Source organism: Psittacula echo (genome assembly GCF_963264785.1).
Source record: "Psittacula echo genome assembly, chromosome: 1".
NCBI lineage: Eukaryota > Metazoa > Chordata > Aves > Psittaciformes > Psittacidae > Psittacula > Psittacula echo.
In genome coordinates this window covers 26,410,308-26,554,486 of record NC_137735.1, presented here as the reverse complement: position 1 = coordinate 26,554,486, position 144,179 = coordinate 26,410,308, and the positions used below count along the sequence as shown (strand labels likewise).

Here is a 144,179-nt window from a genome sequence, read left to right as displayed (position 1 = left end):
GCAACTGTTGAGGCAAATGAAGGTGCCTTCTATCCAGCGTGGTGTCTCTGGTATCGGTCACTAATTTCCACACAGCAGAATGGACACACCGCTCCTCCCCCTGCTCATCAGCAGCCAGACGAGGAAAGAGCAGTGTTCACTCCTTGAGCTGAAGGCAGGTGTGGTTCAAATTTAGGGTGGAGCTGCGTTAAACAGCACTTGGAGGGTCTGCAGTACCTGCTCTCAAAGAGCAGCAAGGCTGCACAGGAGCCAGCACACAACACATTTATCTGCATTATTTCTCTGCTCAGAACAGACGTAATGTGCAATAGGAAGAAGCATTGCAAAACTCAGAGGAGCAGAAGAAAATCCAACTAAGCTACCCAAACAAATATCCACAGTCTTCAGTTTAATGCTACTAATCACTGTATCACCAATTCAAACTAGATCCCCACTGTACAGGCCCCTGTGTGCCTGTAGAAGATAACTGGTGTCAAAGAAACCAAAGGATGTCAAGTCCAGAAATACATGCAGGATCAGAGCCTGGGGTAATATCTGCCTCTGGACCTGACCAACATCATTAGCTCATACATGCCAGGGACACCTTCCCCCACTTTACCTGCTTGGGAAAACAACTACAGCACAAGCCAGTTCCCCAGTACAGAGAAAAGCCAGCCCAGCCTTTCCTTTTAAGCCACCTATTTGCGTTTTGACAGTGTTAATCACTGCTCTGCAACAACATCCTTTCTTCTCGGGAACACATCACTGTGTCACCCTTTCACCTTCAACTTTCTCCACATTCTCAAAGGCTATGTATTTTAGCCTTAAAATCTTGGTATTTCATCTTGGCAGCCCTGCCTTCCTACACAGAAAATACACCACCCTTTTTTGATCTCAAGTCTTGCATCTCTACCTGAAGCCCTAAATCCTACTTATAGCAATAAATAATAATAATCAATACCGTATGCTTTCTTTCATATTCTCATGTATAAATTGTACATGTCTCTTAAGAATTGGTGTGGGAAAATATATTCTGTAGCATTCTTCATAAAAAAATAGTTACAGCCTATTCTACATACTAGGAATTCAGCGAGACACAGCAAGAAATCAATAAAAACACAAATTGCTCCATCAATACGTACATTCATTTATACTCTTCAAGGTTATCTTTGCTATGCTAGCACAGAGACACATTTTCTCCATATATAGCCATGCATATTAAACTAGGCAAGAGAGATAGGAATGGAAACAAAAGCTATCAGTACAAATCTAATCTAGCTAGCATGCACATTCAAAGACTTTTGAGTTGGCTTTCTCCTCTGTTCAGGAAGCAGTCTGAAATTCAGACACAACAGCTGACACTGACTCTCCATTCCCTGTAAAATCATCTCCTCCCAAGTCATGTATGTTTATTCATATAAAACATCTACAAATTCATCTTACATATAATTCTACCCACTGTTATAATGTCTATGAACAAGACTTCTTTTGCATCAGTGATAGATGAATGGGTTATGACCAATGAATTGACGGGTTAAATTCTGGTCAGTGGTCACACATGTCGAAGGATAACGAAGAACGCCTACATAAGTGTCTTTTGGGCACTTCACTTCACTTTCACTTTGCTGAAACCCACCAGTCCAGAAAGGCCCCACAAATCCCACATCTTTACTAACGTTCTGGTTGATAGACTATGAAGGTGGTATTTTTAAAGAACTGGGTCTGTTATGCACAAAATGAGATTCTGCAAATACTCAGCTTTAGGGCCAGAAGAGTTCCTATTCCTAGTAAAAAATGCAAAAATATCAGGAAAGATGTGAAATAGGACATGCCAGAGGTAACACACTGCAAACAAGCAAGGCAGTGACAGGGAAGGGTTTCTTTTCAGGAGGTATCTGACACAGGGTAGTTGCAGTAGGAGTTATCTCTTTTTATTTGCAATAGTCATTCATTGCAGAGAAACAGCATTTCAAGAGATTGCACTGGTTAACACAGTGCACACATGCACTGCTGGTTTGGCATGTTATTAATATTGTGCATAATAATATGCTACTTAGTTGCAGAATTCTTATTGCACCATATATTATTTGTACAGCTACGTCAAAGCTCAACTTGCCAGGCCAGTACCATTGGTGTTTTCCCATTCTGTCCGTCCTGATGCAATCTCTTGCCTTTTATTTCTATTGTGTTTACTATTATATGCACAAATTCTGCAAGACCAAGCTGAACATGCATCTTCCAGTAGGAGCTGAACATTACATTGCTTATGGTGGATATTCAATATTTCTGTAGGTATATATTCATGGTATGCCCAAGAAGGGATGATGAGCCTTGAAAAAGCACAGAAAGAGCTGCTTCCTTCATGTACTTTCGTGATGCTGAGTGTGTGGGTAACAGCTGTTCTCTTTGCTCTCATTCACCACTAGTGAGAACATAAAGATAGAGATGTGAATTACTTTGTTATATTCTGGGCATCTCAAATCTTAATGTAGGATCAGCCATGTGTAACTAACTGGACAGTGGTCTAGTTCTTCTGCTTCTGATCAGACCTGGATTCACCTACAACATATGTGCCTTGATCCTACTGGTTTTCTCAGAACCTGAACAATTTTTAATAATAAGGGTTTTTCTTTTCCCATCAAGCAGAGTCTTCTACTTCTCAGATGAAAGCTTCATTAAACACTATGTGAGAGAGTAAGACAGAAGTTTATGTTCTTGGAAAGCATCTTGCTGCTCTGGAGGCACCTGAATACATCTTTTTGGCCATGCAACATTGAGTTCAAAACCATTTCTTAATCTGACTCTCCATTCTTCTTTGTGTGAGGTGCATTTTTAAACACGTTTACAGGGAAACCTGTCAGGGAGCTGTCTGTGATGAAACCTCAGCAGATCTTGCAGGCAGTAGCAGAAGACAATACCAGAGAACCCAGACAGACATATAACATAAGAGCAGTCTTAAAACTGTAGAAACTTTGTGTGCTGGAAAACCTAAACAGAACAGTTAGCAAACTTGTTTGTTTCCCTCTCCAGAGGCTGAAAGCAAACTTCACTAGTGTTTTCCCCTCCATGGGGTGTCTCAGCAATACATGTGTTGTTATGATTTTTGCCCAGTCCATGTTCAATATGGAAATGACAGTCTTGCAATTTTTGTAATCATCTCACAATCTATCTCTGGATTTCAGCATTTAAGCAGACAGGGGCATCATAATGCCCCATGATTAGCTCTGATTGTGAAACTCCTTCCATAACAAAATGATAAAAGTGATCAATCACCTTAACAATAGTTAATAGCTCTTATCCAAAGCCATAATAATCCCACTCTGCTGTTCAACTACAGCAAGCTATTACCCTATCAGCCCAGCCTTGTGTCTGAAGCAACACTGTCCTTTCTTATCTAGACGCCTGAAAGGACACCTCATCTCATGGTCCCACAGGCTTCCTTTCCACCCTCCTCCACCTCTGCACAGTAATTCCTGCTCCTCTTTCATTACCACAACAGTCAGTTGGAGAAACTCTCTAAGACTCAATTTGGAGTTGTAGAAAGCAGGCATTCTTTATTGCAGCACTGAGCAAGCACATAAATAGTTTCACAAAGGTGAGCGCACCCAGCAGCAGCTATATATATATTTTTTTTTTTTTACCATACTCATGCATATTTACAGATTTTCCAGGAAATTATTTACATATTCATGAGATTTACCAGGAACTAATTATAATATTTGCATTCTAATTACACATGTGCTTTCTTGCTGGGTGGGGGTCTCTGGTGGTCATCGATAGTCTTTCTCACTGTTTACTGAATGTTCGCAGTGCTTGTACATGCTCGCAAGGTCCTAGTGCTGAGTTAGCAGTTGGTATGTCCTTGCTTCTGTTCTATTCCAGTCTCTCTCCAAGATGACTGCCACTGTTATCTTGAAGGCTAGCATCCTTGGTTTTATTTACTGTCTTCTTAGTTGTTATCAGTCCTGTGATGTTCTTTCCCCCGTCAGCTGAACATTCCTTTCTCTCTACGTGTTAGCAAGTTAGAACAGTTTGCTGTATTTTACTATGTTAGTTTAAAGCCACACACACTATTGTTAGTTTAAACCTACAATTTAAGCCTACTCTCTGACTGCCAGCATCACCCTAATATCTCAAATAGCTCCTCGGCAGGCTCTTGTTGGAAGCCTCCAGTACTGGAAGCCACCTCTTGCTGCCTGGCTATCTTTTACATCGCCAGATGTCACATTAGTACTAGACCCTTTCTTTTATACCATCCTTTTTCCTAGAATCATAGAATTACCTAGGTTGGAAAAGACCTTTAAGATCATCAAGTCCAACCATTACTCCAGGACTGCAAAGTCCACCACTAAACCTAACTGAGGGCCTCATCTACACAGTCTTTGAACACTTCCAGGGATGGTGATTCCACCACTTCCCTGGGCAGCCTGTTCCGATGCCTGATCACCCCTTCTGTGAAGAAATTTTTCCTAATATCTAACCTAAACCTCCCGTGGCACAGCCTGAGGCCTTTACCTCTTCTCCTATCACTTGTTACTTGGGAAAAGAGACCAAGCAATCAAATTTTCCAGCTATTTTCTCTTCATCTCATTGAAAGGTGCAGGAATGCAGCGACTTTACCTTTTCCAGCCCAGCTATTGCCTTTCTCAAGGAACAAGCAATTACTGATGATGCCACAATTCCACTAAACTGTCTCTGCCCCTCTGGTATGCCTCAAACCTACTTTTGCTCATTTCTAATTAAACTCAGCTGAGTATATTGAATGTTAATGGACTTTTCATTTTTTTAGGGTATGAGATAAAACTGTCTGAGAAAGTGAAGACAAAGTTTGCAGGGTTGGTGTAATATGAAGACATGACACATTTCCATGCGGAAATAGAATAGTGTGGGTTGGAATGGACCTTTAAAGGTCGTCTAGTCCAACTCCCCTACAATGAGGGACATCAGGATGGTCATCCCTATTTGTGTACAAAAAAAGTCTCATATTCCTTATGCTGGACTCAGAGAGCAGCAGGATCTTCAGCATTCTGTAACTGTCTGTTCATTGTTGCAATCTGCACATGTGCTGCCTGAGACTTGCTCCTATTCACACAGGTCTGTCATTTCATTTGTAAAGCCAGACAGGGCACTTGTGATGCTGATCTGGGGACAGAGTGAGTTTTCAGTTAATATTCCTCAATTGCTTTTCTGCAGATTTATCACTGTGAGCTAGTCCAGCCCACCAGCTGTCAGCAGGGGTGAACTTATGAAAGAATAAAAGGAATCACCTGCTGAGTTAAGACTCCTCTATAACCTTTGGAGAGCCACACTCTGTCCTGTAACAAAGAAGAAAAGGGTATCATGGAGTTGGGAGAGGTCTGTAACACGGACCTCAGAATGAACCAGGAGCATTCACAGTTTCCCAAGGCTTAAAGAGTAGCAGAGCATCAAAGGATGCCATCATTAAATATCTTTTCTTTAGGCTATTAGTTAAGTAATAGCCAGAAAGAGAAAAAAGAAAAATCAACTCATCAGTACCGTATCATAGTCATAAACAAGATAGGACAAAACAACTGTGAAAGTGGAGACAAATTTCTTAACCAAGACAAGGGGAAAACTGGGTGCAGGACACTGGGGGTGTTGCTGAAATTTCCCCAGGAACATAATTTGGTCCTGTGGGCACATCTAATGTTCTTGTGCAGTCAGGTATTCCTCAAGAAGACCTGATGTGGGGTGAGCAAACGCTTTTTCACTAAGGGAGGTTCCTGGCCAGCAGTAGCACATCACACAGAGAGTATCTTTGGCAATGTCCATGTTTCCAAAGGTGTCATCCTCTGACAAGCAAACTTTAGTTTTCACATCTTTAGTTAATATATCAATAGGTAACCCCAGGTTCTCTTTTCCCATGCCATGCACAGAAATTGTATCCACTCTGGAAGTATGCTTCACTTACTCTGTGATTCAATAGGAATGACTTCACTAGCTGTGCTTTTGCCTTCTATTTTAAGATGAGAAAGAACCTGTCTTGGAGGCATACAATGGGAGATAAATAGGTTTATTCAGATTTAGTCTGAAGTAGTCTAGCTTTCTTGCCTGCCTTCTGGAAGATCCTCTCAAATTTGGATCTGGAAGATCCCCTCAATTCTCCTAAAATAAATAAATTTAGGGTTTTTTTCACTTTGATAACTACTTTAATTACATGGTTTTAAGCTAAAAATAGATAGCCCCACCTTCGACACATCTGGAAATCCTTTTTTCTTAATTTGTTATTTGCTTATGCATTTAGTTCACACATGCTCTTGGTAGAGATAAGCTTCTCACTGAAAGCCCCAGCATCTCCAACTCATTTCCTACTGCCTGTGGCTGTTATCTTCATGATTATATCTGTGTTTCTGGCCCGACACCAGCTTGTCTACCTGTGTCCAACTTAAAATTCACGAATGTTCCATTTGATTTCAAGCTAATGTTCCACTTCTGCAGCCGTGTCCACTGTTCAAAGAAGGAATTGCTCTGAGCTATTGATGCTGTTGTCATCTTCTTGTCCATGCTATGCGCACTCTGCTAGCGTATGCACTCTTGCAAAGTAATGTAATCCATTTCAATTTTGCATATCTTCCCAAATATCAGGAATTATCTTTGCTTACACTGGTTTTCAGTGCATCTGTATATGCTATTTTTGTTAGCAAAAATATCTCTTTTCATCTAATATTCTGGATTGCCCTTACCAGCCACAGTGTTGCCTCGTAGAAAAAACGCACTTTCAGTTACCACGTTTGATAAATCTTATTTTCTTTGTCACAGATTAATTCTGACTTCTCAAACAGTCACTCCTGGGAGTATTTTCCCCCAGATCCTTGTCATGATCTTGTGTCTTACTAAAGATTTTGGATGCTAGGATTGGCTTATTGGCCTTATGCGAGTCACAGGCTATGTTTCTCTTTTTTGAGTCTTGGATTTCTAGATAGACATAGATATAGATATAAATATAGATATAGATATAGGTATAGATATAGATTTAGATATATAGATATAGATATATACACATATGCTTGCATGTATATATATGTATATATAGCAGATATTTTTCATATAGAGTATATGTACGCAATGTTTTTCTCCTGTGATGTTTTTCATCGCTTCTCAGTGATGTCTCCAGAAGAGAGTTAAATGAAAACCATTAAGCACATAAGCTGCCTCAGATCAAAGTGTTGCCAGAAACAAAATTGCCTTCTGATTATCTTTTTGTTTGCCAGCATCCATATCTTGTGGATGGTGAAGTGAGATTTAAACCATCCTCAGTTGTCTGGCACATTTTCAGGGAGTTTCAACATGTCATGTTCAACTTCCAGCCTCTTTCTTAGGACACTTTCCTTAGCTGCTTCTCCTCCTCCTGCCTTATGTCATACAGTAGCCATGCAGAGCTAAGAAGCCTGAGACACCCATTTCATTCAGTACCTGAGTTTACCTATCAGCAGCAGATATCACTGCTGCATAACAGCTGATCTGAGCCGGTGCGTGCTGAAAGTTCCCTGCAGCTTGAGACCCTTCTTAAGCAGCTTCTTGCTTAAGCAAAGCAACTGATGCTGATGTGAGAACTCATGAGACAGAACTGACTTTTTAAACCCTGGAGCCCAGCAGAGCCAGGCACAGTGAGGCAATTCCAGCCACCCTCTTCCAAGGTCAGAGCATACTTTCCTGGGCCAGCAAATGCCTAGTGACCAGTGAACTCAGACGGGCCTCTTCAGGGCTCAAGGTTTGAGGAGAACACGATATAATACATTGTATAACTTTTTGTCAGGGACATGAAAAGACACAGCAAATTTGGGCTGGGCTAGAAAAAGCAGGAATTTGTAGTTATAGTCCACTCTGACCGGATCCAGTCCAAGCCCCATGGCCTGTCTGGGGAACACTGCTATTGCAAACTGTTGATTCATCAAGAGGCTTGCACAAGGTTTCAGGCAGCCTCAGACTGGACGATCTGATAGATACAGACCTGCTGCAGGCAGTCCCAGACCCTTGCCGGGTTATGCATGAGAGCTGAGAGCCAGCCATACAGCAGCGACACCAAGCACCAATTTTGGTTCACAGCCTCTCCCTTTCTCACTCCAGTGTCATCTTGTTTTTCTCTGGGCTAACTTCGCTCTTGGCTGACTGGCAAGATTAAAAGATGATGAAGGGCAGTAAAGCCCTGGTTATATTTGTCCTGCATTTGCCACAAATGCTGATTGAATTAATATATCATAAAAGAGATTGCTCCAGCTTAGCCAGATGTTTACAGAACCAAGTGATCCAGGGAAATACTACTTATTCAGTTAGATTATACACACAGCCAAGAACATCAGAGAAGTCAAGAACTCACTGTTTACAAGCTGATATACAGAAGACAATGGGAACATCTGGCTTTTGCAAGACTGCAGCTTAAAGAATCCCTTCCATGAAGGTTTAAGAGATGTAACAATATTGTAGGCATAAAGACAGTGGCAAAGAGTGCTAGCGTGAGGAGTCATATAAATTCCCAAAACTGTTTCGTGAAAGACTCAGAATTACCTAATTATCAGTCCTCAGACTCCAAAATCACAGAGACTCCATCTTAAACAACTCCAAGTGTAAACCCACTCTGGGTAAGAGCTGCTCTGATACGTGATATCTCTCCAGAACTTCCCAAAAGATGTGCCACAAGAACAACTGTTAGAATCCACTGTGTCCAGAGAACTTACCCTTCTTTCAGTCATCCTCCTACTTTTCTTTCAAACCATCATTTTATCCCTCAATAAGAAAGGTCACAGGAGACATTGGGCCTCAGATGATTGTACTGGGACTAATTCAGTTTTTGTTATTTCAAAACAATCTGAGGCAATATGTTTCTAAGCCTGAGCAGATCTTATTTAATCAAACTTCTCAACAATGTCATTCATAATAGTGACAGTCCAGCAGGAACATGCAGCATTCTGAATTAAATCAAGTAGTAAATGAATATAACCAAGGTATTCTCAAAGTAAATACAACTAACCAGTTTTAAAATGGGAACTGGCTTTCGTTTTTTAATTGGGGTGACATTTTGCAAGGCCATTCCTTGGTGAGTTTCATATTCTCCCATTCTGTTCTGCTTTTCTTATTTGTATAGTGTTACCAAGGCATATATGAAATACATTTCAAAGTACAGATATCAGCTCATTTACAGCTAATTATAATAGGCAAGTGGTGCGGTAAATGGAACACCCGATTTTCTACCCTCTTTTTTTCCTTTTGGTTGAAGCTTTTGTGATGTTCTCCAGGTGACTCCCATGCATAATGTAACACTAGCAATGCTGTTTGCATAATAAGCTATTTTCTAACACAGAAGCAGAAACATTTTATCACTATAGAGAAGGCTTGGATTATGAATACATTTTCATATAAGTTGATTTATGTGAAAATTACCAATAAATGCATTCTAGCCATAAGTAAAATATTTGTTCCTACTTTAAGTAGTAGTATTATTTGAAACTTAGGGGGAAGGGAAATGCATACCCCAACAAGGGAAACTATTTTATTAATATGATTCATATGTCAGAGCTCACAGTCACCTTCCAAGGTATGGAGCTCCCTCAGTTTCCTCCAGTGAAGTCAATCCGAGTGAAAAATGCTCAGCATTAGGCAGAAGTACTCCGCATCTCACCACATTAAACCACCAGTTCAGTGGTGTTTAATTCAGTATAAACACCAAACCAAACCCTTCTCTTACCCCATGGCAACTTCTGCAGTCTCCATAACAGCTGTTTGTTGCCCTCTTATTTAAAATGCAGCTACATTTTTGTGTTATGATGTACGTGTTTCCTCATTCGTATTTTCTTTTTTTTTTTTCCACATATTTATTTGAATTAGAGCAACACTCAGTAAGACCAGCTCTGTAGTCTTACCTACCTACCAGTGCTATAGGAACAGGACTATAAGGCCTGGGTCCAGCCCAGCAAATGCAGACAGGCATCAGCACCTCCATGCACTGGAGTAGCCCCACTCCACTCTCTGAAAGTGGAGCAGTGGGGTTAAAAAAGGCTCCACGTGGCCCTACACCCATTTTGAAATCAGCGCAGGATCACAGCTCACGTGTTTGGTCACAGATGAAATGTGACCTAGATGCATATAAAGCACCAGCACCAGTCTCAAAACTGACACCCTTGAGACTGAGCTGGTGCCTTTTGAAGCCAACAAAATAGAGGCCTTTGGATCTGGCCATTTGCATTGGAGAGTATCCCAGAACCAATTAATTGCCATTGCAAGTGCATTTTTTGATGGGCTAGGGTAAGGAGGCATTCCTCAGGAAGTGCTGGACTTCCTTCTATCCAGTGAGGAGGTGATCCTGCAAAGTACATGCTTTAAGCAAGCCCTCGTCCTCCTGAGTCTACAGGGACCTCGATGGAGCTGCCTGATACAGCAAGGCTGTATCTCAGTGGAGCAGATCAAGCCTCTACCTTTGAAACAATGAATGAATGTACACCTCAATTTTTCAAAGCAATATGCCACTCAGATCTCCTGCTAATGTAAATCAAGGTTGTTTTATTGACACCAGAGGAGTTCTGCTGATTTACATGAGCTGAATGTCTGAACCAATGCTGGTGATCAAGATTATTTCTGCTTAATAGAGATAACTCACACAAGAAAACTTTTCATACACTCTGTCAATTGCTTTCAACTACAAAATTAAAAGGCTAACACTCAAATTGCAGGGTGCGGGGGGATTGACTACTGCAAATGTACAACACAACATTTTTTGCATCAAACACCATTCTGTAGTTGTAAACATTGCTTAATGTCATAATTTCCCTGCAGATTTTGTAAACTTCTGCAAAAACACTCTCTTACAAATCCATTGATTTCCCCTGCATTATGCCACAGAGGCTGGTGTGGACTTTTTTACAAATACATACTTTTTTCCTAAATGCCTTCCACTAATTAACTTCCCACCCTTTTCTCTGCAGACCTGCCTGTGAGGAAGAGCACTGCTCAGCAAACAGCCTTGAGCGCTACACCCTATTCTTCATCTCAGCAGCTGAGAAAACCCCATGACTCTTTAACAAGTATCACTGAGCCTCAGTGGGAAACAGCCCTCTGCAGCAGACTCGGTGGTGCTCAAACCCACGCTGCTTGCTCCAGCCCTTCTTGACAGCAGGATACACAGTGCGCTGCCTTTGTGCAAAATCAGACAACAGTGCTGCCCCCAGTTGCCTCCAGGCAAAATCCAGCATCATTCATTCCCACTCTCTGTCTGCTTCTCATTTACATTTGCTATCAGGGTCACCTTAGAGCCCAGATAGCTGCATTTCTCACTGGAGTGAGGGATGTTTTGTATAAAATGTTAAATTAAACCCTTCTCCAAAGGGGATATACTCAGGACACACTTTGAGCCCTGGCTTCCCTGCGCAACCAGGGCAGTGCTGCTGTGACCTGAAGTCTGCTGCTTAGGTGGCCAGCTATGTGCCATCGGCCCAGCAGCACAAGTCAACCAGCCCCTAAGACTTGTGATTCATGTTATATGGTCAGCCCCTCTCAGCTGAGCATTCCCAGTCACATGTTTTGGCTCTGGATCTCTTGTTAAGGGAACTGCAAATCTTTCCAAGTCTTTCCTGCATGGTGTCCCTCACTGCTATGCACTCATGCAGTTCCTACCGCAGATGGTTCCTGCCCTCTAGTCTTCTTGGTACTTCTCCCTTCGCAGCCAGCAGACTGTTTAATGCTGCTAAAGATGACTTAATAAAGTTTCTTGCTCCTTGAGATTTCTGTCTGCTCTCTGCTCTGCCACTGTCACTGCTGTGCTGTGGCAGCTCCATTGGCCCCAGCTGTGGGTCACCAAGCCAAAAGCTCTGACATGAAGAAGGAGCAGCCTGGGTTACCCAACTGTGGACATGCCGTGCTCTCCTAGCAGAAGGTACCACCAAGAAAGCACTGGACAAGTTCTTCATTTAACACTGAACCTGGGGCTCCCAGTGTGAGGAGTCTGTTTCAACTGCCCTGGTCCTAATAACACAATTGATGCCAATTCACAAAGTAACACTGACCCCTACATCTTCCTATTTTCATTCTAAAACCATTTAAAACCATATCTATTTTACTACCGTTAAATAAATTCATGCCTCTAACATAGTAACTAGTACTGCTGCTGGAGCATGGATTCAAGAAATTAAACCAATTCATATTCAAATGAGATGGCGTGGAGATTAAAGGTGGGAAGCAAGCTACAGAATAGGGGTGTTAGATCATGCATTCTTAGTTACACATTTACTATATCTATAACAGCTTTAAACCCTACTAAGTGGAGACTATTTAAATGTACTGCTGTAGTAATAGAAGAAAAGGTCAACTCAATGTCTGCCTTGGCCATTAATCAATCTTTCCCATACTTTCTAATTATCTTGATTGCCTGATTGAATGAAGTATGGGACACTGATCAGCTGTATGTTCCTTGGTTGTATGTGCTCTTGGCACCTTTTTTTTTTTTTTCGGAGACCAGAGTGGATATTTCATACAGTTACTTTCTTTTTTTTCCAAAGAAGGTCGCAAACTTCTTCCTATCTTTGATAACCAACTTCTTGTCTGCCTTATCTCCCACCATTTTCTGTAGCAATTTTGCAGGCTGTTCCCTATAAAATTTTGAAGTGCCTTTAATCATCTCAGGCAGCAATTTTGTGTTGGTTTGTTTCCCTCTCCTTTTCAGTAATCTGGGATTCCCAGCATTATTCTCTCTCTCTCTCTCTCTCTCTGATTATGAATTGGAGTTTTTATTTTTAGAGGGAGCTTAATGCAATGCAATAACACAAAAACACAGGAACAAATTATAGACATGAAAAGATCAGACTTTTTTATAGTGATAATTCCATTTCACTCCTGGGTGTCACATATCCATGAGGGACCCTAGAACTTCAGCAAGAGTGGCCAGACAGCTCATTACCAAGACATCCAGGGCTGCACAGCAGGTCTCCATCCCTGGATGACAGGGACAGCCTTGTGGAAAGACCATGGCAGGGGACAGGCAGCAGGTTGTATGCAGACAGCTTAGATCCAGCTCAGGGACTAGAAATGCATGTAACAAATGTCATACAGAAAGGGGCAATTGTGCAGCTCCCATATGAGCTCTGTGAAATGATTTAGTCTCAGTTCTGCTGTACAGAAAGTACCAGGGAGACAGGAGACCTGCAAGGTTGGAAAATTCATCTTAATTCTTCTGTATGGAATTCACTGGGAGTTTGGGATATCTGAAGAATTCAAAATTTGGAAGTATTTCTCACACAGTCTCCCACAGCATCCTCATAGCTAAATTGAGGAAGTGTGGTCTGGATGATCAGGTAGTGAGATGGACTGCAAACTGGCTGAAGGACAGAAGCCAGAGAGTTGTAGTCTATGGGGCGGAGTCTAGTTGGAGGCCTGTATCTAGTGGAGTGCCTCAAGGGTCAGTACTGGGACCAGTATTATTTAATATATTCATCAATGATTTAGATGAGGGAATTGAGTGTACTGTCAGCAAGTTTGCTGATGACACTAAGCTGGGAGGAGTGGCTGACATGCCAGAAGGCTGTGCTGCCATCCAGCGGGACCTGGACAGGCTGGAGAGTTGGGCAGGGAGAAACTTGATGAAATATAACAAGGGAAAGTGTAGAGTCCTGCATCTGGGCAGGAACAACCCCAGGTTCCAGTATAGGTTGGGGAATGACCTGTTAGAGAGTAGTGTAGGGGAGAGGGACCTGGGGGTCCTAGTGGACGGCAGGATGACCATGAGCCAACACTGTGCCCTTGTGGCCAAGAAGGCCAATGGCATCCTGGGGTGTATTAGAAAGGGGGTGGTCAGTAGGTCGAGAGAGGTCCTCCTTCCCCTCTACTCTGCCCTGGTGAGACCGCATCTGGAATATTGTGTCCAGTTCTGGGCCCCTCAGTTCAAGAAGGACAGGGACCTGCTGGAGAGAGTCCAGCGCAGGGCAACTAAGATGATTAAGGGAGTGGAGCATCTCCCTTATGAGGAAAGGCTGAGGGAGCTGGGTCTCTCTAGTTTGGAGAAGAGGAGACTGAGGGGTGACCTTATTAGTGTATATAAATATATAAAGGGGGAGTGTCACAAGGATGGAGCCAGGCTCTTCTCAGTGGCAAACAATGATAGGACAAGGGGTAATGGGTACAAACTGGAACACAAGAGGTTCCACTTAAACTTGAGAAGAAACTTCTCAGTGAGGGTGACGGAACACTGGAACAGGCTGCCCAGGGGGGTTGTGGAGTCTCCCTCTCTGGAGACATTCAAAACCCGCCTGGACACATTCCTGTGTAACCTTATCTAGGTGTTCCTGCTCTGGCAGGGGGATTGGACTAGATGATCTTTTGAGGTCCCTTCCAATCTCTAACATACTGTGATACTGTGTGATACCTTTGATTATCTCTACAGCTTGATGGAATGAATCATGCATCCCAGCTCCTTCAGATATCCATTAACGCCAAACAAAACGTAACCCATCACTGGGGTTTTTTAAGTGGCTTTTTTCCATGTTCATAAATAGCTTGAGAACAAAGTGTATTCATTGTTCAGAATCTTTGTCCAGTATTTTTTGCAACTTACACAGAGCCTAAAATCTGCTCAAGTAGCTTATGATAAGTACTGTCTTCCTTCACAGCTGCATCAGTGGGCACGTAGTCCCTACAGCCTTTCAGCAAGAGGCACCAGCAACCTCTGCAACCTCTGCAAACCTCATTCCTTGCTAGAACTAGTGTGTACTGGCGATGTGAGGCTGAGGTGCTCCACCCATGTCCCCAAAAATTCAATCAGACTGGATCTCTGCGGCATGGTATAAAAATGGAGCTGGAATATTGCTGGCAAAAGGTTTCCTACTTTTCATTGTGCAAATGTTGTTATAACAGAGGTAACTCCAGCTGTTAACATCGCCACTCTTTACATACTGCCAGCCTCAAACTCAGGGTAATTTCCTCAGCAACTCAGGAGCAGTGGACTGAAGCTGGGAGAACCAAAGTGCACCACACCCCTCAGCGCAGCACCAGGATCCTCAAGCCAGGGCTGAGCGAGCTGGGACCTTTCCAAAGCAAGTATTACCTTGGGTCCTGAAAAAGGTCAGCTGAGGTTGCTCGAGTGCCACTACCATTTCATCTCCACTCTTCCATATTTTAGTGGCAGAAACAATCCACAATGATGTTTGAGTAGATCCTGCTGTTCAGCATACCCTGCTGGCTAACTCTTGGTGCTTCCTTGCTCTGCATATTAACCACATACCAGATGAACGTATCACTCCCCACTGCAGATGCAGAGAGCCTGCCAATTTGATTTTTTGTTTGTTTTGACCACTTTGTTGGAGCCAGCTACCAATCTATGCATTGCAGAGCCATGCTGGCAGCACTTGTGGTACCTTGCTAGATCTCAGCCCCAGCAAATCGTGCACATTACTAGAAATAAACAGTACAGCCAGGTTGGGATGGGTTAAGGAAGATTACTGTTATTTTGCTTTGTCTTATTTCCTAGCCTTCCAAAGACAATCCCATAGCGATAAATGAAACAGTACCTCTAATGGAGAATTATTAGCTGCAAAATTATGAACTTTAGTTCCAGTAATAGTACATTCAAGCAATATTTACATGACAAATAAGAAAAACCTCTGACAGAAGAATCTTTCATATACTTGTCTGGCTTTATCACTCAGCTCACAGTTTTATCTTGCATTTAATCATATTGCCCTTCATCTGCCATTCAGTAGCCAAAGTACTAAAATAGCCTAATCTCTCTGTATCTCCTTACAATGTGAGACTATGGTTTTGCAAAACTTTCTGTTAAGTATGATATATCTCAGCTGCATAAAATATATGCCCAAAATGCCTACAGTACATTGAATTGTACTATAAATTCTAGAACCATCTTAAAAGCAAAAGCACTGGATAAAATGATGCAGAAAATATAGAGTGATGGGTAGGTAAAGTGTTATTAATAGATCATAAAGGCAAATGAAAAATATCAAATGCAATCTCATTTAATAAGAACACAGAGAAATACACATCACTGGGTCTGATGGCATAAGACTTACTTTAAAGACTGTATCCTTCCTTCCTCAGAGCTTATAATAAAGGGCTCCATGGCATCTGTTTAAGGCAAACACAACTGTGGAGAAATCACCATGTTTTGTTTTTAATCTCTAAATCTGTAGTCAGTATGATATAACATATTTTCAGGCCAGCATAACAAAATGCAGTAAGTCAACAATATTTATAAAGATTGCTATTTACTTGATTAACTCCTCATCAGCTTTAGGCCATAGATATTCAGTACCACATAGCACTTGGTCCTTAATTGGAAGTGATTGTTGCTGCACCTTGGTGTTAAATTTACTCTCCACCTGCCTGGCATTTACAAGTAGAAATCCCTATCAGCAAATGTATGTGTTAATAACATTATTATAATTATTATTATTACTATTATTACTACTACTACTATTACTACTACTACTACTGTTATTTTAGTCTCAGCTTGATGCTTGAGGAGCAATGGTGCTTTGGAAATCTCTGGAATGGCTGAATTTGGCCTGTAATATTATACTGCAGATAGCTGGCAATTTATTAGTTACACATTCCTTTTGTCTACATCGGTTTCTGTATATTTTAAGATCTCTGCTTTTAAGCATCTCTAAAACCCCTGTTGTTTCAATTAATTGACACTGTGGCCTGAGGTATCATTACTACACTGAGAATAATAAACAACTCCTCCTATTTCTGTTGCTAGAGCTGTGACTAACTTAGCATGATCAAGAATCAGCACAGGATGAAGAAGTAAGGGCCATGTGGTAGCTGACTGATCCTAAATCATATTCCGTGCTGCCAGCTTTGTTATGCAGCCTTGGGCAAACCTCTAAACCTTAGTTTTTGGAAAATCTGAGTACTATATAAGACCACACATATACTGACTACACAAGATGATACAGTGGTTTTGAAATTATACTCTGCAGTCTTTGTTGCAATAGAGTTGAGGTCTGATGGTAGGAATAGCAGGAATCTATTTAATACAGAAAATTTAGAAATGCAGCATTGAAGGCCAAAGCATCAGAGCCATTTCCTTTGCATTACTGTGTGGCTGGATGTCAGTGCATGTTCTGGTGGGGATAGCTTTAACACTTGGGGTTTGAGATGTTAGTCTTCTCACATGAAGTCTTAATGCTTTACTGAGTATCAGTCTGGACAACTGTCTCACAATCCTACTGTTGCCATCAGTCTGTAAACAGCTTCACCTGGTTCTTTGTATGACTGTCTTATTAATGACTGCTCTCTCCATATCTTCTTTTTATTTTCTCACGGGCAGTACTAACATTTGACCCATTTAACAGAGAATTTGGGCCATGTGACTTCTGTTAATTTATTATATCCAGGTTCATCCTGTTGGATAAAAAAGTCTAGTCTATAGGAAATGTGCCAGCCCTGAAGAATGCAATAGTTCAGAGTTATATCTATCTCATCTGTGTCTGTGCATCATCTAACTTAAGTCAATTTTAAGGGAAAATAATTATGTCATCTTTTATTCGTTTACAATGCCACAGAAGTTGTACATTAAGAGCTCTTTCCTTTATGAAGAAGCAGAAAAAACATTGTAATCCTGAAGCTCATACAGAATCCTGCTGTTACCATCCTTGCAATCATATCTTTCAGCTAATTTGTTCCCATTAAATGTAATGTTACAGAGAAAAACTGCTTTGCAAACATTTAATGGCTTCTATCAGTCTGAACAAATGAATCCATAAGTCCCTGCCTCTTTAAGTATCTTTTTTTTCCCCCCCTGATATTCAGAAGAAGCAGTGTCTGGTTGCTTTCTCTTGCAAGTGCGAGACTGTGAGGTCTCAGGTATTTAAAAATTGCTTCTTTTCCAGGATTTTGTGGTCAGACCAACTTGCAGGCTCAGACTGTGAACTGCACAGCTACATCAAGGGACTATGTTCTTTCCTTATTCTGCCTGTGGTAGGCTACAAACACAAAAAAATCTGGTGGTGGACCAGACAGTGAGCTTAGATGAATCCTAAAATGGCCAGTGCCTTTTGTTAAAGGACAGTAGTCAGAGTCCAAAATCTTTGATGCTGCCCTCCCCCATGAATTTTGCTACCCCAGACTGTTTGCTTGGAGGGGTAAGCCAGTAAAATGAAGTATCACAAAACAAAAACAAACAGGAGAGTAAGAAATTGTAAGAAGAAAAGGAAGAGATGGAAGAAGAGGAATGTAAATATGTGTAGGTTCAACTTGTTGCTTGACATTCTGGAATGAGGATTGGTTTGGTCTAAATAGGAAATTTAATGTACCAAGTTAGGGCTAAATTGATAGCACAGCAAATAACCACACATGAAAGCACACAAACAGTGCTCATGCATAGCCAATGCAAAGCACAATTCCACCTGCAAAGAGCACCAGCTACCTCTAACACAGACAGCCATGGGTGAAACCTGTGTATGTTGGATGTGAGATTTTTCATTTTCTTATGTGTAGCTGATCTGAAAGTGGATTTGCCATCCCAAAAAGCTGCAAGTTCAACAAAAAGAAGGCTCAAAACCCAGCTACAGTGCTCTTCAATTTGTGTCTGGGTACGACGAAGGTCTGGTCATATTGCCTGTACTCTGTCTTTCACCAGCAATGCCAAAAGAAACTGCTGTGTCCCATCATACTGCTGTATGGCAGACATTTCAAAGTGTGCTGGAAAGACATGCAGCTATGAGGGGTTACTTCAGGAGCTGCTTTTATAACTGTTCCACTCGTGGACATCACCATTGCAGTAACTATTCTAGCCCAAATAGCTTTGTGTTGTGTTCCAGTGATTTTTTCACCTGCAAGGAAGATGCCAAATCCTGCACATGGCCAGGCACAACTGGAGATAGGCACTGGATACACATCTTGAGAGACAGAGCTGCTTCCAGCCATGTCCACCCTCCAGGGTAGTAGGAGGGAATATCAGACAGCAGAGCTGAGTATTGAACAACTCCAGGGTCCTTAATTTTGGAAGGAAATTCTGTTGCACAAGATAAGAAGAGTCCACAGAGAACTCATACAGATCCCCATGGCAGGACTGTGAGCAGATCAAGGCTGCCAAGCTCTCCAAGGACGGTAGCTTCTGGTAGCTGTGTCTCTCACAGAGATAAAAAGATTGGTGGCCTCTTGTCTACCTATTACTGGAAAGGTTAGTCTCAAATTTGGGAACAGAAAGAAAAATTGTTGAAAATAAAACAGAGAGACAAAAGGAGGTTGTTTATGACCTCCACATGAAAGATCTGCAATGGGATGCAGAATTACATTCCTCAGTGCTGCAGGGGCTGTGCAGTAATTTCCTCCAGTGCAAAATGGTTCTACAACATTTGTGTTTTATACCCCACCTAAATGGTAGAACAAAAGGGAATGAAGCCCCCAAAATTGTTAACAACCTCTTTTTTACCATATAGGTAAGTAATGGGACAGCTGCATACATTCAGCACTTTAAATCTGTGTATTAACCACAAGACTAATTCCTCTCCCATTTACTTTTGCCCTTCCTGCTTGAAAATCCTATTGATCAGCCACTATAGCTTACATCAAGCTTGGTTTTCCCCACATACAGACAATTAACTTCTTCCTCAATAAAGATAAACTGGATTTTTTATTTGCCACCTCACCCAGATGTAATCCTGAGATATTACAGACAGATCAGCATTACAGATGGCTACAGACACTTTGCAAAATTAAGAATTCAGGTCTTTTAAAATTAAAATTGATGCTGGTTTTATATTGCTTTTTCTGCAAAGGCATGAAGAACCTCAGACTTCAGAAGAAGTAAAAAACATTACTCATGTACTTTCTAAAATATCATTAAATTCCTCAAAATAACCTTTGTATATGCATAATCTTCTAATTGTAGATTATTTAGTGTTAGTGATACATAATACCTTGCTATCTGTCAAGACTTCCTCGAAATCTAACTCCCTGAACTAATATTTCTTGATCTTTAACCATATAAAATACTGACTTCTAGACCCAACAAAGAGTGAAATAACAGACCTTAAAACCTCCAGTGGAACAACTCTGTCATTTCAGGCCTGTCAGGGAGTGCAGGAAGGACTGTTCTGCATTTTGGGAAAAGAAAGGACCATTTCTCTAGCAACTCAGTGAGGCTTTAGCAACAATTGTTTAAAGAATCTCATCAGAAAAAGACTCTTGGTAGGAATGAATTAGCAGTCACAGTGCAGGTGAAGCAGGCAGATAATGTATGCAAGGTAAATGGAATTTATTGTGAATATGGTCTATCACATGGCTATCATCTCCACCTGCTTTTTTTCTGAGATACACTCCTGTGTCACAGGAAAACAGCCCCACTTACATTTCCAACGCCATGTGGGAACAAAGCCTGTACCTGGAGAGTGTGTCAACTCCCATGTCCTTTTGGGCACCTTTGGTCCAGAGCTCTCAGGGATGCTCACTATCACTGCCTGGCCCACTCGGCACCCCATGCCAGCCATCAGTGGACTGCAACAATCTCATAGCCAGCACCTGAGTCAGGGAGAGAAGCCACTGAGGCATGGGTACACATGCCTCAAACTACAGGGAAATGTGAAGTTGTCCTCCACTCAGTGTTTAAAACACCACGGTCTACAAATCTAAGGTAAGATCCTGCTGGAGAGTGAAGCAGCGAGCAGGAATGGAGTCATACAGGGACAGTCCTGCAGAGTTTTTTGGTTGACATCACTGGGTTATTTATGTGCACAGAAACATCTCCAGTAAGGAGTAGTGCAGAGGATGGGCTTCTCAGCTGGTAAACGGGGCCACATCTTCACTAGACCAAGGGTCACGCTCACCTCTCCTTTCCCTGTGGCAGGGATCCCAAGCACAGGGTATTACTGCCAGCAGCAGCGTTACTTTGTAGGGAAACACTGGTAACTGCTGTTCTCTTGAAACCATAGTAGTGCTTGTTTGGAGAAAGAATAGAAGCAAAATTAAATGAGTCCTTCCCAGGTAGATACTCCCAATTCCTAGCCACCAATAATTTAGTAGCTTCTTGGCATACTCCTGAAATTCACACGTAATAATCAGCAATGGCTCTATCCTCTATACATTTCTCTGATGTGTTTTGGATGCATTATATTTTGGACTTCCTCAGCAGTCTACGGTGGTGACTTCATGTGTGTGGCTTTTACAGTGGAAGGAATATTAAATCACCATTCTTCATACACCTTTTCCACACCACTCATGATTTTCCCATCCACACCCCTTGTTATAACCCCTTTCCAAAGGGGTTATAATCCCTCTCCAAAATTACAAGTCCACATCTATTTGGACTCTTTTTTCTTATGACAGTTTATAGAAATCTAGCTGGGTCCTGCCTAATTCACCTCACATTTCACAAGATTAAAAAAAAAGTAGTTATTTTACTGTATAATCTGAAAAATAATATTTGATCATGTAATTAGACTGTATCATAGGCAAATGCACTAGGGAACAGAGTTAATGTTGCATGTACAACCTTAATTTTATTTCCTGACTTTTAAATGCCGACCTAGGCAACTTTAACATTTTCTTAATGCAATTCTTGTATGGAATATTATATAGCCTATTACATATGCATGCATATTGAAATATGGAATACATTAGACTGTAGCACACAGATTGTGGCACACACAACTGAGTACTAGATGTCGGCACTAGTCTTGACTGGCACTGGCATGAAGTTACACAGGTCATTTCGGAGAGGTGCTGTCAATGTTTTTTATTGTCACTGTCCTGTTGTTTATTCTCTATATATTAAAGGTCTTATAGGGCAGTGTTACAGACAATTGGCTTGAGAATTTTTATTTTTTTTTTAATTGAATTGGTGCTGCTTTTATAACATCCTTCCTACAAAGCTAGCCTTAGTCAGATATTTAGGCTTCAGTAACTTAAAAGGAAAAGTTTGTCTTCAGAAGCTTTAAAAATTATGAAAACGTAAAAGAATACTATAAAAATATAAAATAGTTTTCCAAACCTAATGATACTATTGTTTTACTTCCTGATCTCTGCAGACTTCCCTGGGTATGAAAATAGTACAATCGAAAGCTAAGAATCTCCCTTTCAAGTGATAAGTGTAAGAAGTCCTTTTCTAGCTACAAAGGGCTATATGACGATCAGCTTCAAGGCTGACTTGTAAAGGATTAGATACTGTCCTTTCTCCATCTTGTTTCACACTGTCATGTCAGGGTATCTCTGAAGCCACATGGCCATTTTAGGGGTTAGAAGAAACCCTTTGCGGAGACATATTACTGAACAAACTGCGGGGAAGACACTTTGATGAACCAGAATATAGGATTGATTGATGTAGCTGATCTAAATAATTCAATATTCAGTCATCAAATGAAAAATAAAATACATCAGATGTGTGTTGTCATGAATGTGTGACACAAAAGGGTGCTGTTGGACATGGGGTTTTATTTCCCATTGGGTCAAAGACAGCTAATATGTGCCAGAATTATAAAAGGTTAATATCATATGACAGGAGCAAGAAATCTACTGTCTTCAGAGCTTACTCCTGAAGAATGTCACCATGGACTGGATGGAACGTACCACTAATAAATCACAGCAATGTTCTTCCAGTAGACAAAGTGATTTTTGAAAAGGGCACAAAAAAAAATCAAATAACGTATTCAGCTAACAGGATTTGATCAGCCGATCATCTAGTGAATATTAAAAAATCTGATTAATAAATTATTCAGTGGAAGCAGGAAAAATTAACAAATTATGTATTTGCTGAACAACAGTTAAAGTGTTCAGCGTATATATAATTAAATATTTATTCATACATATTTATAAATGGTTCTTATGCAATTTTTGTTTCATCCAGGTGAATAAAAACTCCCAACCCATTTTTTCTTTCTTCTGAGGAAAGTGAAATAGCCTGTCTTCAGAAAGCTTGATCTCAGGTCAGTATCTCAGTGAAGTCAGCTTCATTTGCATTTTTAATCAGATGCCTATGTATGTGAACATGTAAAATTGTAACTGTGCTAGTTTCAGATTTTAATATTCAGTTTTCCAGTTTTCTGATTGTGTGTGTGCCTGCAAGACAATGTAAACAAAGAAAGGCTATATCTGTGCCCATGCTTTGGCCAGATGTACCTGGGCAATGTATTTTCTTTCAAACCTAAACAGCTGTACTTGGGACTTGGGTTTTCCAGGAGCCACAGTCTCTTGCTTTCACATATATATATGGTCTGAAAACAACAATTAGAGAAGCTAATGCCCTTTCTTTAGAAAGCATGGTTTTCTCCATCATTAATAGAGCTGATCAGAAAGAATTTTTATCTAAGCAGAAGAAAATTACTATAACCATGGTATTGAAAAATAAAAGGGGTTAGAGAATTACAGAGGCAAAAATCCCACATAAGTGAAACTTGTGGAGGGAGATCAAGAAATACTATCTTCCTTGAAGAGCCACGTTCCTACCAGCTGGGAAGAAGATTTTCATACATTTTTAAGTGTTAGTCCAGATTAAAATAATGTAAATTACCAAAATTCTGATCTCCTATACTTTAAGGGTGGCAGAATCAGCACCAAAACCAATAGATATTTCCAAGGACTGTAGATGATACAAGATTTCCTCAATTTATAATTTATAATTGAGGAAATCGGGATTTTAGCTTCTGCAAACACACTGCCTGTCCATTTACCATTGAGCAAACAAGGTTTCACCTATTTATTTCTTTTTCTAAGCAGATGCAGCTTGTGACAGACATGTTCCCAGGCACAAAAGAATTGCAGGGTGACAGAATTTCTCAAAGTAGTCTCCTGGCCCAAATTTTGCCTATACATACTGTTATCTTCCTCCCCTCCATTTCTTTTAATGTGGTATTCGGTTTAGCTTGTGTTCCAAAGATTTTAGCACCTTTCCTGACTACGCGATTTTGTGTTGCCCCAGCCAGTGTGCAATCAAGGTCTCAAGGGACTCCAGGGTTTGCCCATTGCTTTCCTTTTTGTTGACTGTCAGTAATGATTTTACCCCTGAGGACAGCTTTTGAGGGTCTCCCACAGGATTGCCAGTGTTACTTCTACAAGACTGTTTAATAGAGAAGTCCTTCATTTTCTCTCTATGAAGTGGTTGAACTCTGCGCTTAAATGTGAGTTCTTGTCATGATTTCATGTAAGGTTTAGGGGCTGCCTGAGAATGGAACAGTGAATGCAAACACAGGGAAGATTTTACACCCTTCAAGTCATAAAAGGACCTCTTTAAAAATGGGAAAGGCATCTAATCTGGGGTGAAGCCTACTTTCAAAAAAGAATCAGGTGTCATTCCCATGCTTACAGCACTGGTGGTATCTCCAGGCATCTGTCAGGCTTGTGTTTCTCATCAAATTAAGCCTAGTAGAGACTGCTTGGTAAACACTGCATGGCTGATCATGTTTATCTTGTTGTGTTTGAACCGCAGTCAGGTTCCCTGTCTAGATGAGTTCAAGGAAGATTCTCCTTCCAGCTGATTTCCCCTGTCCATCCCATCTGTGTTTTCACTACAACTGATATGCACAGCTTGCTTGACAAAATTTGACAGTATTTCCAAATAGCCACCAAGCTGTGCAGGTGCAGGGCTTGAATGTAACACTTCAATGCAAAATATCAATAACAGCTCTACTTGGGGAAACCAACGTTTTCTATTCTAATTGAGTTCCACGTCAGTGTGACTTTTGCCCTGTGAGGACCACCATTTTGCAAGCCTGGATAACAGAGGTTAGAGTATCTGAAGGGCATGAGCTAGCAGGACTGATGAGAGTTGCATAGGTTTGGCAGAGCAGCTGGATCCCAACCTCTGGAGGAGCAACTCTCCCTTTCAGCACATCACAAGCAGACCTTTGAGGTGCTGCTCTAAAAAAGCCAAGTGCTGCAAGACAAGAACTAGATGGTTCAAACTACACATTATAGAGCAATTCTGTGCTACTTGGTGCTGGTCAAGATGGGAGCTCCAAGCTTGGGCAAGGGCTAGGGCAAGAGCTAATGCTCCAGGAAGGTGAAGCTATGCCATATCACTCCAACACAGACAGTGAGGCTTTTTTAGGGCCTGTGAAAATTGGGATTATGTTATGTCATCTGGCTTATCCATGTTGTATTTCTAAAGAATTCTCAGCAACAAGTACCTTAAACTATTTCTCCCTTCTTCAAACTGCTTTGTGTAAGCTATTTTTAATTAAAATGAGCTTTTCCATGTGTCCACAATTGATTCCTTAAAATATTAATAATTTTCCCTACATTGGGTGTCAAAGCCATTACTTTTTTCCTGTGTGTCCTTTAACTGTATTTAAATAATTCATTTATCCATTTTCCAGCCCTCAGGGAGACTGGTTCTGGTGGGGTTTTTTTACACAGTGTTATCACATTTAAAACACAGGATATTTCCTCCTAAAGTTATAGGATGTTTTCCTTTCTATTTGCCAGTGTTTACTCAGCACAAGAATGCAGTTAGCTACCATTTTATTAAGACACAAATTTAGCATGGAAATATATGTCTGCCTGTGTATAAATGCCCTTTCCACTGCTCATCAATCTCGCACTAATTAGAAAGACAAAAATATTTTAAAACCAATTAATGTCACTGAGAAACATTCCAGTAATTCTCAAAATACAATGTAACCATGATAGATACATTTCAATTATTTCAAAGCATTTTCACAGAGCACTGAGTAAGCATAAGGAAAAAGCAGGGGCTAAAAGCCGCCTCGCTTGCCTGATGGATCTCTGACATAGAATGTGGATTAAGGTTTAAGTGAGACCAGCCATTCATGTTCTCCCTCAAAAAGCTCCTGAGTCACCTGATTAAAGTGCAACCTTGACAAATATGCACAGCATTGTCTCTCACAGTTGGAATCACCAAAGAGGCTAAAAACAGCACCATGCACTGCATAATCTCTAACCTCAGGGGACAACAAAAACAGAGAATTGCTGTGTCAATCTCATTTCCTTGTTAGGCTCATTATCATAAATGCAGGCCTTTGGATTTGAATGCCACACTTCAATAACATTTACCTATCAACAGCTGCTGAAATATTGAATTCCACAGTCATCTTTTCCTTTTGATGCTTTCCCTTTTGTTTCTTTATCCATAAACATGAGCAACTGAGCTAAGCTTAAATTAACTAGCTGGGGTTAAATGTTTAGGGCAGCAAATTATGGCTAGCCTGCTTGCAGAGTGGTTTAGATTACAGAGGAGAGTTGCCAATCTTAGCTCTCATCATGCACTCCAAATGTGCAGAGCAATATTGGCAGTTCATGGCCAAATCCTGCATGCTTTAGTTATCACAGGAGCACTGCTCCCATGAATAAGTGGAGCAAGATTTAGCCTCTGCTCAGAAGATAGAGATGAATCACACTTTTATTCTTTGAGTACCTCATGGTACCTTCAACAAAGGCATGTTCAGTGATTGATAGCCTGTGTCTAGATTGGGTATTTTTCTATATACTGACAAATATTCTCTTTGCGATGATTTCTAGGAGCAGAGGAGTATACACTGCAGCAATGTTGGGTTTCCTATTTTTCATTGTGCCCTTTATCTTTGTTTTGATTAGGTTTTTTTCCAAGGGTCAGTTGCTTCCCATCCTTTTTCCATTCCGAGTGCTCTGAAATAATCCTGTTACAGATCTCCAGCCTTTAGCATCAGTAAAACTGTGGAAACTTGCATCAGTAAACAGGTAGGGAAAGACACAGCCTTCACTTCAGGGTCAAATCCCAAGTGGTGGCACAGTCTATGGAAAATGAAGATGTTTGGCTTTCTTGAAATGAGCTGCTGGTATCAGCTAAGGCTTTTTATTTTTTCCCACTTGATCAAGGCAAGAGCTATGTGCTACATATTAACTGTTTTAATCCAGTGTACAACAAAAATAGGACTGTAATTCCTATTTGGGAGAGATAGAGATGTTTGGTTAATAATAATTTCATGACTACATGCTGTTACTCACAAGGCCACTCAGGTGCAATAGGATGTGCCAGAGGGGATGGCCATGGAAGTGAACAGCCCACAAGTGCTCGCAGCAGGTACAGCATCATCTCCCCATACTCCGAGGCTATCACTTCACCCAGCCTGTCTCTTTGCCAGTCTAGGGACATGCTCCCCATCTGCAAAGCCATGTTAGTCCTTCTGCAAGAGTGACTGACTGCATGCCCGTACAGAGCTTAGGAGTAAATTGGTGTTCACCTAAAAAGGGGCATCCCACAAAGCCAAATGAGACCACTTTTGTTCCACAGGACTGAGCAGCAGGACCCCCTCAGGTTAGGCACAACACAGCCTTTGGCCATGGCAGTAGAGTCCCTCATCTGAAACTCAGGGGAAAAGTCATAGAAGGAAGGGGCAGGGGGGAGGATCAGCACATTTGTTAGATCTACATACCCAGAAGAACCACTAAGAGCAGAGCAGAGTTAAAACCAAGCCTTCCTAAAAACAGCTGAAGGGTCATTTTGGTGGTCCAGTGGTGAACACTGTCAAAAACCTCAGGAGACATAAATTAAGTGCATAAAGTATGAATTCCATTTGTCTCATGGCTGAGGTCCCTGCCACATTTCAGTGGCTTTGGACCCTGTTAACCTCAAACCCACTTCTCATGTCCACAGAGATCCAACTTCTACCTGATGAGTGGCAGGGAGCCCAGATGAAGGAGTCAGCTTGGAGGACATGACCTGTCAACCTGTTTTCTCCTTTTGTCCAAGGGTTGTTTCCTCCACCAGGAGCAGAAGGGTAGTGAGAGAGTAGTGAGCTCCTAGGAATGTAGCTGACACCTGAGCAGGTAATTTTTGGCCATTTATTTGAATCTAACTACTAGAAGCCTAATACTAACTTCATACAATTTTAATACTGTACTGACCTCCCGTAGCTGCTGGTCACAGCTGTGGTAGAGGCCAGTGAGATGAGAAAAGGTGGAGGACATATTTTGTTTCTGAGTGGGAGCAGAGTTTCTGTTACACTTATTTCCAGTCTCTCTTTTGCATTACAGTACAGTATTTTTTTAAAGCACAGGCGATCAAAGAGTCAGAAAACACAAAGACTTATGATTGATTTTGCTTAAATAAAATAATGATTTCTATTACACTAGCCTTTACTTAGGCTTCTGGCTGCTACAAGTATTCGATTTATTCTACTTGTCAAAAAAATCAAAATCAGAAACAGCGCAGCTCCTTGTATGTCCTGCATGAAAGAAATGCCCGGTTTGTAGAAGTTAGCTGGACTTTTCTGAAGGAGAGGGGCTGAAGACCACAGGAGTTAATTACATCAGTAGAGAGAAGTGCGGCTTTTCATTTCCGACTAAATACATAAAGCTGAAATGGGACAGCGATGGCCACAGTAAGTGGCTGAAGCTCTACATGATGACAGAGGAATGATTTCCCACCACGACTGCTTAAATATAACTAAGGTGTTCTGTAATTTTACTTCCACAAGCCAGAGGGTTTATTGTAATCCTGATAAATTATAGCAGCAGAAGCAGGAGAAAAGTGGGACAGGAAAAGGGAAATGTTAATGTAAAATATAAAATCGCCTCGCACAAAAGAATGGGGAGAGGGAGCGAGAGTTTTGTTATCATTTATTTTTCTTCAGCGTATCATTCAGTTTCAGCTGTCTCCCATCTCACCCAGATCTCCACCATTTCTCAGAAACGTCTCTCGATGGCATCTCATTCTGCTCCTGTCTTTCACCAGCGTTTCATTATTTCTCAACTGTCCCTGCAAGGGTCTAGGCAGGAAGCGGTGGGGGGGGGGACGACGACGAGAAGAGAGGGACGAACCTTCGCCCCAGTTGTCCGCCTCATTTAAGCAGTTTGCAAAAAGCGGGCGGGGTGTATGGGCAGGAGGCGTTGCAAATAATGTTAAATGTGATTAATCTCCCGGATTCCTGGAAATCTGACATGCATGAGTTACAGAGAGACCTCTTTTATTTCGCCATGAAACGCTTTTGCATAATGAGAAAGAAAATGTCCTCTGTGTCCTAATCAACTCTGACAGGTCCTGGACTCCCAAATGGCATTATTTATTTCACCCCTAATAACCGGGGAAGCGGCCCCGCGGCTGGCTGCGTGTGGGGACAGGAGGGGACAGGAGGGACGGACAACGGCGGGGCACCCGCAGAAGGGCCACAAAGTTTCTGCGCGGCTCCGAGCTCCGCGGGCCGGCTCGGTACCCTGCGGCACCGCCGGGCTTGGCCGGGCGCAGAGGGAAGGGCGCGGGAGGACTCCACGGCAGCCCGCCCCCAGCGGCGCTGCCCGTCGGCTCACCTGCCCCGCGGGGGGAGCTGGAGGCGGCAGCGGCCCCACCAGGGCCCGCCTCCTCGCCCCGCTGCCATTAGCAGAGATTACCCTAAACACTTGCCGGTCGCCGCCCGTCTCCCTCCAGGCATTGGCGCGGCCGCCTGTCAATCAGGCCGGCGCCCCGCCGCGCCGGGGCTTCGCCTTGCCACGGAGACGAACCGCGGCGGCGGCAGACGCAGCCCCGGAGTGGGGCTGTGTCACGCTGGGCTAGGGGAGACGGCTGAGGATGGAGGAGGAGATGCAGCCGGCGGAGGAGGGGCCCAGCACCCCCAAAATCTACAAGCAGCGGGGCCCCTACAGCGTCCTGAAGACCTTCCCTGGGAAGCGGGCGGCGCTGGCCAAGCGCTACGAGAGACCCACCATGGTGGAGGTGCCCCGCGGGCGCGGAGCGGGGCAGCCCTTCCCGCACGCAGCCGAGTCGCTGTCCTACGCGCCGCACGGCCCCTTCCCCAACGGGCCCGCCCGCCCCGCTGCTGCCCTCGGCGCTGCCCAGGGACACCCCCGCCCGCCGCTGCCGCCGGCCCCGAGCTCTTCGGGCCGCTACGGCCCCTGCCCGGCAGCGGCGGGGGGCGGCGGCGCGGAGCTGAGCGCAGGTACCCGCAACTCCTCTCTTCTGCCGCGCAACTTCGCGGGGCACTTTGAAGCAGGCGGGAGCGGGATGAGGGCTGCGGGCACCCCACAACACGCACACACCCATACCCCTCTGCTAGGGGCTGGCGGCGGTCTTGGGGTCCTCCCCATGGGGGCTGGCGGCGCCGGCTCCCTGGCACTGGGTGTGGGGGGAACGGGGCGAGCGGCTGTGTCCGCCCGTCGGTGGGGCATCGCTAAAGTTCATGGGGGCGGGCGGGGCCGCTGCCGGGGCCAGCATCGGCCCCGGGACGGGGAGGGCATCGCGGCCTCCCCCGACACCGTCGGGGCTGAGCCGGCGGCCTCTCGCGACTTGGCGGGGCAAGCGCTCGGCAGGCGGTTCTCACCTGCGGGAGCGGCGCCGCTGCCGCCGGCCACGGGCGGGGGGAGTCCGGGCCGGGCGCTCCGCTCCATCGCGGTGACGGCCGGGGGGGGCTGGCTGGCTGCCGGAGGGAGCTGCTGGCGGTGGAGAGAGGCTGATGTTAAAGAGGTGGTGATTTTAACAGGAAGAAAATAGGCTGCTTGCCTGCACCGTTTTCGTCAGATGCAGCGAGGAGCAGGGGCTGGGGTTATTATTTTTTTGCTTTAAAGGTGTAAGATACCGAGGTGCTGAACGCGTATCTTTCTTCTGGTGATGGCTTGGAGTTAAAAACCACGTAGATTTTGATGTGCAACCTAAATTTGGCATCAGGAAATGGGAAATTGCATCTTTAAGCAGAGTACAATCAAAAATGAATTACAATAAATCCTATATAATTGCATAGGTCATTCTCTTTAATGAGATTTTATTAACCTGACTGTCAAGCTTTTGAGTCAGGCAGATATTTTATCTTCTTCAACTGATAAAAGTGTCAGCTATAAACCACCATATAAATATTCATAAATCTACACATCTGTGGCAGCCTATCAGCATCATTCTTTTGGACATTAAAAGCATTCTAATTACTTTCTGTCTAGCAGAGCTGAAATGCTGCCTGTTATAGTATGTGCTTGGCAGGCATGATTGCTTTTGTTTGCCATCACAAATAGCAGCATCCTATTTTATATACTGATGGTCCAGAATATATTCAGGGTTTGACTGAACAGGATGAATATTATGAAGCACCATCTGGTTTTGATAACATCGGGTATATTAACTCATCTGTTAATTTTTGACACATCAATGATTTATTTATTTAGAAAAATTGGATCCTGTTTTGGTATGTTGCTGTTTGCCTTTGTAATAAATGTGATGACATTTCCTTACTAAACAGGGAGATATGCTAGTTAATAGGATATATGGCTATGTTTTAATGCCTGTTTTCACTCAGAAGCAGCCATGTATTGGATGAATTTATCATGTCTTGTTACAAATAATTCAAGTACTTCACCAAAAAGTTTTATACTTGAATAGATCAGCCTGAAAATTCATAGCTGTGACGTATAGTCCTGTGATCTGTGGCAGAACATAATCTTTTCTTTTTTTCTTGAAAATACTTCTAATTTGAAATGCCAAAATGGTGGTAGTTTAGTGGGTTTTGTGGCCCACAATCAAAACACTGCCGATAAACGTGACACCTATGTTTCTTTACAGAAGCAGATTACACCATGGAAAACATTCAGCTGTCTGGTAGATGATATACGAGGCTATATTCACAGCGAAGCCCTCTGGCTGTAGATTGTACCAGCCAGGTGCTGGAGCAGGCTTCAAAGTTTGTCATTGATTCAGTCCTGTGCTCAAAACAGAACAAAAAGATAGTAAAGGAACTTCTGTTTGTGCACCGAAGCTCTGTGAAGTCCGTGTCCCATTACCTCCACATCCAGGCTTTACTTTAGGTTCTTGTATGGGTCCCAGCATAATCCTCTCAGCTAAGACTGGAGTACCAAGCACAACAGATTAGGAGAAGACAAACCAAAAACTTGCTGCAGTGTGCAGAAGTGGGATTTTCTACAAGTTGTCACATGGGGCTGATAAAGCAAGAGGTGAGGTTAAGACCTCCTGGGAATTGTAATCCCTGGGGTGCAGATGCATTACTGAGCTATGAACCTATCCTTCCTGCTTGGTGATGGAGAAACACCAAGTGCCTTGTGTTGGAGGAGCTCTGGCAGTGGTGAGCTGAACTGGAAGCTCTTGAGGGTGAGCTACTTGTGACTTTGGGGCTGTGTAAAGTACTTCCATCCAGTCATCCAGAGCCTTGACATCCCCTTAACAAATGTGCGAGCCAATTTAATAGCTGGGGCTGCTGCTGAGGAAGCAGAGCTGCAGTTTTGCCCTGGGGAGTGAGAGCATTTGTGTGTTCTCCATGCAAGGTTGTTCTGTGCTTTGCCCAGCATCCACAAGGTCTCTGCCCACCTGGCTTCTGGGTTCACCACAGCTGCAAGGGGTGGGCTGGGCCCTTTCCAGAACACCTCTTAGCCAGAGGTTCATCTCCTGATAAGTGGGTGCTTTAGGGAAGGAAGGATCCTTCCCTTAACAGGTATCCAGCTGCAGGTTCACTGAGTTGTTCTCCACAAGGCAAGCAGTCACTATCCGTTACTTGCAGAGTTTTCCCACTTGGCTTACCCGTAGTGCTTGGCGGGTGCTTACTTGAATGAAGGGGTGGAGGGCTATGCATCACAGTTTTGTAGAGACACCTGTTTTGTAAGTTTATTTTCACAGATTCCCTCTTTTTGTTGATAGCTCCTGTGCAGGCAACAGTGAGCAAGCTGGCTGCTGGCTAGTAAAAAATCCTGGGTTCAGCTGTAACAGTTATTTTTCCCTTAGTAGCTGGTGCAGTGCTGTGGTTTGGCTTTAGTTTGAGAACAGTGCTGATAACACACTGATGTTTTAATTGTTGCTCAGTAATGCTTACCCTGATCAAGGACTTTTCAGTCTCTCATGCTCTGCCAGTGAGGAGGAGCACGGGAAGCCGGGAGGAAGCAAAGACTGGACTCCTGACCCAAACTAACTAAAGGGGTATTCCATACCGCAGCACATCATGCCCAATATATAAACTGGGGGGAGCTACCCAGAAGGTCCAGATCTCTGATTCTCCTCCCCATCCCACTGGGAGCAGAGGGGAAGAAGGCAGGGAGTGAGTGAGCAGCTCTGTGGTGCTGAGTTACAGCTGGGCTTAAGCCACAGCAACTGGCAACTTCAACTCTTAATGCAGTTGATTCTTAATCTTCAGGCCCCTTCAGATTCAGAGCATCATGTTTGCTTTTGAGAGTGCACACCTCCAGCACAGCCACAAGTAAGAATGCTTCCGTATTTTTAAAGGTTTTCTTAGTGGTTAGAGGTCTTGCCAAGGATGAATGGTTTCTTCTTCAGTTCCTCTCTGAGAGACCACCCTGGCCTCTAGCATCCAGAAGAATTGCAGGAAGAGGGGTTAGGGGAAGGAGGAAAAGTAGGTGTTCTCAATCCTGTGCTGCAGTGTGGAAAAATCTGGCTCAAGATCACACCTTTTAGGGAAAGATTCTGCATGAGAAATGCCATCTTACAGTAAGAAATGTGGAGCTGTACTGCAACATGAGCCTTCTCTGTCTTCTAGTGAATATGACCGCTGCTGCTGCAGCAGCGTAAGCCACACAAACAGGTACATTCAAAGCACCAGCAGATACCCATTTTCTTCAGTAAAATGTTTTTTCTTTGTTAGTCTATTCAGATTATTTTCCTGGTATAAAACCAACATATATCTTTGGTAGCATGTACATTACATTATTATAGTTAGCCAAAGAAATTCCTCTTCCTTAAGAAAGCATAATGTAGACCTTACAGTGTGCCTTGAAATTTAAAGTGGGCTTTCATTGAAAGGGGAGAAAGAAGAGCAGAGCTGTCTTAGAGATGTTGTTCCATTGCCAACAATCTGGCATCTTTAACACAACCAATTAATAAAGCTCTGTTATACCTGGACACCAGAAAGTTTTTTAAGTGAACAGAGAAGCTGAAGATCATTAATTTGGCTTTAACAAAGAAGTTGGGAATCCTCATCTGAAAGTAAATCTATCAGATCAGTACTGAAATGGCTAAACACTTGTCTTCATCCACTGGACTGTCTTTGTGATCTTTATGCAAAATGCCTGAGAAAGCATCGCTTAGTCACAGGAGGTGTCAAATGACTGTGAGAGTGAAGACCTCAGGCCCACTGTAGGAGAGGATCTGGTTTGAGACCATCTTAAGAACCTGAACATGCACAAGTCATTGGGACCTGATGAAATCCATCCACGGGTCCTGAAGGAGCTGGCGAATGAAGTTGCTAAGCCACTGGCCATCATATTTGAAAAATCATGGCAGTCAGGTGAAGTTCCCGATGACTGGAAAAAGGGAAATATAACCCCCATTTTCAAGAAGGGGAAAATGGATGACCCGGGGAGTTACAGACCAGTCAGTCTCACCTCTGTGCCTGGCAAAATCTTGGAGCAGATTCTCCTGGAAGACATGCTAAGGCACATGAAAAACAAGGAGGTGGTTGGTGACAGCCAGCATGGCTTGACTAAGGGGAAATCCTGCCTGACCAATTTGGTGGCCTTCTATGATGGGGTTATGGAACTGATGGACAGAGGCAGAGCAGTTGATGTCATCTACCTGGATTTGTGCAAAGCGTTTGACACTGTCCCACACGACATCCTTGTCTCTAAATTGGAGAGACATCAATTTGATAGATGGACTATTTGGTGGATAAAGAACTGGCTGGATGGCCGCACACGAAGAGGTGGTCAGTGTGGTCAATGGCTCGATGTCCTGCTGGAGACCAGTAATGAGTGGTGTCCCTCAGGGATCGGTGTTGGGACTGGTCTCATTCAACATCTTTGTTGGTGACATGGACAGTGGGATTGAGTGCGCCCTCAGCAAGTTTGCCAATGACACCAAGCTGTGTGGTTTGGTTGATACGCTGGAGGGAAGGGATGCCATCCAAAGGGACCTCGACATGCTTGTGAGGTGGGCTGATGCCAACCTTATGAAGTTTAACCATGCCAAGTGCAAGGTCCTACACCTGGGTCGGAGCAATCCCAGGCACAGCTACAGGTTGGGCAGAGAAGAGATTCAGAGCAGCCCTGCGGAGAAGGAGTTGGGAATGTTGGTCGATGAGAAACTGAACATGAGCCGACAGTGTGCGCTTGCAGCCCAGAAAGCCAACCGTATCCTGGGCTGCATCAAAAGGAGCTTGACCAGCAGGTCAAAGGAGGTGATCCTGCCCCTCTGCTCTGCTCTCGTGAGACCTCACTTGGAGGATTGTGTGCAGTTCTGGTGTCCTCAACATAAAAAGGACACGGAACTGTTGGAACAAGTCCAGAGGAGGGCCACGAGGATGATCAGGGGACTGGAGCACCTCCTGTATGAAGACAGGCTGAGAAAGTTGGGGCTGTTGAGCCTGGAGAAGAGAAGGCTGAGTGGAGACCCCATAGCAGCCTTCCAGTATCTGAAGGGGGCCTATAAGGATGCTGGGGACGGACTCTTCATTAGGGACTGTAGTGACAGGACAAGGGGTAACGGGTTCAAACTTAAACAGAGGAAGTTTAGATTGGATATAAGGAAGAAATTCTTTACTGTGAGGGTGGTGAGGCACTGGAATGGGTTGCCCAGGGAAGTTGTGAATGCTTCATCCCTGGCAGTGTTCAAGTCCAGGTTGGACAGAGCCTTGGGCGACATGGTTTAGTGTGGGGTATCCCTTCCCATGGCAGGGGGGTTGGAACTAGATGATCTTAAGGTCCTTTCCAACCCTGACTATTCTATGATTCTCTGATTCTAAATGCTCTCAATTTTGTGACCCAAGCATAGACATTTACTGCAATGTTCATATCTAAGAAAGTAATTACAAAGTCTGTACATGGACAAAGCCATTTGAGGGGTACGGAGCTGCTGCCCAGGATGTAAATTAATAATAATATGATAATAATTGAACAAATCAAGAAATACCAATCACCAGGTGAGAGGACTGAAATACTGCAAAGTGGAGGGTGAAATGATTGAAATTGCTAAGGTCCTGGACTTTGGAATCTTGCTGAAAGTTGCATACTAATGAATACATTCTCTGCAGAGGAGAATGTATGGTATTCAGATCCACTCTATAGTTACAAAGATGACTTTTTAAACCAGCTGCCCAAGTTTTCAATGGGAACTATGGAAAAGCCATGACCTGAATCCAGAGGCATTGAAACCCAACACAATGCACTGTTAATAAAGCTGTCTAGCCTAAGTATTGAAAAGATCCTCAGGTGTAGGAAGAGCTGATGTTACACCTGCCAGTCTTCCCAGACATCTTTTCTAATGCATCAGTGTAGGTCATCAGGTTGAGTTTCAGAAGTCTGCTCTTAGTAAAACCCTGGGTTTAGTCTGGCAGTTGGATAGCTAGGAAGCCCCACAGTTCAGCATCAATGAGAAAAAGACATAAAGACAAATGCTATATCTGGGAGTTGGTGCCTCGTTTGCCATATGATAGTACCTTCAGGTTGCTTGCATTCTTAAATAATCTAGGTAGAAATACTTGCACTTTTAGCAGTTTAATCCTGCTCTGTTAGCGTTTGATAGGCCTGATTGGGAAAGTTCACTTTCAGGCAAAAGTCTGGTCAAAGTCAGTAGAAGTTCTGTATGACTAAAGGCTGTAGAGTCTAAGACATTAGAATTACATGCCTGGTGGGCATTGTAATAAGGAAAAAGGATATCACAATAAGACTTTATTTTTACACTGCTTACACTGTTCAGGTCTGGTGCAGTGTCGAGTTCAGCTATAGCAGCTATTTTTCTCCTTCTTAGTAGCCGGTGCAGTGCTACATTTTCAACTTTAGCCTGAGAGCAGCACTGGTAACAGGCAGGTTTTGAGTTGTTACTAAGTAATGTTTACTCCCATCAAGGGCCTTTCAGTCTCATGCTCTGCCAGTGAGGAGAGGCATGGGAAGCCCGGAAGAAGCAGAGACAGGACACCTGACCCAAGGTAGCCAAAGGGGCATTCCATGCCACAGCACGTCATGCCCAGTATAGAAACTGCGGGGAGTTTCTCAGGTCGTTCTGGGTGTCTCTGCTCAGATCAGGCTGGGTATCAGTTGGCAGGTAGTGAGCAATTGTATTGTGCATCACTTGTGTTTATTGTTTTCATTTCCATTTCTTTAAATTTTATATTCTCTCCCCTTGTTATTTCTCTTACCATTATTATTATTGGTGGCAGCAGCAGTGGTTTGTGTTATACCTTAGTTACTGGACTGTTCTTACCTCAACCCGTGGGAGTTACATTCTTTCTATTCTCCTCCCCATCCCTCTGGGAGAGGGAGAGAGGGAAAAGGGGACATGAGCAAGCGGCTGCATGGTTCTGAGTTACCACTGGGCTTAAACCACAGCATGCAGTCATTTCAATGGAATCATCCTTTCCTACAAAATACATACATTACATTAAATCAATTAAGAATCATGTATCAGTGATTATTCAGTAGTAATCACATAAAGACAACTTTTTGTCATTTCTTAGTGATTAGGCATTGTACAGTGCTTGCATTTCTAATTACAGACAGTCTGTAAAAGCTGCAGTTGCAATTTCTACAGTATATGCTAAACGGGCAGCATTTGTTTCTATTTTTGATCCATCACAAGAAATAACCATAGTTATTATTCTCATTTGGGGTTGTTTGGACTGTGGGTACAGGTACTGTTACTGCTGTCAAAGTTACTTCAAAGTGGTTCCTGCTTCAGCACAGAGCCATATGTTTGCTGAGAGCATCCCTCACTATTGTTGCCCAGTGGTACCTACAAAAAAAGCATTTGTGAATTTTTATGGTGGCATTTCAAAATAGCCCTGCCTTGTCATGACTTTCATTTTTATGTCTTTGAATATGGGTTAAAGTGAAGAGAAAAACAGTAATTGCTGTTGTTTTGTCTTTGTAGTAGATCTGATACTGAACTGAGGATTAAATCAATACTGTCATTTCTATATAAAATTTCAGTTACATTTTAAGCCATTATCTCAGTGAATATGCATTCACTTGGTGCCTAATGCATTCAGTTTTACAACAAAACTAACAATTAATTTTATCTTTGCTGATGTTAGTGTGTATTATAGTGTTCTTCAAAACTGGTATTTGCAGTGTCATTTTGCAGAATTTTAGGAGAAACTGTAATATTAGAATAACATCTCTTACACCAGTCTAATCCCTTTTCAGTTGTTTCATTCATATTTTGTCCTCTTGCAACAAGGGTATGTAAGGAATGAGTAACTGGTTTGTCAACAGGGACCATAATGATTAAAATACAAACTATAAATACGACTTCAGGTCTGGAATCAGATTATAGGATTAAAATGAATGAAAAACCTGCTCTGTAGTAGGATTGCAAAGTTCCAATCAATATCAACATGTAACAATTTTAAAGGGAAAATGTGGGGGTAAAGAAATAAGGCATAGAAAGCCCAATTTGAGGTTGTTAGTGATGCTCAAGTTCCTTGATTTTTGTTTGGTTTATCAGTAGGTTCCAGCTAGAAAGCTGCAATGTTTACCATTCTTTTAATTTATATTATGTCCATTGTACTGTTTTGTTTTGTCCTTGTATTGTAAGGGTTAAAGACCTCTACCTAAGCTGGCCTTAGGTTAATGCAGTAAAAGAGAAGGAGGGACAGCAGGTACGGAGGATACAGAGGAGCTGACACCTCACCAGCACCCACTTGCGAAGGGGAAAGCAGTACCTGCGCGTTTCTGCCCTTTTGAGTTTGTAGTGTGGAAATAGGGCATTGGTTAATGTTTTAGATCAAAGATGTGTTGGAGAAATCTGCCCTGTTTCATCTGAGCCTATCTACAAGAGTGTGGTAGGACTTGTCAACAAAGGAGTTAGATAGTGAGAATGCTTTAAGTGATCTTAGGGGCACCCCAATCTTTCAGGTGGGCTCTCTCTGCTTGGCCCTGGGCAGCCTCATAGCCCAGCACTATGCCTGTGCTTACTCTGTCCATCTCACCGTCATTATTCTTATGGTTAAGTCCTTGGGAGATCACGTCCTCGGGTTTTGTACTGGAGAGGTCTTCTCAGGCTGTGTTCAAAACTGAAGGCAATTGTATGTTGCTTCGGCCTTCCCCTCCGCAGAGATCTGGAGGATGGTAAAAATGCAAAATAGTGTTGTTTTAAATATTCTTCAGGCCAGATGTACTAACCTCAGCTTGAAGTAGATTTTCCACCAGAAAGTGTATCTTCTGCATCATGCAGAAGTGCCACCTCTGAAAGGCCTGGTTTCTGAACATTCTGTTCTTTACGTATTATCAGTGTGATAAGGCTATGTTTTCACTTCTGGTGATGAAGTTATGATAAATCAAGGTCTGGGGTGCTTAGTCTCATGCATCTGTCGCAGGTTGCCTTTTGAAAAATAAATGCGTTTGTCACTTCCTAAAAGTCAAGCCTGCCTAAGAAGAGCTCTCCAAAATTGGCAGTGCTTAAACCTACCAGGCTTTTGCTTTTTTCTTTTAAATCTCATGCAAAATGTTAGTTGCATCTTTGCAGACACCCAAAGGGGCTCAGCTGTGAATAAGCTAAAAAAATTTTTTTAAGTGTTCTTTTTATTGGGGAACCCAACAGGTCATATCATAAATGTCTTGGTAATTTTCCATCCATGTCCAAGAACTGTTACAGCAGCTTGAGCTATATACATAGTGCAGAAGTGAACTGCACAGGTTTAGGTTGTAGCTACTATTGCTCCCTGAGACATGACACCTGTCATTAGTGGCAGGGCTGACAAGGCGCTGCATGGCATTCTTATCCTGCTTGTACAGCTGTGCTCCTGCCTTTGGAAACTGCTGCACAGCCCTGTATAGAGTTTCCTGGTTGAGTCCAGAGCAGCTTGAAGAACCCTGCACTGCTTTCCAGTATGTGATACTGGCTTGCCCACAAACTCACAGGAAGTCAGCAGGACAGAAAAAATTCCTCTCCTGTCCAGAGGAGCTTCATGTTGTACATTTGATGTCTTTTGTCAGTGGAAGAAGAGGGAAGAAGATGTGCTTATTGCTCTTGAGCTGTTCTTGGACGTGTCTGGAAACTAAAGCAAAAGAAACAAGGAAACGCTATAGAATTGGGGGCAGGTCATATGAAGTGTCCCAATGTCAAGCAAGTGCAGCAAAGATGAGAGGGAATAAAAACAAAGCTTGGAAGCCTTGTTGGAGAAGAGCAGGGCGTAAGAGGAAGATGTAGTGCAAAGTCCTGCAAACATGTGCCGGCAAGTGCTTGCCAGGAGCTTGAGATAGGCTTCAAGTACTTACATGAACTTTTAATTGTAGAAAATTGCATGGAAATTGTATTTTCTTCCCCATTTTCCTGTCTTAATCCCTCTGAAAGAAGATGGCAGTAAGCAGTGACTATCATCACAATGCATTTCTGATTAACAGCAAGGGCACAAGGGCACTCTCAAAATAGAAGCAAAGTCGGGATTGTTTTAAATCACAGTGTTGCAGAAGTATTAAAGCAGAAGACATAATTTTAATGTGTTCAGAAATAAAATGCATGCTACTGTAAACAGTTGTGTACATTCATCTAGCTGCTACTGCCTGGCATAACCTTTTACGTTAGGTTTCTGTGATTCATCTTTTCTTTTGTTGCAGAGAGTCGAATGATTCTGGATGCCTTTGCCCAACAATGCAGCCGGGTTTTAAGTCTCTTAAATTGTGGTGGAAAACTACTGGACAACAATCACTCTCAGTCCATGATTTCTTGTATAAAGCAGGAAAACCCAAATTATAGTGAAAGACAAGAGCAATGTCAGCTTGGGAAAATGGTCCATAGTCAGACATCAGACATTTTAGACATAGAGATGCAGTATATGCAAAAGAAACAACAAACCTCAGCCTTTCTGAGAGTTTTTACTGATTCCCTTCAGAACTACTTGCTTTCTGGGAGCTTCCCTTCTCAGAACACCTCATCAGTAAATGATTTTAGCCATTTGGCAGATGTGGATCCACTTTCAACCTCTCCAGTACACACTTTAGGTGGATGGACATCTCCAGCAACATCTGAATCTCACGGTCACCCATCATCTTCTACACTTCCAGAGGAGGAAGAGGAGGAAGAGGAAGAAGGTTACTGCCCTCGGTGTCAAGAGCTAGAGCAGGAGGTAATTTCATTGCAACAAGAAAATGAGGAACTTCGTAGAAAATTGGAGAGCATTCCAGGTAAATAATCCCTTGCCATATAATATTGTCAACCAGTGATAAAATTACTTTGGGTTATAGGGGGTTTTATAGGGGTTTTTTTTTTTAAGTTCTGGTTATTTTTTAAGGGTGCAGTCATAGTAATCCAACACTGGAATTTATCTCCACCCAAAATTCCTACAGCTGTGTCCACTGGAAAATGATCTGCTGGTACTCATCCGTATGAATCTTTAGTCCTAGACTAGTGAGCTGTTTTCTGGATGAGATGTACTTGTAATCTCAGATCCCAAACATCAGGTCATAGTAATTTCAAACATATGCATTTGTACCTAATTATCTATCTTGTTCTTTCAGTGACATTCCATTTTATAATCCTAATTCCCTTTTGGGGCTTCTTGTTTGCTTAAAGAAACTGTTAAAAGTTACATCCATACTTAAGTACATTTGGCTTTTACCTTGAACAGTATCTTTTAAATTGCTGTTAGCTCAGTGGGAAGCAGTTCATCTCCTCCCATTCATCTTTGAACAAACCTTCAAAAAGTTTTTGCACCAGCTTCTCCAGTTCAGCAATACCTAGCAGCTGCTGGGAGAGACAAAGCAGGCAGAAAACCCCTGTCTGATAGAAACCCCCTCTGCAAAAAACTTCTCTTGCCATTTAAACTTCTCACTGTTAAGGTGTGCTGAGATATTTGAAGAGTGATATTGGAGATAAATAAAGTGTCTTGGTCCCATAACCTCTAAACTTTAAGTACAGGCAAAAATACACCTCAAATAATACTAAAAGGACGTTTAAATTTAGTGAAGAAGATAAGTATACAATACACTTGTGACATGTATAGCCACTAGGAAGCTACACTGTTGATAGCTGAAGTTTGAGGCGCTTAGGGTAGGTCCATGCAAAGTTAATGGCGCTAACCCATAAGTTGCAGAAAAGGACAGATAATATAGCATGGGCTACAAGAGAGAAAATACTTGAAAGCAGCTACCTATGCAGAAAGGAAGAAGGCAGTAACTAACTACTTCCCCAGTATGTAGGTGCAGTTGCAAAATCTGAGCAAAAAGAAGGCAGCAGTCTTCATAATTCTTCTCCTCAGCTGTGAGTGATGTATTATGCATTACTTGTATTACACTGTGGTTTTCTTTTGGGTATTGGTCCCTAAGGGTACCAGCAAATCCCACAAGCAACGTTGTTCAGAGAAAAGCCAAAATCTAGAATACTTTCTCCACCCTTCCCAAAATCTGAAGTCACCATAACTTGTGCTCTCTCACTGGATTCAGTAGTGTGTGTGACACATGTGTGACAAAGGAAATCATGTGGATTTAACTCCTGTTGAGTCCTAGCTTCAGGTGTGTAAGACCAAAAATTATCATTATCATTAGGGTTTATAATCAGACCTACAGCTTTCATTTAATCACCTGTATTGAACCCAAAAATCTTTCTGGCTTTGGCTAAAGCATAACTTAAAATTGACTTAAGCAGCATCTCAGAAAGCCTCCAGTCCTGAATTGGAGACTCCAACTCTGTACCCTGGCAGTTACTGACTCGAGTGGTTAATTTCACTGGTGAAAATGTGTGCCTTATTCTCTGCCTGACCATGTGAAATCAGCTTCTAGCCATTGACTTTCATGCTTTGCTCAACTCAATGAAGTGCTGTATAGGACTTGGTACTTTTTCTGGTTGAAGGTATTTACAGATTGAAAGCTGACTTAATTTCCATCGTAGATGAACTAAGCAAACAGCTGTTTAAAACTCCTCAAGTGAATTCAGTCCTTCTTTGCAGTTCTTTTCTCCCTTGGTGCTCATTTCTTTAAAAACTGTGCACTGGAATACATGCAATATGTGCCTATCTGCCTGAGCAAAGGTGAATAGTTTCTTTGTTCTCCCCCACACTTGCCCTGGTCATTTGGCCATTGGTTGTGCAGCTGAGCTTCTCCCTTCTGTGCATATTTCTTCCTAGTCATACATACTTTGTATTTGGCTGTGTTCATGTATGAAGTGATCCAGATTGCTTTGACTGCCCTGTTTGCCCAGTGTTTGCTGGTGCACCAATTTCTGTATCATCCAGATTCTTTTTATAGGTTTTAAATCAATATCGTGATCTTGGCTAGAAATGCAGAACAGTATTGAGGCTGCTGCCAGTCCCTGTCGAGCCTTCCTAGAAGCACATCTAGTCATGATGGTTGCCCCAATGACAAATATTTGAGATGTCAGTAGCAGGTTCTTAATCCGTGTATGCTATAGTCTGCTGATGTTACATGTTGCTGCTTTTGCAATCAGATAACTCATGGTAGCAAGTTAAATGCCCTTCAGGAGTCTAGATATATTAAATCTGTTCAGCCCAACTTTTTCAAGCGAACCTATAATCTCATCAAAGAATGACAATCAGGTTAGTCTGACAAGATCCACTTTCCATAGGATCGTTTTGACTGGCATTAATTTTATTCATATTCTTTAGCTCTAAGTCAATTGGGTCAGCTTGCAATTACCTATATTTTGCTAGGATTAATGCTGAGTTAAGCAGCCGGTATTTACCAGGGTCATCATAGTTACCCTTCATCTCCCTTTAAAAGAGAGATGAACACCCCAGGAGTAATGAAACACCCTGTTAACAGTGTATCAAAGGAAGCAGACAACATAAATGTGCAAGGATGTACAACTTCATCAGTCAACATAAAATCATCATCAGATGCATCTGCTGCTGTCTGGGTGATGTATACAGGTAGGTCTAAAGTGACCTGTGTGTTTGGGGAAGCGTAAAGAGCCACAGAAGGGACCCTCAGATTTTGCCACATGGTAGGACAGAGGTCTGAGGTTGACAGGCAGTCCCACAGCCACCCTGAGCAAGGTCAGTCAAAAATCAACTAAAGGTGATGTCTTCTTATTTTTGTGTCCAGTGCTGATTTTGCTCAGTGAGCTTCTGCTACCCAAAAAGCCACCCAGAAATTTTCCTGTCACTTGAGCACCCAACTTTGTTTGCAAGCAGGCATATTGCTCACTCTCTGAGCATTTTGATTTTGCCCATCAGGACATTGCATGCCTGATGTCCTGAACCCTCTGCAGAGGGTTTCAGTGATTGGTGCAATGAAGAGCCAACTGTGGAGGCAGCTAGATGAGCCTGGAGGCTGCCATACTGTCCCATCTAGCTGCTGAAAGAGCACATTTTTCTGACATCGTGGTTTTCCTTCTCCTCCTTGAGGGAGCTGGACTGGAGCTGCTCTGTGAGGCTGGCAAGGAGGCGTGCAGCCTGCCCTCCCTGCAGGCACTGAGGTTCTCGCCAGCAGCTCTGTCAACAGAAGATAAAAGCCCCAACCGCTCTCTTCTGCTCTGTAACCGCCTATGAATCATTTTATCCTCTTCCTGAAATACTTTGCATTTCTTTTTTTTTACTTTCCATATGCAAAAGCCCTTTTAAAATCCATGAGAGTTTGCAATCTAAAAATAGTTGCCACTGTACATCTCTGCCTCTAGCTCTGCAAAGCACCATTTGCATGGCTCACAAAGAGACTACAGGGAAGAAGAGTGTTTTCTCAGCAGATGTAAAGGCGATGACATTTTTCTTTCACTAATATTACAGAAGACATATGATCCTCTAGCTTTTGGACACAGAAAATAAGATTTTTTCAGTTTTCAGAACTCTGCCCTGTTGCTGTAGGAGCCCTCCAGTCGTTAGGATCTTTTTGCCCGTAGCATAGCATCAGTCTTTGGCAGATCACTGGAAAAAAACTATTATATGGATGAGATACTGCATGTTTTGGTTGGTTGGTTGGGTTTTTTTCTTAAAAAATACCCAGTCGATTTGTCTAAAAAAAACCACTTAAATTTGTGTGAAATCTTAATTGTTTCAGCTATGAAATAAATGAAGAAACATTCATATTTCAGTGCTTCGGCTTTGGAGCAATGCAATTTCCCCTTTTTTTTTTTTTTTTTTTTTTTTTAGGCAAAAATAAGCAAACATTTTTAGATTTCAGTTCAACTGAAAAGAAGAGAAACATTTTCATAAAATAATTAAAGATTAGATAATTCCTGGCAGGAGTTTGGCAAACTTATCAGTGGCTCTTCAAGGTTTTGAGGCTATCAAGAACAGAGCAAAGTAATCCATCTATACTAGGAGAAAAGTGTCTCTTTCCTCTGTATAAAATTACTGGGGCAGTGATACTTTCCCAATAGTACAATTAAAGACCTATTTGTGAAACTGCATGTAATACCTGGATTTAGACCATCTAATATATAAGGAAATTAAGCAGTTCTCCTTTACTATTGTCAACATGATTTTCTCACAGTTTTCTGGCCAAAAAGGGAGAAAATATTTCCAGGTGGTTAAAGCAAAGGCCAGAGTCATGAGTGAGGATTTGCCTCTTGGTGCTCCTAGCTTTGCGGCATGGTTTTGGACAAGCCACCCTGAAAGTATTGAAAAGTTATAAATAAGGTGAAATGGAGTGTGATAAATATGGTAATTATTCTGACCTTGCTAGCCTGGCAGCAAGAAATACTCCAGCAAACAGCAGAAGGATGGGGGTGGAAAACCCCCTCAAATGTAGAGAAGTGATCACTGATAGATGGCATTCATGGTGGCTGGAGGTAGCCAAAGCAAAGCGGGATTTGCAGGTCGAGTTAATATCAGTGTAATAGAAAAAGTCAGACAAGTTTTCCAGGAGGTTTTGTGTGCCCAAGGCTTGACTCTCTTTCCTGACTATATCAGCTGATCTAATAAAAGATATTACTTTTCCCTACAAATCCTGTCTCCTTTATACTTTTAGAGCATCGCGTTTCCAAAGAGCCTAGCACAGCCACAGCGTAGATAAAGCATCCATCAAGGGTTATGACGAACGCTTTTTCATGTCCTTTTTTTTTTTTTTCCCTTGATGTTCACATTTAACCACTTCTTTGGTTTCCCTTGATGTTCTGCATGTTGTGGTCTGATCTCTGGCCTTGTTCTGCTGTTCAACTTCAAAGCTTGAAATTACTTCAGGAAGAGAAAGCCTCAGGCACGGTCACCCAGTGTTTGGCACGAGAACCCTTTTGAATCTGCAGTGTTGCTTTTCTTGCAGCTTAGGGGTGCCAGCTTAGTTTGCTAAACCAGCCTGAGTACAAAAACTCACTGAAACATGTAACTGCAACAGACCACAACTTTATTAATCTGTTTTCTCTACACTTCTGGGTAAAAACCCAGGAGAATTTTTGGGGTCAGGTTTCCTAGCCTACTCTGAGGAGCAAGAGCTGGTGGAGGTTTCGTGAGGAGCTGTGGTTCAGCCTGGCAAGGCTGAACTCTTTGGTCTCAACTTCAGTTTGTGTTTTTCAGGTCGTCATTTGTCTTTTTAGTGACACAAAGTCCTGTTCCCGCTCACCAGGGGCTCCTTGGTTTCCCTGTTAGTTATCAGCAGTTTCTACTGACTAGAGAGGTTCACAGGAGAGGTCCCTGGCCTGAAGACTTCACAGCTGAAAGGGAAGACAAGAAGAGGTACCTTCTATTAAGCAGAAGGAAAATGAGAGAGTACAGACAAAAATAAGAGCCACAGGAGAATGTGGGAGCATCATTTAAATGAGAGATTCAGATCTACCTTGTTTTATCTCCTCTGTTGTTTAGGCAGAGGTGTACATCCCAGGGGCCTACGGAAGGGGCGCATTCTTTCCTCTTCCTGGAATAAATATTTTTGCAAAAGAAAATTAAATACAATGTCTTTTCAGGTGCAGATTAACAGAAGTTCAATGGTTTTCCACTCCACCTGGAAAACACAACAGAAGGATTTTAAAAGTATCAGGATATTTGCTATCATTTTTTCTCTCTTGTTTTTGGCAGGCACGTAGGTCAGTTTAGTCAATCTTTAACACACCCTTCTGCATGTAACGTTGATTCTTCTGAATTCTGCTGACTGCTTTCACTGCAAATGAGTGCTAGTTTTGTTATCATCCAGTTACAAACATCCAAATTTTAGGGTCTTGAGTACCTTACAAATCCTCTTTACTAATCCACATCTCTCTTTATCTTTCACTCTTTTTCCTGCTCACTACACCCCAATAATTTGTCTTCACAGCCCATCCATGCAGCTTCCACTGGCTTTCAGCTGAGTATTGAAATAAATGAGCGTATGAGCTAAAATAATCCAAGCCATGTTATACTGCACACTTGTCCAAATCTCAGGCAGAGAAGGCATCTCCATTAATGTTACAAGAAATTCACACTGCCATGTAGTCGTCAGCAGGTTCCCTATCATTTGTTACATCTTTTTGACAGTCGAGCATCAATTTAGAAATGCCCTGCAATGAACCCAGAGTGAAGCATTGCTCAAGGTCAAGGCAAGGAGGAGATACTACAGTGCTGAGCCAGTCTTAACTAACAGCTGTCAGTCTGAGCAGGGTGGATGTAGATGTACACCCTTCCCAATTCTCCTTGCTGGCTATTCAGAAGTAAATGGTCTTGAGTGCTAAGGGATTCATGTTCTGCTGTGCACAGCACCAGCGGGAATACTACCCAGTGTTGGCTACAGAGCACAAAAGCTTATTAATGAACAGAATAACTGGCTTTCTTACTGTCTGCTTATGGGGCTGAGGCCACTGTGGGGAGACACTCAGCCGAGCTGGGGGTAAGCTGCTTCTTCTCGCTAGGGCTGCCTAATACCATGGGAGAGATTGGAGATATACCTTATTTACATTGGAGAGAGACCTTATTTACTGCAAGCCCAGGTATCTCTTCATAGTGCTGTGCTTTGGCAATATAAACAGCCTGGAGTGTGTTAACACTGGAGGCCACATTTTGGGGAGGATAAATGAGAACCCTTATTTTGACAGATACCAGTACAAGTGATTGTGGCCCAGTAGCATCTATAATGAGCAAAACCACAGTCCAAACCACTAATAGAGATGTTCTTGATGCTTCATAAAAAGTTGGAGACAACTATTGGAGCCAAAGATTTAAAAAAAAAAAAAGGAAAAGAAAGAGTGGATACAATTGAGAATTATCAAAAGCATGTTGTTGAAGGCCCCAAAAGACTGTCTAGGAGAAAAAGTTTCATAGTGGTTACCAAATCAACCAACTTGGAGGGAAAGCAAAAGAACAGTTGGAAACATAACAAATGGAATAGAAGGGAAGTTGCTGAAGTAAAAAGCAGAGGTTAGGATCATTGGAAAATTAAAATCAAACCTGGAGCACTCTGTCCAGGAGGTATTCTTTCCCTAGCAGATGAATGGAAAAATATGGTGTCCTAGTAACAGTATTGGATCATTATCAGATGGAAATAATAGGATTTGACAAAAATTTGGAACTGCTCATGGAGTATTTCTGTTCTTGTGAAGAGTAAAATAATGCAGTCACACCAATATGATGATGATGGTAAGCACCTAGAAGTATTTTCCACTGTAACTCCAGGTTTTAGCACACATTCAACAGTGGCTTCAGGTGGGACTGCAGCCTCAGCTGTCTGCTGCAACTCCCTTCCAGTGTCAGAACAGCTGAGTGGCTTGATAGTGCCAGAATTGGTGGCCTGTCTCAGAAATGACGAACAGATGCCGATTCCAGCCCAGGTTGTAAGAGAGTGCGTTTACCCACTGGTGATGTCTGGTGCAAAGAGAATTTAGCCTGGGGAGTCACTGTGCTGTGTGGCAGGTCAGACTGAGAGACCACAGCCCGGCTATTGTCAGTAGCACAGTCGGTGGCCACTGCACTGTTCAACTATTTATTAGAAATTAGGATACTCCACAGAGAGAGCTGTGCAAGCTATGCCAAAGAAGCACTTGTTACAACATACAGATGCCTAGAGTATCAAGTCTTAAAACTTGGATCAGTGAACAACAAAGATCTGCCACATCTTACATCTGTCCTCCTTAACATCTTAGCAAGACCAGCATTACCCCTCCTGCTAAGGCTCCTTCCTAATGGGCAGAAGAATTACTGCCTCCCTGCAGGCTTTTCTACTAAATTATGACAAGCAAGTGTTATTTTGACATTAGCATCTTTCCTATTGGTTACTATAGGCACAGATCCCTGTTGGTGATGCTGGTGATAGTGGATATGTACATAAGCATGCAGAGTTTCAGCGGTCACAGTTATGATCTTGTTAACTCTAGAGAAAAAGCCAAATCCTTCTTTTTGCCACACCTTCTTAAAAATATCCAGTGCACTAAAACATTACCTGTGGTTATTTTTCTCCTTTATCCCACATAAGAACTTGTATTGAATTTTTTTGATTGCTGCTGTATGCTAAATGCACAGCTCTCATTATAGGAAGGCCACAGAATTTGTTGGTGGGGCTATTAATGCTCTTCTTTTTCAGAATTGAAACATTTTCCAAAACCATCCAATGACACTTTAAAGTGCTTTTTTTCCTACCAAAAAAAAAAAAAATGCTCTCCTCCTCCTATGTCAGTGTCACTGTGTGGCAGCTTTGGTCTAGCAATAAGAAGTGAAGTCACTGGAGAAATAAAACAGGTACAAGTCACTTGAAATGCTAACTTTAGCCTAATACATAACCTCCTATGGCAAAGTGTGATGTATCAAGTGAAACAGGAGCAAATACACTGATGTCTTCATGGAGAAGTCAGCACTTAGTGAAAGGGAACAGGAATTTATTATTCACATCAGGCACATTGCATGACTTCTGTATGCAGACTGCTGGATGTAACACCACTTATCTTAAAGAGTTTGTTTTGCACAGAGTAAAGGTGTTTTGCACCCTGTCTGCCTGGAGAGGGGCATAGTTGCTGCACAGCGTGAATGCCCAGGAAGGAGTGCAAAATACCGGTAAATCCTACCTTGAGACATTGTCAGTGATTTCACTGCTTGTTTTCAGATTGCCAGCTTATGACAAAGCCCAAAACACTGCATTTTTCCAGGTGTAAAGGCTGAATGCCAAGAAATAATATTAGAAAAAAATAGAACACTGAAATATTTTTTCTGGATTTTTAGCTGAAGCTATGATTATCTCTGAATATTTTACAAAAACAACCCATACGAAATATGAGAATGATAAGGTACCTTAAAAATTATGCTTAATTTAGTATTGAACAAGTCAGTTTTAATGTTGGGTTAATATCTGTTTAATTCTCCTATGGTGTTTCAGGCTCAGAGGAGAAACACTGTATCTCAAAAATACTCCAGAGTTAATCAGGGATGTGGCAGCATCTGCTTAAGAGAGACCCGTAATTGAATCATCCGTAATTAACCTATCACCTCAGCAGAAGGGAATAGGATGTTGGTACCACTACTGAAATGGATGAGAGTAATGGGAATAGAAAGGGGGGAGGATGAGGGAAAGAGAAATAAAGCAATTTGCCTAACACCTACTTTTATAACATATTTGGGAGGAGGGAGGGAAGAGAAATTAAAGTATATGAATCATTAAATCTGTTCAGTATAGTTAATGAGACTGTAGTTTCAAAAACACTTGAGTGTATTTACATGTTAATCAGTGCATGATTTAGGTCCAAGAAATGGTTTCTCCTTTGTATGGTTGGGCTGTTTACAGTACTTACAGATTTTTTTCTTATTATCATTACTGCTGACCTAATTTGTATTTGTAATAATTATAATTTCAAAATAGGAAAAAAACCCTTTGACAACTAGTGGGCAGAAAATAAAAGCAATGTTGGAGATTTCAGCATAGGAAATAAAACATCCATCATATATTTATTGAATGAAATGCCTGCACAAATCCAAATGAACAGTATTTCCTATCAGAAATATATATCACAGACATGCAAAACAGATCCTGAAGAATACTGTTTAATTTAATATTGTTGTTCTATTTTGTGCAAGATAGCTAATATACAATAATTGCAATTTTTTTCATGCAGTGCCCTGCCAGACTGTTTTAGATTATTTGAAGACTGTACTTCAGCATCACAACCAACTTATGGTACCACAGCCAGCAGACCATCCAACTGAGGTAGTATACAGTGAAGACAAGCTTAATCTCTTTATGTTTGACAATTCATTGAAAACACATAGGCAAATAAACCAGTAGGTGCTGGAAGAATATTATTTGGTAGTAAAAATATGTAAGATCTATTATTAAACTGTCATTCTTAGGTACAGTAATCCCCAAATGGAGGAGACTCATCACTAGCGTAATCTAGGATGACTTCACTGACAGCACATAACTTCCTCCATTGGCACCAGCTGCACTTGCCTTGCTTTGGGTAATTTTTCTCTCGCCTTTCTTCAGAAACTCCCTTTTGTGGGTGGAATTTAGGCTGGTGCTAGCCTAGTGAAAACTGCAGCTGGGTGGCAGTGAAACTGCTGTGAAAACTGCAGTGGCTGCACACAGCGGTTGCCAGTGCATGGGGGCTGGAGCCCATGCGTGGTGGGTATCAATATGTCGTGTGTATGGACACAGACATGCATGTGTATACAGTTAGTATAGCTCTGAGGCAGCTCTAAGGTGGTTAATGCTAAGATATGTTTCCTTCATTTTGCAGACAGAGCCAAATACAGACTTCAGCAAGTCTTTAAAATTCTCTTGCTTTTCAGAAAGCAACCCAAACTAAATGTTGAGTGTTGACAATTTTATACTTGATATGGAGTTTGGGGATTTTTGTAATTATGATCTGTTTAAAAGGGCTGCAGTCAAAAAGCAGGAAATTTAAGTCCCCCTCTTCTCTAGAAGGTAGATGTATCTATCAGCTCTTGTGTAGGTCACATTAATTTTGCTCCACTGTGTTTCTATCCAGGCTTGTAAAAATGCCTCAAATTAAGAGGTTTTGTTGAGACTTTTCTAGTTTAGACTGTCTGCATTTGAGGCTCTTGCTATGCATGGGTTTGTATATGTAGGGTATACATGTCACTACCCATTATTCACACAGACAATATCAGAAGAGGGAACACTTAGGTCTAGTCTGACCTCCCTATGTACATAAATGATACGTATGCAAGCCTCACATAGTCCAACTTACCATAGTTCACTGAAGATGCTTTGCAGCAGTTCAGGGTGTGCATCACTTTGCTCCTCCATTCAGTTTTATCCTGTGCAAATTGATACATACATATACCTATACCTATACCTATACATATATATATATCATTAGCTGTTATCTCTCAAATGTATTTCAAGGATTCATTTTCCTTTATTTAATGCTCTTTTGCGTAACTAAGATTTTCAATCACTGCAAAAACCAAAGTTGTTCTCTAACATCCCACATGGAATAGTTTCTTGTGATGTGACAGAATTTTTTATTCAATTAAACGCATAGATGCAAATCTTTTATTCATAAGCGTAATCGTGTACAAATACAAGCATGAACGCATTTGTACTTTGGTTCTTCCTTCAGGGTCTGCTTATTTCATTTCTGGAAGGTTTTCTGTTTGTTTTAGTTTAATGACTGCTGGACACACCAAATTGCATCATATATTTACTGAGAATCTTTTGCCCAGAAGTGCTTTACTTTCAGAGGAAGTAATGAAAGAGTATCTGTAGCAGGAACCCAGTAATCGTTTAACAGAATAGCATAATACTATATCATGCCTTTGGAGAAAAATGAGGAAAAATGTCTTAAGTTTCAGGGGGAATAAGAGAGAAGTATAATAAAATTGGGGCTGAGAGGATTACGCAGAATTTATTACCTTCTCCTTGGTTAATAGTAATGTGAGCTCTCATGAAATTTAGATGTTGCGCCTTTCTGCATTTGATTTCCATCAGTGCAATACATTTAAGCACAGAGGCAGCTTTTAAGATAGCTTCCTACTTAGCAAAGCCACATATGAGCATCCAGCCCTAACCCACATGAGCAAGCCTGGAACCTTGCACTGTGCCATTACAGGCTTGCATTGCATTGCTTCTGCCTGCCAGGGCTTAAAAGCAAGACAGTACTTACAGAGCTAGCTTGTACTTGTAGCTTGTATGTGTGCTGATATCGATAAAAAAGGTCCTTGCTTCATTACAATGTTTCTAAAAAAAAAAAAGTAGGTTTCAGAAATCTAAGATGGGAAAATAATTCGCTTTATATAAAAGAGTTGCAGAGCTAGTTGCTGAAAAACTAAGTAGCAACATGGGAAGCAGATAGTTCTGTGGTGGAACAAGCCAAGGAAATACTAGTGTCAGCTCTCTCTCAGATGGTGTGGTCACAGTTTCTTCAATGTAAGCATATAATACCCCCAAAAGAGCTTTCCATGCTGTCCCCCTGCTCATCTTCCTTCCCCAGCCCTTTCACCATGTTGGGGGAGGATGATGAGCTGGGCTGAATGGAGGGTGATGTTCTTTCCATGGCAGAGCTCCTCAGACATATTACTGGCTTCCCAGGGGTGCATGTACCTGGCAGAAATTAAAGCAGCTTCTTGTATCATGAATGGAGGGAAGGAATTGACCCTGGCCCTTTTGCAGTGGTGGGAAGAGTCAAGTGAAGTGAAAAGAGAAAGTCTCAAATGATAACAGAATTAAGACAGTAGTTGAAGGGTCTTTCTCTTAGGGATGACAAACTTGGATTTACAAACTGTAGGGGGGATGGAGAGTTGAGATGGTTTGGGGGTGGGGAAGGGCACCCCTGACAGACAAAGCCCATCTCTTCCTTTATATTTTGACTTCCTTTGCAGAGTTTTGGATTTGATTGTAGCCATCTCTGCCAGCAGTTTGCACTGAGCTGAACAAGTAGCAGACAGTCACATAGGCTCAGCTCCCAGTGACACTAAGCCTCAGCAGGTCACGGTACCCTAAATCTTACAGACTCTCTGATGACCCCCCCATCATGGTCTTCACTAAATTCAACCTTCCATGTATTTATTCCATATACTTAGCAAACTTATATTTAGCAAAAAAGTTAAAAGCAAATACCTGAGGAAAAACTTCAAAGATGCTCTGAAGCTGTCTCCCAGGATGCTATAATAAATATATGAAAGGAGGCAAGGGTAGTCCTTAAAATAGTTTTCAGATATCAAAGATCTAGTAGCAAGGAGGAGAACTTGGCAGCAGTTGCCCACAAGTACAGCATGTGGCTGATTGCCTCTGTTGAGGACCAGATCCATGTTTCTCTAGTTCACTGTGAGCTGCTGTCTAAGATAGGGGCTATAAGAAGATTTTACTAATTGGGCTTCCAGATTTATGTGTTTTAATAAAGAGGTGGAGCTGTAAAAGTGAATGAGTCTCCAAGAGGATGTGGTTGGGGTTTTTTTGTGTACTTCAATTATTTCAAGTATATTAACACTACCATCATATGTTAATTGGGTAATGCTAAAATAGCATTTATGGGCAAGAAGAATTAAATACAATTTAAGTACAATTGACTAAAGAGGGCTTATAAATGTGTGTGGATTACAGGAATCCCCATAATTAGTCCTACAGCATTCATTTAATTTTGGAATATTGAAGCACACAAATTATGAAGGTTAAAAGCAAAATTTCTTTCCAGCTGACACGATGGCATTTCTGTAAAGCTGTAATTTGAGTTAATACAGGATTCATTAATAATAATGAAGCATTTAGTTTTCATAGTTCCTTTGTTTGTTTTCTTTACATTTTTCACAGTAACATAACTGCTGTCAGGTTTCAGGTGTGTTCTACAGAAGTAATAAATTTATTATAAAAATAGACTAAAAGAGTCACCTCTGAAGTAAACTGTCAGCTGCGTTGAAGTGATCTATTTGATCACTCTCTTCAAAGACCCTTTTTATGCATTTTAACAGATTAAGAAGAAAGTTTATACTTAAATAGATATCCAGTCACTGATTCTTAACTCTTTTTAACCTGCTTGTTAAAGTGGAAATTATCAATAGCTACCTCTCAAAGTGTATTACTTGTGTCTCACCAAATTTGAGTTCTAGAAAATGGAAATGTAATTTTAAAAGTACTCATCTCAGTAACAGCAGTTATGTGTTCACTTCAGGATGTGTTTTACTGTCAGTATCGCAGCATATTTTTTATTGCAACTGACATCTTATTTGCCTTGTAAAATAAGCAACGGAAATATTTCACTTTTTCAGGGGAGCAAGCAGTTGCTGAACAACTACCCTGTCTACATCACTAGTAAACAGTGGGATGAGGCTGTAAATTCTTCCAAGAAAGATGGACGACGGCTCCTTCGCTATCTCATCAGATTTGTTTTCACAACCGATGAGCTTAAGTACTCATGCGGCCTTGGAAAAAGGAAAAGGTCAGTGCAGTCAGGAGAGACAGGTCCTGAAAGACGTCCTCTGGATCCAGTAAAAGTAACATGTCTCAGAGGTACTGCATCTTTTCGCTCAGTGTCCACCATATGTGATCTCATTTCACCACATTGGCTCTGGCTGAGTAGAAGCATTGGGCTGACAGTTGCAGAACTAGAAGGGGTTTCACAGACAGGTGACAAGCAGCCAGAAACTCTCCACTGTTTTGTTTTTTTTAAAAAAAAAATATATATATATATTACATATATATGTATGTATATATGTATGTATATATGTATGTATATATGTATATATGTATGTATGTATTATATATGTGTTGGGCTTTTTTTTAATGGAAAAAAATGGGGCTGCTTATTTGAGAGAGGGAACAAATATAAGGGCACATGATACTGATACACTTGAAACAGCAAAGAAGAAAAATCATACAATCCTGATTACACTCTTTTATAGTAAACCAACAGGGCATTCTTTAACAGAGATATACAGCAAAATGAACCAAAGGAATATTGATAGGCTAATGCACCGTAAGCATAGGCCACAGTGTGTCATTGGAGATAAAAGCTTACCGAGTTTCAGAATAGGTTTGAACATTTTGTAGAGCCAAGAATGTCTACAGGTTAATTACATAGAGTGTAAACAAATGCATTGTCAAGGATTTAACTTCTTTTTTGGAGTACTGATGCAAAGTTGACTGGAAAAGTTAGGGAACAACTTTGTCACATGTATAGCCTGAAAAGGAGGAGGAGCTTCGCAAGCATTTCACAATGCCCAAGAGCGAGGATGCTGGACAATACAGAGAAAGGGTTCAGATTGAGAAGAATTACCTGTTGTGGCAGTTCACACTGTGGTTTCTAAAATTGTTCAAAAGGCCTGGTACTGGGCTTTATAATGAATCATACAAAACAGGCCTTTTTAAAGAACAATTTAAAACATTGTAGTATCAGTATCTGCATTTTATAAATGCATATGCTTAACATTTCTTTATTTAATATTTTGTGAGCACACACATGAAATTTTGATAGAATTGACTTCAAGAATGTTTTACTAATCATTGCAGTGTATAAAGCTCTATTCTGATCAGCCAATGATAAAAACATCTTTAGTCATCCAGATGGAGTGGTTATGTACATCAGATGGAGCCTCTTCCTGTTTAGGGTAGAAGACTCCAACAAGGCAAAGTTGATAAGACTTGTAGTTGGGGTACATTGATGTAACCAGGTAACGAACTCAGATTTTACATACAGCCAAATTAGTCAAAGAGGCTCTTTTTTTACTACAAAGGAACCTGTTAACCTGTCACATAATACTCTACCAGAGCTTAATACAAAGGCACACCATAATGCACAGAGGTGTGGAAACGAGATTCAGGGTCCCAGTGGTTCTCTTGGAAAATGAAGGCTAAATACAAGTGCAGTGACCATTTACTAAATGACTGTAAATTTCACCTAAGAATTTATACAGAACCAGAGTTAATGCCCTTTTTTAGCTCTTTCTTCCCCCTGCCTCCCACCAAGACTAACAGTAAATCCACCTGTAGATGGACTTTTGCTTGTGGCCACTCCTTTCTGGGGTCCTAGACATACAGAATATGCATTACTTACACGTCAGTTCCCTTATTTTGCAGACACTTGAAGAGAAAGCCAAAACTTTCAGTATCTAAGGACAAGTTAAGAAAGCAGAGTAGAGAGAGAAAGCTCTCTCCCTTTGGGCTTTCGTGCATTGTTGGGAAAACAACTTTCTCTGGTGCCAAGAGTTGGCTAGTGGCTCCTACCCATTTGCAAGCCAAGGTAACAAGTGTCTAACTTGTAATTCTCAGCATGTCCAATTATGCCTTATGCAGTACAAACTGCTTCTCTCTCTGCACTCAGGGTAGTTTAAACATCTATAAACATTTTTAATATATTCCCACAACTGACTGATGTCTGGAATCAGCTTTACAACAGCCTGGCATGCTTAAATTATAGCATTACTGCTTTATGTGGTATTCATTTCCCTGAGAAAAACACCAGTCTGTGGAGCCCTACGTGAACGTAACTAGGTAGGAATTACTATTGCCTGCGTGGATTTCCAGGGAAATGAATTTAAAACTGAGATAGCTATCACTTGCAGACACACTACTGGAGGAGCTATGCAAAAAATCATATCCTAATTGTCCAACAGATGAGATACCTTGCAGGCACAGGAACTCATGTGAAAGCACAGCATTCCCTGGTCTCAAGATGTGGTGACAGTAATGAAGTTACCTTATGCCACTTACTGTGCTGTTGGCTTGTCAACAGAAGAAAATAGAATTTAAAAATATCCTGGGACACACAATACCACATGAGGGAATAACTGTGTTACAGAATAAATAAGAAGCTCGGTTTCCATATGAGGTACAGTGTATCTAATACATCTAATAAGGCGCCCTCACATTTCAAATTGTATTTGGATATTTCAGAGTCCAAATACACCTATTTGAGCTAAGCCTAGCAGTTACGGCTCCAGAATTGGTAAGGCACCTTCTGCAAGTTTAGCATATCACATGTCAAAGGATCTGAAAAATAAATTATGAAAAATGTAATCATCACATACAAATAGCTGTATGTGGAAGCAGCGGCGACTTAAACAGCCAAATTACATGCAGTACAATTCATTTTCTCTTGCACTGAAAATTTGCAAGTCTCCCCAAATTAGCCCTTTCATCTCATTTAGCTATTTCTAAGGCCAATTTATTCTCTGAAAAATAGGTGTCAGATTCAGGAAGATGGAAAGAGGAAGACTTGAAATGAAAGACATTCCAAACAGAAATACCAAATGAAATAACGGTACTGACATTTTTGAGCAGGCTGTGGGCCACTGCAGCCTGCAGATGTTGAAGCAGCCAGCAGAGGGAGCTCATACAGATCCACCAGAGTAATCGCCTTCAGGTACAAACACACAACAGGTTTCAAATGAAACACATCCCAGTTCATATTAGCTTTCACATGTATTGCACACACTGAATCACAGCTGTCACTTCAAATTAGCTCTTTTTATTCCTGCAAGAAGGGATTTAATCTCCAGCTCCCATGGGTCTCATAATTAGCTCAGATATAACAGCACATACTGCATGTGGAGAAACACACTTGTACATGAATAACATAGGTCCAGGTGGCATTATCATGGCATCCCCCATAAGGCTTTACTTCTACTTAAGTAGAGCAGTAATATCCCCTTTCTTATCTCCCATGAGCTTTCAACACCTGGCCAATAACGGGTGCTGCAAAGACAAGTTGTTTTTTATCCTTGCATGTTTTCCTGCAGAGTTCATTAGGATGCACTGTACTTCCAACCCAGACTGGTGGATGCCATCCGAAGAGCAAATAAACAAGGTATTCAGTGACGCAGTGGGACATGCTCGTCAAGGGCGTGCAGTGGGGACTTTCCTTCACAACGGAAACTCATATTATGAAGGGACTGACCATCCAGGATCACAGGACGAAGTCTTCAATAGAGGTACGCAAGATGGATCTGGTGATTGATGGCAGTGAGAAGAACCTCCTACAACAGCAGCAACCACTTAATTTAGGAGAGACTATTTGTTAAACATACTTACCCTGCTGTCATTTAAGAGTCCAAAGCATGTTTGAACACATACCACATACATTTCAGATTCTTCATCCTAACATGTCCCAGTTAACAGAAAGAAATCAGTTTCAAGACCAGCTGTATGGGACTTATCAGTGCCTGTTATTTCCAAATCCTTTATAACACCCTCAAAGGGAAATCACAGTTCATTTCATCTAGTCCTAGAGGAAAGGTCACTTAAAAACTACAAAGATGTCAAAAGAAACAGCAATCACTGTCTCATCTGCCTACTGATAACAAGCCCAGGTCTGGAGCCAGAACAGCTGGGTACAGTTTGCTTTCCCTGAGTGGGAGATGTAACAACAAGTCTGCACTCTTGTAATAAGAAAAAGAAATGGTCTCCCATTTCCTAACAGAAATAACGTAATTATAAATGCTACCTTAAAATACTGCACAAGATGGAAAATTCAGGGACTTCCTTTAGCCAACTCTGCCAGGAAATTAAGCTTCCCAGGTAAAACAGCAGTGTTCGTCAACAGCAGAATCCTTCAAAGACCCAGAACAATAACAGGCACTTCTAACAGATAAAAATTGCTTTGTACATCGGATAGACACTATGTATATCTAGATTTCTAGGGAATTAGAGCTGATCATGACAGTTTTCATTCAAATAAGATTGCTAAAACCAAATTGCCTTTTCAGAAGACAGGTTTTGCTTTGTCTGTTCCTATTCTGCAGACATATTATGTAGTTTCAGAGGCTTTAAATTGCCTTTTCGTGGGTTTGCTTTCATTTGTGTTTTATATCCTTTCCCTGAAATAGATGAGGCAATGTGCTGGTCTTAAGAGTCGGATGCTCAATAGTGCATTAAGGGAAGGGTTGGGTAAGAGCAGCCTAGCTTAAACTCCTGTTGTAAGTAAACACAGGGTCCAGATTAAGCAAGCTGTTACAAAAAGAGCTGTGCTAGAGCAGAATTCACAGTGGTGCACAATGTTGGAAGCAGATACTGACTTTAGAACAGAACAGAAGTCAGTCCACTGAAAAACTTAAATTTTAAAGGCTTAGGAGTCCTCTGTCCCTCTAAATTGATGCACTCCAGAAACATGCAATGCCAAAGAAATAAAACCCTTTCCTTTCCATGTTTTCCATCTCCTTACCCTTGTCCGGTCTCTCAGGCCAGCGCTGGCATGCTTCCTGGTCTGAACCAGCCCTCCCTAAGGCAACATTTCCCCACTGGCAGGTACAGGGAACTGGTTTTCAGAAAGAAAGTTCACTTTGCTTTTGACCGTCCTTAGTGCTACCTCATCAGCAGTGACTCTCCTGAACACATATCTCATGCTCCCCAGCTTTCCTAACTGCCTTGTGCAAGCCACGAGAGAAGCTACTGATTGCTCCTTTTACCTTTGTCCCCTCCTTCCTGCTCTTCTCCCCATGTGGTGCGCAGGGCAGGGGTGACAGCCCCTTCCTCAAAGACCAGGAAGGGCCCTTTGGGGTGCAGCGCTCCTTTAGTTCCAGCCTGACCATGGTTGGAGGACAGAGGCAGTCCCTTAAAGGTCAGCTCACCCACATAAGTAGGCCTTCCTGACCCTTGCCTCCTCTTTGCCTGCAGTTGTGACCGGTCTCTCATAGACAGCCCGCAGGGCGTCTTGGGACACAGGCTCCACCATAAATAGGACCTCGCTCAACCAGGATATGCTTTAGGCCCTTAAATGTCTAATACCTCTCAATTCATTTTATTTCTGGTGATTTTTGATAAGGTGGTTGAAAGGCACCTGCCTGCCCCAGAATAACTCATTTATTTTCTCTAAGTGAATGAGCAGTTTAGTCATACTGGACTTCACCAGGCCAAGGGGTTTGAGACAGCAGCCCTCACTACAGGCAGGAGGTGACTTTCTTTGAGCAGTCAACAGTACATGGTGGCCCCTGGAGGAGAATCTCAGTGTATAGAAATGTCACAGTACAGATATCCTATAGTAGCTTTTCAGTGTTGAACTTACACTTTTTTTAAAAGAACTATAATAGAAGATGTTACATTGCTCCGATGGTGTAAGTCTTGCTGGTCTATGTTTAATGTGGTGACACTTGCCAGAACTACTTGGTAAAACATGTCGGAACGTGTGAGTCAACATTCTACTGTAAATTTGTCCACAGCGATAATGTATCATGCTGTATTTTTGTAAACATTGTGATGATTTCCTTTCAAATGTTTAATCATATGGGATTAAAAATACAGATGCTTCATTTTAACAGTCACAGAATTACTGGGCTGGACAGATGTCTCTCACTTAATAACCTAAAGATATGCTGACAAAACTAGTAAGCCTACCTTTATTTTTAGTGTAAAACGTGTAGCCAGCATCCTGGAGCCTCTCACAATCCTCTACTTTCATCCTGTGCAAAATAACCAAATGTATAGTTTCAGCTTGAAAGCCACTCTGGCACTCTAGGGATGGCTTTGCAGATTTGGACCTTTCTTTACAGACAAAATTTTGCCCTCAGTTGCTTGTGTGCACTGGCCAGTGATGTGAATTGTAGTCACAAACAGGCATTAACAGACACCAGCTCATCTTTTTTTTTGTTCACATTTGGGTTTAAAACAACAGAGTACAACAACTTTCCTTAGTTGTCTGTCTTTGGTTTTAATTGCCATCATGGCCACTTGATTCGTGACCCATCCATTTAATTTAAACAGAAATAAAGCCCAAACCTTTCACAACAGCTTATTCCAATTAACTTGTTCATGAGGCATTATAAATACATAGACATTGAAGTGTCTAAATATCCGCAAGAGGTTAGGTATAATAGTATGGGACCTGAAATAATAGATAGCAGATAAGCCCTTGCACAGCAAGATGCCCATATTTAAGCAGTGTGCTTTGAAAGTCAGCACATCCCTTCCCAGCTCTGGATGTAGGCAGCAGGCTTGTGACAGAAGGAAACTGCTATCTATCATGTCACTCCAGAAAGTCCCAGGAGAATAGAGATTCTTGTCTTATTCTTCCATACTCTTTAATCTTACTGTCATTTATGTATCTGCCTTCTCTCTAACTTTGTGTAGCAGTACTGCACGCCCATCTGTGCCAACATGCCTTCGCTATATTTTCTATGACAAATATTTGTGGAGAAACTGTGATTAAAAAACCATTAATCCTGATATTTTTATTGTTATAGTGTAGTTAATTCTATGAATACTTTCCAATGATGATTGTACTGTGTAGAGTAAGTACAGGTTAGGGATAGACCTTTACCAGATACTGTACAAAAAAAAAAAAGTGCATAGTGTAATATAGATTAGTAAGGTTTTTGTGACAATTTCTATAGGATGTGTGAATTGTTTTCTATGTGGCAATACGCATTTCTTTTAAAGAAGATAAAATCTTAGAGATTTTTTAAACAGTCAATATTTTTTAATTATAAAGACATTTGTTACCTAAAGTTTACTATTTCAGGTGTTAATTCTAATTTCAATATTGGTTTTATTACTACATACCTCCAGTTCCATTTGTTCTGTTGCATAAAAATGCAGAATAAAAGTTAGTCTCTGGTTAACCAGTCTCTCTGTGTCTCTCTCTCTGTAGGCATCATTGTGTCAGCATGACAGCTGTCACAACTGGTTCTCACTATAAATACGTATTAAAAGCTTTAGGTTTTTGTAAAAAGGCTAGAGGATTGTGTTTTGCATTAAATGTTTGGTATGAAGCACCAGCAAGCACAGTGAAAGATTATGAAGGATTCAAGTATGAATATAATAGAAATCATTTTCACCTCAAAATATAACCATATGTATTAGTGTGCTGGTTAGACAGAAAAACTGCTCAGAGGAAGTACCCATCTGCAATCTTAAGACCTGGATTTTCAAGCAGTGAAGTTTAAATCCCATTTTAATTCAAAATTCAGTGATAGCCGAATGGCTCAGGTTCTCTTAAATGCTTTAGAAAATCCCAACTCCAAATAATTTCTAGAGGAATTATGGTGACAAACATTCACCACACAAACCCCTTCTGCTGGGCTGTGAAGCAAGACGGACCCGATCGCAGGCTGGTGTCACCCATGAGGAACAGTTGCCAAATATTCCCATTATATAATAATGCTTTCAGATGCCTGTCATGTTGCAAAACTAGCTGCGGTTGGGCTCTCTTATTTTCTAGATCCAGGGCCTTAGCCTACTGTATTTTTTGTCAAAATCCTCATTAGTGAAAACCTTTATTTTATAAAAACCTTTATTTATGAATGTCCTTATTAGTGAAAACCTCACCAAAATAATTTCAGGCAATTTTGAGAAATGTGGGTAAAAAAATCCCATGTTAATCTCTCTGAAAATAAATGTAATTAACTTCTCTTTGGAAAGCCCTGAATTCTCAGACTCTTGGGCAATGACTTGAAATGTCAGAGGGTAGATCCAGAGGCAGAAGTGGACAGGGATGGCTTGTGGGGAAACAGAAAGGGTAATGAGGCAGTACAGGAAGGAAACTAGCAGGGAAAAGTGGCAGGTATGAGCATGGACAAAAACGTGAGTACTGACTTGCAAAGTTTAGCTTTGGTTTGTAAACGTGCATATAGATAATATCTGAAAAACAACAGGAAAAGAGAACCTGTATTTCCTTACCTGACACTCACGGTTATTTGCACCATGGGTGACTACAAATGGTCCCCAGGTACTTCACAGCAGGAGGAATGCATGAATACACCTCCAGCTGACAGTCATATAAATCTTAGTTGCTCATATAGCAAACCAATACCACTGATGTGACTTGAGTGGAGACTAGTTAAATCAAAGGCTCTGCCTTGTTTATTTCCTAGCAAGTTCATACATGAACAGCTCTCCAGGGATAAATCCTTCCTACTGCAGCATGGAGTCCTTTGGAGTATCTGGCAGCTCTCTGTATTTGGTCTTGCCCTGTGAATACAAAACCCTTCCTCCAAAGGCTCTCTGACATCTGACATACAAAAGCAGCTTCTAGCACAGATGCATGGCATTAGAGTAAAAACGAAAAAGCACACCAGCAGATTAATTACCTGTATCAAAAGTTCTGACATGAACTACGTAACTGTGTTGGGAAAAAGCTAAAAAACCTTTTTTCCTTAAAACTACTTTAAACTCTCTCACTCATCTGGCAGCTATAACTGCCACAACTAAGGCGGTCTTTGTAGGAAAATGGAAATAAACAGGTTTGCTAATGACTCAAAGTAGTTTCCCATTATAAAAGTTACTATTAAATTTAGTTCCCATTTAGGAACAGGGTCAGTAGTACAGCAGAAAAAGACTAATTACACCTTTCAAAAATGCCTTGTAGTAACATGAGTGAAAAACTAAAAAGCTTTCTTACAAAAGGATGTGAACCTAGAAAAGCCTTGGGTTTTGAACTACCTGGACATCAAAGCTATATATTGAAGGTCAGAACCTTCAAGGAAATTAGCACAAAGCATAAAGTGGAAGGAGCAGAATGGGTCAACGTTCACAAGCTTCGCATAGGCCTAACTAAAGTAGCAGTCATGTCCTTTGTCAAGTTCCCTATGAGAGTATTTACTTTGATCAAAACCTAAACTTTTAGTGGAAGCAACAGATCTGAGTTGTTCAGAGAAGATGGGGACGATTAGGTTCTAAGAAAGTTTGGCTTTCTTGTAATGGCAGAAGAAAGAAAAAATGCTCTCATATGTTTCAGAGAATTAGGAACATTAGGTGAACAGCCTCAGGAGCTTCACTTCAGCAACAGCCATATGTGTTTGCGGACATAAGTAGGCATGGAAATTCTGCACGACCACACCTTGCAAGAGGAACATTACTTCATTCAAATTCAACAATTACCAAAGCAAACATCATGTTACTGCTTTCATAGTCTATCACCATGGGACCAAATCTTAAAGGCAGAGATCTCATTTAACATTAAGAAACGAAACACCACCACAAATGTGCTCCCTCTTCTCTCATCCCTCTCCTATTTTTCTCTTTCTCTCTTATATTAAATAACCGATACCTGGTGAAGGAAATTAAAGGCTGCAAAAACACGTCTCCCATGAGAAACTCATCTCCAAGACTAGACTTCAGGTGTCTTGCCAGTTCCTCAACCTAAGTCTAATGCTAGGGCTGAAAGAAGACCATGTAAGAGGGAGGTATGCTATTTTCATTGTTCTCTGCTCACTTTAATTCTGCTAGGAATACACCATTTTCATCCTTTTTTCAGGTAGAGCAGGGCTAGAAAAAGGACTGTCAGGAGAAACTGAGAGCTGCCTGAAGTATTCTCCCACCGAGGAATTCATCTGAGTTCAGCCCTTCTTGCTTAGAAAGGATCCTTACCAGCCTTTGGAAGGGATTAGCACTGACATACCTTTAGTTTAGCACAGCGAAAGGTCAAAATTATGCATCCCTAGCAAGCAAAGGCAGAGAATACTGGGGAGGAGGGGGAGGGGAGTGGGTGTAATTATATATTTCTATTCAGGTCAATTGAAAATTGTTTACGTACTTCAGAGACTGAGGATATCAAAGCAATAAACTTTGTCATAAAACTTAGAGCTGCTCCCTGTTGTGAAGAGCAAGCATCCCTTCCATTTCTGTTAACTTCTTCAGCTTGCACTGTAACACAGGATGATGTAGCTCAGGCATTCCCTTATAAGGTGCCTTGCTTAATATACTTGTGAAATTAACTGTTTCATTGCTGCATTTTCCCTACCTTCTTCCTCTACTGTTAGGCAGCCTGAGTGACTAAAGACATGAGAGCAGCCACACAGGGCACAATCATGGGTCTGTCAAATCTGTCCATGCTGTCCCTGATGGCAGGCAAATGAAAACAGTGAAAAACACAGACCACCACAAGTTTGGTCTTCTCAAAGCCACAGCCTCACTTACATATTTTCCTTCCATCAAGGTTTCCAAATTGTCCAAATTCACCACAACCTTCATCCACAGTATTTAATTTTTATTTTTGCCAGCGTATCTGTTCTCTTTCATAAGAAACACAATCAGTGAGCTACAAATCTACAACCAAAGATACCTTCATACCATTGTAATACTCAAAGACACAAGTTCACAAATGAATGTATTTGTATGGACATCAAATGCAAGATGGGATTTTCTTTATGACTGCAGCTTGCTCTGGAAAAAACACATTTCAACCCCAAACTTAATGCTCTGTGTATCCAGAGAAGCCTGGTTTATCAATGGCAAACTGCTATTCAATCAGTATTTCCGGAGGCAGGCGGTGGGGGAAAGATGTAAATTTTTAACAAAATCTCTAACACACTGAACATCAGTTGACACTGAGTAACATTTAAGCCACCTCGTTTATAGGAATGAGGGCCTAGCAGAGATCATACAAAGCGCCAATTCAGCACCAGAACTGGTGCTGACAGACCAGGAGGAATCTAAATCAGGAAAAAAAATAAAGTATCATTGCAGAACTTGGGTAAAACAATACAGCTAATTTACTAGAGGCTGAGCTGGCACAGCTTCTGTGACAGTGGAAATTATGTCCCTTTACTAAGGTTTTCAAGAAGTTTAATTCAAAGGGTAAAGGAAGGTTTACTTTCCATGATCTTCTAATGAAGTCTCCCATACCATTAGGAATGAGACAAAATTAAGTCTGGAACAGAACTGTCAAGATCACCTCCACCCATCTGACTGCAAGGTCCCACTTCAACCATTTAAAACAATTATATTTAAGAATCACCCTTCAACAAATGCCATAAACAGCAAGTAAAGGAAGGATTTTAAGACTCTGGGTTACATTATGCAAAAAACACAGCTCTCACCCTCTTTCAAAGTGACTGAGACCATCAGCCTGGTTATTCAGATAGTCCCAAAGTCAGTCCAATAGTTGGACTTGACCTCAAACAGACAAGGTCCCGAGGTCTGTCACCTCCCTGCTCAGGCAGATTTCGTGCCATTTGGTTCGTTTTAAATAACTAACTGTTGGCAACGATACCACCACCCAGAACAATGTTGCTGAACATAGAAGATGAGTTTGTGACATGCAGCCTTTTGCAATCTGAGCACCACAAATTACTGTCCAGCGTCCCTGCAAGAAAATCCCTTGAGAAGGGGAGTCTTCTAACTGTGGAATGAAACATCTTTAGCAATTAAGACATACGCTGCATATCCAGAATCTTTCCTGAAATACGTAGCTTGACCACCTTATTTCTGATAATGTTTCTATACAGACAAAAAAAAAAAAAAAAAAATCAAATTTTTCAAGTTTCTCCACTTTATTGCCCAGGCTTCTTGCATTTTTGTCTCTTCTTTCCAACCACATACAGACTTACCTTTTTAGTCCAATTAGTTCTTTTTGTAACTAGGTAATTCATCAGTTTTCATCAGCATTAGTGATAAAAAGGACCAGGCAGTATGTGAAATCCTTTCTAAGCTGACTAATTTCAAGTGAATGATACCTAGCTTTTCCTTAAGAGGCCTGGACAGCATTGCTGGGATTGTCAACTACAGCTACTATGTGAGCCTAATACATAAACCCAACCTCTTCAAGAAACTCTCTGCACTCTAGACTACGCACAGACATGCAAAGCACCTGTCTTACTACCTTTCTTCACATTATCCTTAACTCTGGATCAGGACCGGGAGTCCAAACTGGTGACAGTTCCAGTAGGGCCCCTGAGCTAGGCAAAAAGAGCTTACCCTGTACTGGGGAAGGAATTGCACTCTGTGGGGTGGGGTGAGGTGACCAAGACAAGGCACAGCTGCCAGTGAAGTTCAGAGTATTAATACATACAGCTTGGCTATGTATACCAAGTGTATGCTATTTAACAGTATACGATCAACATACCAAAGGCAAATTGAGTAACTGCTACAAATAGACAGATATAACCTTTGTTTTGCATCTATAAAATACTGATATATGCATTGTGAATTCAGAAACAGCAAACCACCTGCCTAAGGCCAGTGTTATTGCTTACCTTTACAATATATATATGTAAAATTGCTTAAATTAACAGAACACAACCTTTAACAGCTATGTAGCATTTTACTGAGTAATTACAGCTTCCAGACATTTTACAGGATGCACCAAATTCAAACATAATTACAAAATAAAGAACATATGCAGGGAAATACTTAAATGTCTACACCTCACAAATCAAAATGACTTTCTCACACTAATACGAAGTAACCAAGCCACAGAATGAAGAAGCCAATACACCAAAAACGCATGGGGGCCTGTGGGGTGGGTGGGTGACATTTGATTAAAAGGCTGTGTGGAAAAACGTTTCAACTTTTGAGATTGCCCTTTGAAAGTTCTATCACCAGCAACAATCCTCACTGTTGACTTTCAGATTTTATACAATTTCGGCAATTGCCAAAACACTTTCCAAATGCTTTCGGCATTTTTCAAACTCTTCTTCTCACATAGTTCTTCAGCACCTTTAAGAGGAACTTACAAAAAACCCTTTATATTACAACATTTACACAACATAGCATTTTTTTTCTTCTGTCTTCAGATTTGAAGCAGCTGATTGATCACAACCTGAAGAATTTTAAATACAGTCTAAATTGAGATTAGAAAAATCAAATGTATCCTTGAGTGTGGAGCTATATTCCACTATTTTAACAGATACTTTCTCCCTGTAATAGCACTATGAATGCTGGCAACACAAAAATTTGACCAGGCTTTCTGTTGGTGCTGCACCTAAAACCCCAAAAAAACCTAAACAAAAAAAACCAACCAACCAAACAAACAAAAAAAAAAAAAAAAAAAAAAAAAAAAAAAAAAAAAACACACAAAAAAAAAAACACCACCAAGACCTTTTATTCTAATTGGTGGCTTTGACTTATACAGAAAAAGGAAATTGTCCTCAAAAGCCTCATGTAATATAGGCTAGAACGACAATTTTCTGCCTACCTACTATAATCTGTTATTGTATCTGTCTGTGGTATTTAAAAAATGTGTAAAATGTAATTCACATTACATTCTCAATGTCATCTTTAACTCCCTTTCAAAATGTGATGCTTTAACTAGAAATCTTACTTATCCAGAGATATTTAAGCAACTTGAAAAACATGGACTAACATATTCACCAATGCAAGAATTCCACAGACCTTAAAACACCGCACCTTTTTTTTTTGCCCTGTAACCACAGGATGGTGCTCCAATCGTTTTTTGGCTGGGGAAAAAAAAAAAAAAAAAATATTCAATTAATTTTCCCTTGAATTCACTCTTCCTCCTGTTTCTATAACTGAAATTACTCACACTCCACTCCACCAAATACACACCCCACCAAAACTCCAGACTCAGATTACACTATCACCTTGAGAAATAAGTAAGTTTTAAGAGGGCAAATGGGCTTATACCTGCAAGACCAAATACTGTATGAGGAAACAGTTAAACAGAGACACTGATTTTCATTACAGGGAAGAAAGAAAAAAAAAAAAAATTTGCTGGGGTTGGGAGGGAGGAATCACCCAACTAACTGGGTATTGCTAAAAGAAAGTGTTGTACTACACGGTTTTATGCATACTAATCAAATATAATTTCTTACTGTTTTTGTTTTTTTTTTTTTTTTACTGTTCTCCAATTATAATTTCTTATTGCTGGCCATATTTTTTAGATTGTATTCATCTCTTCCTGTTCCGAAGTGCTCAACACCATAGTTTTGTTCCTTCCTTGTATGTATTCTTTTTACCATACACTTTGTGATAGTTTCTTTTCTTTTGCTTCAGCAAAGCCTGATTGACTGTAGTTTCTATAGTCCGTACAACCACTTACAGCTTCTGGCACATTTTATTTTCCTCAAACGACTTGCATTTCAAAATCTGACTACTGTGCTTTAAAGCCTGGATTCCTATTTCTTTTTATATGTAATAAACATATAGTCTACTTTGATCTTAATTATTTGTGTCTCACTAAGCAGAAACAGAAAAATTACTTACTTAAGCTATGCAACCCCTCTATACAAAACATAAAATCTTTTTGGTACACCTTGACTTCTCATTTACAGTAAGGAGGTAAACTGCAAAAGAGATGTCAGTTGTACTCTCTATTCAGAGTTAACAATAAGAATAGAAGCAGCACAATGCTTAAGCTGGAAGAAAAAAAAAAAACCACATTGTCATGTTATACTCACTTCTGCCATGTAAGCCTTTAGGCATGCACAGAAGTTCAGGTTTTGTACAGGAGTTAGACAATTGTTCTACTGCACCAAGCCAAAATGCTTTAAGAACGTAAGAACATAAACCAAAACACTCTCCTTTTAGATGTTAAGCAACATGCTTCTGTGAATTCTTTTGTAGGAAACACATCTACATCAACTTTAGAAAAAGGATTACTTAATTAAGAACTTTCAAAAATAGCCATGCTTTAAATACACAAAAGCCTAAAATCTCTTTGCAGGAAGCCTGTATTTGATGCACTCATTAGCAGATGTACTTCCATAATGCATAATTTTTCCTTTGTTACAGAAAAAATAAATCAGCTGAAATGATAAGGAGAGCACAGAATTTCAGTGTATTACGTAGACAAAACATACCCAAAACTCTTCTCCATACTCCCCCGTATCAGAGGGGCCAGTAAAAATCTCTCAACAAAAACTGAGTCTCCAGATATAGATGAAAAAACTGCACCTGCCAGAATCAGAAAACTTTGGTAGTTTTGGCTTACATGGTTTGTAGCTTTCAAAACAGAACAGCAATCATTATTGCCAACGGTACCTGTTCATTGATAAAAGTATAGAGACCAAAGTAGCATCTAGCCTTGCTATTAAAAACGTGAGATGCTCCTAACGGCTTCCACCTCCAAGGGTTGGTAAATAAAAAAATGATAAAACCTGTGTTGGAATTCAATGAAGGAGAAAAGCAGAGGCTATAAACTCTTCAGTTTGAGTGTGAGTCACAGAGGATAAAGCATGCAACTTGTCCTTAAAAAATATGTTCTCCTGCTCCCTGAGTCCCTGCTACTTCTTAACCAGAACACATAGCAAAGAGTCTTTGTAATACAGTATTCCACCAAAATATTTACTACTACAGTATGCTTAATAAATGCTTTAGAAAGTGGAAAGGTAGAGGGGGACCACTCAAAAACTTACTTCAACAGTGTACAAAGGAGACAATTTAGACTTGAAATTGATTCTTGGGGAAGAAAATCACAATTTTATCTTTTATAGAAAAACAAATTCTACAGTAAAATGCATATTATTAGTATCTGGCCAACTCTGACTTAAAATGCATTAAGATCACTCACTATATTGGAACATTAAGACAATTTTTTCAAACATTGCAAGTTTTATGGACTTAAGAAACATTCTGCAATACATAAGCAACCTTTCACAAAGCAGAGGGCAGATGTACTTTGAACATAATCTGAAAAAAACAGAACATGCAAGGACAGTCTACAAAACAGATTTTAAAAGGCCACAACTTAATTGAAAAAAAACCTAGAATATAACTTCGTTAGCTAAATCCTCACTTCCTTAAAACAAAAAAAGAAATATTATGTAATTGCATTTGTGACAAAGAAAAAAAACCTCTCCACACTCCTCCACACTTTGTAAGTTTTCTTTAATTCTGAGGATTCTATCATGGAAGTGTAGTAGCTAAACAGTTTTCCCAAAAACACTAAAACAAAAGGAAACTAAGTACTGGACCCATATCATTTCAAGTGTTAGACCATAAAGAGAGCTTAAAAAAAAAAAAAAAAAAACAACCCAAAAAAAAACCCCACCAAAAAAACCACCAAAAATGGCAGTAAAAATGTCAAAACTGTTAAAAACAATCTATGTATTAAAAATCTAACAGCTTAGAATTCCTTTTCCTTTCCAAACTGACAGGCTCAATGAATCAGTATTTTCACCCAACTGCAAGACATGTAAACTTAAGAGGTACTGCCAAAACCAGACTGCCTAGATTTTTGTGGTACATCACCATCCAGGTCATTTTTAACATACGGAACTGGGTCCTCAAACTATGCAACTGTTATGTGCCCAAAAACATTCAAGCTCTGGCTTCTTAAATTTAACATATTGTTATGCTATAATCAGGAACATAACTGGGAGACAAGGATCTGATTATTATCTTGAAATACAAACAAATGGCATGTGGATGGGTGTACTTCTGACTCAGATAAGGAAATTAAGATCAGAATTCATATAAATTACATTTTTATGGGCTTCTGGAGCAGGTACCATGTAAGAATATAAACTCATGCCTTCTCTTAAACAAGATATGGGAACACTTCAGTAGTGGGGTAACATTTACTAACCTTTTAGTGAAATTTCTGCCCTGCAAAGTGCACACTAATACTGCTCATTCATCAGTGACTCCAGCATAAAAACCACTTGGATCACATTGGCTGTCTCCACTAACGCCCCAGTAAGAGCATTTTCCAGGTTTTTAATAAACCCATTATTCCAGAAATCTTAAACTATTTATTCAAATTCAAAATCCATATAAATATTCTAGAACACGGAAAGAGTGGTCTTGATGAGTAAGACTAACATCAGCAGAGCGCATAATGAGATGAAGTTTATGTGGAAAGGTGAGGAGAAAAGTAGATGATTTATAATGTGCTAAAGGATGTCTTATTTACTTGGTACAGCACACTTTCAAATTTCCTTTAAACTGCATTTCAAATCATCAGGCTGAAATATACTAAGTAGTTTTACAATAGGAGAAAACCAGATAAAGTGAGGTGTCCCTGCCCATGGCAGGGCGGTTGGAACTAAATGATCTTAAGGTCTTTTCCAACCCTAACTATTCTATGATTCTATGATTCTTCTGGATTACCCATAATAATATAGCTAATAAGCTATACAGAAGCCACTGGTGAATAGGGATTATGGACAAGGGTACTAAAGAGACCCACAATTATTGTATGTGAAGTCCCATCTGTAACTAAACTCTGGAATGTTTTGCAGTTGTCAAAAGGTATGCGCGCTATTTTAAATTCTCACAGTTAGCTGGTGAGACTTAGTGCAGAAACAAAAAAAAAACTAAAAAAAACTAAAAAAAACATTTTCAAAAGCTTTTAGTCAAATCTAGATGTGTTGGTCTCCACAATTATTATATGCTGCAATGCTTATAATTTAATCTTAACTGATTTTTGAAGACTTGTGCTTCATACCAACATTTCTCCTTTCAGCAAGTAAGTCATTACTCAGCAACTGAGTCACTATGAGGTTCTCTATTAACACCTCTTACCCACGAGCAATTCTCATTTTACTGAAATATGTTAAAGTGCATAAAGGATTTTCTTCAGTTATTTATATGCAGTTACTTCACTTATATTTCAATTTGCATGATAAGTACTCATGCCCTTATTAATATAAAGACTAGGTCGCAAATCAAAGAATCTGGTACAACTTGGGTGCCTGCTGCAGAAAGCCTTGAGGCTCATTATATACGATGCTAAAATTGCACATTTCAAAGTTATAAACTCTAAGCATTTATCTCAGAATTGTTGAGAACTACTGACAGATTTACTTTACTTCCCCAAAAAAGGCCAATTCTAAAAAAAAAAAAAAAACCACAACAAAACAAAACCAAAAACCAACACACAAAGTAATCAATTGAGAATTCAGATTAAGTCTAGAGGTAAATAAATTAAAAATACAATGTATTCATTTGTTTAATTATAAATAATTCTAATACATTTTTTACTACTGTAACTTCCAATTACATCCCTCACACCTTCCATCAAAGACCATATCTGGCAATATGGCCTATAAGGAAAGCAAAAAATGCCAGGTAACATTTAATAAGCACTACCATGTATATATCTCCCAGATCACATCTGAAGATACTTACAAATAAGAGAACAAGTGTCAAAGTAGGAGGAGAAAATAACAAAATTTAAACAGAGGAAGTTCACCAAAATCTCTAATTTCTTCACAGTAACTTAACATACTCTGGAAAACCACATACAGCTGACTCCACTGAGAAGAAAAATCTTATTTTTGTGAAGTGCAGTTAGTAATCACAACAGTGGGGAAAAAGCAGGTTTACAGGTCATGGTACTTGAGAAAAGGCCAGTGCCTGTTTGAAAGAATTTATCTCATAGAAAAGAAAAACTGTGAAACAATCACACAGTTGAAATATTACAATTAGTTTAAGGTTGGCAGGTTCCACCGGAACAAACTCTTCCTAGCTAATCTTAATATCTCCCAAGAACCTTTAGCGGTATCTTGAAAGAAACTAAAGAAGTGCAAACTGATTGCAAAGGGACGCAAATGGAAAAACTATGTGTTGTGTATCTTCAGGCAGCTATATTTGCCTAACTAAACCTCAAGTCGTAAGTTCTGAGTTGCAGTAAATACACTCTGACAGACTCTCCCGTGGAATTTAAGTCAAATAGCTTTTTTTAAATTGATTTTGCCATGGAAATTTTTGTCTGCAAGTCTAGTGCTCTTCCAGAAACAGAAGTAGTGCTAACAGTCCAGGAAGCCTACAGCAAAAGTAAGCAAGGTATGGTGCTGAGGTCACCGCAATTTCAGAAGCTTTTCAGCCCTTTACATGACTTCTTTCCAAAATGGTAGCAACTTGAAGATTTCTTCTGCCATGCCTATAGTATCTCCAAATCCACATGACGAACATCAGGATTTCGTTGCTGGAATAAGATTAATTTTAAAAAAAAGAAGTAAATAGAGAATATTAAAACACATTTCCGCACATGGATACAAATAATGTATTCTTGGTATGATGCTGGCAACTGCTTAACGAATTCCCTTTTCTGGCAACAGAGGGACTATCTTAAAATGAAGAACAGCTTCAACAAATGTTGCCCATACTATAAAGCAATTTTTTGAAGGTTAAGCCAGCTTTTCATGTGACAAATACTGCTCAACATCACAGATAAATTAGTTCTCACACTTTATAAAGTATGAAGCAGCTCTACCGATTTTAAAAAAGGCAGTTAGATTTTATATAAAGCCATCCAAATAAAGATATATATAATCTCACTTTAAGAAAGTTTTAAACTGCTTCAAAAGGAGCAAAAACTGTTTCATAAAGCCCTCATCACACACTGATATACTTGACAGAATGCTAAGTAACAGATAAAAAAAAATCAAAAAATAAAATTGAAATTTTCTTCTTTACAACCAAAGCAAAATTTAACAGCCTGTGAATAACCTGGTATTCTGCAAATAGTAACAAGGACACAATCAGGTCTTATATCACAAAAATACTGTTCTATAGTGGTACAAACTGAACAAAATATGTAACAAACGGATCAACAGCAAAGTAAGGGCTTACTGCTGGTCAGAACTTAGTTAATGACACTATAGCAAGAGCATCTGCATTAGGTGTCCCTGCCCATGGCAGGGGGGTTGGAACTAGATGATCTTAAGGTCCTTTCCAACCCTAATGATTCTATGAGTTTATGATGATTCTCAACCTCTTCCCTCATATATGTACAAACAAAACCCCAAAAGTCGATGCAATGATATTGTTTAAAATATAGTCACAGAACAATCACTCCCTAATAAGCAGCTAAATTTCACCTTCAGGTCCTTCTCAAGTCTGTCTACTTCAGCTCCCAGTGTGTCAATGATATTTTCACCATGCTTAAGCATGAAGGCTTCCAATTCTTCAAGGTTTTTCACTTGTTGAATTTCCTAGGAAGAAATCAAATTTAAAAGGTTCAGATGAGGGAAAGAGAGGAATAACACTACACAGGGTTCTGACATATTTTGGGGGGAGAAGGATGACACACACAAAAAGAACCCCAAACACTTCAGCTTTTGTCATTTCCTTTTAAAGCATTATCTGTTCTTTTGTCTCAAAGACACAGAAGAGTAGTACCTATTCAATGAAAATAGATGGCTTACCATTACACCTGTACTTGATATAGAACCTTCTATGTTTAACAGATTTCCTCCTTTATTTTGTAAATAAGTTTGAAAAATTCATTATTTTTCTAGACATTTGAGGTATCCCTTATTCACAGCAAGGCAGAGCAGGGTACCCCCGTGTATTCTTTCCTCGTTTTCATACATTCTTGCTATTTTATTACACTTCTTAGTCTGGCCATCACATGACCAACTCATCTGAAAATCCACGCAAATTCCTACGAAATTCCTCCTCAGGAGACCCATATTATATGCAACTGAAAGAACAAGGTTAGTTAAGGAAGACAGAATGCTATGCTCCTCTCTCCAAAAAAAACACAGACATCATAAGCACCAAAGCAGTTACTACAGCACTGTCATAAGCTTTCCTTAGAGGTCTCACACGATGTTGGCCAGAAGCCATTTGACCTGTAGTATCTCAGACATAGTTTAGGCAATACAACTGCAGTATGTTTAGGACAAATAGGTTATTGCTAATGGGCAAAGTAATTATTAAATAACTAATTCTTTTTGTGTCTATAACTACAACACAATATCAGTTTCTTTCACCTTCCCTATTACTCTAACTGAAGAGGAATAAAGTAACTGAGTGAGCTTAAAAGATACCCCATTCCCAATATCCTGTGACTAAAATCGAAGCAAGTCTAACAAGAAAGAAATGAGAATAATTTGAATGCTAGCATTTCAACGATTTCACAGCTTCAGAAAGAGTAATGTTTGTGGCAATGCTAGTTGAATGAGCTAGTTATTTGAAAAACTATAGGTCAAAAAGGCAAGCACTACGTCTACCCTTCAGGTAGGGGCAAAATCCTGCTGAAAACAGCTATCCTTCAACAATGATTTTATAGCTGACACAAGGTTACTACATGAAACTACAATGACCTGTGTAAGAAACAGTTGTCAACCTAGAAACAATCAGGAAGAACTTTCCCAACAATACTAGTTGGAAGAACTAGCAACCATTGTATGTAAGCACCAAAGGGAACAGCAGGTAAAGAATAAGAGCTAACAAAGCCTCTGAAAAGTAGTGTACTAACCAGCTGCAACAGCGAAGAATCTGAGGTTTGGCAATATAAAACCAAGCAAACCTGCAGTGCACCTCAGCTGTACAAAGCTGACAGCACCCTTGCTCTCAAAATGTATTAAATTGAAATCCAGCACATTAACAGATCACCTACTGCACTATATATATATAATATATATCCATTCTTATTTTGACATTAAAGAGCATTACATTTTAAGAACTCAGACACTGACTAATGGTTTAAAAAAACTGCAGTAATTTAAACTCAGATAACTTCTATGTCGTATCTAATGGACGGACATAAAATGCAGACATCTGCTTTTCATTTTGAAAGGGTAGCAAAGAAAGAAATCTTGTAGGTATGCAAGCAAATGTATGTAAGCGTATTACTGGTGAAAATGGGTAAGCAAGCAAAACATTTTGCTCACTTAAAAATCTTGTAGTTTAGATAAATTATTTTTTACTTCATATTTCACAGCTTTGCCATGCAGAATCCAGCTGAGAACAGTTTTTCATTTCTATATTGAAGAGAAGAATTAAGAAAAGCTACTCTGAACAACACTAAAATCAGAGACAGACGCTGAAGACAGTGTTAATTGTTAAACACTGTCAAAACGCTAAGTGATGTGATGCAAGCAATCCATATTCAAGTCTAGTCTGACTGGCAGGATCTGTAAACCTTAACACTGCATCTTCAGCACCCAAGGCAAATGGCTCTGCCAAAACAGATGCTTATTCTCTGGTGACAGGCTTCCAGTTTTAACTAGAGATCTTGTAATTCAATAAAAATTTATTGGAATAAATACATTCTTATTTTGGACAAAAGTATCTGTCCTCTTCCAACCCAGGCCCTACTCAGCCCACAAATGGCTCTATTTCAGCAGCACATAATACGATTCCACACAGAGATATCTAGCACACTAACACAAAGTAAAATCACCTGCAATCCTTCAAAAAGAAGTAGTGGAGTATCTCTCATCTACTTGAAAATCTAGGGTTTAGACATATTTGAAATTAGAAAATAAATATCAAATACTAGAAGTTACAGAAAGATTTTTTAAAACATACTTGTAGCAGCTGTTCAATGTCTTGTTTTTCCAGGTAAGAACGAGTAACAACCCGTCCATCAAAGTCTACCTCTGCCTTGAATCTAACTTTGCTCATTCCCAGGTCTGTGGCTTTAACATCATGAATTGCTCTGAAACACATAAATTTTAAAAAAAATGTAGAACAACATAAAACAAACAACTAGGTAGTTTGAGTTCTAATGTTAACAACATTGTCACAGTACAACAATTCTGTAATTTTAAAAGGCCACTGCCTTTGACTAACATATCCTCACTTAGCCACCACACATTTATATTAAATACTGATTTATATTTAACTGGTTATACAACTTTCACAGATGTCTGCTATACCAACACATGTATAAATGGCTCGCTGCAATAAAAGACATACTATAAAAAAGCATCACAGATTTAGAACTAGACTAATGGTGTTATAAAAAAAAAATCCCACAACAGAAAGTGATACCTTTCCTATTCAACTTACTCACTACTGCACAGTAGTTTTTGCGCATACACATATTTAACAGTCCTCAAGTACCCTCACTTTTGAGGTAAGGGACAATACTGTCAACTACTGAAAGCACACATTGCAATTATGGAAGTACTTTTTCCTGGACAGCTACAATTTGTGAAGGCATGGCCTTTTGGAGAATTTTCTATGCAAAGTTATATTTGATGTATCACTTTTCATCATACTGAATTATTGATCATGACTAATCACAAGACATCTGTTAGTAAAGGCTGAAAACGTATAATTATTTAAAGGTTCCTAATAGATACTAGAACATGGATGTTGCTGCATGTTTATATTTTGGTCCTTTAAAAACTTCTGTTTCTCTGTAGCTCAGTTTTGTTTCAGTTTGCTAGATAAACTCTATGAGGTATGAATATAGGTAATAAACAAAGCATGCTCTATTTTTCAGGAATAGTAAGACATGAAGCAAACTCAAGACCCAGGTTATTATGATGAATTTTAACACTGGAATAAAAATAAAATAAAAATCATAAAATACCATCTTTTTTTTTCTAAGTATAATAACAAAAACTAAAGTTTATCTTTAAAGCCAAGGAGAATTTAAAATTGCCACTGCAGAATAAGTTTCCACCTATTGGCATCGAGGCCAGAAAAAAAGTGGACACTAAAACATGGGATATAAATCACAAAGAAGTTTCTATTTTTTTAATTCTTCCTTCTGCCATTTCCAATGCAAAATAAGTTTCTAGGGTCAACTATAAAATATCCCAAAGACTTTGGGTTTATTAGCAGAAAAATGCAATCATTGCAATTTTTAAAATTTTAACAAAAAATTTAGAATCAGCAATAAAGCTCACTTAATGGAAAGTACTAAGCTTCCCCCCTCCCCCCCATTCATTTCACTAAGTTGCACAATTTCACAGCATCTTTTTAAATTTAGCATGCCCTTTGTCTTAAGCAAATTTACTCTTCCCGACTCATCTGAATGTTTATAAATCAGAACTAAGTTCACAGACAGCGCAGGAACAAAGCGGAAGGCACAGATTTTGAAAGTAGCCTGCTAGAATGAATAGCTGACAAAGAACAGGAGGCAGAAATTTCAGATGAACAGTCAGAAGAAACATTTATGGAATATTTCTGGCAATACTAAAGCTGGAGGAGGGGTAAGCACATTAAAAAAAAATAGAACATGACCTAAATATAGAGACACACACAAAAAAATAATCTTAGCAAATATTTAAGCAGATTAAAAGAACTGCTACAGCTTACTGATAGCAATAAAGAATTTCCATCTCCAATCAAATTTACACAGCTATTCCTATGGGAAGCTACCAAATCAAAACAGTATTAAGTGGAATAACCTAACTGGCATCAAACTACCTCCTCACACAAGAGGGTATTTAAGATAGCCGATGTGCTTCAAAGAGGGCTATATGAAGAGAATGTGAATCCATGTGATTCAAAAAATGTTCAAGACATATCAAGTGCCTATCAGAGCTAAGCAACGAGATATCCAAGATTCTCATTAAGCAGCAACCTGATAGAATTCAGTGGAATGATGCATATTCTGTAAATGTGAAGAAAAAAGTCTACCTTACTGCTTATAATCCATCCAGGAAAGACAAGACAGTGAGTCAGAAGGAGAAAAAAAATCACAAATAATTCAAGAACACAAATGCGTGTGCTACAAAGCTTGCTTGTGGAAGCTTCTGGATGTCTACCAGACACCCTCAATTCAAACTAGGGAAAAGAGAAAGCTTCAGATGAAAGAAAAATTTGTCAGAGGACACCAAGTGACTGGGTTTGAGTCATCAGTTGTAATTTTTTTTTTCCTCCTCCAAACCAGAATGACACATTTTCCAGCACAACAGCAGCAAAATTACCCAATAGCTGTTACAATGAAGTAAAAGTTAAAGGTCAAACTGTCACCAAGAATAGTTTATGCCTATAGAGCTACCATTACATTGCATAAGAACAGAATCAGGAGAGTCTGTACCAGATCATGTATTTTATTTCACAGTTCTGAAAGCCTCATCTCCTACCCTTCAGTTAAGCTGAACACAGGAAAGATTTAGGTAACAAAGGTTTCAATGAGAGTTAAGAATGGAATGTTTGTATAACAAAAATCAAAATCAAGTAATTTTCCAGCTGAGAACAACTCTAACTAAAAGTCCATTCTGGATGACAAATTAAATAAGGCCTAAAAGTAGAAATTACCAAGCAAAATGAAATGGGAAATAAATAGCCTTGAGCCTAAAGAAGAAATTACCAAATCCAGCAAAATTATAGGAGAAGCGTAAAAGAAAGGCATTGTGTGTGACTGAAAAAAAAAAAAGAAGTTGGTTTGTTGGTTTGTAAGTATAGCAAAACTAAAGATTAACCTGGAAACAAGCCTGCTACTAGATGGAAATGGTAAAGTTATTACTGACAATATAGAAAAGACAGAAACATGTAATAATCATTGTTTCCTTGACCAAAAAGGAAAACCAATGTATTAGTACAACAAAGCATTTCCCTATTAGTGGCCCAGAAGCATACTGCATATTTGAAAGGAAAAAAATGCTAATAATTCAGCAGGCTCCATAACACTTATTCAAAGAACCAAGAATAATTGTGAAGGTAAATAAGTTTTTCATCCTGTAATAATAAGAGTTTTTTAAAAAAAGTATAGATTAAAAACACTGTGCCAAAATTTAAGAACCAAAAATGAGGCAACCCATGTACTTAAAGACAACTTCATCTCATAACCCAAGGGAAAATAAGAGAAAAGGGTGGGGGAAAAACTATACATTATGAGCATTAATTCCAGTCACTAAGGTTTTAGGGAATGTAGATATTTTCAAATAACTACATAAATCAACAGCAGTTAATATTGCCTATTAAATACTTTGTAATTAGCAGTGGAACAGGACGGTATTCCAGCAGTAGCTTGCCTGAACAAGTTACGTGGTGGTGGTGCTGATGGGGACAGGAGAAGGTGGAAATCAGAGCCTCTGTATCCTTTGGTCAATTTGGAACTAAGTATCTTTTGATGAATACTGAATGATTCCCTAATATATCCCCTTCATGTTCGGAAAACACACCTAAAAATAAAGACTGCAAACCCTCCATGAATGAACAAGCAAGACCTGTTTTGGAAGCAGCAACTGCAAAAAAGGATTGCAGTAAGAACTCGTATACAGTGAGATAGCTGAAAACCCTGAAACACTGAAATAAAAAGAGCAAATATTAGTCACAGCTTTAGAAGCAGGCCAGTACTTGGGAACCTCTTCTTTTACACTTGGTATCAGTAGGAAAAATTTAAGAATAGGACAGACCAGTACACACCTCCATTTAAGTAAAGTTTGAATGTTCAAGAAAATGCTGAAACTCTTACAAGCCCAAAGCTGTGTTGGATGAAAATCTACAAGCAGCTGTTTGAAGGCATACTTGATGGTAAAAGACTCCTTAGTTTCACAAGAAAAAGCTGAAAACAAACAAACAAAAACAAAAAACAAACAAAAAAAACCAAACAAACAAACAAACAAAAAAAAAACAACACACAACTATCTAACCAAAGCCTGGAATAAGGGGGGGAAAAAAAAAAAAAGGGAAATTTTTCCCCATATTATTCCTCATTATAAGCAAGGGCAATACACTTTAACATCTCAGAGAATCCTGATATCAAGACCAGGTGTCTTCTTAGTAGACATAAGTTAACCAAGCTCAAAATATTAGGCTTGTTACAAGAAGAACGTGGTCAAAGACACAGTGTGTGCTAAAAGAAACCAAAGCAGATAACGTAATGGAACTAAGAAAGAGATCACTCAAGACAAAGTGCATAGAGAAGGCCCTGCAAACAGCATTGTAAGAAGTACCTACACATTTCAGGTTCTAACCTTCAGAGAAACACAGTTTCTTACCAAGTCTTCACTTCTTTTATTCTGTGTTCCTTTTAAAAATTAAGCTACTTCTTGTTAAAAAAAAAAAAAAAAATCTACAGCAAGAAGCAGATAAACTAAGATTGCTTGCTTGAGAAGTTACAGCCATCTACAAAATGGAATATAACATGAACTGGTGCTTGGATAGAAGCAATTTCATGATTCCAGCTGGAGACAAGTAAAAGCCACCTGTGCACTTTGGAAAAATGAACCACAGAAGTTGTGTACAAAAAAAACCATTTTAACTCACCTACTCTAACACAGCACTGTTGACACATGCTCCACCATTCAGACTAATCCAGGGCCACCACAGATTTAGTTACTGACATGTGAAAATTCTAACACAATTCTATTCCAAAATAAGAATCTTGTTTAGCTTCTGGAACGAAAGACATGTCATTCAGACCTGTTGCTTGCAACTGAGATGATGTAGCACTTAAGTTTCTTTCAAGTATTCTTGTGTTAACTAATGGGCTTGGAATTTTGTCTCCAGAGCTCAATAATGACTATGAATAAAAAAAAAACCCACTAAAATATTCCAGCTGATTTACACAGAAATATATTCCTGAATAATGACTAAGAAGAAAACAAAAAGGGTTTTGCTTCTAAATCAAGGTTAATAGGATTAAAGCTAAAATAGCTCCCTAGAAAGCATTTAAACAAGATTTCAGAATTACAATGAGCTATAAGTTTATTGCACTACAAACTCTGGATTTCCAAAGAAGCGAAATTAACATTGAGTTAATTCTGTAAGCATCTAATATGGAGAATCTATTACAGTGTAATACTATTGCAGTACTCCACTGCCAAGTGCTACAGAATTCCAGATACTGAATATTAACAGTAACAGAATTTAAAGATTTAAGTGCTCATAAACTATAAAAGCAACAGTACAGTATAATTTATCTGTTTGCATTTCATCATTTGAAAACAGTTTCAAGTTTGTGATGGCTTTCTCATTAAGTCACTGTCAGCTCCTGTAATTATGTAACTGTTAGGACATTTTTTGCAATTTTTTGAGCTGTGGAACATCTGAGGAGCATGAGTATTTACTTAGTGAAATTTTTAGAAAGAAATTTCACAGAAATAGAAGTTAGTAATAATTAAGATTCTAAAATCTCAGCACAGAAGAATCCACCCTAAAATAATCAATCTCACCAGATTCATTTAAAGGGCTTGAACTATTTTTTCCAATGTAATTTTCTTGCTTTTTGTTGTTCTTAGTATTGATGCAGCTGTAAAGACTCTTACCTTACTACAGCATCACTTTCCAGTAACTCAGTGAGTCGCTGCAGTCGTTCAGGCTGAATGGATCGTCCTAGCAGGGCTTCAGTGTTAGTGTAGATGAGAAATGCTGACACACTTCCTAACAAGGTTCCAACACCTAGAGACCCCACACTGTCATAATAAGGGTTTCCTAAACAATATAATGTCAAATTAATTTCACAGAGCATTTCTAAAACATAGCAGATAATTCAAATTTCACATGAAAGAGAGTACATAGTTTGAGATTTTATTTTTTTTTTATTGGTTGGTTTTGTTTTTTGGTGGGATTTGTTTTAGATTTTGTAGTGTGGTTTTGTTCCCTTGTTTGTTTTTAATGCACTGGCAATTCTTTCCTACTGAGGAACAAAATGAAGCTGGGGAAAAAAAAAAAAAGTTATTTTAAGATAAAGTCTCAAGTCTCCCTGTCCCTTAGCTACTCCTGTCTCCTTAAGGACTAATAAACAGAGTAAACTATTGCAAACTACTTAGGCTTCTGTGTATAGATTTACCTTATATTAATATAAAATTATATACACCTAAACTCAGGTAGTAGCATAAAGTTTGTGTTCTTTTACCAGAACTCAAAAACTTGCACGTATTAACCATTTCTGGAATACTATACTTATATAAGCTTTCATATTCATACTTATAAAAACAGTAATGTATAATGGGTTTTTCTAAGTTTATCAAAGAAACTAGAAAGGGAATAAAAAACATGGCTTCTATATAAAAAAGTGAAACTTGCAATTAATTCATTAGAAGCCACAAAGAAAATTAGATACTTATTTTTTAAAAAAAATGAAAAGCCAATACTTAAAACAGGACAAATAAACAAACTTCCCTCTTTATAAATCTTAACTGTGCAGGCAAAGACATACTTTGAATCAGTTGTCACACAGATCATCCCACCTGCATGACTTAGGTTTGCTACATTGTTTAGGAGTAGCTATTGTAATCTGAAGATAACACCAATGCCACTACATAACAATCGGGAAGAAGGAACTGCTTCCTTAAATGCCCCCCACATACACATGCGCATCACTGAATAAGGCAACTCAGACACGTAATCCCACCACGCCACAGTGATATACGTAACTGATTACAATAAATATACCTTTAGTAAAAAATACCTTCATTTGTATGATCAAATACAAATATGTAGCTCAAAAGGAAGTTAGACCCATCTACATGTACTCTTTCAAGCTTAACCCTTTTGACATATTAAAAAAAAAAAAAAAGCTGAACTTTAATCTTAAATATTTTCCAGCTCAAACTACTAGAAATCTGACCAGAGAGGAGTCTCAACCTCCAGAAGCTTACACAGTACAAGCATCAAAAAGAGAGTAGAGATGCATTTAAGTCAACTAATATAAACTAAAAGCTCTGTGTTCACACCATGCACAGGGGTGAATTCACATCCTGATTGCCTCACCTTGAGGCACAATTTTACCTGTTAAAGAAGTCAGACCCATACAGGTAGCAGCTACTGCCACACTCAGAACCGCTGCAGCATCCTCCAGTAACACCACATTTGTACTAGGATCATGACTCTGTACAACTGTGTATACAAGAAAAAAAAAACAAAACAAAAACAAAAACAAAAAAAAAAAAAAAAAAAAAAAAAAACAACAAAAACAAAAACAAAAAACAAAAAACAAACAAAAAACCAAACCACACATTGCTTTGAAATGCTTACCTTTACTACATTACACACAGTACTTAAACTATGCTAACATCAGCAACTTAAAAGAAAAATTTCTTTAAGTATATAGAATCATAGAATAGTTAGGGTTGGAAAGGACCTTAAGATCATCTAGTTCCAACCCCCCTGCCATGGGCAGGGGCACCCCACACTAAACCATGCCACCCAAGGCCTCATCCAACCTGGCCTTGAACACCGCCAAGGATGGAGCATTCACAACCTCCCTGGGCAACCCATTCCAGTGCCTCACCACCCTCTCAATAAAGAGTTTCTTCCTTATATCCAATCTAAACTTCCCCTGTTTTAGTTTAAACCCGTTACCCCTTGTCCTCTCACTACAGTCCCTGATGAAACTGATTTTTGCATAGGCATACACTTCTGAAAGCACTCATAAATGCACAGAAAAAAGCCTGTGCCAATTACTGAAGCTTCTCCATAATGTCTGAAAAACTTAAAGGAGTATTTATCCTGAAAAATGCAAGTAGTTTAGTGAAAGTATTTAAGCAGCGTTAACCAACAGGTTTTCACCCAATTTGTAAAATGTATTTGGTTACTAGAATAGAAAAGAGATCAATAAAGTGAGGGAAAAGCGAAAAGGAATACAGTGAAAATTTTTCTATCATTATGCAAATAGTGGTAAATAGATTCTGTTTTAAATAACGGCATACCTTACTGCTATAATGACACATACCATATTGATAAAATGACAGACCCTTGGCTCGAGCACTCCTGCGAATTTCATTTATAGCAACAAGAAGGGTAGCTGAAACAACACCAAAGTAGTTGCTTAAAATGGTCAGAGGCAAAGACTTGCTTGCGTTTTGAAAAGAGTGAACTTTTCTTTATAGATAGCAAGAGATCATCAAAAAAGCTCTGATTAGTGATACCTTGAATTACTAAAAAAACCTGAATTACCACCTTCTCTACATGCATGTCTCCCATACAAATTGGAACTGTTACGTTCACTGATAGTTTAATACCTCAAACACATTCCATGTACACTTATCAAATTATATGTTATTCAGCTTGTTATTATGTAGAGATAATAAAGTTTTACCACCTTTTTTTTGTTTGCTTATAACTCAAGTATTTGCAGAAGAGCTCAAAACTTTACTATGAAAGCAAAGATCAATTATTACTGCAATTACATTGTATTCTTAGAGATTATGAATACTTAAATAGAAATAATTCTTGAAATTGCATACCTCCTTCAGATACCAATGACCCTGCTAAAATGCAGTATGCCTGTATGAAAAAAAAAAGTCTCAGTTATTATATGTATATTTGTACAGATCCCTTGACCACTAACTATCCAAACACAGCATTTCAGAACCTCATTACCCACTGTGCTGTGTAGCTCTCCTGAAACCCAAGGCATCCAATATTTGAATTATGCAATATATTGTAAAATAGGAAAGGAGGACCTCTTGGGATGTGTGAAGGGAAAACGCAAAGTTTAAAGAATAGCTCATTCCGCTATAAGATCAGCTATAGTTTAACATGAATTTTTTCTTAAAACACATTCTCATTAAGGATGGTTTGAGCTAATTCTGTTGGGATTCAAAGAGACTCAGGAAGTGAATTTCACACGGTGCCATTACTTTCTAGTAAGTCACCAGCATTAGATACAATATCAAACAACATTAGCTTACCCAGAGAAGAGATTCTATCGGGTGAGGGTTGAGTAAACCTATGATCCCATGATACCAAGACAGTCCTGCACCCATCATGAAAATGCCCACTCCGCTAATCAGGGAGGCAATATAGCGCATGTTTGTGAAACCATACCTAGATGAAAACAAAGAAAGTGATTTAGGAAAATAAGATTCTATATATCTGCAAGCACATCTACATGGTTTTTTCCTGTTAAGTTTTACATGTCTTAAATTATCACCATATGACTAGGCATCTATTTAAAAAGCTGTTAAATTCAACCTAATCCAAGGAAGAAGATGACATCTGGAAAAACATACCTAGTACACACAATGACATTTTTCTAATATTCTGATTTTTCTAATATTTTTCTAATTCTTTTTTAAATAAGCTATTTTTCTAATTCTTTTTTAAATAAGCTATTTATGCAGCTATATTGATTTTTATGCAGATACTGAGGATTTCACTAACAGAGAAAAAAACCAAACACACTTTAACATTTTATGGAAATGTTACTTCTAAATGAAAACGTCAGCCTTATAGTCAGCCAGTCTACCTATTTTATAATGCTAATTTAAAGGAAATAAAATTTGTGACATCTTTTAGTAGTTCACCTAACTGCAGACATTCAACATTTTCAGCTTTTAAGAGCAACTAAAGCAATACTGAAAGTGTACCTTTGTTTTTTTTAATATTGACTCCTACTACAAACAGTACATTTCTTTAGCAGCATCTAAAAAACAATAGTAAAAAGACTATATCTAGAAGAAAAGGAAAAAGTGAAACGGGGGAAGGAGATAAATATTTAGACAAATTTAAGATTAAAATATTTTTCAAATTACCTGATGCTCTTAATGAAGTTTAAGAAAGAAAAAAACAATTCTGTAAATGAGATGTATTTTCAACTAGTGCTTACAATATGAATGACCTGCCCAATAATGTGAAGTGTAAAGCAGGTCAACAGCAAGAAAATATCAGAGAGCGTATAGCTTCTGACTTTCATGAAGCTGTAAGAGCTTATCAATAATATCTCTACTACTCAAATAAAAACAACTGGCAGTTTGAGTCAAACACATCTCTATGATGCAAGTAGCTGCCTTGCAGAAAAAAGCTTTGTTTTAAATAAGTATTTTTTACTTAAAAAAAAAAAAACTTATTCATGTGAACATCGATTAAAAACAAAGTAGAACTATCCACTGGAAGAGGCAGAAGAGCCCAAAATAACGTAAAGAAATAATGTCAATTAAAATAATACACATCAAAAAGCACACCACCAAACAACAAAAAAAAAAAAGAAAAAAAAAGAAAAAAAAAAGGAGTATAGCTTGTATCAAGCCACTGAAGCTGTTAACTTCTGCAGTTTGAAAGAATCTGCAGTTTTCTCTTTTGTAAAACCATAAACAATGCATTTCAGAAATTATATGAAACGAGAGATTAAGTACAAGTTGCTGCACAAGCAAGAACTGATCTCACTCCTATATAAAATTAAAAAATCATTATTTACTCAAAAAGCTTACGGATGACTAGGGTCAGGCGTCCTTGCAGACTGACTGATGCCCAAAGCTAGCAATGCCTATTTAGGACAAAAGGAAGCAAAACTTTGTTAAAATAAGAAAACATTTAGAAACAGTCTATATCAATAGAACTTGAACAATAAAGGCAGATGCAATTTGCCAATCTGCACACATGCTTTGCTACTGATATTGTACAAGAACTGAAATACAACCCTCAAAATCTGTCACCTACATCTACCACCCCCCAAAAAAAATCCCTATATACATAATGTATATAGAACTATATACATAGTGTGTATATATATAATTACTATTAATTATAATTCTAGAATTGCAACTGAAAGTGAACATTATGTGCAATCACAAGTGTTGTTGCTCTACTTCAATATGAAGGAATGAAGTTGTTCAGGGAACAAAGCTATTTAAATAAATCCCTCTTGAACAGAAATTATACAGAGACTGTGGTGATGGCACACTGCATTTAAAGCAATAATTTTATACTGCAGCTTTTATCAGTAGAGAAATACTCCAAACTGAAGAAAAATATTTTGAAGGAAGAAATAAAAACCTCTTGATATCTAAATGGCCCATTTGGGATATATTTATTTAGGCATGTGTTAAACTTGATACAGTAAGTTATAAATCTACATCTCGATTTAGCAAAGCACATGCTTTGTTTTGGAGTCTGAATTACTGAAACATAATAACCAGTATCAAAATTTAGACACTTCAGTATTCACAGCAGTAAACTGCTTTGAGGCAGCAAGTTTCCTTCTGTGTTTTTCCCAAAACCACTACGAAGTATTAACTTTCATAGTTAAAAAACCAGAACAGCTCTTCTACATATAAAGTGGTAGATAATACCACTATCAAACTTGGTTCACCTATAAACTGACATGGTTGGCCAACTGAAAATCACACACCTGAAGGTTGCCTCCCCATAATTTTCTTCAAGTATTATCAGCTAAGTTAGTAGTGCCCCTGTCTTCACTTTAGAGCTGGAAAAGCTGAAAGTTTGTGTGAAAACATTTATTGAAAAATAGCATGCAACTCAGTCCTCAACTCAGTCTTTCTGGACAGAGAAACATACTAGGTACAACCAAAGCAAAAAGGTAGCCAAAATTATGTTAAAATGCATTTCAGGATATTAAGTCTGCTCTAAGATTTCATACATTCCTCCAACGTGGAGAAGCACTGTTGCATTTTATAGGAGTCAAAAGCTATCCAAGGATTTCTCTTGCTTGAGCCGCAGGAGGGTTTCAACCACTCATCTTGAGGTACTTATTTAGTTTCCAAAGCCTTACTGATACCAAAACAGCAACAAGAAGAATTCCTTCAACAGTGGAAGAAGTGAAAATTTCAGCATCTCATAATGAATGCCTCAAGCATACTAAAGAAAATAGTGAAGACACAACATTAATTTTGTCTCTGCATACTGTATTATGTGCCCAGCTCCAAGCTTGCCACATCACCTATCAACGTAAATGTGCCAAGTACATGGCTACTTCTGCTGTGAGAGGCTGCTAAGGCAGCCTACAAGTAGAAAGAGAGATGCTCAAATTCTCATCATTATTCTACAACAAGATGACTAAGCAACAAAGCCTGCCATTCTATTACCGTGACAGGAAAAGTATTTCAAGTTAATATTTAACAAAAATAAGAAAGATGCATACTATGTACTTCATCTTAGTTTCCAGTCCTACTTACAATCCATGAAGTAGCACAGTATAGTTCTGCTTAGTACAACGCCTCTCGAATTTCAACTAATTTCTGAAAAAACTTCAGAATCTACATTGACATGTCTCATTCTTACATTAATACAAATTAAACCCTTTTTTTTCTTTTATTATCATCTGGACAGGCACTCAATAGTACTTCGAGATAACTGACAGATACATCATTGCTGTCCAGGAGGAACAAGGCAGAGCGGAAGAAACATGGAATCCAAATTACCAAGATTTTGTTCTGACACCATGTCCTGAAGATAAGACTGGTCACATTACACATACCATTGTGACAAAATTAAGCCTGTCCTGGGACTTATTTGCTAATGTTTATATATTTGGCTAATACTATAACCCATTTACTCTTTTCCGGTGCACTTCCAAATCTTGATAGTTACAGGGAAAATAAATTGCAACTGAAGTACATAACAATGCAAACCCAATATTTTACTGAAGAACAGAAGTAATTGGGACAGGTGGTTTGAAATAATGTACATGTATTATAAACAGTATTATATTAACAGAAATACTAGTCCAAACTTGATCATTACCAGCGACTCTTTCTAGCTTCCCTCTGCATTTAAGGCTTCTAAACTAAGTCAGTTATTTTACTGTTAGCTTATAAACCCTCCATTAGATCACTGGCATCAAATTAAAAAGAGGAATAAAATGTAGCTAAATAAACTTTCTGAAACCACTAGTTCTGGCAAGTAAATCTGCAACTGAGTAACAATAGCTTTGCACTCAGATTGGGAAACAACAGAAAGAGCTCTGAGCTTAGCAACTTTTCTAAAGTAATGTGAATTTCTGACAAAATATGCCTTCATCTGCCTACAATTTGATAAAAACTGTATATAGGAATAACATTGTTTTGTGTCTCTGGGAAGCTAAAAAATGTATGTGTATACTACACGCATACAGAAAAAACTGCATCTTTCTCCCACTGCATACACAGAGAGCTTGTCAGACTCTGGGCAGGCTTTGTAATCTCCATGACTGAAACCAGAAATCACTTGATAATAAAACACAAAAACACCCTCTCCCAGAAGAAACTGCTTACTTAAAAACATCTTTAAGATTGTTTTGCCTCCAGATTACTTAAATGGCCATTAGATTAAGTACTAGCTTTTTCCCCCTCCTAGAATATATTACTATTAATTCTAGGAAGCATGTAAACCATACAAAACAGTACATTATCATGGATATTGAACAGCAAGAGCACTGTAAATACACACCACAGCAAAACCTGAGAGTCATTTTTAAAGTTCTGACTAATACACTAGGAAATTCTAGGCTTATCTACAATGTCAGTGTTATCTATGAGCAAACTTTAAAAAGAAAAAGGTATTTTGCTATCCATTCTAGTCCTCCTAAATAAAACACTGTTTCAATTTCTCTGATGTTTCCTATTTAGACAGTATAGGCAACTAAGGAGCACTAGTAGATTAAATTATTGCTTTTAAGTATAATACAACTACTGTAAATATCTACCTTTATTCCCAAAAAATTATTATAAGTGCTAACTTAAACAGAATAGGAAAAATACTCACCTGGTTACATGTGTCTGCTAAAGAATGTATGGCTTCTGAAAACATACTTGCAGAACCCGTGTAAACCCAAGCAAGTAGCTTAAAGAAAAAATTCAACCCATTTCTGAAAACAAAGAGAAGAAATAAGCTAAAGAACAACAGAGTATCTGGTCTTTAATATTTTCAGCAAAACCACAAGTGCTCTATAATCATGCATTACCTGCCAAGCAAGTGGCAAAATCAAGTATCAGTTTAATCACTACAGACCTATACAGGCAGATAAGGCATACAGATTTTCTGTATGGTTACTGTTAAAATACCCTTCCAGCTAAACTTCATATGCAAAGATTTTTTTATTTTTCCAAAATCATTAACTTCTAAGCAGTTAAACTTCATGAAAACTACTATCACATTCACTACTTAGAACAACTAATGGCCTACCAGTAGGAAAATAAAAGTCTTAATGATTTCCTTTTCTCATTCAGTCCTTTCTTTCCTTTTTTTCAGTCCTTTTTAATTTTCGCTTCTCAGTCCTTTGCCTCCTATACACCCCCTCCTAATACTGGAGTCCAAGGTTTCCAACTTTAATCTGGGCGTGAGCAATTCCCAGTAGGATACAAGCATAAGATAACAGACATGAAGGCAAGGCTCTCATCAGATTACACTGTAAAAATTATCTACGGAACTTTTCTATTAAGATGTCCACTGTGACCTGTCAAGCCTTCTTAGGTTCCAGGCTCCCTGGAGTAAGCATCGTGTTATGCTGTACAGAGAAAGGTAGCTATCAACACTAAAATCCAAGTTTACATTCTCACTTCAAACATTCATTATCAGAATCAGTAGGGTAATTGTTACAATCATATTGCAAACAAAATTAGACTAGAGGACTATTAACATTCTCCTCTTTTTTAAATATATTTCAGTTTATCTTATTGGCAATTTTTTAATGTATTTAAATGAAATTGTTATAAATAAATATTAACAACATATTACAGTTGCATTCTTGAACAACCAGATGCCAAAAAAATATATTTAAGTTACAGAAAGCACAAGTCCAGCCCCTTGCCATACACCAAATTATATAGTTGATTAAATCAGATTCATTTCCAAGGTCATCCTCAAAGAATTTCTGTGAAAATACATTTTACTTTAGCACTATTTTCTCTAACTGCTTCAATACAAGGGCCTGAATGTGCTTCACAATTTTTAAGTTACTCTCATTGCCTCATGAGATGGTGAAGCATCACCATAATTTATAGGTGGAAAGTAGAAAATGCATAAGTTAGTGGATATCCCAAGAAGAACAGAAGGCTGCTGTATCATTAAACCGTAATTTAAACTCCCTGTGTTAATTATAAGTTCCTCCAATTCACAGCATAGTGCATCTTCCGCACAGAAAGAAAATGAAATAAATTACAGTGAGATTCATAAGCACAGTCTCTACTTTTATTTTTCTCTGTATTGTATGAATGGAGTTGACAGCTTATCTGAAGGTACCTTTCAGTTGCGGGGCCCCCACCTGTTCAGATGACACAGTAGGCACTTCAATAATACTATTTCACCCATACAAATTATGAATTTGTGGGGAAATATGGCATCCTAGAAATCTGAAAAGAAACCATACTAAGATTTTCAAATGCCAGGCCCAATCTATTAATGATGTCCAAGAAGTTGGAGACATAGGATAGAAAGCGTGCTATGCAGGAAATTATTACAAAATCCATGACTCTATAGAGCCATCAAGGCTATTTATGTTTCCTTTCTGACTAGATGTTTGCATCAATGTAAGATAATAAGATGTCATTTTGGAGGAAAAGAAAAAACAAAGTCAGGCTTTTACTGCAAGTAAAATACGTTCTGCTTTAAAAAACAAATTCACCACTGCATTTGAAAATGCTAATCCCTATGAAAGCCTAAATTCTATTGAAGATATAACTACTAACAGCAGAAGAAACCAGCAGATTCTGAGAAGACAGATACTCAGTACCTCAATCAGTTTGAAACGAAGTTATCTTTTACATGAGTGACCACCAAATCAGAAAGTGTATTCTCTATTTTACTGAAATGAACCAGACTGACTGATTTAGCTATCTCATTTTTATCCACATGGACCTGAAAGAGTGGGAAATCTTAACAGAATTTAAACCAAAGCTGGTAAAGTCTGAAAAAGATTTATTGTAATGTTTTGGACATCATGCCAAGAAATAATAATAATAATGACCATCATGTTTCGCTAGGTACAACTCTATTATTGTACTTACTAAACCTACTACTATACAGCATTTTCTAACAAGCCTCTCTTCTGCACCTGGAAAATAAGCAATTTCATTCAACACAACTGTTTGTAACAGTATTCCAAAGTCCACGTAGGAGGCAAACATTCACCAAGAAAACTGGGGGAAAGGAGGAAGAAGTGTTGAAACAGATACACATCCTCCTTGCTGTCAGAAACCCTGTCAATTTTAATGTAAAGTCTAAATTTCATTGGTAACTTTAAAACGTACTGATACATGAAGAGAATCAGCCTTTCTCTGGACAAAAGAAAAAAAACACGACCACAAGTGCAAAAGTAGATCAACATCAATTACTCAAAACAAGGTTCCTAACTTAATTTAAATTACAATTAAAACAAACTCAAATAAATCTATACTGACTGAACTGTAAACTTGAAAAAAATTAAAGGGCACTTCTTACAAATTTATCATTCCAAATTTGTTTTCAATGATAACCACAACAAAACCCCAAGATGTATATGGGGAACAGAAATTATGAGGAATTGAAAAATACGTATAGGAAATTTTACTGTGATGGGCCTGCCCACTTTTCATACTCTACCTTACCACATAAGCAATGGCCTAGAAGGACCTGGTCTGATTTACTTAAAAAAGTCAAAATAATCAAACTGGAAATATTAAATATTTAGATCCATTATGAATCTAGGGGAAAAACAGTCTATTTAGGCTCAACATTTCATTTGAGAACTAAACACATTTCATCACATCTATTTCTAGAGAAGCAGTAACATTACTAACACCCTGGATCATTTGTAATTTTTAATAAATCTTATATGCCATGCAAACTTTGTATTGTTTAAAAGGTAAAGCATTAGCCTGACAATGAAATCACCGCAACACTGCCAGACCCTGAAGGATGTTTTGCTAAAAAGTTATCGTTCCCTTTTTGTTAAAAGCATTACCTTCCTGTATTTCCCTACCACAGCTTCAAAGTTTCTCCTTGCACATAGCAATTCTATTAACAACACAGAGGGTGCCAATGCAGCTAGTCTGCCTTTGAAGCTAGCCAGAACTCTGCCTGTGACTGAACCACATTTTATCCTCGCTATGGAAGCCTGAAGTTTGTGAGAAGCCTACCAAATTATCACAACTGAGAAGTTAAAACAGATTGGCCTTTCTTGACCCCAAACCAGAAGCCACTAAAAATCATGCTGGTGTGAAGAAGATCAGGGCCACAAACAAGGAAGCACTGATAGCAGTCTTGACTAATATCTCTGAAAAGCCATCAGGTATTTGAGTGCCACTTCTAAAAGTTCCACATCGAGATGAATGAACAATACAATAGGCTCTACAAGCTTCTGCTGGCCTAGCTGCCATGCATTCATCTATAAAAATTACCTAATCATTCAAAAGGTACTTATGAAGTGCAGAGTGCAATGTTTATAGCAATGCCCTGTTTACTAAGCAGGAAGAAAGGTCTGTTTTCTCTAGATGACTGCAAGAAAGTGAAGGAGGTAAAAGTGACCATACAAGCCCCTCATCATTTTTTTTTTTCCATTATAAACACCCATACTAGCAGTTCTTACACATTTTCACTTAGAAAGCCCTGAATAATTACTAGTAGAACATTAAAGAAGGAGGTTTTCAGTCTAAAATGGTTTGACACTCTCCCCCTTTCCCCAGCAAAAAGCATATAGTTTTGTAGGTAAACTCAGAGCTATTTCCTGCTCAAAATGTCGCTTTCTCCCAACAGAAACATAACACACTTCTGTGTATTTCATGCCAGATAATATCTGTGTTTGTTTGCTTTAAATTGGTATAGTTTTGTTTCATTCAAACTTATAACACATGTGAAAGGCAAAACCCTCTTAAAATATCCCTGAATAACAGCAGAAAGAAGTTAATTCTTTTCTGTTGGTTATATGGAAGATTATTTAAAACATATGAAGCTCCTCTCATGAAGGAGAAGCAAGAAAAAAGGATAACGAATGTTTGCCTCTCCACATCCTTCAAAATTTTGGTTTTTGCTTTAATAAATTGTTTAGTCTGATCAAAAAATTTGCTCTTCTCTGATCACAGATGTATTTTAACCCTGATCTCTCTATATTGGTGAATGTATTTACCTAAACTCTGTCCCACGAACAACGAATGAACAAATCTATTAACATCAGTTACAGAGATACAGGTATCTTTAGCTTGAATACACAGACTCTTCTCATTTCCAGGATAATAAAAATAAATCATTTTCTCTTGCTTAAACAAAACTTTTTTAACTTACATGCAAATAGCTACCATTACCACCTTCCCTGGTCCCTTGAAAAACATAGCTGCTGCACTGGAGCGTGGCTAAATAAAGAAATAAGAGATTATTAAAAAAAAATAACCAAATCTTGACCTCATGAAGGTCCTACCATACAGATTATTTAATAAAAACTTTGCATTGCCCTGCTTTGCAAGAGTGAAGCTACAGGCCTTGAAGCCTACTAATTTTCTACTGAATGCTCACCTAAACTGCATTTGAGCCTTACACATTTCTACAAACAGATGGCTATAAAAACGAGGAACCACCAACAAAGCCTCCAGCAGGGGCCACTGCAAACATAAGGACAGGAGCCAGTTGCACAGCAGAAAGATTAAGACATCATTCTACCACAGCAGAGCACCTGGAATGGTTCTGCTTAAACAGAGAGGAAGGGTCAGTAGGGTATAGAGCAAAGTGTTAATGTTTTGGGGTTTTTTCACTAAGAAGCATACTTTGCTTATTTAAAATAACACTATATTTACTATATGTGTTTATAGGTTATACATGACATAACAAAATTGCAGCTGTATTTGTGAATAAGAAGAAAACTGACTAAACAAAACACTTCACTGGCCACAATAACATTACACTTAAGTGTAATTAAATGGATTACCCTGCCACAATAGGAACTCATTTGAACTGTGGCATCATAACATTTACCACTGCACTACAACTAGAGACACATCTTGTAAACTGCACTTACACTGTAAAGTGCAAATAAATCTTCCAATAATATTCAGCTAGTTAAGCTTATGCAACCATTTCACAACTGTTTTCTTCTAAAGGTGTCATAGTACAGCTCATAGCACTTTTCTAGACAAAAAAAAAACCCTTTAAAACATCTCTTACCTTAGTATTGCCAAAAAACTCTTTGTATTCCCACAACAGCCTTTGGTTTCGAAATAGTTCTGCAACACAAAATTACCACCACAAATACATATTAGGAACCAGTATTTTCAGGAATTTTTTTAGGCTGCAGGTATCTCCTCCTAGAAATGGCTACATGGTCTATCTTTCTTTGTGATAAACTCCTCTCCTGGTACTGTTAATCAGAAACCTATTCTTATAAACACATGCCAAATGCCAAATACAACCTATTATCCTATACATTGTTGCCATTTCTACTAACAAAAGATGATACACAGAGGCAGAAAACTCCAAATATACTGCACCACATCCAGAACTTCTAGTGCCCCCTTCTCATCCTTTAACAACGAAGAAGGATGTTTCAAACCAAGTCTCTTAATATCAGTATTTTTGCATCCACTAATGATGTAACTTGAAAATGAACATTAGTATACTACAGTATCTAGAAGCTGTAGTGCTAGATTCTTCCCTGCAAAGTTATCCAAAATACGCTGTACAGAATAATTTAAATAGCCTAAAACAGCCAGTAGAGTACAAGCTGCACTCTCAGTACAAACACAGTTGCCTTAACAAGTGCCTGCAGCTCTAGCCTTTTTACTACAAGGGTGTTCCAATGGCAAAACTGTTTAAAAAAAAAATAATAATAATAATTTACAAGACCTCTAATTATAAGGTGCATAATTGAAATAAGTACCTTGAAACAATATTGCCTCTTCTGTGATTTTAACTGGCTAGATAGATCAAAATCCGTTATAAACTACTGATTTGACTGTACCTGTTACTGATAATACCAGCAAGGATGACAATAATTTTAAGCAATGATGTGGAGGTGTTTTCCCCACCTTCTGAAGCACAAAGGTAAGCTGAATTCATTTCAGAAGAAACATAAATGAGTAACAGTACGGTATAAAGATTTGGACTGGGTTTAAGTCTTTTCAAAATTCTCAATTAAAAAACAAAGAAAAAAAATCAAAAAACTTTGAAGATTTTAGTCTAAAAAAAAAATCACGGAAATGGCCACTAGTCGCAAACTACCATAATTGTTCACTCAACCCCCCGGGATCCCCCTTTAATAAGGGGGGCATATGTTCACATAAAGTACATGTGGCTCCAAACACTTCGGTGTGATGACTCATTCAGTGCTTTCAGATCTGTGACAAAGTGTTTCACAGTGTCTGGTAATACTAGCTAAAAATTAAAAGCCCATCCCAAAAAGACAAAGTATGATTATAGATACCAACTAAATGTATTTCTTGGTGTATGACAAGTAAATTGCAAGATAGTAACAGACTATTTCTGCATAGATACTAATGTGTTACTGTAACATTATGCTATAAAATCATATCAGCAATTGCTAATTCCACATTTGTATGTTCTCAGTGAGATGATTTCTAAAAAAAAAAAAAAAAACAAACAAACAAACAAAAAAAAAAAAAAAACAAAAACACATACTTTGGTGTTTTCATTTTAAGTTATTTGAACACGCTGTACTCACTTTCTCTGTATTTGATCTCTGCCTCTTTACGTCGTTTTCTTTCTCTAGCAAGAGCCTCTGGACTACCCCAAACTTCAAGAGACCTGCACAGAGTAAAAGTAACTTCGCAATGGTTCTATTATGCAACTTCTTTTCAGTTTGGCTACATTACAAATGCCTTTCCTAAAAGCAGATCATCACATCATTCTTTCTCACAGGAAGCCATGCAGACTACTCAATAAGGGGCAAGAAGGGGCTGAGGACAAGCACTTCATCTTTAGACACATGAAACAGACACTCCAACTGTATATACCCATGTAATAAGGATATAAAATGTGTTCAGATAGAAAATGGAAAACATTATTGCCTTTTCACATGGTAAACCTGACTTCTAAAAGAAGGTGGGGAGGGGTCCTCTCTCATATAATACATTTTAAATGATGCAAACATTTTTTTTTTCATACAAATGTTCTTACTTTGCCTCTACATCCGATCTCAGGTACACAGTGAAAGTCTCAGTGTCATCATGGGGGCTTCGTCGTTTAATTTTCCTCAGCTGGTCTAAATCACTAAGGAAAGTGGACAAACAGTTCACTACAAGAAAAAGTTCATATTATTCTACTTTTATGTTTGGGTGATCTTCCTCAATTTTGATATTATTACTTTGCAGACCAAAAACCTGAAGTTGTCTACTTAAGCCAAACAGAACAGATACACAACATGAAGCAACTGATCTCTAGGATTCTACTGAAAACAGCTGTGTTTTCCTTCACACTCAAAAGTTCAAATCATGTCCTCAAACCATGAAATACTATACATGAAAGAAAGCAATAAAACATTGGATACTATGACATCCAATGAATCTGCATTTAACTGATAATGTGTACCAGTGTCAAACAAGGGGGTTCATGGTTTAACATCTTGAAATGGAAATCAGAAGTGAAATGACATGAAAAGTTAAGAAATGTAACCTCAAAACCTACACACCCAGCACAAGCTGCAAAAGGTCGGAGATAACAAAGCTACTTGGGGAAACAGATAAATGTACTGTGCTGAGCTACATATCAGAGCATCTACATTAAGAAGCATCAGGGGGCTGGGGTTTTTTATTTTTTTTTTAAATACAACAGAACATTTCATTTTTAGCCCAATCAATTCTATAGTCCTGTTTTCATTTCCCCCACTACCCCTTTTGGTCAATCCAGCAAAACTTGAGCTAGGTATTTCTCTGCACAACAAGGGAGTTATGATAAAAATAGGGCTGATGACTAAGAATAATTTGCCACTGGATTCTCAGCAAAGACAAGTCTGGTGAAATACTATATGAAAAAACTAGGGAGCAACAGTGACAGCATAAAAAGTTACAAACAAAGCAGCTAAGCCTTTAGATTTAATATGGGACACACACATAACATGCATGAAACCCAACAGACACCTCAACTACAGCAATACTTAGTAAGACCTGCTGGCAGGCACAGCACATAGTAAAAGGCAGTAAATACGAATCAAGTAACAACAGTTAAAATTGCAATTAACCAGATTATATTTTATTCCAAGTAACAGAACTCACATTATGAAGTTTTCACTCGTCTTTCACAGATGTTCACATCAAACCATCATGACCCCAAAATGCTGAAGAATTATTTGCCATTCCCCCTTATAACTAGCTGCTCATCCCAAGACACCCCCCAAGTAGATTTATGGTCATATGAGTACAAACAAATTCCTTTAAGCAGCAGCTACGTAAACATGCAAACTAAGTGCAAGTTCCTACACTAAGTAAACAAGAACTGACCTCAGCCACTTATGATTACATAAACCACAATAGCATTTAGAAAGTTGCTATACAAAAATCACCCTACAACTATAATTATGTTTGAAGCACATATGAACAAACAAATATTTACAATTTAAATCTCAACTCAGCCCCATCATACCTGGATTTAAGACAAAACTCATTTATTGCTCTTACTCCAGTGATAAAGTTATTCTTTGTGTATTTTGGTCCATACTCTCTTTTTTTAAGGACTGCTTTCACTTAAAAACAGAAACAGATAAGCAAGTTAAGTCACTCATGGAGACTACAGCAGATATTTCAAAATTCAGAGTTCAACCTAGTGTCATATCACAATACTTCTAAGTACAGACCTGAAAACAATGCTTATCAGCGAGATCAAGAACTTAGAGTGAAGAGAAAGGAACGTTCTTCATTGTGGAAATGAGTACAGTACAATGATTTACCTCCAAAAATGCTACACGCTGAATTGTAGTTCAGGGCTCTCAAACATCCACTTAACTGCCACTGTCAGCTACTCCTCCAACTTTCATGTCAGAGATGGTGTCTGGCTACTAGGATAGCATTCAAATATGGCAATTCAGAAACACTTGCTTTAGCAAATGAAACAGCCACACAGAGATCCAGTTGATTTTTTCCAATATTTAAGCAATTCCACCTTCTGCAGGTAAGAGCTTACAGAGAACAAGAGCCTCTGCAGACCTTACAGAGAACTAAGATCGTATATGTCATTTTTCTCAACTATTATTTTCAAAATTAGCATACTTAATATTAGGCATTAATAGCAATTAAATATATAAATTTATAATGCTTTGTGTCTAGAAGATGTAATCTTACCACATCAGATTTTCATGCACAAGGAAAAATATTTGAAAAAGGATAAATGGAATTTTAAATTTATACCATTATTTCCTGCTTCTGTATATATACATAACTTCAACTTACTTTCAAATGTAAGTCACTATATGCTCATTTCCATTACAAACATTATAATTACTGGAAGAAATGTCAACAACTGCTGAAGGATATAACATTAAAGAACACAACTGAAAAAAAAACTCAAATTCTGCAGGTGAGAAGACTTACAAGCACACATAAATTTCTGTGCGTCACATGACTGATGATAAGATTTCTGAAGTTAGTCCAGAACCACTCTTTAAGTCACAGAATACTTGCAGAAAGCTCCTACTTCGCAAAGTTCTACACTGTCTTATTTCTGAGTTTTGAAATCTTGAAGGCAAAATACATTGCTTGACACTCAACAATGCACTAACAATACAGATAACAATATTTATCATAATAATCAGATTTCTGTCATCCAGTTTGATCTTACACAATTTTTTAAGTACTTGAGCACTCACATTCATCCCACAATGCTCCTGAGCAAAGGTGACAAATAAAAAAAAAAAAAAAAAAAAAAAAGAGATTTCTCAAAAAAACAGTCCATCATTTACTAAGGTTAGAACAGGGCAAATATTCTGAAACAAGAAGAATGCTTCCCATCTCTTCTCCACATACATATCCAAAGCATATTAATCTTAGTAAAAAATGAGTCACGGATTTATCAAACACTTACTAATCCATCTTTCAGAAGCACAGATAAATTTCACTAAAAGGAAATACTATAACCATTAATACATAATACATTGCAGAATCTCTCAATAAACCTACCCCTAGTTCAATTAACTGTATAAAACAGGCAATAAATATGGAGGGGGGGAAAAAAATCAATTTGATATTTCCAAGATAAAGCCAAATAAAAGATGATGTAAATAAAACATTTTAAATTGCAAAATTTTTTAAGATCAGTGATCCTTTTAAAATGTTATTGTCTTAGTAACACTTTTATCAGGGAGTTTCTAAGTTGCAGTAGCATCTGAAGACTAGAATTCCACTTTCTAAACACGATCAAAATTTTTAACATTCTTGCTTGCCTATAATCTAGAGGCAAAACTCTTTCCACTGAGAGATACACCTCCTTTTACAATTATTTCTCAGCCTCTCTAATTTCTCCTATCTACCTTGTATGCTTCCCCTGCAGGCATACACTGTGACAACAGACCCAAAGAAACTGACATAAAGGATGTAGACAAAAGCTTGCAGAAAAAATACATTCAGAGATCCTGATCTCACCTTGTTACCAATAAGTATTACAATTTCATGTTTCTTTAAATTTGGGAAAAGACACGAAGGCATTTTCATAGAGTTTATGGCCTGCTGAGTCACCTTCACTCCAGAGGTTTTTTTTTAGACAGAATTTAAAGAGAAATGGCAATTTCTATTTTGATGAAGTTCTTTCCATACATAGAAGGCCAGAAGTGATAAAAAGCACAGGAGTTTTTAATAGCATAATTCTCACATTAACATCATAGAAACTATCAGAGTCCAGATGGAGTGAAATCAGCTTATGATAAATTAAGAACATGAAATCGTAAGAGAAAGTTAAGCATTTATTTTATCTACTTCCTTTTTTAAATAATGTAACTAAATACAAAAGCATGTTTTTACTTGTATGGGGTTTACATGGCAAGGTTTTGGTAGCAGAGGGGCTACAGTGGTAGTTTCTGTGAGATGCTGCTAGAAGCTTCCCTCATGTCAGACAGAGCCAATGTCAGCCAGCTCTAACACAGACCCACCACTGGCCAAGGCTGAGCCCATCAGTCACAGTGGTAGCACTTCTGGGATAATGTATTTAAGATGGGGAAAAGGTTACTGCTCAGGAGCAACCTCAGTCAAAGAAAGGAGTGAGAATGTGTGAAAGGAACAGCTCTGCAGTCACCAAGGTCAGTGCAGAAGGAAGGGAGGAGCGGTTCTAGGCACTGGAGCAGATTCCCCTGCAGCTCGTGGTACAGACCATGGTGAGTCATGGTGCCCCTGCAGCCCATGAAAGTCCATGGTGGAGCAGAAATGCACGTGCAGCCCATGGAGGACCCCATGCCAGAGCAGGGAGATGCCCAAAGGAGGCTGTGACCCCATGGGAATCCTGTGCTGGAAGAGGCTCCTGGCAGGACCTGCGGCCCTGTATAGAGTGGAGCCCACCCTGGAGCAGGTTTGCTACAGGACTTGCAGCCCCCCAGGAGACCCACGCTGGAGCAGTCTGCTCCTGAAGGACTGCACCCCATGGAAGAGACTCACACTGGAGAAGTTTGTGAAGAATGGCATCCTATGGGAAGGGCCCATGTTGGAGAAGTTCATGAAGGACTATCTGCCATGAGAAACATGTCTTCACCTGTTCCCAACAGTGGAGCAGAAGAGTGTGAGAAGTCCTACCCCGAGGAGGAAGGAGCACAAGGGAACTGACCACAACTACTGTTCTCCAGCAAGGGGAGCAGGTAGAGAAAATTGAGTGCAAATTTAAGTCCAGGAAGAAGGGAAGACGTTTTTAAGATTTAGTTTTTTGTTTCTCATTACCCTACTCTGATTTGATTGGTAATAAATAAAACAAATTTTCCGCAAGTCAAGTCTGTTTTGACTGTGACAGTAATTGCTGAGTGATCTTGACCCACAAGCCTTTCATTACATTTTCTCTCCTGTGTTTAGTTGAGGAAGGGGAGTGATAGAGCAGATTTGGTGGGCACCAGGCATCCAGCCAGGTCAACTCACTACATTACTACAGACACAAATGGGAACGTTACAGGACTCAGATTAGGCAGTTCATGTGGTCAAAATATATTTAGAAGCAACACTGATTAGATTAAGTTAGCAATAAGAAGGAACAGAGGAAGATCAAGTATTCAGCTTAGCCACATTAGGTCTGCAATGGTGAATGGACATGCCTCAAAACATGAAAGGAGGAGAGACTGTGATAACAGATAAGAAAACAAGTAAGTCCTTTACTGACAAACTCATCAGCTCAAATAAAAAAATTAAAAACTGCACAGAAGGGTGAGTAATTAGAAGAAATACTGCTGTATTTGACTTTTCAGGAGTAAATTTCAAACAACTGGGTACCAAATAAAGCTGACATACAAATGTGTTTTAAAATGTTATTCACATAAACTTGTTACACAATTGAAGAGGAACCATGGTTTCTTTACAGTCCTTTTAACTACTCACAGATAGCAGCGAAGTTTCAATACAAAAGGTACTTCTTTACCTTTTACTTGGATTGACTCTTTAAGGACAGACTGCTTTTGGCCTGCATTGGTCTTATCTTGCCCTGTAAAATAAAGATAAAGCTCACTGTAAGCATGGAAGTGCCTACATTTTAGTAAACGGTTTAGTTGACATAAAATAGGAATGTCTCTTAATATTGCTTTCCACCCTGACAACTAAAAAACATTTTTTGCTAGATTTCCAACATTTCAAACTCTCAACATAAAAACACAGCAATAGTAAAAAAATAAATAACAAAATAAGGCATTGATCAACAAACTCCCAGCAGCTTGCAGAACAGCACCAAGCTGCAACAATACTTCAGAAAGTATCCTGAAATTTTGAAAAGCATTTTAACAGCATACTTCTAGTTTCGGACAAGTTTCATGCAGAGTTTCAGACCAGTAGATATAATTAATTCTATATAGTTTATGGCTGCTGATTACTGGAGTCTCACAAAGACTCCAAGCTGCAATTCAGTTTTAAGGGACTGAAGCTTTTTCCCTTAAAAAAAAGCTCGCTCCTTAAAACACACAATTTTTAAATTAAAACCCCCAACTCCTGGGTCACAAATTGGACAAAGTATTCTACTGGTTTTGAAATTTGAGGATATGACTCAATAAAAAGCCAATGAAACATAATTTACAGTAAAGTGAAACTTAATATTTGGAAAATAATAAATTCCATTAATATCAATTTCTAAGTGATTAATATCACTTAGAAACCAGAAGTTCTACTTGACAATACAAATACTGCATCCTTGTCTCATACATCTTGACATAGCTTTCAGAACAAAAACCTTATGATCTAACACATCGAGCCACTCTTATGTGCCGTAACACTGAAGGTTTGCTACACATCCACAGTCTTCAACGAAATTAAAACTGACATTATTGACAGTGATACACCAAAAAAAAAAAAATTCTCAAGCACGTTTGTGTTAATTAATGAGATGATCCTAGCTTAACATGCTACTCAAATTCTGAAAGGACAGATTTTCTTGAAGCTTGGACTACATAACTATCTTTCCATGAGGCAATTAGTTATCGCCCTAACAGCAACTGAGGACTAAGGCTAATAATAACCCAGGTATACCTTCTTTGAAAAATAACATAAATTCATGAAACTGATTTTACTACACAACAAATAAGGCTGGACCATACATAACTAGCATTCCTAATACAATCACCCCATCAGTTATTGTTTAACTTGAAAACAAAAGCAAAAAACCCTTTGCTGTTGCTTTCTTACCTCATTTCAAAAACCAGGCAGCTGATCTATCAGTATTTATGATAAAACACTTCAGCTAAGATTGCCTAGCAAAAACTGAGTAGTAGCTTCTTTTCTAAAATTGCATGCAACCATTTATGTCACTAAAAGAAATATCACTGCCACTGTTTAACAGAAGATAGGGTGTTGTGGTTTAAGCCCAGGCAGTAAATCAGAACCACGCAGCCTACTCCCCCCACCTCCCCCCCCCCCCCCCCCAAGAGGGATGGGGAGGAGAATCGAAAGAATGTAACTCCCTCGGGTTGAGATAAAAACAGTCCAGTAACTAAGGTATAACACAAATCACTACTGCTACCACCAATAATAATAATGATAAGAGAAATAACAAAGGAAGAGAATACGATACCACCCGCCAGAAATGAGCCCGACAGAGAAAAGGGACGTGCCCTTCTGGGTAACTCCCAGTTACATCCCTGGGCATGACGTGCTGTGGTATGGAATACCTCTTTGGCTAGTTTGGGTCAGGTGTCCTGTCCCTGCTTCCTCCCAGCTTCTCCTTCTCTCTGGCAGAGCATGAGACTCACAAAGTCCTTGGTCAGGGTAAACATTCTGACCAGTAACTGAAAACATTGGCTTTATCAGTATTATTCCTAGGCCGAAAGTCAAAATTACAGCACTGCACCAGCTACTAAGAAGGAGAAAAAGTGACTGCTGCTGCTGAACCCAGGACATAGGGTTATAAGATTTCACTTCAATTCACAATTACTATTTTTCAGACAAGCAGAGGTTCATAGAACTTTCAAGGTGACTACATTAATATTCTAAATATCACATTAACAGGAAAAGCATTTCCCAAGTTCACTGATAAAGGAATGGAGGTGCAAAAGAGATCAATTATCTGCCAAACGTTTAAATTACTGGAAAAGTATGGCAATCTTTACAAACAGTATATGACCTTTTCAGAATTTTATCAAAATATCATGCGTTTTTAAAATAAACAGCACAAATATGTCTGTAATGCCGTTAAAAAACATTAAAACGTTCTATCCCCTAGACCCCAGAAAACATCCCTTATATGAAGCATGCATATAGCAATATGCATTCCAGAATAAACTTCAGAGTGACTGCACACAACATCTCTAGGCTGCAGTTTCATATACACTTGCATATGTCAGCCCCCATTCTCAACAAAAAGCAAGCCTCACGATGCCCATGTGGCACAGTTATACTAGAGGTTTATATGGCTCAGGGCTGCACTGACACTAAAGGGCTGCACCTCCCCAGCCATTTTAGAGACAATGAACAGGATCAGATTACTGATCCTACCTGTACCCTAGCTCTGCAAAACAAGAAAGCAATTTTTCACAAAACAGGCCTAAACATCATTACTGCCAGCACAAAAGAGGGACTAATCAGACAGGGGTGGAAGATGGTGGGAACATCCCTTCTGATGACAGTCAACAATATGAAAGCAAGAGTGCTAGGCTATTTTCACATCTGATTTTTAACACCAGTAACTGCACATTAAGAACCCAGAAAATAACAACAACTACAACTGGCTCTACAATCTTTCACTGTATTCAGGCAGACATTCTTCTGCAAGACTCTCACCCTCTAGCAACCACCTTCAGCTCAAGACTTTCCAAGAAACATAAACGGTCTTAAATATTATCCTCTTCTAAAATCCAATCACAGACTTAAGAAATCGTACCAAATTGTTACACATAGAACAATATATAAGAGCCACTTATATTATCCAAACATCAGAAAATTAACACTTTTAGCTGGCTCAAGTTACTAGTCTTTAAAGACTGCTGCAAGCCTCAGGAATTTACAAGTTACTAAAAAAAGAATGAATGCCTACTAACCTGACAATAAAGAAAGGAAATTTTCCTTAGTAGAACACCTAGTTTTAGATAAAAGCACAAAGACAGCTTTCTTTTTGAAAAGTATTTGTATCTCTTTGGGAAACAGCAGTCTCCCAAACATACGCAGTCTCCCACTTAAGAAGCAGCAAAAATAGAGTGCTATGATGGAGCAAGGACAGGACAGATCTGAATTTCACAAGCACCTAACCAGCACAAGATTGAGAATCAAACTGAACATGAAGGAGGGTCAGGTTATGTTCGTGGTATCACTTTAAACATGAATGCTGCAGTTCTGACAACCATCAGATTAGAAAGTTGCAGCAGATGAAACAGCTCAATCTTCTTTAAAAGTCATCTATAGCCTGATGTGGAGCAGTCATAGTGCTTGGTATTCTCACTCAATCTTTATCACTAGTTAATTTCACACAACAAACCTGAAATACTACAAAAAGAATTAAAGTAAGCAAGCAAAGTCGTGAAAGGTATGCAATACATCCCATTTCCTATCTCTTAGATTACTTAATCCCTTCTGACATCCACACTTTATCATCACCACTTTTAAATCCGATTACTCTAAACTTAAATCCTTTAAACACCAAACTGAAAAAGACATAAATTTCAGCATTCCCCCCTGCTTATGCATTTGAAATTTATATACAGGTGCCCATAAGCAAAAAATACTAAGAATTCTGCAACCCTAACATCACACAATTGGGGAAAAAAAAATTAATTGTTAAATACCTGAAGTTTTTTACATTTATAGAAATACTCTTTATTTTAGCTTAGTACTACCTGTTCCAGCTTTATGCAGGGTTTCTTCAGGGACTGACCCTTTTGTATCTTCTGATCCAAGATCTTTTTTTTGACCATTGGAGGTATAAACTCTCACTTGACTCATCAACTGCACAGGCAGACGATGGCATGGTAGAAAACAAGACAGACTCCCACTTTTCACTGGAGCTTGCCATCCTAACAGGAAGAGGGGAAAAAAAAAAAAAAAAAAGGTATTTTAGGCAACCATTTTGTAAGGGAAAAGAAGGGAAGGTGGTACAGCTATACCAGCCTAAATTACAGGAATTTAGCTTTTAAAATTTGTGTTTTATCCATGTTTAGGAATTACCAAACAGGAGCAGACAGCATGCTTTCACTGCCTCCCTTGAAGCACCCACTTTTAAACTTCATTCTAGCACTAGAGGCTTTTTAAAAGATACAAAGCTATTTGGTAAAACTGGTTGATAATTTAAGCCCTGTTCTAGTCCTACTGCCTCAAGTTTTCTAAAAAACAAATATTGATGAAAGAGCAAACACAGAGCACTTTAGAACTATCAGCCAGTGTTGCCATTTCGTTTCACCCTGTATACACTCTGTACAAACCACAGCTTATCAATTAAGGAAAACTGAACTGTGTGCATTACACATGAGAGCACCTTGGTACAGAAATTACGTAGAAAAGCACACAGCACTGTATAAAACATTTATGTAGAAGAATTTAAAGTTTTCCAACAGATACAACAGACATATTACAAGATAAACATGCAAAATCCCTACTGAGAAATCACCCTGGGAAGGCAATCTTTGATTTCAAAAGACTAGCCGGAAGGAGAATTGTATGTAGTACAGGCCAACCTGTATTAGCAACGAGCTTCTTTTAGGCAGCACAATACTTCTACTAAGAGAGCAAATGACTCCTCCCACAAGAAATGCAACAAGCAAACCGGCTGCTCTGGAAAGCACTTATTAACAGAATAGAGTAAAAAAAAAAAGTAAGCAGTGCTAGTAACTCGAGTCATGCAAAGTATGACTAATCATATATGAACAATGCACCTCTCACAAAATGGCAATATTTTATAAATATAAAACTGTATTCTATCGAAGTCTCAACAGTTTTCATTTCATTTTAATCTTCTATGGTACTGAAGCATCTCACACGTGCATAGACTAATCTGAACCTTATAGAAAAACAATTTCACTAAAAAAAAAGGCAGATAAACTCTGACTATTAGATGCTGCTGGTGTGACAAAAGCCCAGAAGAATCAACAGAGCTCAGTGAACTTACTGTCACTTTACACAACGCTACAATAAATACATGGAATGAGATGAGCAGTGTTGTTTCCTAAGCTTTAGTGATACTAGACCAATTGAAAAAGGGAAACTTAAATCAGCATGTTTAGAGGACGTTCTTCCTACTAACCTATAGACACACAAGGAATTAAAGAAAACGGGTACTGCTGCAATTTAACCATAGGTGATTACAAGGAAAGGGCCAAAACAGGTCGGAATTTAAACTCCATGGGACCTGCGGCCTAAAGAAAAAGCTCATTCCTCCGACCAACACAAGCCCTATAACATCGCGCTTCATTTTACACAGTTACCTCAAACTTCAGCCCCAACTCGGGCGTGACGTATACGGTTTACTCCAGACGGGAACCGATAGGGCAGCAGCAGGCCTACAGCGGCCCTAAGAACACTCGCGATAAGGTGTTAACGCTCGTCAGGACACACCCGCCTATCGAGGCACTTACGACCTGAACATCGCCCCTTTAAACGTCGACACCGACCACGGGGGCTGCGCTCCCGACGGCTCCCGGCCCGGAGATGCCCATAGGAATCCCTTGCGGCCCTGCCGGCGCCCGAAGCCGGCTGCCACCAGCCGCCCACAAGCCCGGGCACTCGCTGTTCCCCGCACCAGCACCCAACTTGATTACAGCTTTCTACGAGACTTCACCGGGGAAGACGGGGGTCCGACGGCCCTGCTCGCCCAGGGGGGCGTTCCGGCAGCCCGCCGACGCAGTGCAGCGGGCCGGGCCCCGAGGGACTCACCGTGGCAGGCGCGGGGGAGTGGCGCCGCCCGGCAGCGCAGGTACAGGCGGTAGAGGCCGCGGCAGCCCCGCCGCTGGGCGGCCAGGGCCGGCATCATGGCGGAGACCGCGCGCGGAGCCCGACCGCTGGCCGCCGCCGTATGCCAGCGGCCGGCGAGCGGGCGGCGATTCGCATTGGAGAAGCCCGGCGCGGCTGCGGCGGAGCCCCCGCTGGCCCCGAGCGGCGACGGTAGCCGGGAGGCCGGCGGTGGGCGGTGCTAGGGCACCCGGATGTGCGAAGGAACCTCGGGCCGCCCGCCGGGCGCGACGGTCAGTGGCCGCCGCTGACTCACCCGCCCTTCGCGCTGCGCATGTGCGGAGCCGTCGCTTCGCTTCAGTTCATTTCACTTCAGCGTCGTGCTCGGGGTGGTGTGGGGCGGTACTCCGCTGACCTCGGGTCCGGCCCCGGGCCAGACGGTATCGGGCTGGCTGCTAAAATCGGCTCAACCCTAAGCGCCCCCGCCTCGCCGGCAGCGGATCTGCATCTGAAATGCACATCGGGAGCGCCTCCTGGTCGGGAATCGCTCAGTAGCTGCTCGTAACGAGCAGGTAATGTGTGTATGTGCTAAATCTGTTAGCACGGGTAGTAATAACAATAGGACTTGTATTGATACGCGGATAGACTCCACAACTCGTTAAAGTTGTAAAGTAGGTATGCTTTTATTCAGCGCTGAGGTGCATAGGGATCGCTCCTCCAAAGTATGCACACCTCAGTGTCGTTTCCCTCTACATTTACCCTCTAAAGTTACACGCCTACACGTATTCATGACCTATCCCTGCTTCGTATTATGAGCTAAAAGGTCCTTTGCGCATGCGCAATGCCCCCCCCGTGGTCATGGACGGGTATCTCAGGATGAAGTAAATGAGTCTTCCTCTTGTGAGTAGGGGTCTTCAAGATGGAGTAAACGAGTCTTCCTCTTCTTAAACTTTTCACCTTTGGCACAGTTGGATGCCCCAGTAGTCACACAATTAGCTGAAACCAACCATATCTGTAATTCTTCTGTTAACTAGCAAAAATTTAGAACAGGGTGACCTTCCTGCAAAATTTATTGCAGGATGGGCAGGCAAGGAGCATCCCAAGCTAGCAGATGTTTGGGAGGCTCTGTCTTTGAACTAACTGATAAGTAGAAGGATGGTGTGAAATGTTATACTTTAGAAGGCTAGTGTGAAACAACTCATGTTTAGTGGGGCCCCTAAATTCCTCAGACTTATAACATAGTTTTCTTTCTACAACTTACGTTAAGCTAAAAAGTACTTTAAATGTGTATTTTCCAGGTACTAGCGTTTCTTATATCAAGCCCCCTGTATCAGTATACCAAATCTGTTTGCAAGATTTTTATGTGAAAATGTGCTCCCATACACTAAAACGGGCTTCCCGGGTCAGTACTGATAAAACTGGATGTCCTGGGTTTCTCTCCCCTTCTTATTTCCATTATCATCATTATTATTATTGGTGGTAGCAGTAGTAGTTTGTGTTCTACCTTAGTTACTGGACTGTTCTTATCTCAACCCATGGGAGTTTCATTCTTTCGATTCTCCTCCCCATCCTTCCGGGAGGCGCGTTGAGGGAAAAGGGGAAGTGAGCTAGCAGCTGCGTGGTTCTCAGTTACCGGCTGGGCTTAAACCATGACACAGGATCCAACACAGAAAACTTCTTTCTCCAGCGAGCAAGTGCCCTGCACATGATCCTGCAGTCAGAGGGTTGTGATCTCTTCTTGTACTCACCCTGGCCTTTCTCACCCACAGTCTGGCTCAGGACCATGCATGTAATTAGTCCCACTGGGAGCAGATTACAGACCTTTGTTATCAAAGCTATTCTGGAAAAGCTTTTTTATACTAGTTTACATGACTGACAAAATGTCTCTGGCTTCCTTGTCTTCATCTGCACACTGGGAGGAACATGGGAGCTCACCAGAAGTTAGCTTGGCAGGGAATGTGGATAATTAAGGCACCTGATGATCCACAAAGCATTTGATCATCGAGGAGAATTATTACAGTAACTGTCTTTAATGTACCCAATTAGATTTTGAACAAGGCTTGCTGGCACGTAACTTCTTTACCAGCCAGCTAGCGATTAGCATTGACAATAGGAGTTTTCCTAGAAGCCTGGTGGAGCAGATTGAAGTAAAATACTTGCATAAAATAACTAACACCCATCTTCCCAGTAGTGCAATTGCAGCCATATCAGGTGAATTGGGAGTATTGCAGCAGATGCTTTGTCATTAGTACCAGATGTACAGCAATAGATTTAAACGCTAAATTCACTGCAAGTTGTAAAGTGGCAAATGTGAGGTCAATTCACCAATTTTAGTTGGGGTCTAGCATGTAGCTGATGCATGGTTTGCAGGCTGCTTGTTACTTTGGCAAGAGCCTAACAGTAAATAGAAACATGAAGTTAATGGAGTTTCCTTTCTTTTCCCTAAATAGAGAGGTTTGAAAGAATATATAAATTCTTGAAACATTTGTAATTCCTGAAGAACCTCTGCTATATGCTAGAAGAGATGCTAACTGTTGCGTTACTTCTAAAAATACTTAGGTTTATAATTTCCTACCCAAAAACAAATGGAATTACTAAACTTTTTCATATTCTTTTATCTAGCTGAGTGACTGAATTTGCCTTGTCTGGTTTTGTTGCTGTAAATCTGAAACAGGATGTAAAATAATAAAGCTGGAATAACATAAACAGATTTAATAGATACTACCATTGTGGTGATCAACCAGGATCTACATGACCAAGGGCTCTGTGTAAACCTTTTTATTGATAAACTCTGAAACTTGGAAAAGAAGACAAAGAAACAAGCAAAAAAGCATCAGTAACAACCTATTCAGTGTGGGAAAGCCAGGTACGTGAAGCAATTGATAATGAATTACCACGCCTCATGGCATGTAGCTGCATCTTAAGACAAAATTCTCAAAACCTTATTTATGGAGCATCACAACCATTAGTTATCAATCACTAGCAGTGAATGGAGAAATGCACTAAATGACAGAGGCCTGTTTAAGTATTTCAGCATATCCAAACTATATTAAACAACTTCTGGCTATGGCAAAGACTGCTGTATTATATAGCCATGGTGAATAGGGGAGATCGCAGTGCTCATTGAGTGACATTTTCATTTAATATAGTTGGGAGTTGCATCCTAAGGTTTAATTGTTAATAATGATTACTTAATAGCTATTTTAAGGACATATTTCACAAAATCAAGCCAGTTCAAAGAAAAAACTACAAAAAAAAAAATCTCATTCACAATCTAGTTGCTAAGCTCTGAGCCGATTTAAAAAAATATTTATAAACACCATGCTTGTACAGTGATTTCTGTGCTATCTGTACCTCTGGCTGGGGGACAGAGGTTGCTCATATACCTATCATGAAAATCTGGATATATTGCTCACAAGAAGAGGGAGGCTGTCTACCATATCAGGGTCATTTCCTCAGGCAGCCTTTTGCAAAACCTCTAGAGCCTTAAACCAAGACAAGAGCATATTACTTTGCCAGTAAAAACTTAGAAGATTCAGTTGCTTTACCAGGTCTTCAGGAAGAACAGGGACTGTGTGAGTGCAGCCTTTTAAGATTTAGAACCTGCTTTACAGAGACACTTGGAAAGTTTGCTTAGAACTACTTACAGATCAAGAAAGACAGGCAGCTGGATTGAAACACAGACCTTTGGAGACTTTATTCCTCGTTCCTGTTTTTTTAAAAGAAATAAGTAACTGGATTACTTGAGCTACAACAGTACATCATGATGAAATTCTTTAATGTTACTGCCTTGCAAGAAATCTGTGAAACGTAAAGGCTAATATACAGTGAAGGATTTTAGTGTTCCTTGTACAAAAAATGATGTAATGTAAAGCTAATTTGAATATTTTATAATCTGAAATTCATTAAAGATTTCAAATTCATACAGCAGAGACTTGCAATGTCCCCAGATCAGCAGCAAGAGCTGAGGTAATGACTTAATATAGTTTAAGTTACTCTGAGAATCCCATAATATCCAGCCTTATGTCTTTCATACAGCATAGCAAGGTTTTTAAAAGGGAAAGACCATTCTGATTTTGTACCTTTTATGATTCTACAGATATATTGTTGACAGCAAGAAAATTCATACTGATAGTTAAAAAAATAAAAGTATTAATACATATAAAGTGTCCAGTGATCCCAAACAGCCTTTAAGCTTTTCAGGTAAAATATTTAAACAGAAAAAGAGAAAGTATTTTGTGGCAAGCAGGTACATGAGAGGAATGACTCTTCCAAAGCACAAAATGTTGAATCCTCAGAAGTCCATGTAACACCACTGAGTCACATAGGTCTGTTAGGTTCTATCCTGGTCACTGGGTCAGAGATAAACATAAACTAGAAGCAAATACCTTTCATTTCCAGCACGTGGATACATGTTTCATTTATTAACATGCAGTTCATTCACCCTAACACCAGCAAAGTCATCTTCAGTTTCTGGAACTGTGTGCAGCAGTGCTCGGCCGGCCCTTTTGACCCCAGCAGCAGCCCAGCAGCTAACGACCTGCTGCTGCAGCAGCTCACAGTCCTCTCGCGGCACAGACTGGCAACCATATCCTTTTCCCTGGGAACCTGGTGACTCACCAGATCTTCTGGGAGGCAGAGCTGAGATCCGTACTGCAAAATCAGTTGAAGTGGGAGTACAATAAAGCAGAGGGAAGAGGTAATTCCAGAAGAGAGAAAGGGTTTCACAAAAGCAGACAACAGCAGGAGATAGGACAGGTAAAGAAGGGAAAGGCTGTGAGGATAGAAGAAAGATGGGATAAAGTATCACAATAAAAATCAATGGGAGTTATACTGGGACATATGCAGCTACAGTCAAATTGGGGAAAAGGGAAAGACTAATACAACATATATCCAGAAATATGCACTTCATGGTTATGCAGGCAAAAGACGAAAATATTACTGTTCCTGGACCAATAATCCCACACATGTAAGAAAGACTACAGTTATAAAGCAGCAACATCCTGAGCAAAAAGGAATCAGGATTCTGCTAATACTACAAGGATTTGACAATATATGTTTTAAGATCTTTATTATTGGGATGCTCTCGCAGATCATAGGATTTTTTATCTTCCCAACAATCACAACAAACATTTGGGCTTGTGAGTAACTTCTTTAAAGAAACCTTAACTATAAATCTGGTTTTCTTTCATCTCCTTTCTAATGTGTAAAGCAGATAAGTACTTGTGAAGCCAAAGTACAATAAACCATGGAACCACATTATTCTCCTGAAAAACACTCTCCTGTAGCCAATAGACACATGGGGAGCGGATTAAATTACTAAAATGTTTCGCTTCATAGTTGCAAACTAGCCACTAGAGGTCAGTGGTTTGGAATTAAAATTAGCACACGTAAGAAAAATCCCAGTTCAAACGACTAAATCATGTTGTCAAATATAATTTCTAGCCTTTGAGTAAGGAAAAAGAATTCTTAAGGTTAGCAGCAGTTTTCTTCTTCCTGAAGCAGAAATCTAGCTTAAAATTCTTAAAATCAATACTAGGTACATAATGCATAATATATTGAAACAACTGTTCTTATTCTCTTGAGTAATATGCAGGCATGCATCAGCACACAGGACTGCAGGAAACTTCCCGCATCATGCAGTCTCCAGCTACTCCACCTGTCCTACAATCTTTTACACAAAGCAAGGACCAGCTTAAAAGCAGCTTGATTTTAAGAATGTGAAATAAGCTTGCCTCATACTTTGGAAGTGTATAAAGGCAGGATATTAGAAGCACCTCTGCAGTACAAAAATCTTTTTTAAAAAATCTTTTTTAAAAAATTTCCCTTCCAAATATGTAACACTCTGCAAAGAAAAAAGGCTGGCAAAGGGCAGGAAAAGGCTTTTTTAATCATAAAGATCAAAGTGTATTAACATATCCACATGGCAAAACCTCCTCAAAATATAATCTGTTCTTAGACATTTATCTGCTGCCATAAGTATACATACACACCATTCATCCACAGCACATATGCAGTCATGCATATGTCTTGCTTACCAAATGTCTTGCTTACCTCTGCCCCAGAGTGATAAAAAATTTGAGAGAATTAAAAATGTGAATAGAACCACTGGATGCTCAACAAACACGTGCTGATGAGAATTCAGAAAGTCAACTTCAGATTTCCATCTGCCATTACAAAAAACCTTGATAATAAAGGGCTTTAATTTAAACTTTATAACGGAAAAGATTCACAATGTTTTTTGTTGTGCTTTAGTCAGAACCTAACTGAAGTTACTATAACAGGAAGTATGTTGAAAGGAATTGTAATAGGCAAATACGTGTGATCTCAAAACAGTCTGGTCAGATTTTCTAGATTAAAAAAAATAAATCAAAAAATGCAAAAATAATCACATTCTATGTGTCTTTGCCCACAGAAGCAAACATATATCAGGACAAAACCCCACATAGCAGCACATACTGCATCTTCCCCTAGATTTCCAATATAAAACTATAGTAAAGCAACATGGAAATAGAAATGTTTAAGAAATAGTAATAAAAAGCAGCCAAGAAGCCTATCAGCAATATAGACCTAGTAAGTGTTTGTTTTTCTACTTTTCCACTACAGGAGCTTCAAACATAATGGATAAGAACACATCATTCCACTGCAGCGGTTTTCCATTTTAAGTAAACCAAGATCAGTCTGTCAGCTCTTGTACAATAAGGCAGCATCTGAACACACTATTCCAATAGTATTTTAATAGAGGCTAAATTAGAAATAATTTACAGCTGGAAAACAGAAGTACTATCCAGAGGGTGCTGATGGTATAAAATTGTGAATGGGAAATTCGGGTTTGTGAAAGCAACACAGCACCCATAGGATTTTCAGACCTTTTTTTATCTGAGCTGACCTCTTCTGCATTCTGTTTTTTTCTCCATTCTTCTTCCTTCTCCTTCTATTACATTTCTACCTTTGTGAAAACTGCAGTTGACATTGCTATAACCCTTGCAGAAAATCTAGACCTGCACCTTTACAGTTTCTGATTTTCAGGTTAATTTTCCTGTGAAATGCCTTAACCAGCTGATGCACCATCTTCATCCAACAAATTCTTGCTCTTCACATTGGCAGAGGTGCATGAGTGAACATTTGTAGGAACACACAGAGCAAATGAGAATACTATGATCTGCACTTGATCTCAGAAAACCAGTTTGCTCACTCCAGGCAGTAGTCTGGACTGCTGCAACACTTCATTTCCCTCATAAGCAAGGTATCACAGTCAGGCACATGGAAACAAGGATAAAGAGAGATGAACTCAAGTTAACTTAAGAGCAAAGTCTGTAATGGTTCCTCAGAATACAATCCATACTACTGCTTCTACAAAGCCACAGCTGTATGGTGGTAGCCAGCTGTGTAGAATAAAGCCCATCTGGTTAGCACTGGGGTTGAACAGAAGTCAGCCATTTAACGTGCCGTCACAAATGAGCTAAACCTAACCCACAAGAAGAGGGTAACACAGGGTCACATTACTAACAACACTGCTTCACAATTTTGCTTACAAGTTGCAAAACAAATCATTGTTATACTGATAGAATAATCAAGCATCCAAATGATCAAGCACTAACTATGACTCATTTTCAGTTCAGCAGTGGCACTTACTTAGGTAGTGGGATGTAATCATAGTCACAAAATAACCTATTTTAAAATTAAAGGGACAGGACTCCTTCCAAAACACAAGTGTACAGTCAACTTTCCTCTACTAACACCTGCACTGAAAATATGCCAGTAAACTGAGCACATAGGTAACTTTTTTCAAAGAACTTTGTGTTACTAAGCAGAATAGCTCCAGTAATTTAAAAGACAGCTTTTTTTTTTTCTGTTTGATATACAGCTTAATCTTCTTATTTCTCAAGAAAAAACAAATGAGAAGCCACAGGAGCTTACAGCATCCTGCACTATTCTTAAACACGCAAAACAAACCAACACAAAAAGCCACAACACACACCTAGAACATTTAGCATGGAAAGCTGTTGGTCAAACTCAAAGATTAGAACTTTAACAAGTGCTGTTTTGCAACACAACACTGGTAATATTTTAAATCCAGAAAAAACTATGCAATTCAATTTCAAGAACATCAACAAAACCATAGCTGTATCAATACAGAAAACAATTTAATTTGTTTCAAAATAAATATTTGACATACAAAGCACATACAGTGAAAAAGGGTCACAGTAAATTACAAATGGAGATACTTGCTCATTCACCGAGAAAAGCCCTTGATATTCCCAATTTCATAGCATCAAATTTATCATTCTTGCTGATTTAAGCACAGCACTAAACAAATATGGATCCCAGTGCTTTCTTTCACAGGTACTGGTATGGATAATTTACTGCAGTGATCCAATTTAAAAATCAGTAGGGACCACTAAATTGCTACATAAAAGAAAGAGCGAATGAGGTGCTTTTTCCTTAGTGTCAGCAGCCTGTGATTATTATGTTTATTAGATTTTCCTGAAAGGGCTTCACATTTTCTCAAATATGTAGGAGAACTATATTTCCCCTCTGAGCCCCTACATTAGCATTTTGTGCCTCAGTCCTTGAATACAAGTAAAAGATGAATTTTTCAATTTATTTTGGAAGTTTGTACCATCTGGATGGCACAGAACCAAGCAATGAAACTTCCTTACCTGCATAGTATCTGCTATTATCACAGAGCTAGCTTCTGCAGAAAATAAGTAATGCTGACATTTTATGAAAAAAGTATTTTTGAATCCACATTTAAATTCAATTATATTACCCATATTAGAATCATAGAATCATATTAGACTATTAGAATCATTATCATATTGATAATTAATTTTTGAAATAATGGATTTCTTAAGTTTCTATCCTTAAAAGGCAATATAAACCAGCAAGGCCTGACTCTTCCTGTGATTTTTAAGAAAAATACAGCACAATAGAAGTTACAGTACAAAGATACACTAACCAATTTCAGTATATATAGTTTAACCACCAATACTTGCACCTCAGCAGTTAAAAGTTATAGACAATTAGCACAGATCAGCATAACCTACTAACATCAAGCACGTAAGAGCTTGCAATCTTGCTTTATGGTGTTATTTCTCCTCACCAGGAAGATGACACCAGAGGCTATACCTACTTTTGCACATGGAAATCAAATTTTGACACGGCTTTAAAAGAACATGCTGTTCTAGCTTAATGGTCTTTGCTACCATTAATCTTAGCACTGTAAGGTACGGTACTTCATGAAACTATTTAAGGAGCAGTTAGTATCATTTTTGGAAACAGAACCAGGAGGTCCTACGTGGTGTAAAAACAAATCACAGTTCCCCCAGATGCCTGTCCAACTCTTTTTGATTTCCTGCTCTGCCAGAGCTCTTGCAGCACCTCCAGCTATGCTCTTCCCTTCCATGTCTCAGTTCCAGCCTGTAAAACAGGCAAGAATTGTACTTCCTTAGTTAAGGGGTCTGTACAACAGATGTTGCAATACAGGTGCCTAACAACAAAAAGATTCAATGCAGATTGTACAAAATAAACAGCCGCATTATTTGTTTGGACAGTACTATCACATATATAGTTAGCAGCTCAGAAACTGCTGGAAGAAATAGTGGCTCATGATTATAATATATTAAAAATCCTTAAAACATGCAAATTAAAACATTAGTGATAGTGCTCCCCTTGAACACCCATCAAAGGGAGCAAAACATAAAACTGACAGCACAAAAATGACAACAGAAGTATAAAATTAAATAAAATACAATAAAGGAAAGGATGGATGCATTTGCAAATTGCTCTGTGTGTAAGAAATCCCAACTGGCATTAGCTGCTTCAACAGACCCAGTGGGTCCTAATACTTTATTCATCTGCAGGGGAGAACAGACAAGTCTTATGCTGAAGCATCACTGCTATAGCAAGCTTGTGCACAGCAAGGGGTAGGTCTACCCACAGGATCTCTGCAAAAGCACTTTAACCTATGAAAGCTTAGACAAAAAACAATGACCAGCATGATTTATACCAGTGGAAACAGTTGCCACATTGGGTAGGTAACCTTTTAGTAGGACAAAAACTCTTCTGCTTCACATTTGGGGTTGGGAGGCATTTTCTGGTCAGCGGCAAAGTATATCTACTACCACAGACTTCTGTTACAGCCTCTGCATCACAGCTAGGTGTTGACAGCACAGCAGCATGAACATATATACAGTTCTTTTCCCCAGAAAAATCTCAAGTTATCAGGACACAAACAGAATTTCAGGTGTTTAATTTGTTAGTATAGAAACAGTCAAACTGTGGTAAGAAAGCAGGCACAAGGACAGAATGTTTTTGCCAGCACTGATAAAACTTGGTGTTATCACTTAGGCAGCCTAAAGGCTGCAGTAAAAATCAAAGTTGATGAAGAGTGCAGGTCAGTTGCCTTATTTATTTTGCTTGGAATTTACTCTTATCCCTTTATTCCATGTTTTCTTGGCACATGAGAGAGTTAAGTTTTACGAGGCCACAAGTAAAATCCAGGCCTTATTTGTCAAGCAACTCCATGCAAAGCCAAAAATACACTAGTAGCCAAATCAAATCCCACTTTCTCCACTTGACCCATTTTTTAAGACTTAATAGAAAGAGTTAAAAAGAAATTCGGTATCCACATGCAACTTTTACATCATGGCACTGTCTTCCAACTCTCTACTTCCTGAAATCTCATTCACATATTCCTTTTAATTTTCCTTGTGAATTCATAGAGTTGGATCTCAGACTTAGCATCCTTCAGTTACAGTTGTAATACATCAGATCCAATTTAGACTCCTCTCATTTAATAACAGCATACGATTAAAGAAACAGTAGACTGCACCCTTAACAGCAGTCTTAGACCACAAAAATTTGCTCAGAAATAACAGGTTTTGCTTTCATTACAGAAGTATTTATTTGCCTTCCACTCCCACTAGAGGGGACCAATTTAGATGATCAAATTAATTTTTAAATCACAGTGGTGCAAAAAGCTGAACAGTCTGACATCACCACTCAAAAAAAAATCTACCATGTAACACAAAGAAGGTCTAGAAAGTGCTGAAGAATTGAAACAGTATTAAGTAGGTCTAGATTTCTGCTCTGATTAGACACCATTGTTGCTGTGCTTATTCTCGGTTTAAATTTTGAAGGAAAGGGTCATAAATTTTTGCACTTTAGAAAGCAAAATTCCCTATAAAATAATTTTTAAATGCACAAGACATTGTGTCCCAATACAGAAGCAGCAGTGGGAATATAAGAACATGCATGCATACACACAGGACAGCATTCTGCTCAACTTCCAGGTTCAAGCATCAGTACAGTCTGTTAGAGAGAAAATAATCTTGAAGAGCTTGGCAAATTACGTTTAACACTCCTTTTATTGCAGTAGAAATTTTAGTTTTTATAAAATCCTCAAATTACAGGATATACATATAGTGAATCTCATTGCAAGTCTTTAGCAGCTGTAGAGCATTACTGCATGCAGTTGCTTCTGCGGTGTGCAAGTGTTCTACAAATAGCTAATCATGTTCAGAGAGCAAGACAAGTAGTCAAAGAATATCACATTCAATTACCAATTGGTTTGTCAGTACCAAGAGGTTGAGCAAAAACCAAAGAAGTCTATAAATACATGGCTCTGATCTAAGAAACTAATACAACTGGAAAGTCTGAATAATAACCACATCAAAAACAAGATAATTCAATAGTTACAGAAAAATACTTTGCTTCAAGAGTGTTTTCAAAACTGTTTTACATAAAACTTCTCTGAACAAGGAAGAGTAGTTAAGTACAGTGCTATAGGAGTTTACAGAAGGCCAATGAAACCCATTTAATTTTATGCAATTAGAATACTAACATTAACTACACAAGAGTCAGCAAATGCTTTGCCTTGAATTTATGGAAAGAAGTTGTGATTAGACAGATTTTTCTTTATTTCCCCACCCCACCCCACCTACCTTTCAGCTGCTGGGTAAATGCATAATCAGCACTCAAGTTAATATTCACGTCTCTAGTCATGACACTGGCTTCAGATCAGTCATCGGATGGATTTATGCCAAGAAATCCTACACTCATTTGTTTCAGAAGCTGCCTAAACAGGTGCAATCCTTTATGCAAATTTCCCATCACAATGAGTCTCAGAAACTGGAATAACCATTTATATAGAGCTAGCTATAGATTAATTTTCTAAAAAGCTGACATGCTTGAATTACTGCAGTCTCACATTTGTGTAGACACAAGAACAAATCTGCAATGATTCTTCAAAAGTTACTTCGTTTACATTGATTAGTACATGTAAGAGATGGCTAAAAGTTTAAGCATTGCATCTTTGTCTGAAAAGCCTACAGGTCAGCAATTTGGCTTGGTAAAACATTTTGCTATGACAAGACGACTGCAAAGTTTTCTGTCATCAGTCTTGAGACTTCTTCCAACAACATCATGTAAGACTATGTCACAAGGCAGAAACTTGGAAAAGTTCTTTTTAAGTAGTATTAATAAAAATAACCTCTCCTTCAGAAAAGGTGTTAACTATGTCAGCTTCATAGATTTTAATCCCTTTTGTTAAATTCAAAGTGGGTCATAATTTTACACTGAGTATAGTAATTTAAATGAAATGGTTCTACAGATAAATTTAGGAAGCGGAAAAATATTGTCCAAAATGTACTGCATAGTTATGTATACCAACTGCTATCCACTGGAGACATCCTACAGCAGCTATAGTTCCAACTAACGTAAACCTACTGAGTACAGACCTTAAAGATTTAATCAGCCTTGAACAACTGTCGATTCCTAAAAAAACTAATTCTGTATGACTGGGCATGTTTTAGACAGGATGCAGCTACTTTTTTCACCAATTAGCAATACAACACAGTAATTTTAAGTTTCCATGACTTGCTTTTGATATGCTAAATTTCATATTATCTCCAGAAAAGCATAGACACATTTTTATACAGCCTGGAGTGAGATCAGTGTAAAACCAGGAATTTTTAATCATCAGCAGAGTGCTAGCTGCTCATAATGTTCACAAGACACAAGTGCCTGAAATTTGGCTACGCAACAGTTGGTGCCAATCTGCTTATAAAGGAAATGCTGCTGAGGCATAGTCTTCTTACAAAAACAGGGCATGAGGGCTTCATTATTAAGTGTTCAACAACAATCCTCAGCTCGGTGAAGAGAGTCCTGAAAAATCAGATTTAAAGAGTTTTAAAATCCTACAGAATTTAGCAGAAGTAAGTATCATCTAAATCTTTCTTTAATTCACTTCTTTTCTCAACCTCAATACACACTCTAGTTAGCAAGTTCTTCAGATCAACTCAAGTGTTACTGTATCTTGCAAGAGCTTCAGAATTACTGTCCTTTAAACATTAACATTTTAATTAACTTTAATTCATTGGCTTCCAGCTGAGGACAGATACAAAGAAACAGAAAAGTTCCACCTTCAAGGAAAAAAAAGCCACCCAACCAACCAAAGAAAAGAAACAAACAAACAAAACCATAAAAACCCCACAAGCAAAGCACACCACCCCCCTCGTATTATTTAAAAAAAAAAAAAAAAAAAAAGTAATGCTGTAATGCTTTATCAAAAAGAGTGTAAGGAGTTGGGAGACGATTGTGTGTTTGTGCTGCTTGTTGCTAGAATGCAAGAACTCTGCACTCTAAAAGCATTAGAAGACAGACATGAGAAATACAACCCACAACACCAGTTCCCCTTAAAACTACATAAATGCCAGTAGAATCTTGGGTAAACTAGCTCTATTGAAAGCTAGTTCTATTATTGTACAACTTAAATTATTTTTAGATACTGAAGTAATAAAGCACCTTTATAGAATTTTGTGGTGTTGTTAAAAAGAATACATGAACCAAGATGGAACAAATAGTTTCTTACAAAACAGTAGGGAATAGGAGGTCATGAAGTTCATGATCCTCAGACCCATCTTTGCATACCATGGCAGCAAAAAACACTTTATTGGTTACTGTAGCAAACCATTTCCTAATAGAATAGTGATCAGACCGAAAGTATGTTCACAAAATTTTATGCTATGCAGCGCTTGTAATAAGAAAGATTCCAAGAAAGCACTAACTTGAGCAAATCCTCATAGAAATATATATGGTTTCAGAGTTCAAAGAAATAGTATTGGCTTGACCAACTTTCAAACAAAAGCAATAAGGCTCTATTTCAATCACAGTTATGAATTACCTTACAATTAAGCTTACTAATGAATTAATTACCTAAAGGAGGTAATGAACCTGCTTAAGGTCATCCACAGTTTGGTTTTTTTTTTCCTATCAATGTAACACAAGTTCATAAGTTCCTGTCAATGTATAGACTAACCCTTAGATAGGCCTGCCATCTAAAAATAAGGATATCTTTCTGGTAAATGGCTGCAGAACAACTGAAAGATTTTATTCTCCAAAGCATAGTTTTAATTACACAAGCATGCTCTGTAAGCTCCCATTCAAGGATGGTGGTACCTTTCAGAAACGCTCAGTTACATAAAATAAATGTAACCTTGAATCAGCATCCAGGTGTATTCCACATTGTAATTATAGAGACTTAGTATTATGAATTATGCATTCATTTTAGAATTAAAAATTTCTGAATGCCTAAACACTATGCAGTTAAACATGAACTTCCAAAATCAGTTTAGTGCTTACCGACAATATGGATTTCGCCGAGAAGAGTAGCGTAACGTAAGAAATCTGTAGTAAATGAATGGCTGGAGCAGACTCCCTTGTCCACTGAAAGAGAATACAGAATTAGAGCTTAATACTGGCCAAAACAAAAAAAAACAAAATGCAACAACAAACAAAACAGGGCTTTAGCTAGATTGAGTCACATCAGTTCTGGTTACATATAACTGACAAGAAAAAGCACATAACCATACACTCACAAAGGCAGAAACTTACATTATAGAATAAAACTGCTCAATGAAGCAGTTAAAAAAGTGCTGTTCTTGTATGGATTTTACATTTAAGAAGTTTTTTATATGTTTCATTTCTGGCAGTGGGCAAAGGATTACAGAAGTGTGGTGAATGCCTGTTCAGTATTAGGAAAAGCTTGCTGGTCAAGCACAGAAACTGGTGGACATAAATAGTCCAGTTACAGCAACCTTTTTCAGCTCTATTCATAGCACTTTGAATATCTGAACCACATTTGTAGTATCTTTTGCAGAACATCTCAGAACACACAGGAGACTATTACAGATGTACCTAGACATTAATGCCAAGCTGATATCCGACTACTTCAGCTACACTGAAATTAGGTTTTGGTATTTCACAAAGCTGCTGTTTCATATGACAGTGCTGTAAAATAGTAGCATACAAATCATACACAGCAAAGCACAGAAGTACCATGAGTTTAATTTTAATGACTGAAGTTTCTTTACATAATACAGTATAAAAAGCTCTGAAGTTGAACATGACAGTTCAAGTAACTAGAGCTCCTTCAAGTATGAGCAGTGTCTTTACCAGGGGGAAAAAAATAAAAGTAACAGAAGTCAGCTACAGGAGGGGGGGGAAAGGAAATACTGCACCTGTAGAGTATCTACAAGCAATTTACTATGTTAAACCAGCTTAAAGAACAAATTCTCACAATAGCTGCATTTAACCATTTTATGATCTTAAAATTTGTTATATGATCTTTTATAAGCTTCAGTATCTACTAGATGACCTATCAAGTAGCAATACTTCACATACTAAATTCTCCAGAGAGGGAGGGAGGGAATAAAAAATGTGCTCCTAAAGAGAAGCTTAAAGCACTTGAAAGTTTCAGATACTGGATACAAAGTGTATCTGTCAGTTGTTAAGTGACCTTAAATGAAATGGAGCACTTCTAGGCTGAAGCATTGAAGTGTTTAGCAGACTTATCAAAAGATAAAGACAAATTATGCATTCTATCAACGTCCAAGAAGACAAAGCCTTCCTTCTACTGCCTGTGAGCCCACTCAAGACAAATGTTTTCGCTGTGCTAGGACTTCTACAGAACAAAGGGTGTACTCCACTTCCAAATATGAAAAGACAGATCGTTATGCCTATATGACTTCAGAAGGATTCCAACATGCATATGCTCAAGATCCCCAAAATGAATTCAACAGGCGCCAAGCAGGTAAAACCAAATGGAATCAAAAATATAAAAAAGGGTCACTGGTCAGAAGTAACACAGGAAAGGACATAACCTACTCTTGCTTGCACACTTTTAGCAGAATTAAATACCATGCCACTTAAATTTCTAGAATCTGATAGTCAAAATTAAGACTTCACTTTTATTGAAGATCTTAATATTCCATTACACTGACCAAAACTAAACTTACCAAACAATGCAGAAGAACACAAGTTACAGGCCTGAAAAACTTTGATTTGATCCAACAGTGTCACCCAGACTATGAAAGGGAATGTTTTTTTTGGTGCCGAGTTATATCAGAGTGAACACTTTGATTTCATGACGCACCAACTTGAAAAGTCTAGGAATCAAACAAATTAAATCCAAGCTTTGGTCAGCCAGAACCATACAAATGGAGATCTGTGACCCACAGAAAACTCAATTTCAAAAAGTAGTCATGTGTAGAAAGTTTCTAATCCTGAAAATATTTATGGTAATTTTTACCTGAACAGCATAAAAACCGTAGCTGGCATCAGAAAAATTTCATTGCAAGCAATGAATTTCAGAATATTCTGTTGATTAGCATTCAGTTTCTCCAAAATATTTCTCAGAAAGGGCAGGCTGTTTGAACTTCGTGCCTTTAAAGAAAAAAAAAAAATAATGCCAGAAAACACACAAGTTACACCTATCTTCTCTAGCCCAAAGAAATCAAAATACCAACAATTATAATTTACAACTCATTTCAGCAGTTTAAGACGAGATCCTTTAAAGGTATTGAGATTAGTATCCCAAAGAAAACTACCGTAAACTTGGAACTCCATAATTATATACAGTTCAATTAAAAACATGAGGTGTTGCAATTCCCTCACCCACCCATTTTAGATTTAACTGCACAGAGAAGGACACGAACCTTGCTCTGCCCACAAGGAGGAAGTACCTATGGTAGCAAGATAACCTAGTTAGGAACACGAGAAGTTGGGAGTTATATTAACTGCACAAAACAGTTTACTGAGCAGCAGGGCCAACTGGCAAGTATTTTGCCTGCTATCCTTACCCTGCAGTTTGTTATTTTACTACTGAAATAGAACATTATATTTCACAGGCTATGTTTTAGCTTGAAAAGACATGTCTTAAGTTTCAACTTCACTGTTAAACTGCTTTTGTTTTTTTCAAGGAACAGCATTTGAAAAAAATAATTAGTGTCAACATATCACTGAGTCGTAACAGAAGTAGGGGGAAGGAAGGGCAACAGAAAAGACTTCTCAGATTCTCTGTGCTGAGACTCCATACTACAGTTTCACTCTAACTCCCTTAGTGTAACTAAAGGAAACTATAGTTGCAACTCAAACCCACTTATAAACCCCGAGAATATCAGCAGTATGAAGTGTATGATACATCATATCATACTTACATCAAGAACCTTCTTTGTATATGTAGCAGCATGAAGCAAAGAGAACAGCAGAACTGGAAAAATACTCACTGAACCAAGCAATAAGGAAAATTATAGACTGCACAAGTACTTAATTTCTCTGTCACATTATGCTAACACACAAGCCGTAGCTTGATGGCTCTTCACAACAGGTTGGCTAGAATGACCTATACTGTGTTAAGACATGCATGTGTCTAATACCTATTATTTATAACTCTTCCCTTTGCTTCTTACACCTCTTAGCTACACTTTATTAACTTCAAAATGCGTGTGTATGCAAAAGTACAACATACATGAGTGCATTTCTACTGAAATGCATGCTTTCTGCATGAAAGACACAAAGGAGGTTATTACTTAAAATCTATCAAATACAAGTTGTCATAATATTATTAAGAAATGCATTTCTTTACCAAAGAAAATGCAGTTGTCAGACATCCAGATTTTAGAGAGCAAGAACACAGACATTCCTCTGCCAGAGACATTAAAAGTAGGACATTTTTAAGAGTGGCACAAAGAAAAATCAGTTCTTGCGTATGACCTTTGACAAGCCACAGAATCCTTTCTTGCAGATCCTGTTTAATAACTTATCTGAAAAAACTACTGCTGAATAATTCCTCTCTACATAATGCATGTCCTACTTACACTGAGGAATCATATAAACCCTGTACTGGTAATAAATGATAAAGTTACCAACTTCTCAAAGTATCACTTGAGGCTGGTCATAAAATCCACCAAATTGAAGTCTCAGGGAAGAAAAAAAAAAAAAATCTAAGTAGCCAGAGACTGCATTGCACTAGTTACAGGTGATTAACCTGAATATGGATCAATTAACATAAGCCTCTCCCATTTTACATAGAGTATGTTCTATGAATAGCAAACACATTCTAGTTCAAACTAGTTTTTCAAATCATAGCACAAGTAATGAGGAGAATCAAGTTTAAGATGTTTAAAGACATTACCAGGATGACACAAGTAAAGGATACTTGTAACAGGGTAGGAATTCACAAAGATAAGAGAGTACAACAGGTAGTGGCAGCTGTCCTCCAGCAAAGCCTGGGCCAGAAACGTCCTGCTAAGCTGAAAGTGGGGTAGCCTTTGATATAGTCGGAGGGCACTAGTGAGAGCATTTGCCAGCAAGGCACGCTGATAAAAGCTCGCTGCTTCATGCAACCTGCAAATCATCAGAGGAGATGTTACCATATAAACCAAACCCCAGCTCAGAAGTCTTCCACTCTCGAGAATTGCATCACAATTGAATAATACCTGAAGCATTTCTATTCCTGTATATAAGCACTGTTACCAAAAGGTAACTCAAAAACTGATAACACTGACTTACTGCAAGTGCCACAAGTAAAACAATTCAATATATTACTTCATCATTACACATTAAGACATCCATTTGCCACTCACTACTTTACAGCTGGACAACACATTTCCCAAACACATCTAAAAATGGTTTAAACCAATATAAATTCTGACAAAAACTATCCAAGTAAGCTGAACAATAGAAATTTACCCTTACATTAAAAATAATGCTATGAAAATGAGTTGCAGTTACTTCGTAAATTCTTAATGCAATTTTATAACATTACAATACATACCCTAGAAGAGGCAGGACAAATAAAGCTGAGCAGTAAACTGTGAACAGGCGGGAAATCCACATTGCTGTATCCAACTTGTTAGCCATCAGAAATTGCTACATTAAAAGAAAAAAAACAACCCCACAGAAGTTGATATCCTAATATTTGCATACACTGAACATTCTTCCCTTCTGCAATAAACTGAGTCTATGTCCAACTTTGAATAGAAGCAAATCATAGCTTGAAGTATTCTCTGATACTTGACTCATGTGATGTTGCTAACATGAACAACAACAGGTAGTCTTCCTCAGAACCACAGAGCTCCTTTATACACTACAAGCAAATATAGTGGTAAGACCTTTTGTGGAAACAGTTCTTCTACACAAACCACCCTCACTAGACTGCCAGCTTCAAAAATGCTATCACGCAAGGTCTTTAGACCTCACCAACTTTTGCAACTATTGCTTCAAGGTTCCTTTTAAAATACACTGCACGCACCTATAACTAAATTTCCACAGATCTTACTGAAACAAGAAATGAAGGTGTCAGGCACAGTTGGCATAACTATGTCATAAGGAATACAGTATCATTTTGGCCTACATATTCTTGGCCTCCAAAAAGCAGAAAGCTTCTAACAGTAACCCAGCATCTCTCCTGTTGTTGAGCTCTCCTTAGCGACAGCCCTCTCCACTCCTGATACAGTCTCCATACCAGAAAGGCTCTAATGAAACACAGCATTCTTTTGGCTATTCGGTGCTCAAGAGTCAAAGCATCAGCTTCCTTTCACCATAAAGAGCTCAAGGGGCTTTTTCTGAATTTGAACCTGTTTTTGAAGACTGCTCTTGCCCTCTGCATTCCTAGGGCAGGATCAGAAATTGAAAATTAAAATGAAATTGACCAGAAATTACCCTAAGTAACCTGCAAGCGCCTTCATATCATTATCTCCTGTCTTACTTGCACAATACAGCTACATGGAATTAGTTTTGACAGCGACGTTTTCAAGAACGGGGCCGCAGCAACATCATGTTCTCCACAAGTGAAAGAGCTGTCCCGCTGGCCGTCCAGGGTACACTGCGATCGGCGCAGGACCCTCCCGGCACCACAAGGGGTGCCCGCGCTGCTGGAGAAGCGCCGTAGCCGGCCCAGGGCCCTCATGCCCCCCACAAGAGTCGGGCCGGCGTCGCGGCCTGCTCCGTCCCCTCTCTCCTCTCTCCTCACCCCCCAACCCCTGACCGGGGGCTCCTTACCACAGCTCCGCCACCGGCCCCGCCCGGCATGCGCCCATTCTGCGCGGAGTCCGCCATGGCTGCACCTTCGTGGAGAGAAGCGCCTCAGATAGAGCTACAGCTGGGGCTGGAGCTGAGACGACCACAGCAGCCCCCCCACCCCTCAAACTCCCCGCCCGGCCACCCACAACCCACCGCCAGTGCCACCAACGCACGCTCACCGGATACCACAAGGCGTCACTTCCAGCGAGCCGCGGGGCCTGCTGGGCAATGTAGGCCCGACGGCGAGACGTTCCCGACAACGCTTGCCGATGTGCCGCGGCCTGGGTGGGAAGTGGTGGGAGGGTGGACCCGTGCGGGGCTGGGTGTGCGTCTGCCGGGGCGAGGCCGCTGAGGAGGAGGCTTGACCCGACACTTTCTGCGGCGCTGCGTCTGGCGACCGCTGCTTATGTGGTCGCCTCGGCGCTGGCTCCTCTATGATGTGAAAGGGGAAAACAAGCTCAGTGTGCCTAGATATGCATACTGCAAGTGGTACTGCATTAGCATGCAGCAGCTTTGACATGTTTCTGAAATCGTTGGGGAATAATCATTAAAACTAAAACCAGGGAGCTTTAATCAAGTACAGATACATCAGCAACATTGTCCGATGTCCGAGCTGGATAGCAAAAAGCAGAAGCTTCCTGCTCACTCTGCAACACGTAGCATATGCTATTTACAAGGTCTGGAAAAGGGTTAATTCATATAATAATTCAATTATAGAATTATATAATGATTTGGGTTGGAAGGGAGCTTAAAACTCATCTAGTTCCAACCCCCTGCCATGGGCAGGGACACCTTACATTTGCCCAAGGCTCTGTTCAACCTGGCGTTGAACACTGCCAGGAATGGGACATGCACAACTTCTGTGGGCAACCTGTTCCAGTGCCTCACCCACCCTCAAAGTAAAGAACTTCTTCCCAGTATCTAATTTAAATCTACTTTCATCTAGTTTAAAGCCCTTGTAGTAGACAGCCCTTTCTGATCCTTGTCTTCGTCCTGATTTTTTTTGTTTGTGTCGTGGTTTAAGCCCAGGCCGTAAATCAGAACCACGAAGTCCACTTCCCCCCCCACCACCTTTCTTCCCTCCGCTCCTGGAGGGACGGGGAGGAGAATCAAAAGAATGCAGCTCCCACGGGTTGAGATAAGAACAGTTTAATAACTAAGGTATAACACAAATCACTACTGCTACCACTAATAGTAATAATGATAAAGGAAATAACAAGGAAGAGAATACAACCGCTCACCAACTGGTACCTCGCCCCCACCCTGCCATGATCCAGCCCTTCCGGGGACTCTCCGTTCTACATCCCAGGCATGACGTGCTGTGGTATGGAATACCTCTTTGGCTAGCCTGGGTCAGGTGTCCTGTCCCTGCTTCCTCCCGGCCCCTCCTCCTCCCTGGCAGAGCATGAGACTCACAAAGTCCTTGGTCAGTCTAAACATCGGTGTTATCAGGTCTTCCCAGGCCAAAAGTCAAAAACACAGTGCTGCAACAGCTACTAAGAAGGAGAAAAACTGACTGCTACTGCTGAGCCCAGGACAGTATCCACCCCTTATTCCATACCATTCACGTCATGCTCAGATCCCACATTTTCCATATACCCTCACTCTCATTTCAGTGCACTGTTATCTTAGTGCACGGACCAATCCCTATAAAGCTACTGAGTCCATTCGGTTCATGATGTTGGGCTCCATCTCTTGTAACAGTCTTTCAGAGCAGGAGAAGCTGTGTGCAGTGTTGGATCGTTGCCTGCTGATGCTGATCGTTCCTCTACTGTAGAACTCGTCCGGTTCTATCAAAGTTCATTCTCTGTTGGGATGATGGTCGGAGGGAAGTCAGGGCCAGTCGCTGGTGCCCTGCAGACTTCTAGTTGATGGGCTATAGCAGGCAACAGCGTACAATTGAGTTCATTGGCTGTTTTCCCCTAAAATCAAATCCCCTTGAGGTACCCATCAGACTTCCCCATCTTCCTGCATTACCCACCAAGTATATCCAGGTCCCTGAGCAAAAGCAATCCCACAAGTGGGTTTGCCTTTACCTGAAGCAGGAATAACCCAGACTGTCTTCCCCAGCAAATTCTTCATGTGCACCACAGGAACTTTGTCCCCCTCTACAATATGTAAAAGTTCTGACTGGGCTGGGCCAGCCCTGTTGGCAGATCCTCTGGTGTTGACCAACCAGGTGGCCTTTGGTAAGTGTGTATCCCAATGCTTGAAAGTTCCCCCACCCATTGCTCTCAGTGTAGTTTTTAACAGCCCATTATACCGTTCGATTTTCCCAGAGGCTGGTGCATGATAGGGGATGTGATATACCCACTCAATGCCATGCTCTTTGGCCCAAGTGTCTATAAGGTTATTCCGGAAATGAGTCCCATTGTCTGATTCAATTCTTTCTGGGGTGCCATGTCGCCACAAAATCTGGTTCTCAAGGCCCAGGATAGTGTTCCGGGCAGTGGCATGGGGCACAGCGTATGTTTCCAGCCACCCGGTGGTTGCTTCCACCATGGTAAGCACATGGTGCTTGCCTTGGCGGGTTGGTGGGAGTGTGATATAATCAATCTGCCAGGCCTCCCCATATTTATACTTCAGCCATCGTCCTCCATACCAAAGAGGCTTTAACCGTTTGGCTTGTTTAATTGCAGCACATGTTTCACACTCATGAATAACCTGGGCAATAGTGTCCATTGTTAAGTCCACCCCTCGATCATGAGTCCATCTCTATGTTGCATCTCTGCCCTGATGGCCTGAAGTGTCATGAGCCCATCAGGCTCAAAATAATTCACCCTCCCCTGCAGCAGTCTCTGCAACTTGTCGTTAGGGACTCCACACAACTGCCTTCCATCTCCGACGCTTCCAAAGCACTGGAGGGGCCCAGTGGATTAGATACTTGCCCATACTATCCCACACACCCTGCCACTCATGGCTATCCAACCTCGGGGAAAATCTCTTGGTCCCTCTATTTTGTCGTCTAACCCCAGACAAGACCCGAACCCGACTCTGCTTAACTCTTGAGATCAGACGTAATGGTTGTGAACAAAACACACTCTGTATGCGTGCCAACATGGTGACCCCCATCACAATCAGCAAACAGGTCTCAACAATATTAAAAGGCCACTCAAAAATTTCAAAACTCTCAAACGATGCTGCAAACGGTCTGGGAGGGGCACTGGGAGGGTAAAAGAATGTCTCCTTCATAGGTTGACCACCCAGGAAGGAGAAAAAAGATGTATAGTTGCTAAGCATTTGTATTATATACCTCCCAACGTACAAAGGTGGTGACCACACTGGGAACATAAGCCAGATCAGTTTCATGAACAATTTTTCTATTGTATTACAAGTCATTGCCACAAAATACAACGAGACAACAACCTTAGCCCAAGCCCCACACTTGAAAAACACCAACACACCAAATACCGGCTCTAAGTAACCTACGGCATATTGAGACTGTGAGATCAAAAACAACAACTTTGAGAGCCAATAAATCAGCATTGTGACGAGTGACTATTAATCCAAAACACTGAATGCTTATCACAAATACGATTAGACACACTCCGGTCAGATCTGTCGTTGTCTCAACCCTTCGCCCCACGTTGGGCGCCAAAAAGAACTGTCGTGGTTTAAGCCCAGGCCGTAAATCAGAACCACGAAGTCCACTTCCCCCACCACCTTTCTTCCCTCCGCTCCTGGAGGGACGGGGAGGAGAATCAAAAGAATGTAACTCCCACGGGTTGAGATAAGAACAGTTTAATAACTGAGGTATAACACAAATCACTACTGCTACCACTAATAGTAATAATGATAAAGGAAATAACAAGGAAGAGAATACAACCGCTCACCAACCGGTACCTCACCCCCACCCTGCCATGATCCAGCCCTTCCGGGGACTCTCAGTTCTACCTCCTGGGCATGACGTGCTGTGGTATGGAATACCTCTTTGGCTAGCCTGGGTCAGGTGTCCTGTCCCTGCTTCCTCCCGGCCCCTCCTCCTCCCTGGCAGAGCATGAGACTCACAAAGTCCTTGGTCAGTCTAAACATCGGTGTTATCAGGTCTTCCCAGGCCAAAAGTCAAAAACACAGTGCTGCAACAGCTACTAAGAAGGAGAAAAACTGACTGCTACTGCTGAACCCAGGACAGTTTGTTTTAATGACCTGTGTCAGATAGCTATGTGAGCATGTTTCTGTTCTGAGCTAGAAGTCTGTAAATCTAGTATAACTTGGCTGAAGTGGTATCGAAGCAAAAGAAAACAGACTGTGGGCCTCAAGACTGAGACCTTAGAATTTTAGCTCCTGTGGTTTGTACTTTGGGGTTTCCCTCAAGGACCTGCAGCAGGTTCCCCCTTCTGGCAGCAAGGGTTCCAGGATAGCTAGCCATCTGCTCCAGTTCCTAATAATTCCCAGATAACTTCAACTACTCTGTAGCAGCAAAAAAGACATAGTTTTGTGATCAAAGATGTTGGAATCAACATCCACAATCACCCTCATTTCTGGCTTATGGTGATTAAACGTGAAGATTAGTGGGAAGAGAGTCGGGAGGACATCGGAAGAGTGAATGTGTAATGAAGTATGTTGAGAGGAGGGAGCAAAAGAAGAATCAGCTGAAAGGGATTGTAATAGCATAACAATTACAAGGAAACTAAGCCTTTCAGCGAATTAATGCTTTTGAAATTGAAGATGCAGAAACTGATTTTCCAATTCTTTTCCCAGCCACTCATCTCTCACTAAAGTGGCTGTGAAGTAGGTGTAAGAACTACCCGCTGTTTTGGGACCATTTTTTCTACAGGTGGAGGAGACTCAAATAAAAAGCTCTACAGAATTGGGACTCTGTGTGTCTGATGGGTGTTATCAAATGTACAATAAAAAACCTGACAAAACATTTATGCTATACAAAAATTAATAAATAAAAATATAATTTACCTTGTAAATTAAGTTTAACCATTACCAGATTATTTTATTACAAAAATAAAATATTAATATGTCCACAAGATTTATCTAGAGGCAACTGAAATGCGTAAATACACATCAAAGACTAGATGTTTGAGTCTGCTGAACTGGAATGTCACAAGGGAAAAAAAATTATCAATCTTCAAGATTATGTGTTTTTTTAATGGACCTAAGTTGGCAAATCCATGTTTTTATCAGGAATGCTTATTCATTTCTTAACATTTTTAGTTCAGGAAGAACTGAATACATACACATACAATGTATTGATTTCTAGAGTCTGGTTTGCTACCTGTCAGTCATGACACTTAAGTTTGTATTTCCTTTTAGCAAAATTGTCTTTCACATATTTCCCTTAATTTCATTTAAATAGAATGCTAAACCACTGTTTATCCCCAAAAAGTTAATGGTTTAAAAGGTGCTTACTTTAGAAAAGTTAATACAGAACATCATACTTGGCCCTTTGCAGCCAAAAAGTCCCCTTTGGTTTATATCAATTTTTCCTTTCCAGACTTTTCCTTTCACCTTTGTTCTTCTTCTGTTGTCAGTTCTTGTTCAATACAGTCTCTTCTGTTGAGCAATTCAGACCACGCTACTGTTCACTTTAACTTTAGAGAAGACGTTAAATTATACCTTAAGAAATCAAGTGTCAGCTATTAGCTTCTCCCTTTCCCAATTCTCCTTTGCTATAATATTGCTGATTGAGCAAAGAGGAGGAGCAGAAATTGATTCCCGTGTTATTAATGATTTGGTTTCCAACAGTTGTAAGGGGATTCTTCTGGACCATCAAGGCACCAGTTTGCTTTCATAGATGACTGATAGTTCAGATGTTTAGAAGAATATCAGTGTAATTGCTGAGGACTTATGTACCTCATTAGCAATGTAGTCCTATTTCTCCTTTTTGGCAGTCCAACAAGATCAGCACAAACATATCTGAAATTGTAACTAACACATCTCTCTATTTTCCCCCTGGAAATTTAATAAGCCTATCAGAGAATTATTGGCAGTAACACTATTGGGATCAGTTCTCTCTTAATTTAAAAAATGATGAATGCAAAGGGATGTATTTTGACCTTTGGGCCCAAATGTATACACCTACTTCCAATAGTACTAGTACAACCTGCTTTGAAGTTTTAGGAGGAAAAAAACCCCAAAACAACCCAAACATAAAACACCTTAGTATGTCTGTAAAAGAATTCACATATTTTAGAAATATATGAAATGAAACAGGCAATGTTTTCAGTTTTTTTAGCTCTGTCTGAGATTCTCCAGACACAGTGCAAGTTTACTAATCTCACAGCATCACTATTAGTTAGATGTTCAAAGAAGGTTTTGGGTAAAAAAGGCTAGTAATTTGATTGTAGGCACACAAGCAGTAGTGTAGCTGGGCTGGAAATGGAATCCACAACTCCAGAGTCCCCATTGCTGCTTTCCTTCTTATTCACTATGTGTTTTCAGATGAAATCTTATGCAAAACTTCATAAGTAATTTGAAGCCAGTTTTACCATCTGAAGAAGAAGGAGGCTTTTATGGTGTTTCAGACTAATTACTGAGAATATCATTACAGACACTATGGAAATATTTTATAAACAACAATTATTATTAAACAAATCTTGACAGCCATAATAAATATTTTATAGAACCAGTATTTTGCATTATAGGTTGGTTTAAATTTGAACTTTTTTTTTTGTCTTTTTAATAGCATCACCATGAGAAGCATGAAATCTTTTGTAGTGTCTGGTGGCCTCGCTTCTTAATCCTTTTAACAGAAGCTGATGTAATATTGTTTAGGTGGTGTTCACCACCTTGCAGCATGAAGCACTTGAGGTTTAGATAATGATTTATCTATTTTGTCTTGATTTGAAAGAGGATTCTGTTGCTAACATCTTTATACAGTTTTCATTTATTTCAAATAAAAAAGAGAACATTCCTCCAAGGTCGATAGTTTTGCAGTTCCTCAGATCCAAACTAGCTCCATTATTTGTATCAGTAGTGTATAACGAAGCTAAAGTAAGTTTTTATGCGAAGTTGTAATGAACAATTTGGTTCTTGTTTGTAGTTATCTCAAGCGGGCTGTCCAAATCTCAAGAAACAATAAAGGACATCGGGTCAGTGCCCATTACATTTTTCAGAAAAAGAAACAGAAGTCTTCTGTCTCTCTCTACCAAATTTTTTTTGTGTGTGTGATTTTTGCTCGGTGGTGTGTAGCAATATCAAACATGGTCTTCTTTCTTTGCCCTCACAGCTGGAGTTTCCATTTACTCGCCCTTCCTGGAAGGATTACCCATTTTAATCACTGAATGCCTGCCAAACCAGTGAAAAACAGAAACTACAACCTTTTAGAAAAATGTGCAAAATACGAAGATATTCCTTCCAGTTGCTTTTTGTGTCAGCATTTTCATAACTTTCAGCATTTTGGTATATCTCTGTGTTATTAAGACACAGAAGCCACAAGTGTAAGCTTAAGATGATTAAAAGAACTGTGACAAATTTATACATATCTTTTTAAAGATTGGTGGTATGGCACAAGACTTGGCATGTGTTTGGATCAGAGAGCAGCCTTACCAATGTATTTTATTTGCAATGTCCAAGCCACTGAGGACATTAAAAATTTTGGAAACTCAAGAATGGAAAGAAATATGGACAAGTGTTCTTTTTAATAAATGCAAGAAAGGTTAGGAGGATTTTAGAATTCTGCAGCAAGAGACCATATCAACAAATGAAGGAACTTGGTGAATTATAGATGTGAACTTTCTACTACCTGTACTGCCTTATTAGAAATACTGCAGCAAGAAAGATTGATAAGCATCCTCTTGCAAGCTTGAAGGAGTATCTGACAGCATATGGATCAATACTGAACACTCTACTGAGCTTGTTGGTAAAAGGCTCCTTTTCTCTTATAATCGCAGGCTACAGTGAGGTTATAAAAAGAGGACAAGGGACAAAATCCCAAAGCTGTGAGCTTTCCCAAGGAGAAGTTCAGCATGCAATGCAGAGAATGTTAGCTGTATGTATATATAGAAGTGTGCAAAGAAATATTCCCTTTCTGAAACACTGTCTGTCACACATGAACCGAGCAAAAGCACAGTTTGGCAAGGGTAACACTTGACATGGTACTGCACTAATAACTGAAGACTAGTAACTTTATAATTTCTGGTCCAGTCTTTTTCAGCAGAATTATTAATGAACAGGGCTACATTTCTGCCACTCATTCAGCATAACAGCTGTTTGCAGATAAATAATTAGGACTGCAGGCTGTGTAAGCTGAATGAAAACGAACCACCAAGAAATTTTCTGCTTTTATTGGAAGGTGACACAAGCCAAAGGCTTCCTCTGATGTGAGTGTACCAGGCACAAAGTGGGGAATCCCACCTCATTCACATACAAAACTTTTCTCACAACTACAGCAAAGTGTGGGTGGCACATATTTTGTTCTCTGCACCTCTGAAGCTGCCTCTAGTTTCAGCCACAAGCATCTTTAGATGTTTGTTCATGTCTGTCAGTATCATCTGCACTCTTAAGATCATTACAAATGTACCTAGACAGTAAATATTTTACAGGTGTATATAGATATCCTTATTAAAATTAGAGGAGGCTTCAGAAAGAAGCTTTGATTTTGGGCAGTTTTTACACAAACCAGTAGGTCTTCCTAACAATGGTAGGTTCCAGTGGTCTCATTTATTACATTACATGTATTATTCTTGATCTTTTACCACATACCTCAGGTGCTGAATTTTCAAAAGTGCTTTGTAGTACAGATAAACTCTGAAATCAGTAACTTTCTGTATTCTTTGTGAATTCCCATACAGAAGTTCAGTCACAGAAAACTGAATGGATGATTACATGATAGGGATATGTGGAAATATTTTTAACTTTTGATATTTGATACTAAGTTGTTTAAACACAGTGGACTGACATGTCTTCTGTAGACATTTTATTGCCTTTTTTTTATTTTCCAAAAATAGGAGGGAAATGTTCCAAGGGTTCCAGTTAGGTAATTAATCCCTCTATTTTTTATTTTATTCTGAATAATTTAAATAGATTAATCTAGGTTTATAATCTTGCCAAAAAAAAGTATATGCATATTTTATCCAACTGGGTTTTGTGGCCACTGATAATCAATAAAAGCTTAGAACTTATAAAAGATAAAGAATACATGGAAAGACAATCAGGTTAATTAGATTTGTCCTTCCTAACAGTCATAGGTAAAGTCCATCCATTTAAATCTGATCTAATCATGTGCTGAAGTGGCGTGAAATTGAATGAAATCAAGCTGTCCATATCCTAGAAAATGTTCTTACTGAGATATAAAAATCCTCAAGGATACCAATTAGTCAGATAGTCTACTGATAAGTCAAGGATAAGTTTCTCACTCAGTCATAATGCTTCTGATTTATATATTGACCACAATGACTGGTAATGGAAGCGTATTCTTTGAGGCTCATAACTTCTTATTGAATTCAGCCTCTGATGTTATGACTTTTGCAGAAAAGAGCTATCTTACATTTCTTCTTTGGCAGTCTTTGGTTGCTTATATATAGCCACTAGTAACTACTTTATTAGGAAGGTAAAATACAGGGAAGTTAGGGTTCAAGGGAAATATCTGATATTATAGAAAGGAAATTGTGAGCAATCTAGAATTAGTCACAAGTAAAATGAAGAGTTAAATGAGAGCAAGGTTATTGACATGGATGACAGCTTCTGAAGTATAATGGTAAATGGTGTATCAGTCAGTGGCATGGGAAGAGAAGCACAGGGAATTCAGGGCATGTCTGTAGAAAACTGTCTTCACTTCTTCACTGAGATTTAATGTGACTTTTGGTGAGTTGTACCATTTATTCTGGATGATAGGAATTTTTATGAGTTACATACTTTTGAAAGTAAGCAAATGTCCTTAATTTAACTTTCCTAATCAAAAGATAAAACAGAGATTAAAAAAAAAAAAAAAAATCTTTGTCGTAAATAAAATTATTTTACATTACAATTTGTCCAAGACCAGTATGAAAAGTTCTTGCCTGGCACCTTTGTTTTAATCTTCATTGATAACAGTAAGGAGAAGATCTTTATTAAAAGCCTTCAGATATTAAAGTCTGACAAACTTTCATGTGATTCCTTCAGAATCATTTGTCTGCATAAAAAAACAATGTGCGGGTGTAAAATTTAAAATAGTTAAAATAGTTCTGACAGAAGCCAGAAAAAAGTTCTGGAAGTTCACCTAATACAACAAAATTCAGTGACTTTGTGGGTGATTGATATCCTAGGAAAGATGCTTACAGAAAAGGGAACACAGCCAGTGCTCAGTATAATTCCTCTAATAGCACACTGGTGAGGCTATGAGAAGATGTCCTCAGCAGGTATTGTTGGATTGAGTGAGGTATAGTGGGTTGAGTGAGGTAGGAAAGATACGACGATGTTTGGCCACTAAGAGTCATTCATGTTAAGGATTTTAAGCAGTATTCTAGCATTAAGACTGGTGGGGTGGATAAAAATTAAAATAGGAAAAATTAAAAGGTAAGGGTGTAATTTGCACACTAATTTTAGCACAAGGGGGGGGGGGGGGGGGGAAAACCACCAGAAAAATAGAGCTATTAAAATAGATAAAGGAACACCAACTGGGAGAAAGTTGAAGTGTAAGAACAGTGTAGCAGGTAGTGGGCTTAGAGGCAAGAATGTGCTTGATAAATGGAAGATGGACAATAAGAAATGAGGGAATAATTTCCATGCAGTGGTGTATTGTTCAGAGGTAGCAAATTCAGCATCCTTGGAGGTTTTCAAGTCTCAGCTATGGTCATGCTTCAATGGACAGGCTGGACCACCTGGTCCCTGAGATCCCTTTCAATCATTATCTGTATGATTCTGTGAAAAGTGAGGGTCTTAAGCAGCAAAAATGAAGAAACTGGAACAACTAGTGATAGATGTGACATCCACCGTTTTCAGGATAACAAATACATGAGGGAATAGAAGGCATGGTTGTTATGGGGTACTGAAGGATAAGGCTTTTAAGGATTCATAGAAATTAAAGTGATGAGTAACAGTGAAGGTTAATGACAGAATAAATGTTCTCAGGAATTTCATCATTATGAAAAATGTTGATTTCTAAGATACAGATGAGAGAATTTAGGTTATTTGTAACCATACAGTGCAGCTATGCCGAAGTGTTACAGCTCACTTCCTCATCAATACTGCATCAACAAGCTGAGCTGCTACATCAGTCTTGGGTTTGGAAATAATAAAAATATTGTACGATAACCATTTCTTGAAAATAAGCTTGGACTGAGCAATTGCAAGTTGATATGGTTTAAAAAAAAAAAAAAAAAAAAAAAAAAGGAGTAAACAGAAGATATTTATCTAAGCTTTTTATATTTTCCAAGAATATCCATCAATAAATTAAGTAAATGGTTAATGAGGTTATCTGCACAGATGAATTCAAGTGAAGGTGAAATAAGAAAATAAAAATTATATATGCTATAGCAGGATGTCTCTAATTCTATCCCTAGTCTCTTAAAAATGCCAGGAGGAAAATAATCTCAATTTTAGAAAATGTAGGCTGCTGGAGCAGAAGACAGGGAGGTTGCTACTGTTGCCACCACTGCCACATAGATCTGAATTGATACATGCTGCAGAAATAAACAGATGATATTTCTTAATGTAACATTCAATTCAAAATAAAATAATTAATTTGTAAATCAGGTAAAAGTCAGTATCTGTTTATGAAAGGCATCAAATTGAGTTGGTTTTCTATAAAAAGGAAATGTAGTTGATTTTAGCTATCTCATCAGTTAAACAAATGGCATGGTGCTGCATGGCACTGCTATTGGAAATGGAGAAGAAGGGTGATAGAGGTAAGTAAGAAACTGGCTGTGGCATAGATGGCAAAGATTGAAAGGGAAAGACTGATGGGTACTTGCTAATGTAGTTCCTTAAAGATAAATTTCAAGACTGTTCTTGTTCATTGCGCTCATGACTGCATTATGACATAGGTATTAGTATGGAGATAGGGTTATCTGCAGTGTTGCTAAGATCGAAAGCATCTTCAAGACAAATAGATTGCTTTACCATGCAGAATAAATCTGGATGGCTTTAAGGGCTTGAGAAATAGAAACAAGATCAAATTCAGTAGTACTAAGTGCAAAATCATAACCATTTGGTCTCAAGAAAACTGCTAATGCAAGGAAGCAACATCTGGTATTAACCTAGGTGTAGCTGGAGTTACCAGACTGCCAAAGCATGGATAGGAGAGCTGTCAGAATGATACGTAATGTGAGGGGTAAACGTGATCCTCTGGGCAATAAGAAGAAATAGGGAAATATTATTGTGATTGTATGTGGCACAAATGAAATCCCATCTAGAACATACTATACAGTTCTGGCAACGGAAGTTCCAGAATAAGGAACTGAGGCAGAAGTATGGAGAGTTGTATTCTTCAGGGGAATAGCTGATTTTGAGAGAAGATAAGAGATGCTCTGTATTTGTTAGGTAACAACAGGACAGCCATGCAATTAGTTAAGTTGATGTTGATAAATGCATGTACATGTACATGTATTTAGAGTAGAAAAAAGAAGCAGGCTCCCAACCAGGCAATCAGAGTCTGCAACAGCCTTTCAGTGACAACAGTGGAATTAAAACATCTAAATATTCTTAAAATGCAGTTTAGTAAGTTTATGCAGCTTGACAACATTGATGGATCCTCATGGCATGTTAAAGAGAAACTCTCTTTGAATCATCCTTAAAGAGTTTCAGTTAAGTCTATCCATTTGTTGGGAGGCATGAAACAGCATCAGACATGATTGTTTTGGTTTAAAAGACACTGTGAGCATATCCACAAAATGAAGAAGTTTTCAGTGGTTAGTGTTTACTGCATCCTTTGAATCTGCAGCTATTTTAATTTTTATCTGAAAAAAAAATGCTGATAGTGCATATTTTTCCAGAACAAATATGAATATTGATAACATTTACTAATGACCTTACTGTCCTATAGTGGCAGTGTACACTTCTAACTATTCAATGTGAGCAGACTATTTTACAACACTTTTAAACCAGAGGTGTCTCAGGCATAAATCATAAAATCTAATTCTTTTCACCTGTGAGCATCATCTCATGCAAGAAAATAAAACTTGTGTCAATCAAATATGTAGTTGTCTTGGCTTTGCATAGTGCTTATCAGAGGATTTATCACTTAGCAATAAAATTGGAAAATAATAATTCAAAAGTGAAATGCAGATGAGTTAAAATATAATATAAATAAGAACATATAGATCTGTCTTCTGATTCACTTAGAACTTCTAATTTGTATTAGATTTATGACTAAATCATCAAATTAATGCATTTCTATTCCTTAAATATTTTTGCCTCCAATTCAAATAGATTTTAAAATAGGCATTCAATACATGGAAAAAAAAATAGCATAAGAGAATTAGCAGGTTTTTTCCCTCTTTACTTGGTAAAATACATGCCCATCATGAGGACACAAATATATCTTATATCCTTTTAATGGGATGGTATGTTGTGTACCAGTGCATGGCCCAGAGAATAGATGAAATGCTGCAGAACAGATAAAAATGAGAGTGGAGGACAAAATAGTAGCTAAAGGGAAAGGCATGGTTAGTGATCAAATATATTATGTTATGCCAAAAGAATGAGCTGTGGTTTCTCATCTCTTCTGAAGATATCTTGCTCTACAAGAGATAGCAAGGTCAGAAGACAGATCCATTTTCATTATGTCCCTGTCAGTGCTGGAAAACCTCATGACTGATTCTGTTGTGATAATGACATCATATCAGATGCAGTTCAAGTCTTCCTCACACTAAACCCCAGTGAATAAACAAACTGGGGAGCATAACCTCAATAACAGATCAAATCACTAGTAAACTTATTTCTGAAACACATCTTGGAATTCTGGAGTTAATAAGACCTCTTACATAGTAAATGGGTGAAGAAGCTTGGGCAAATTTCCTGTTTCTGCAGTTTTCTCGGGGCTAGATTTAATGAAGA

General features: G+C 39.2%; 3 protein-coding genes across 13 annotated transcripts; 1 reads left to right on the top strand and 2 right to left on the bottom strand.

The window, feature by feature from the left end:
- Positions 1-29,434: 29,434 nt before the first annotated feature.
- BEND4 (BEN domain containing 4) lies at positions 29,435-58,501 on the top strand (the record flags this gene model as incomplete). The annotated part of the gene is made up of 5 exons (XM_080639024.1): positions 29,435-29,801; positions 40,354-40,920; positions 50,687-50,778; positions 54,801-55,041; positions 58,269-58,501. 5 exons carry the CDS (start codon positions 29,435-29,437, stop codon positions 58,484-58,486), a joined length of 1,485 nt encoding a protein of 494 aa, XP_080495150.1. The 3' UTR covers positions 58,487-58,501.
- Positions 57,976-112,477, bottom strand: SLC30A9 (solute carrier family 30 member 9). 10 transcript variants are annotated; one of them, XM_080639016.1, is made up of 20 exons: positions 109,872-110,201; positions 107,843-108,019; positions 103,954-104,016; positions 100,000-100,099; positions 98,539-98,631; positions 98,084-98,166; positions 96,571-96,629; positions 95,698-95,765; positions 91,207-91,309; positions 87,936-87,991; positions 86,418-86,553; positions 85,971-86,010; positions 85,457-85,528; positions 84,514-84,621; positions 83,049-83,214; positions 77,404-77,533; positions 74,964-75,077; positions 73,911-74,068; positions 68,587-68,636; positions 57,976-58,505 (listed from the first exon to the last, which is right to left on the bottom strand). In XM_080639016.1, exons 1-18 carry the CDS (start codon positions 109,966-109,968, stop codon positions 74,024-74,026), a joined length of 1,710 nt encoding a protein of 569 aa, XP_080495142.1. In that variant the 5' UTR covers positions 109,969-110,201; the 3' UTR covers positions 57,976-58,505; positions 68,587-68,636; positions 73,911-74,023. The 10 variants fall into 10 exon arrangements, with proteins under 10 accessions (XP_080495142.1, XP_080495143.1, XP_080495139.1 ...); XM_080639017.1 differs by having other exon boundaries at positions 57,976-58,475; XM_080639013.1 differs by having other exon boundaries at positions 68,587-74,068; positions 109,872-110,200.
- A 5,423-nt stretch (positions 112,478-117,900) lies between these two features.
- TMEM33 (transmembrane protein 33) lies at positions 117,901-130,360 on the bottom strand. Of its 2 annotated transcripts, none has more exons than XM_080638162.1 (7): positions 130,233-130,360; positions 129,007-129,101; positions 128,365-128,576; positions 127,388-127,455; positions 126,481-126,614; positions 124,533-124,616; positions 117,901-123,056 (listed from the first exon to the last, which is right to left on the bottom strand). In XM_080638162.1, the coding sequence occupies exons 1-7, from the start codon at positions 130,287-130,289 to the stop codon at positions 122,927-122,929; spliced, it is 780 nt and encodes a 259-aa protein (XP_080494288.1). In that variant the 5' UTR covers positions 130,290-130,360; the 3' UTR covers positions 117,901-122,926. The 2 variants fall into 2 exon arrangements, with proteins under 2 accessions (XP_080494288.1, XP_080494289.1); XM_080638163.1 differs by having other exon boundaries at positions 128,389-128,576.
- Between the last annotated feature and the right edge of the window lie 13,819 nt (positions 130,361-144,179).

Coding starts and splice junctions, on each gene's coding strand:
- TMEM33 (XM_080638162.1), bottom strand. CDS start 130,289: ATGGCGGACTCCGCGCAGAATGGGCGCATGCCGGGCGGGGCCGGTGGC. Junction 124,617..126,480: donor ACGGTTTTTATGCTGTTCAG/GTAAAAATTACC, acceptor ATTCTCTTTCAG/TGGACAAGGGAGTCTGCTCC. Junction 123,057..124,532: donor CGGCGAAATCCATATTGTCG/GTAAGCACTAAA, acceptor CTGATTTTTCAG/GACTCTCTTCACCGAGCTGA.
- SLC30A9 (XM_080639016.1), bottom strand. CDS start 109,968: ATGATGCCGGCCCTGGCCGCCCAGCGGCGGGGCTGCCGCGGCCTCTAC. Junction 86,011..86,417: donor CGATAGAATCTCTTCTCTGG/GTAAGCTAATGT, acceptor TTTTTCATACAG/GCATACTGCATTTTAGCAGG. Junction 85,529..85,970: donor GTCATTGGTATCTGAAGGAG/GTATGCAATTTC, acceptor GTGTTGTTTCAG/CTACCCTTCTTGTTGCTATA.